At 51.4% G+C, this 132,439-nt stretch overlaps 5 protein-coding genes, 1 long non-coding RNA gene and 1 pseudogene across 27 annotated transcripts; all 7 read right to left on the bottom strand.

The window, feature by feature from the left end:
* Nucleotides 1–434: 434 nt before the first annotated feature.
* On the bottom strand, nt 435–25,706 carry LOC147822888 (uncharacterized). The gene is made up of 14 exons (XR_015445219.1): nt 25,632–25,706; nt 24,028–24,106; nt 18,744–18,864; nt 16,306–16,358; nt 15,249–15,337; nt 7,837–7,937; nt 6,655–6,730; nt 6,347–6,438; nt 5,560–5,624; nt 5,066–5,128; nt 2,275–2,434; nt 1,909–2,102; nt 1,413–1,466; nt 435–1,228 (listed from the first exon to the last, which is right to left on the bottom strand). It is a non-coding gene; the product is annotated as an uncharacterized LOC147822888 (long non-coding RNA).
* A 7,519-nt stretch (nt 25,707–33,225) lies between these two features.
* Nucleotides 33,226–41,155, bottom strand: LOC147822887 (uncharacterized; annotated as a pseudogene).
* An 11,735-nt stretch (nt 41,156–52,890) lies between these two features.
* On the bottom strand, nt 52,891–55,773 carry Tmem121 (transmembrane protein 121). Of its 2 annotated transcripts, none has more exons than XM_004836800.4 (2): nt 55,604–55,773; nt 52,891–54,178 (listed from the first exon to the last, which is right to left on the bottom strand). In XM_004836800.4, the coding sequence occupies exon 2, from the start codon at nt 54,069–54,071 to the stop codon at nt 53,118–53,120; it is 954 nt and encodes a 317-aa protein (XP_004836857.1). In that variant the 5' UTR covers nt 54,072–54,178; nt 55,604–55,773; the 3' UTR covers nt 52,891–53,117. The 2 variants fall into 2 exon arrangements, with proteins under 2 accessions (XP_004836857.1, XP_021098916.1); XM_021243257.2 differs by lacking the exon at nt 55,604–55,773 and adding an exon at nt 54,320–55,597.
* Nucleotides 55,774–69,479: 13,706 nt separating this feature from the next.
* On the bottom strand, nt 69,480–79,409 carry Tedc1 (tubulin epsilon and delta complex 1). Of its 11 annotated transcripts, none has more exons than XM_021243258.2 (10): nt 78,726–79,409; nt 78,082–78,179; nt 77,416–77,843; nt 77,232–77,310; nt 76,713–76,915; nt 76,333–76,488; nt 74,741–74,845; nt 71,995–72,192; nt 71,518–71,688; nt 69,480–70,014 (listed from the first exon to the last, which is right to left on the bottom strand). In XM_021243258.2, the coding sequence occupies exons 3-10, from the start codon at nt 77,551–77,553 to the stop codon at nt 69,685–69,687; spliced, it is 1,380 nt and encodes a 459-aa protein (XP_021098917.2). In that variant the 5' UTR covers nt 77,554–77,843; nt 78,082–78,179; nt 78,726–79,409; the 3' UTR covers nt 69,480–69,684. The 11 variants fall into 11 exon arrangements, with proteins under 11 accessions (XP_021098917.2, XP_087051828.1, XP_087051832.1 ...); XM_087195702.1 differs by having other exon boundaries at nt 78,732–79,409; XM_087195706.1 differs by lacking the exon at nt 78,726–79,409 and adding an exon at nt 78,635–78,720 and having other exon boundaries at nt 71,995–72,081; nt 74,747–74,845; nt 77,416–77,566.
* A 181-nt stretch (nt 79,410–79,590) lies between these two features.
* Nucleotides 79,591–81,203, bottom strand: Crip1 (cysteine rich protein 1). The gene is made up of 5 exons (XM_004836810.4): nt 81,045–81,203; nt 80,091–80,185; nt 79,963–80,020; nt 79,832–79,878; nt 79,591–79,718 (listed from the first exon to the last, which is right to left on the bottom strand). The coding sequence occupies exons 1-4, from the start codon at nt 81,082–81,084 to the stop codon at nt 79,838–79,840; spliced, it is 234 nt and encodes a 77-aa protein (XP_004836867.1). The 5' UTR covers nt 81,085–81,203; the 3' UTR covers nt 79,591–79,718; nt 79,832–79,837.
* Nucleotides 81,204–87,577: 6,374 nt separating this feature from the next.
* Nucleotides 87,578–92,235, bottom strand: Crip2 (cysteine rich protein 2). Of its 9 annotated transcripts, XM_087195708.1 has the most exons (10): nt 91,754–91,882; nt 90,625–90,754; nt 89,756–90,438; nt 89,224–89,318; nt 89,093–89,150; nt 88,811–88,951; nt 88,649–88,717; nt 88,483–88,577; nt 88,243–88,300; nt 87,578–88,145 (listed from the first exon to the last, which is right to left on the bottom strand). In XM_087195708.1, exons 3-10 carry the CDS (start codon nt 89,784–89,786, stop codon nt 88,078–88,080), a joined length of 615 nt encoding a protein of 204 aa, XP_087051834.1. In that variant the 5' UTR covers nt 89,787–90,438; nt 90,625–90,754; nt 91,754–91,882; the 3' UTR covers nt 87,578–88,077. The 9 variants fall into 9 exon arrangements, 8 of the variants coding, with proteins under 8 accessions (XP_087051834.1, XP_012921520.1, XP_004836868.1 ...); XM_013066066.2 differs by lacking the exons at nt 90,625–90,754; nt 91,754–91,882 and adding an exon at nt 91,963–92,235 and having other exon boundaries at nt 89,756–89,915; XM_004836811.3 differs by lacking the exons at nt 90,625–90,754; nt 91,754–91,882 and adding an exon at nt 91,963–92,235 and having other exon boundaries at nt 89,756–89,912.
* Nucleotides 92,236–95,110: 2,875 nt separating this feature from the next.
* Mta1 (metastasis associated 1) lies at nt 95,111–130,241 on the bottom strand. Of its 3 annotated transcripts, XM_013066102.3 has the most exons (22): nt 130,032–130,241; nt 118,167–118,234; nt 114,051–114,144; nt 111,800–111,850; nt 111,206–111,332; nt 111,071–111,134; nt 108,802–108,919; nt 105,067–105,169; nt 104,305–104,404; nt 103,986–104,174; nt 101,850–101,924; nt 101,535–101,593; nt 101,039–101,154; nt 100,589–100,740; nt 100,302–100,491; nt 100,059–100,148; nt 99,127–99,279; nt 98,940–98,975; nt 97,511–97,522; nt 96,340–96,371; nt 95,893–96,044; nt 95,111–95,806 (listed from the first exon to the last, which is right to left on the bottom strand). In XM_013066102.3, the coding sequence occupies exons 1-22, from the start codon at nt 130,057–130,059 to the stop codon at nt 95,656–95,658; spliced, it is 2,160 nt and encodes a 719-aa protein (XP_012921556.1). In that variant the 5' UTR covers nt 130,060–130,241; the 3' UTR covers nt 95,111–95,655. The 3 variants fall into 3 exon arrangements, with proteins under 3 accessions (XP_012921556.1, XP_087051824.1, XP_021099012.1); XM_087195698.1 differs by lacking the exon at nt 97,511–97,522; XM_021243353.2 differs by lacking the exon at nt 111,800–111,850 and having other exon boundaries at nt 130,032–130,187.
* Between the last annotated feature and the right edge of the window lie 2,198 nt (nt 130,242–132,439).

Below are 132,439 nucleotides of genomic sequence, written 5' to 3'. Positions count from 1 at the left end.
TTGAGAAGTCTCTATTGGTTTACCTCCACTGACATACAAGTCAAAACAGCAGGAAAAAGAAAAGTCTCTTCTCCAAAGTTCATCAGAAAAAACTAAGTATTCATGGCTGAAGACTCCACAAAGACCTGATCATGGACTCTGGCTTAGCAGCATTCATGGTGAAAAAACATCACCATGGCCCAGGTTTTGTAGAGGCTCATTTTTTACTTTCTAAGGAATATCATGCCCTGTAGCCAGGCTACATTGCACAGAGGTCTCATCTCTTCATCAAGCAATCTCACCACAACAAACACTTTTTCTGTGTGTGTGCAGATATCTGAAAGGAAGGCAAACCACACCTGCTAAAAACTTATCCTTTGCTCTGTAAGAACACTGGGCTGTGTCTGGCATCACCACTGGCACACAAAGCCTTTCTCTTCACTCTGTTACCAGAAGCAATTCGAGTGCAAAACTATCATCCTGAGACTCATTATCATCAACTACTGACCTGCAAAGATCTGTGCTTTTGCCTGGGCAGGGTGGCCCATCACAACACCACTGGACCAAAGAATAAGCACTCCAAGGATGTAGAGAAGATCAACATTCATTTTACTTCCACTATACATGAAGGAAAAATTCAGCATCAGTGGATTGGCTCAGTTCTTCCTTCATTGCTCTCCTGGGCTCCGGAACCTAAAGCAAAGTCACAGCAACCCCACTACCCCACGACTCCACATCAGGGACCCCCAATATCACTTAGTGAAGGCCATGGATATTCCCTGCCTATGCTGCAGTGAAGGTCCATGGCTGTCCTTACTTTACAGATCCTGGTGATGTTCAGAGCTCACCATGAGCTGTGGACTCCCTCACTGGAAAAGAAGCACAAGAGATTCTACCCTTTGTGGTCTCCTCCATGTCTGCCTGTACAACTCCATGTCATCCTATCATTCAGGTTCCATCACCACCACCACGCTCCTCCCTCCTAGTCAACAAACTAGCCATGCAATGGTAATGGATGCCTTGAGGAGATACCTCCCAATTCACTCCAATCCCCATCTCAGGGACCCACTCTGTCACAGGGACCTCATGCCCTGCTTACTCCCCTAGTGGGACAAGTATGAAATACATGTCATCTCTCCTGGAAGGGAACCAATAGCATCTGATGCTTCCTCGTGACAGCAAGAAGGCACAGAGCACCACACTTGTCGATGAAGAGGGAAGAATCAGAGGTTCACCATCAATAGCCAACCTGTCACAGAAAAAAAGGCTATGATGCTGAGTGTGGCACAAACTCTGAACCACTCAGTAGTCAAGACCTTAGAGGGTGCATGTCTAGGAAAACATGTGACTACCTCGTGCACACCCTCTTCACATCCATCTGAATACAGACCATCACTTGGTGCCCAATGAGGTACCGGCATGCTGATTCTCACCTGACACCTGCATGCAGTTCCAGCCATAGTCTGCTCATCTTCCCTTGAAGGAACCTGCAGAAAACATGGAGAAGACAAAGTCAGTGTTGAGTCAATGAGCACTTCAATTCCACAAAAACACTGACTCACACTGGAAATGTACCTGGCTGCTGGGATAACTGCATGAAAAACAATCCTGTCCCCACAGTCAAACCTCTCCTAAGTGAACCCCTGCAGACTCTCCTGTGCTACAGTCCTCCTGGCTGGGACACAGCAAGCACCCCAAACCTAGACACCATGTCTTCTTCAGTGCTCACTCTTTTTTTACCATCCATTTCACCTAAGCTGTGCCAAGTGTCCCCTCCCAGAGAGTGGCATTGCTGTGGATTCCATCCTTCCTTACTTGAGCAACTTCAAATCAAGCAGTGGGCTACAAATGCCAAGCCACACCTTTGTCATTTACACATGTGGAAGTGGCAGGACCTCATTAGTGGCCTGGGCACAAGCCCACACTTACCTGGATGTCTGTATGCAACCACCTGATTATACTGTGCTGCTCACTGTGACATGACTGTCCCTGTGAAAATGACATCAGAGAATACTGATTTAGTCCATGCAAGTCTCCTTCCACCAGCACATGTGAGTATTGTGGAGGTCACTGTGTTACACTGCGGCCCCTTTGCTTTAACACCTCAGTCTCAGGGGTGTTTCCTAGAAAAAATATGGTAAGAGAATTCTTTCTCACTTGAAGGGAAACCTGCAGAAGTTCTAAGGCTCAATATTCATAGTGGATGGTAGCAAGAATCCTGGCCTCCCCATCCACCTAGCCAACATGAAAACTACATTATGGGTCAGTTCCCCTACATGAAAATGGGACACTTACCAGCAGCCACTGGGAAGATTTCACCTTCACTGGCACACAGGGGAATCAGTGGGGAAAAGCAAAGTGTGCCCAAGTGCTCTCCCACAATGTACATCAGTAAAGAAGAAGGTGTTGCATGGCTGAGGGTAGCAGCATCTCCCAAGACCTTTTGGCAGGATACCTGGTGATGAAACATGTTAATACCAGGTTAGGCAGAGGCTCCTTCTGACCTGGATACAGACATCTGGCCTAGTAATCAGCTTGTACCCATGGTGGTATTTCCCTGGCCTTCCATAAGTGTACATCAACCAACTTCTTGATCACTCTGTATCCATGAAGGGAAAAGGAACAAGACCATGCTAAAAGGATACAGCATGTTCTGCAAGCATACAACATGCTCGATTCATTGACAACCACCACTGGTGTGGGAGGCTTCCACTCCACCACATACCAGATTGAAACTGAGGGAAGAATATCATCCCAAGGCTCTGATCCTCATCAAGTGGGTGCCTGCAAGTTACCTGTGCTTCTTTCCCAGCAGTCTGGTACTGAAGCATGCCACTGCATATAGAAAACAAGCAATCCCAGGACACAGGGACCTTGAACAGTACTTTCCCTACCCTATACAAAAAGAAAACTCACACAGACTAGATTTCTGATTTGTTAGTCTTTTATACTTGAATTTATTCACACAAAATATGGTAACGGCTACACTCAGGGCCCCAACATGCTCCACTGAAGCCTAGGAAGATCCATTTCCAGTGCTGTGATGGAGGCCATACTTGCTGTTATTTGAATCCTGGTGAGGTTCCAGGGTCTGGCCTTTCCTGGCTGTGAGGTCTAGAAAACACACCCGAAAGAACCCATCCTGTACTTTATCCTATGCCCTTCTTTTTCTCCATTTGCACAATCTGCACATCATGGGATTACTCAGGTGTCCATCACCACTGCAAGGACCCTCATTTATGCACACTGAAAGCCAGAGAAGAGAAAATGGACACTCCTGAGCAGACACCGGACAAACTGTTACAATCTGTATCTCAGGGAACTACTGTAGGATAATTATCTGAATCCTTGCTTTTTCTCTACAATGCCTAGTTTGTTGTTGTTGTTGTTCTTTTTTTTTGAAGCAAAAAATTTATTAGTACATTTCAGGTAAACATAACGATAGCATTCATCACAGGGAATTTGTACCTGTTCACGATGTATCTTTCTTCTTCTTTTTTTCCCATTCTCCTCCCCTCCCTCTACCTCTCTCCTTCTCCTTTGTTTACAAAAGCTTTGTTTCCATTTTTTCTTCTATTTTCTTTTCTTTCTTTCTTCTTTCCTCTCCCCCTCCCCTCCCTCTTTTGTTCCCCTTTACAATGCCCAGTTTAAAGGCACACTTTCGGCCTGGATTCAGTAGCACCTGATTCTACACCCTGATAGGAATGAGCCCCTTAACCTCACACTTGCCAAATAAAGGAGACTACCTCAGAGTTTCACTATCAACAATGAAAATCACATCTGAAAATAAGGTCTCTGATGTGTGAATGTGGGGTCAGCTCAGAACTCGACAGTCACAGTGACCTTCCTGGCATAAGAATCCAGCACATGACAACATCTCATTAGGCTATTACCCTTATGCTAGCCACCTGGATATTGAAGATTGGATGGGTGCCAATGGGCTGTAATTTATACTTTTGTTTTTCCTTGGTTTGTTCAAGGTTTTTTCAACACACTCATTCAAGTGATCACTTCCATTAACTTGAAAGCACCTACAGAAAACTGTCATTTAGGTCTCATCTTGCTCTTCCATGTCACTGACTCTTTCTGCCCCTCACCCAGAAACGGAAAGGCATCCTTCAGCTATGTGTCAATAGAGTCCTTAATTCTATGTAAATTGTATTCTCTGGCATGTCCAAATGTGTAATAGAGCCATCTGTAAATTTTTCAATGTTTACTGTTGTGTTATAACACCACCATGTCTACATCCAACCATGATGTGATGGATCCCTGAAATTGTACAGGTTCAATATTCATTTCTGTCTCATACAAAATGCAGTATTGCATTCACTAGATATTTTCATCATGTCTCTCATTTCATCCATTAGTACTTGTAACAAAACCTCAGTAACAAGTGTCAAGGACATCCTCATCACTCATCCCTGTATATGAAGATCTGATTTCCTGTGATGTGGTGAATACCCACATTAGCACTTATAGAGAGATCAGTCATGTTCTACTTTACAAACTTATTTTGCTTGCTGTGATGTATTCACCCATCTATGGACTCTTGTCATAGACTTCTGATTTGGTATATGTCTCATTTGCACTTATACAACTCCAAATTCCGTATGTCACTTCATCATTTCAGCATCCACTTATGTTATCTAGATACTTTCAGGCTTCCATGGATAAAGCCTTGTAAGAGAGTGTTGTCTGTCTTCAGTGATACATGCAAACCTTCCAAGGACAATATTTCAGAGATGGACTCAGTGAAAATTACATAAATCTCTTCTCCACCAGTAGCAATACAAGCATATTACATCTATTACATTCCAGAAAAGATGCAATGACATTTGATGTATCCTTGTAATATTAAGGTGATAATATGTTTTGAAAACATGTATCACCAGAAGTGGGGCAATATAATAAAGCCTAACACAGTCATAAAATGAATTGCTGAAAATGAGATGTCACTAGTGAGTGACTATCATCCCAGACCAATACACTAGCCAAGACCTTAACATCTGAGCACCTAGTTAGGAACTTGCCAGGATTATAGAAGATCAAACAGCCTTCACTGGACTATGACCATTTTATCATTTACCTTGTTACTAGGGTGACTGCAACAACCATCTTTTCTGGATCACTGTGTTCTCTTGAAGGGCATCTGAAAAAAATACAAAGCCAGTTTGGCATAGAAGGTGCTGTGTCAGAACATGAGCCCACTCCCTTTTTAATGTCCATTGCTAAAGGACAGCTAAACTCCTCAGGATACTTGGATTCACCAAACAAAAACAGTATTGTCAGAGAGCCCATATTTTGTCATCTCCACACCCTGGAAATTAACCTATGCTTACTGCAGTCCTAGAGTTCCACGATAATTTCAATTAACCAGTTCATAATCACTCCCTCAGCAGTCCTTGCTAAAACACCAATTTTCCCTATGGCATATAAAGGATAAACTCATATTTACTAGAACTGTGAAGGACAAACTTATTTCTTATAGGAGCAGTGACCACTAACTCTAGTAATAGTCAGGACACCCTCATCCCTTTCCTCTATAGATGAAGATCTGGTTTAGGGTACCTCAGCACTTACCTCATAACCCTCTATGGACTTTACTCACTCCCATGGGTAGGATAATCACAGTGTCTTCAGAGGAACTTGAAAATCAAATCATGAAAAATGATTTTGGAACCTATGTCATTCAAGGAAGACATTGACACATTCCCTTGGTCATGGTGTTCAACATGACAAATCATATTCTTATCACAATTACATGGCTAAAGCTGAACACTGAGGTAAAAGCCTACTAAGAAATACCATCTTGTTTGGAAGAAACACTAGCAAAATTCCCATGGTCAATACTAGGGGATAGGAAATATGGTCAATGACCTGCATCCCTATACAATAACCTATCACAATCTCTAAATAAGTCCATAGTACAATGTCATATTTACAAAAAGCATTACTGAAAAATCATATTTTGAACTGTGTTCTAAGCAGAGGTTACCACAGGAGTTCAAAAGCATCATTCATGATATAAATACCAAAAAATAAGAAATGCCTCTAATGATTTAAAGTCAACAAACCTGTACACTAGGATAAAACTTAATGGAATACCTGCCAAAGAGCCAGGGTAACATTGTGTTAGATATCCCATCCACTTTACCAAGAAATCTGAAGGTTATCTGTTGGCATCTTGGTAGGGACAATTTCTTAATTACCAGGTTAGTCATAACATTTCATAAATTACCACTCTTGAGTTCAATCACTATAATTTAATAACTGTTGGAATCTTAGACAACACTTTGAGATGTGTGTTTAGGACGCATCATCTTTCTCCTGAGGGGAGAAAAAAAGGACAACTTTAAAGTTTTTTCACCTCCATCATCAGGGAAACCAACTGAAGTACTTAGATCTTTAGAACTTCAAGGTCAGAGATGTTCTTCACACCATTTTCTCTTGACTGGCTACCTGTAGAAAAAATTATGGTCAATACTGTGATGTGGATCAGTTGAATAACTTACATGGATCCCTGCATATGCCTCCACACCTCCTAGGATTAAATTCAGAGTTTATCAAAACTTTATATAATAAGCTACTTGTTACTAGCAGTGGTAAACAGAATCATTCCTTTACTAAATATGTACAGGAAACATGCTAAAATAAATGTAAGAACCCCACACTTACAATATCCCTCTTGATCATCATGGCCATGGGTTCAACAAATTGTCACTGTTGGTCATCATGAGACTTACCACCGTATCTGCATGGAAATGTAAAAACATGGGTGACAAGTATATGTATGGTAAGACTTTTCTACTGGGACCCTTCAAATAACTTTCTTTATTGTCATTATTGCAAGATTTCATTTCTACCTGGACTCATCAACTCTACTTGTATTCTTGATTATTTTAGGATGAACATCATTGTTCCAAACCTCATTATCTCATGACTGCTAATATTTAACTTGTTAACTACCATGATGCATAAATGCATAATAATAACCTGAGTACATGAAAGTCATTTGAAATTCCCAGGGTAAATTCTCTCTAAATGTAAGATAATGCAATAATATGGTTTCTAGAATATGAAATACTGTATTCTTTATCTACATACTTACATTTTTTAAATCATATGATAAAAATTGTAGGGAAATAAACATCACTGACCCAGATATTTGATGATCTAATGGTCGGTCTGGCATGTGCTGTACATGAAAATATTTACTCTAATACAGAAATATCTCCTGATAATGAACTTTTTAAATTCACTGTTAACCCTTGACAGGAATCAAGACACAACCTACCAGGAACTGTTGAATAGCTTCTATTACATCCATGATCACAGGACTCTACCTGGATTCTTGTGGTTCTCCAAGGTCAAGGATAATGTCAGATAAGACAACATTTCTTCGTGGAATATCTGCCTAGTTCCTATGATTACTATAGTTGGGACTATGTGATAAATACTTGGATATGTGCAACCTCCTTACAGGGTTACACATTCTCTCTGAAATACAGAAAAGAAACTGCATGGTTTCAAGTGTTCCTAAGGATGTTATTATTCCTCACCTGAATACTGGCAAAGAAATCGTGATGGCAAGTGGTAGCAAAACCATAACCACTTGCCTCATGTGATCTGAAGATCAGGTGGTCTGTGCTTTAGTTTTGGTCTACATCAGCATTTGTTTGCATAAAAGCAATGTCTGCCATTAAAGGCTGATGTTAGATTAACTGTAATCTCATGATACAAATCTGAAAAGGCTTTAGAAAATACATCTTTAAGAATACTTGAGAAGGTAAAACCAGTAAGATTGCCAAGCTGTGCTGTGGTCTGGGCCTACGTCAGAATCTACATGAAACCACCTACCTACATGGTGTGCTGACCAACAGTTGAAAGGGTTACTATAAGGTCTTGACAGAAATCTAAAAATCCCAGTGTTTGGTGCACATCTCATTGCATGTCTATACCTGCAAATAAAGAAAAATCCATGTTTACTGTTACAAATTTATTTTTTACCTATAAACATACTGTTCTAGTCAGTGTTTCCAAGGAAACAGATTTACCACAGGATATACAAATTTATAGGACTGTCTTACAATATTCTCCCAAAAAGTCAAACCCAGAAAAGTGCAATAGATCTTTCCACATAATATTCCACATGAGTCCAGCCAGAGGCCTACAGCCCTCAGCAATGTCTCATGCAAGTTCATATCAAGAATCTGCATCAAAAGGCCCAAGGGCCAGTGGTAGAAGCTCAAAAGTCTATGCCAGCAGGGTGAACAATCTGTGCCAGAACACTGAGGGATCTGCACTGGAACCAGGGAGTGACACTCAAGACAAAGGCAAAGACCAGCAACCCCCCACCCACTGAGGGAGCAACAGCAAGAAAAGCCATTGAGTTCCAGTTCCAACGAAGCTTCTCCTGGGAAATCAGCAGCCAGCATTCCTCCCCTCCTATCCTCCTTTTATGCAGTTCTGGCAACAATCATTAGGTGGGTCACCCACATGCGGAATCACCCTCAGTTAAGCTGAGTATTCCCACTTAAGCTGGCCATTATTTCATCTGCACACATACCAAAAACAATTTCAGTAGAAGAATTTCAACAGTATCATTAACTACCTTGATGTCTGGAAACAAGATCTTTAATGAGAAATGTAACAGCAGCTCCTCTGTGCACTTGGAAAGAGCTTGATGGGAGAGCAAAAGACTTGAGAACACAAGTTCCAGTGTCACAGTTCTAATTTCATGGTTTCTCAGTGTTAGTCAAGGGTGTTATCTATCCTTCCTTATCACTTGCCTGCATACCTGGAAAGCTCCATTAATAAACATGTATGTACACAGTGATGTCTTGACCGGAACCTAAGTAGATCCATGTGATAAATACATTTAAGGACACAGTCTGTTCTATCAAGATACCAACAAATAACCTTGGTCCACTTTCATCATTAGGGAACCGTTAACACTCTTTGGATCCCATCAAAACTTCAGTACCAGCAACATTCTCAGAGTCATCATATTCTCTTCACATAACACCTTCAATGATTAAATGGTCAATACTGTGGAAAAAATAGTATATCTTACCAAGACACATATAGTTATTAGTAGGATTATTACTAAAGTCATTATATTTAAACTCTAAATGCTAAGGAATAAAAAAACAGCATTATTTCCCAACTGACAATTTTCTTCCTACCTGACACACAAAAAGCATGATAACACAAATATCACCTTGATTGCCTAGGTATCTGAAAATCAAATGGTCCATATATTTTTAAAGCCCACATCGTCACTCAAAAACCAGCAAAATCTCCATGAAAAATCACTGAGAAGCCTCACCAGCCCCAACCTCTGACTTTCCCCTCATCTTTATAAAATATGAACACTCTCATGTAGGGAACAGGAGAAGGGGACATTACCAGAACCTCTGCAGTAAGTCCTAGTCACCTGTGAGCCATGGCAGCACACAGAGAATTACAGGAAAGGTAGACAAATGAGACTGAGAAGAAGCTGAGCTTTGGGTCTGATCAGTGCTGCTCTGGGTGGCAAAGACAAAAACCGTCTAGCTTCCAGCACCTTTTATTCAGTACATGGGGAAACAAATGTAACAAGTGAAAAATAGAGTTCAGTACTTCACATTGGGATAAACAAGGTGTAACAAAAAGCTGGGGGACAGTGGAAATCTAAGAACAATGAGGAATTATGCAGATGAAGATTTGGTTCCTCCCTGGCATCTCTCACAGGTGTGGTCTTGTCCTGCAGATTGCAGCATGGGGGTGGGGGGGATCACTGAGGTCTCAGTTGTGACCAGAGGCCAAAATGCAATTATGTCTGGAATGTCCTAGCTGGGCTGTAGGCCAGAGAACTAGGCCCACTCAAATGATTTTTCCCTAGTATTATGTAGCATTGCTCCCAACACTCTCAGACAGTTATGATGCCCCTAACAATCCTTTGTCTCCTGTTTACAGGCAGCAAATGCTACAGTCAGTCCTTAGGCCCTAATGAGATCGGATTAGTGCATGCCTCTGTTACTCAGTGTTACGCAGCCCTGGAATTGACCATTATGGGGGTATTTGCACTAAAGAAGTTAATAGATTCCACACTTGGGGCATTTCTTTTGGGAGAACCAGTTATTAAGCATTTACCAGAATATGCTGGTGCACAAAGTAATAAATGAACAGGGAGAAGCACTATGAATGCTGACAACTCAATCTTTTTCTCATGAACTTCTTGCAACTTTTGTAGATGAAAGAATGTCAGTTTGCTCCACATATGCGTTAAAATACACTATTTTTCTAAACTGTTATATATTTTATGAAAAGAGATGTTAGACACTTTTATTACAAATTTCTTAATATAGTATTAATGCTGGTTAGGAACTTACAAATCTCGTCAAAAGTTTATAAATGTGCTTACAAAGATAGGTATTAAATAATTCTTATTATATAATTGTTCAAAAAGATTTACATAAGTGTATATATATATTACTAGACCTAGCATAGAAATCAGATACATAAATTTATAACATAGGTATAAATTTATAAAATCGCTGATACAGGTTTGAACACACACACACACACACACACACACACACACACACCTTCATCCATTCATCCTAGTGATAGTCTTATTACTAGTGGGTCTCTAGGGCTCAGACTTACTAAAATGTTTCTGATTTAAATCCAAAGAGCTGAAAACTCATAAGTTGGGTTGGAGATGCTTACAAGCCAGAAAAAGTCATGTTCTAGAATACATTAAGAGTAATAGGAATGCACAGAACGTATGAGAAACCCATTCACCAGCTGAAAGGGCCTCTGAGATTGGACAGAGTGGAAACAAAAAGGCCAATTCAAATCACAAAGCCAAATCTCACTAAAAGGTCTTTCTTTTGAAGACTGCATTTAACTGACCAGTAACCTAGCAAGTAGTAAATTTTTAGAATGCAGTTTAGCTGAAAAGCTGGTTTTATGAAGGAGTCAGTGACCACTGGAAGTAATCAATATGCCTGTCCCCATGGGCCATGGCCTAAGTACATATGGATTTCAGACCCCTGCTTCTAGTTGCATACTGGTCATGCCTCCTGATTAGCTCTGACACACAAAGAGCTCTGAAATTATCTTTCCTGTTCTGACTATACAAAAACAGCTGAACAAACTAAAAATCAGCAACTTTAATTAGATCTGTAAGAGCACTGAGGTCACATCACAAACTGCCACAGCAAAAACCAGACAGACATGCAAATATAGAGAATCACAGTTTACCAGGACCAGAGACATATGGAGATAGAAACTGTTAGGAAAAAATAAACAGCAACTGATGAACTGCTGAAAGCTGACTTCAGACTAACTCCAGAGTTAAAATCCACTGTACCCAGTTTTAGGGAGCCTCCTATACTGGTGTGGGTTTGGCCTTCAGAAGACCCACCAGGGGTGAGTAAAATATGAGAGACAATCTTCTCTTCTGTGAGCAGTGAAGAACAGAATTAACCACTTTGAAATAAGCCCAGACAGTTCTACTTTCTCTAATGAGATTGTGCTCAAGGGAAGCTACTTTGCTACAGCCTTATCTGATGAAGAGGAAGAGCAACTAGACATTGTTAGTCATTCTAGATTTTCTGTCTTGCATAAGAGGAAAAGAAAGTTGAGAAAAGTTACTGATGGCTACAACTCAGGAACTCAAGTCCATTAAAAAAACTGATATATAATTTTAAGGTGGAATGTTTCCCTTCCTCAAAATCTTATCCCTACACTGACAGAGCTCCTACATAAAAACAGTGGGTTACAAATGAGACACCTAAGAGAGACATTCTATTTAAGAAGAGGTTCTTAGGAGACTTGGAGACAGCATGGAAGTGGAAAACAATGGGAAATTAGAGAAAAATGGAATCTTTGGTGCACAGTTATAATAAACCTTAAATAGGAAACACCCAGGTCATGGCCAGACTAATATCATCTTTATACTGATAGCCTGACTGACTCAGTGCCCAACAACAAAATTTTGGATATACTAAAGGCAGGAAGAACATGCGATCTGAAGAAACAGAATGAGCATCAGTACTGGATTCAGATATAACACAGATTTTGAAATTGTCAGATAAGAAGCTTACAACAACTGTGATTGATATATTAAAGGTTTTATGGTATGCTAAAGAATTTATTTGGTCTTTGATCCCATTCCTGGCAAAGAATTTCAAAATCCCTTGGAACTTCCTGAGTTATGGGCATGTTTGTGTTACTGTTGATCTTAATGAAATGACTCACAGTAGATGCCTAATTAGCTTCAGGATCAGGGCTGGTCACTAGAGAGATCAAACTCATGATTAGAAAGCTGGAATCCTGGGCCAGTCTGAACTCCATGAAGGAGAAAGCACTGAAGATTGAACTCAGTCACATACCCAGTGGTTTACACAGTCATGCCTGTGTGATGACAGCCCATACGAAAACTCTGGACACTGAGTGGAGCATCCCAAATGATGAACACACTGCAGTGCACACACAATACTACATCCAGATTCCATAGAAATGATACAAGAGCACTGAATCCCGGGCCTTCCAGAACTTTTCCTGTGTGTTTCCTTCATAATAAAACTGTATCTGTAAGAACAGCATTTTCTGGAAGCTGCACTTTTGAGCCTGGCGGTAGAACCACTGAGCTAAATCCCCAGCAGTACAGCATTTTTAATGTGTTCTGTGAACCATTAGAGTGAATTATCAAAATTGGAATGGTTATTGGGACTTCAAAATTTATAGCTTGTCAGTCAGAAGCATAGGAAATATGGGGACTACACTTGCTGCTGGCATCTAGAGTAAGAGGCAGTTTTATGGAGGGCTAAACAATTAAATTGTGAATTACAGATGGTGCCAGAATCAAACTGCAATGAGTAGAATTGAATAAGAGCAAGAAACAATGGAAAAAGTAGAAAACATTTAAGAACACATGTGGAACAGAAGAATTACAGTCAGTATGCTACAGAGAAATTTGTATATCATTGTTTATGGTGGCATAAATTCAAAATAGCCAAGATATGGAATCAGGCTAGATGAAAACAGATAAATGGTTGAAGAAAATATGATATGTACAAGCAATGGAGTGTTATTCAGCCATAGAAGACACAAAATTAAGTCATTTATGGTAAATGGATGGAAATAAAGACCATCACAATAAGTGAAATAAGCCAGACTGAGAAAGATAAGTACATGGATTTTTTACAAAAAGTACATGAAAGCAGGAGGGACACTACTTGACCAGAGAAAGGGAATAAAGAAGAGGAAGAAGTAGGTGTGAGGCAGGGTAATAGGGGGCTAGATATGATCAAAATATGTTATAGGCCTGTATGAAAATCCCACAAAGAAAACAAGCATTTTTTAAAACAACGGTACCCCAAAATTAATACCTATAAAAAAGAAGAGTTCAATAACATAATCAATAAGAAATGGAAACTCTAACAAAGGATCAAAAGGAAATGTGAGATACAAAAAAACATTGTAGCAGAAATGAAGAATGCCTTGAAGGATGATCAGGCTAGAAATGACTGGGGAAAAGATCAGTGAGCTGGATGATAAGTCAACAGAAACTCCCTAGGCTGAAAGACAAAGAGAAAACAAAAGAACAAAAAAAAAATCCCAGAACATTCAAGAATTGTGGGACAATTACAAAAGTCATAACATGCCCATAATGGGAACTCTAGAAGAAGAGAGGAACATACAAAATAACTGAAGTAATAGTAGCTCAGAATTTTCTAAAATGAAGGACACACACCAAATCTCACGTTCAAGAACATTTACAACAATAAGCAAGGTAAATACAGAAAAAATTATAAGTACACGTATCAAACTCAATGTGTAAAAATCAAAAACAAAGAAAATCTTGTAAAAAGCAGGGAGATAAGACCTTACCTATGGAAAGACAAAGGTAAGAATTACACCATCATTCTCAGAAATCATGTAAGCAAGAAGAGAATGCAGGAAAATATGTAAGGCGTTGAAACAAATAACCCATCCGTACAATGCTAAAATTCTTTGTATGCCAAACTTTATTTCTGACATAAAGAAAAATGTCTTTTTCAAATAACAACTGAAGAAATGTAATGCTAACAGATATGCTAGACAAGAAATGTTCCAATAAGTTCTTTAGAGATAGAAATCAAATATGACAAGAAAGAGACCAAGGAAGCAGAAAGGAAAGAAGGAATTAAGGAAGGTAGAAGGAAGAAAGACAGGAGAGGGGGAGGAAAAGAGGTGGGGAGAGGCGGACAGTAACAAGGGAAGGGAGAAAGAAAAGGCATTGGAGAGGAATAAAGAATGGTAAAATAGAACATTTTATTCTTAATCTATTAGACAACTGCTCAAAGTAATAGTAGCAACACTATATTGGGTGCATATAATTTATGAATGAGTGGAATTGGTGACAGCAACAGTGGCAGGGATGGTGAAACTTTTATAGCTTTCAATGATACAAACAGCCTGCTGCAGCACAAGTGCCATAGGTTTGCCACCACTGGCATAGGGAGTAGTAGCACGGGGGAATTGAGAATCCTCCGCTCTAAGGTACCTATGTTAGCAGAGAAGCAGTATACTGTTATTTGAAAATGAACAAGTGAGACTTGGTGGTCTTAGATAAGCTGTAAATATATATTGCAAACTCTATGCCAAGCACTAACATTTTTTTAAAATTTTTATTTATTTAATATTTCTTTTTGGTACTGGGGATTGAACTCTGGTCCTTGCACTTGCGCAGCAGGCGGCAAAACCACTGAGCTAAATCCTTGCCCCACACAAACATTTTTAAAAGGTACAATTGCTATGCTAAGTGAAGAGAGAAAATGTATTCATTAAAGAAACAAGGCAAGAAAAATGACAGAAGGACTGCTCTCTAGAATATATAAAGAACTGAAAAGAATCTGACCCCCGAGATTCAAAGACCCAATTCAAACATGGGCACCTGAAGGGAACAGACATTTCTCAAAGAAGTAAAAGCAGCAAACAAATATATGAAAAAATGTTCAACATTACTCATCATTCAAGAGATGCAGATGAAAACAACACTGAGATTCCACCTCACACCACAAAGAATGGCTGCTATCAAGAAATCATCCAATCACAAACGCTGGCAGGGTTGTGGGGAGAAAGGAACCCTTCTCCACTGCTGGTGGGAGTGTAGACTGGTGCAGCCACGGTGGAAATCAGTATGGAGATACCTCAAAGAACTAGGGCCAGAGGTCCCATTTGACCCAGCTATTCCCCTGCTGGGGATCTTCCCCAAAGAATTAAAAGAATCATACCACAGTGATATATGTGACCCCATGTTCATAGCGGCACAGTTGGTAATAGCTAAAGCTTGGAGGCAGCCCAAGTGGCCATCAACTGGAACCTGGATAAAGAAAATGTGTGGGTTTTTAATAAAAGCCATAAAGAATGAAAAAGAATGAAAAACTAGAGTCATTTATAGCTAAATGGATGTATATCAAGGCCATGCTCTTCAGGGAAACAAATAGGACACACATGTGTAAATACCAAATACTTTGGCTAGTGTGAGAAACTGATAGTGTAAACAAGGGTTAAAGTGATTAAAATGGATAATGGATCATTTGAAATAGGAAAAAAGGTCCAAAGACGAAGGGGTGAAGGGAGGGGAATGGGAAAGATAAAGAGGGAAAGGAAAAACTATGAGAAAAGAAAACATAAATGGAAATGATGTCTATGTAAATAGGGAAGGGTGGAGGGGAAGAAGGGCACACAGGTAATGGGAGAAAAAAATAAGAACCAAGATACATCATGTACAGGTACACACACCCAATGATAAATGGAAATGAATCATATACCTGAAATGTACCAATAAAAGAGCTTAAAATTTAGAAATTAACAAAGCAACAAAAGAAAAACGAGGGAAGATTTTTGAAGAAATGAAAAACTGTCATGACTAGAAAACACAAGCATGGTAGAGATTAACTGAACTATATCAATGATTATTGTTAATCTGAATTACCTAAATATATCAATTTAAACATAAAGACTGTCAGAGTATACTTTTGAAAAAAATTCAAGTATAGCTTTTCTAGTCTGCATAATTCCATTGGACATAAGTGAAAGTGGAAGGATAGAGAAGGATGATATACCATGGCAACACAATCCAATGAAATCTGAACTAGCAATATCAATTTCAGACAAAGCAGACTTCAAGAAAGATTCAGGGATAAAGCATTGTACTAGATAATGATAAATGGAGTCAGGTCTCCAAGAAAGCATAGTAAATCTTAACATATATGCACCTGAACAACTGATTCTCAAAATATGGGGGAATAAAGACCATTAGAGCTACCAGAAGAAATAGACACATACCTTATTATAGTTGGAAACTTCAACTCTCTTCAATCAGTAATTGATAGATGCAGCTGAAAGAAAAAATGGAGGTGCATAGTTGAATGAAAGGCCACCATCAATTCATTGGATGTAACTGACATTTCATAAATACTTCATCCAACAAAGCAGAAGAAATTCTCTTGAAGCTCACAGGGAGCATTTACTAAGACAGACCCCGTTCTAGGACATGGGACAGATGTTAACAAATCATAGTTTGTTCTTGTACTACAATGAAATTAAGCTCAATATCAATAATAGAGACATAGCTAGAAAATTTCCAAAATATTTAGACTGTAACACACTTCCAAATAACATTTATCAGGAGTGTCTCAAGAAACTTTAAAATATTTTAAAGTAAATGATGAGAACACAAATTATCAAAACATGGTGAAGGCAGCAAAATCAGTGCATAGAGGAAAGTTGATAACATTGAAAGCATAGTGTTAGAAAAAAAGAAACAGTAATCTAAGCTTTCACTTTAGGAAGCTACACAGGTGAGAGCAATATAAAATGAATCTAAGGGCCGGGGATTGAGCTCAGTGGTTCTACCACCTGCCTCACAAGTGCAAGGTCCCAAGTTCGATCCCCGGTACCCAAATAAAGAAATAAATAAAATGAATGCAAACAAAAGAAAAAAACAATAAAAATTATTGCATAAATCAATACAATTGAAAAATAGAAAAATTTTTAAATATTGCTAAAAGCAGAATATGGTTCTTTGAAGATCAATGAAATCGATAAATCCTAACCAGGCTAATCAAGACAAAGAGAGAAAGAGGTCAATTACTAATATCACAAACAAGAGAGGACATCAATACTGAGCTCATTGAAATTAAGATAATTAAGAGTATTATGAACAACTCTATGCTGTCAGAGACCAGAGAAGTGAGGCCTAACTGGCCTCTCTGAGCACAAAGGAGAAAGGCTGAATTCAGGGTGACTCCATATTTCGGGTTCCAGGGAAAAGCTAGAACACCTAAGATTAAGTTGTTCACTGGAGTAAGTACTAGTGGATATTGGAAAGCAGATGAACCTTGTGCTACTTTGATTGCTTGTACCAGTGTTTAGGTGAATAAATACAAGATGAGCCAGATGCTGGGGCTCCTAAGAGGCAAGAGCCCCCTGGCTGCCCAAAGTTAAATGAATTCACGTCTCTTTGTCATTCATCCTTGCTTGCCCCCAGGTCAAGAAGACCAAAGTACCAGGTCTAGGTCCCAGTAGAAGGCTTGACATGGCCAGTGGGGTGGGTCAGCTACACTATGTCACAAATTTGATAATTTAAATGAAATGGACCAATTCCCTGCAAGATACAATCTACCAAATATATAGGAGAAACAAAATGCCAGAAACTAGAAACAACCAAATGATATCAATAAATGAGCAGATGAACAACCTTTAGTACATTCATACAATGGAATATCATGAAGTAATGAAAAAATCAATAACAAGATCAAAAGAGGGGCTGGTATGCAGTGTAGTGGTAGCCTGCTTGCCTAGTATGTTCAAGGCCTTGGGTTCAATCTCCAGGACTGCATATCAGCAACAAAACAAAAGGAAATATACATGCAAAGAAGCCAGGTGTGGTGGCACATGCTGTTAACTTCAGGTACTTAGAAGGATGCGGCAAGAAGACCACATGTTCGAGACCAGCTTGGGTAACTTGGTGAGATTAGATCTCAAAATAAAATTGAAAAGGGTTAAGAATGAAGTTCAGTGCTTCCTGTATTCAACTTCCAGTAAGGGGGGGGGGGAGATGCATGGAGAAACCTTCCGTACATATTGCTAATTGAAAGTATTTGGCCTAAAAATCCTCCCTACTGTATTACTCCAACTGAATGACATCTGGAAAAGGCAAAATTACAGGCACTTGGGCTAGGGAGTGAGCTTAGAGCTCAGTGGTAGAGCACTGCCTACCATGCTGGAGGACCTATGTTCAATTCCTTGCAGTGTGGGGACAAATATATAGATGTAGATGTAGATATAGATATAGGTATACATTAGAAAGCATCAGGTGTCACCAGGTTATTAGGTTATTAGGTTTGGGGGCAAATGGGAGGGGAGGTGTAAATATATGAAGAACAGGGAAGTTTCAGCATAAAGAAATTATTCCATACAATACTATTAGGATGGATATATAACATTATGCATTTGTCAAAATTCATAGAATTACACAACACAGAGTGAACCTTAATGTAAACTATAGTCTTTACTTAATAAAACATATAAAAGTGTTGGTTCCTTAACTGTATCAAATGTACCACACTAATGCAAGATGTTAATATGAAGGGAAACTGTGGAGAAGAAAATCTATGGGAACCCTGTACTATTGACTCAAATTTCTGTAAAACTAAATTCTAAAAACCAGTCTATTAATTTAACAAAAATAGCTATCACTTTTAGATACCTTCTAAACCTACCTGCAGTAGGTAGATTTTCCTTCTCCGGTCTTCCTTATCACCCTGAGGACACAGGAAGGGAACACTACATGTTCCCTTTCATTCATGGATTTTAGTTTTGTTGTTTTTGTTTTCTCCTCTCCTGGAATGACAGGTAAGCTTCGTTAGTTTTCTGCAGTCATTATTGGCAACCACTATCTCTTCCTGTTCCCAGCCTGAACATAGTCTTGGCTAATTACTACCATAATCTTTACTTAGTTGTTGTTTGGCACAATGAATGATCACTCTTTCCTAAGCCTGAACTGTTTCCAACACATTCCATAGTAGAGTTATAACTGTCTCAAGTGTCTGCTTGGATCTTGATCATTTTTTAGGCCAAACGATCAATATTTGTTCTTATAGAAGTACTATTTTGTCCCTAACCTACTTCTTTCAAAATGAAATGTTTATGGATATTTTCCTTCTTGCACATTTCTTCACACTGGAAACTCTCAGAACTCTTGAAAATATGGATGCTTCCCCAGTTTTATGCTCTAGAGCACAGGTTAGCCAACTATGCTTGTAAAGGGCTTGATAATAAGTACTTCTGGTTTTGCCAACTTCTGTCACAAAAGACTCACTGTGTCTTTCTATTGTGAAAGCCATCCACAGGAGTTTACACAAAGGAGTCAAATTGAGCCTCAGTAGCCCTAAACAGTAAGCTGCTCTACACGTGCTGCCTCTGAACTTCTTTCTCTCCCTGTCTCACTTTACCTACCAGTGTTTTGTGGATCACTTCCTACGTAAACTGCCCTGGGATCTGGTATCTCAGGGTCAGTAACCCAAACTAAAGGTAACTGCAATAGAAAGATGAAACATGCATTAACATGGTGAATAGATTTGAAACTAAGATTGATGGTGAAAGAAATTGTGAACACAAAATGAGAAGACAGATGTAAGAGAACTGAGAAAAGATAAAGCACTCCACAAATATAAGGTCAGAACATTTATATTATGGTTGTCATTAGAGTCTGAACCAGAAAATTGCTGTATAAAACACTGCCAATTCAAAGCTACTCTTAATTAGGAAGGCAAGCAGTCATATGAACAATATAAAACAGATGATTGAAAAATAACAGCATCAAAGTACTATATAAAATTTAAGCTTCATGTTTCATATCTTTTTATGGATTTTTCTGTCAAATAAAGTTGGTAGAATAACAATGTCTCCATATAAGTTAGCCGGATCAAAAAAGGTAACATTTGCAATAGTGTTTTTGACCTATTTTGAAAGTGAGAAAAACGTTAAAGAGCTGACTTTTCTTTTAAACATAACCTATCCTAATTTCCTTCCTGTTTTCCCAAACACAATGAAACTCATTAAATTGGTGTCTATTCATGTTCACGGTTTTATGATTTTCACCCCACATCCATGGCCCTATAAGCAATATACACTGTAAGTTTTGTGATTTTAAAATTTACATAAATATGATCATGCTGTTCAAATCATTCTGTAACTTGCTGTGATCACACACCATTACCACTGAGACCCATCCATGCTGATATATGTTAATTGAGTATACACACATCTTTGGAGAGATCCTCCCTCTTCTATAGGATAAGTTATTTTGTGTGTCCTTTCATAAAATACATCAGGGATTCTCAAGTGGAGCAATTTTGGCCAGGGCAGTGTCTGGAGCCATTTGGGGGATGTGACACTGCCATCTAATGGGTAGAGGCCAGCGAAGCTGCTAAGCTTCCCACAGTGCACAGGACTGCTCCCACATTGAAGAAGCGTCTGGTCCAAAATGTTAACAGTGCCGAGAAAAATCCGTGGTATAAATAGAAACCATCTATTCTACATTCCTGAAGAACTCCTGAAAATGGGGAAGTAACCCAAATAGACCATGCAAACTGAGATAGTACACATTCTGCCTGATGGATCATCAGAACTGTGTCTTCCATGCACTAGAGAATGTTTGCTTCTTACACATGGATTTTCAACTGTTTTATGGATAACCATTATTGCTTATTTTGGGGGGTTGTGTTTATGGGCATGTGTACTGTGTGTGTGTGTATTATGTGAGGAGAGAATACCCACAAGTTGGATCCTTTGGATTCTTCATATTGATAGGAAAATATAATGAGATTTATATAACTAGATTTAAGGTAGCAAAGAGTAGCCATATTTTAGGATCTCATACATGGTGTTAAAAGATAATTTTTAAATGATAAAATCATGATTCTCCTATACAAAAATAAACATGTTAAAGATTTTACTCTGCTCATTAATTTGAAAAATGTTAAGGTATTAACCAGTTTAAAAGAGAATCCAAAGAATAGACACAAGGGCCAGGGATTTAGCTCAGTGATTTTGCTGCGTGCCGCACAAGCGCAAGGACTCAAGTTCGATCCCTGGTACCAAAAAAAAACAAAACAATGAATAGACACAAATAGAGTGGACTCTTGACTTACAAACTCAATCGGTTTCCAAGGACTGGTTGTAACTCAAGTTGGTTGTAAGTCAATACAGCTGAGATCTGAATATTTACCTGGGTGCACACTATAGATAACAAAAGGCAGACTTAGGTCCATTAACCTAACTAACCCAAGTTGTTCGTATGTCAGGCCAGTCGTACCTTGAGGGTCCAATGTATAGGGGAAAAACAGTGAAATGAATGTGCAAACTGAGGCAAGATTGGCTTTTCCATCATAGGAGAGAGAGACTGAGCTTCTCTCCTCTGCCAGACAGGAAATAATTTGTTTATAAACAATAAATGCTTTGCATTTCTATCTATTATCAATCATTTACAAAGTTGTAAAACAGCTCCCAAAGAACAAGATAACCCAATAGAGAGTACGACTTTTTTTCCTGTAAAGGCATACATTTAAGAATGTATAGCCCAAACTTCAGACTATATACAACCTACTATTGTGATTATCTTGTGTAAGCTGTGAAGCAAATACAGGATTTCCACTACTCCCAAGAGTATGGATGTTTCTTTTGTCAGTCATCATGGGAAGAACACATTCCAGGGCAGTAAAACAATGCCAGGCCCAGGTTGAGACAGTTTGGAGAACTTCCTTCTCTAAGGTGGGAAAAATTGGACCTCAGTCCCAAAGTAGGGAGGTACCCAGAGTCGCCTGTCTCTTGCCTCCCTGATCTGCCTCCCTACCATAGGATGGATGTGGGAATGAGGCAGGGTTTCATAGTTTCAGTTTGGATGTGTCAGTTCTAAACCTATCTAATTCTCCTGGCTGTTGTAAATTATTCTGTTTTAAGTTTCTTTTCCTTGATTTTCAAGATAAAGTGGATGATTTTAGCACATTTTAGATATGAGGCATTTGGAGAAGGAATGACCTTGCTTGGAGACCATAATAGGATGAATCATCAGTGGTCATCAGGGGAAGACAGTGATATCCAGCAGCATTACTGCCCAGAAGAAAGACGAAAAGGCAGGGGTCAAAAGTGACTGGGCCTGAATATTCATTAGGCACTAACCTGGGGACATCAGAAATAGGGAAATAATTGGAGGAAGGACAGTTTTCTGCAGTTTTGCTGATTTGAGCTTACACCATGGAAGCTGGGCTCGAATCTGAAGTATGCCCTTTGCTGTCAAAGATTATTAAAGTCTGAGACTCGTGTTACTGGTTGTGGGAACATTTTATAAACCAGAAAGATTGAAAATGCAATGATAAAGGTGATACAATAAATGGGTGCTTTTCTTCAGTTGTAAAATTCAGTTCCTAATTTGGCCTAGAAATGGTGAACAAACTCATATTGAATAGGTAACAAGACAATCAACAGCAAGAAAAAAATCAAGATCATGATGATCCAGTCTTCCAGAGGATTTAATCACCTGCCATTGGAATTACTATGCTTAAGACACCTTCTGCAGAATTCTTTGCATAAGCCTATTAGAGACAGTTCATGAAATGTGCTTCTCATTTTGTGCAACCTATTCAGATATAGGTTTGGCTTTATACTCATAAGTCCAAGACCACGGAAATTCACTCTCTTATTTTATTTAGTAAGAATTAGTACACTAAGCCTAAATTTTACACTTCTCAGCCTAAATGTCAAGGACAACTGTAGGTACATGATTAGCCCCCAGATGGAATTTGCATCAGAAAGGCAGCATGCCTGATAGAAAGGTCTGGAACCTTGGTCTTAAATTGCACCCTGGCACCTACTAATTGAAAAATCTTGAATAATTTGAATCTCAATGGGTTTTTATTTAATCTTATTAAAATGAAGGGTTTAACCAGATGATTCTTTTTTTTTTTTTTTTTGGTACTGGAGATCAAACTTGGGACCTTGTGTTTGCAAGGCAGGCAGTGGAACCACTGAGCTAAATCCCTGGTCCCTAACCAGATGATTGTTATTGGTTCATCTAGCTAAAGTTTCTTGGATTTTATAAAGCAGTTGTCCAGAATTCTTCCAGTTTTGCATGTGGCAGAGGAACAGATGTAACATATGGAAAGATAAGAGCCAAGAACTCTGACTTTTTCTCCACAGAGTTACCGACTAAACATCAAAGTGTTTGTATCTGATTTTTTAAATGACTTCAAATTTTGTCTTTTGTTCTCTTTACATCCATAGCTTTTTCACATACAGAGTAAACTAGTTAAATTAAGTCAAATAATAAGGAAATAATTGACATCTATTAAAACTATTAAAAATCAGGAAAATACATATGCTGGAAAAGCTATAGGAAAACAGCACACACCCATGCTGATGTTACTGGCAAAACATTCTGAGGAGACATTTTGAATATACTTATCAAGTATCATAAACTTTTTTGACTTACTAAACCCCCTAGTCCAAATTTATATGTAGGATTGCTCTATTTCTCCAATTCTAAGTTTCAACTTTAAAATTTAATATCAATTCAATAATGTTTAAAAAGGAAAAACCAAATATACTAAAATATTACTTGATACACAATAAAAGAATATGTATACCTTGGAATAAAAGAAGTATGAAAATTTTAAAGGAGAAAAATCCATATACAAAAATATACTCAAAGCAGACTTAGCTTTTGTTTCTTTGTTTGTTTGTTTTTTCTTTTTGGTACCAGTGATCGAAATCTGGGCCTTGTGCTTGCGTAGCAGGTGGCAAAACCACTGAGCTAAATCCCTGGCCCAAATTAACCTGGGAAGTTGGATTGGTTTTGTTTTGTTTTGTTTCGGTACCAGGGATCGAACTCGGGTCCTTGTGCTTGCACAGCAGGTGGCGAAACCACTGAGCTAAATCCCTGGCCCTCTTTGCTTTGTTTTTTGAGATAGGATCTTGTGATGTAATCTAAAACGGCCTTATACTTACTATGTCGCTCAGACTGGTGCTTCACTCTCCAAAAATCCTCCTGTCTCAGCCTCTTGATTCTAGGATTATAGGCACCCCTCTGTGTGACATAGAGCAGAGTTATTTACAATTTCAAAAAATAGCACTGGCATCTAGTAATAAGAAAATGATTAAATAAAACATGTAATATACAAATACAATGGATGTAACACAGCTCTTAAAAATTCTACAAAAAAGTGAAAAAGGAGGCATAGTTCCAAATTATTGTTACAAAATCTGTAAAATGTATAAGTGCATAAAATATAATTTTATCAACTTATCAATATGTTCATATGGATAAAAATATTAAAAGATTTCAAACAAATGAGAAATTGTGTCACTAAGATACTGGAATTGCATATATGTGTGTATTTTTAAATGTCTTTCATATAGTTAAAATGTTTCAATCACAAGTAAAAGTCCTTAGAAACACTCATGTTTGTATTATACATATTTAAAGTGTACAACATGATGTTTTCACATATAGTCCACCAAAACAAAGTATATATACTTCAGAAAAAAACATATAAATATTTTAATACTCAATTTATTGAGACATCATGAGATTAATGTAAGTTACCTTTGGCCTCTACCATTACAAGAGGTGCTCAAAGTGGTGCCTGTGCACTTCCAGACATTTATTAGTATGGCAAACTGCTGGGTTTTAATGTTTGTGATGCTTTTAAAACATTTAAAAGAGTCGTTTTGGACTTACATCCTAATTTCAATGTTATCCTCACCATCAGGACTTCTACCATGCACTGGTACTTCAAAAATTTTTATTAATCTTTCAGATATTTGTAGTGCATCTGTGAGTTAATTTTATCAGAGGGAGGGAGTTTCTTATCTCTTATATAATTAATTGAGGCTTTCATACATGACTTGATAATTATTGGTTTCCCCTTAAAAATATTACACACTATTACACACACATGCACAGTGAGAGTCTTGTGAGTTCTCTACCCTGTGACACTCAACCAAAGCCTTATATAATTTTTCCTTTTGAATTTTTTTATTCTTTCCGAGAACCTTTGACATTTTTTACCATTGATTTTTTTTTTTTTTTGGCACCAAGAATTGAACTCAGGACCTTGCGCTTGCCCGGCAGGTGCGGCACTGTTGTGTTAACCCCTGGCCCCTACCTTCGAAATTTAAAACATTGGTTGCTTATACCCTGGTCCTGGATAGATTTGTCAGTTTTACCTTGGCTAGGGCTAGGTGTTTTCAAACCGACCATTGAATGTTTTCCCTCAACTTTAAAAAAACTTCCGTTTGTTCTGGAATCTTTTAAACATGCCAATAACCCATACACTGGATGTCTACTCTGTGGCTCTACCTGCTTTTTCTAAGCCTGCTAGGACATAGTCTTGGGGAAAACCTCCCCCGCTCTGAGTCTGAACCTGCAGAAAGCTGTACCACCAGGAGAGAGCTTGACCATGGCACGCTGCGGGCCAGGCCCCTTCCCTCCCTTCCAACCTACAGCCGAACCAAAGGAACGAACGGAAATGTGAGGAGGCAAAGCCCGCAAAGCTTGTTCAGTACAGAGGGGTCTGGAGGACTGGGCCTCAATCACATTTTTTACATACGTCAGTTTTAGAAACCTCTCCCAGGACTGAGACTCCACCGCCGCAGTCCAGCACTGCAGCCGCACGGGAAGGTACTGCTAACGGTCGCCAAGTGCGCGCCAGTTGGGAAGTGCCCGGATGTTCTTAAGATGCATGCCCATTGTGGCGCAGATACCCAAGAGTGCTCATGTGCAGGAAGTAGTACTGAAGGAGGCGCAAAAAAATGCCATGACATCAATGCCTAGAGTCCTACAAGTTCAACTAGGCTGTAAGAGAACTTCAATAGTGGGGTTTTTTTATGGCAGTTTATCTGCCTGATCCAAGACCCCACCCAGGACCACACACTGCAATTTCCTATCGTGTCATTTTTCTTTATTAAGTTTTATTAGTACATTATTGCAGTACATAATGATTGAATTCCTCGTGGGGAGTTGGTACATGTACATAACACATCTTCATTCTTTTTCCATTCCTTTCCCTTCATCCTTTTTCCCCTACATTCATCTCTTGGTCCCCTTCCCATTTGCAAAAGATCTATCTCTCTGATTTTTATTTTATTTTCCTCTTTATTTATATTTTGAGTTTCTTATATAAGAGAAACCATGTCATATTTAAGCTTGTATGTCTGATTTATTTCACATAACATTATGGTCTCAAGGTGCATCTATTTTCCTACAAATTTCCTACCAAGTTTCCTTCAAGATAATCCTTCTATATGACATAGTAATAATACACCACTTGTGTAAAGACCATATTTTCTATATCCATTCATGCCTTGATGGACATAAAGGCTGCTTCTCTTCTGATTTCTCTCTCATGAGTTGTGCTGCCATAATCAGTTTTTCAGTTTGTCTTTAATGACATACACATTTTGAGGTTGTTCTGTAGCATTTGGGATCCAACCCAGAGCTTCATCCATGTTAGGCCAGTGCTCTACCACTGAGCTAAATCCCCAGGTCTGGCATTGACATTTTTTAAGAAGACAGGGTGGTTATTTTGTATAATGTGTCCATCTATTCTGTGTTATCTCCTGTTATCTCAAAATCAGGTTATGAATTGGTGGTAGAAGTTCATACATGATGAGGTTTGCATCCCTGTGGCTGTGTTGTCTCAGAAGGCATGTCACAGGACTTGGTGTTGACTAATCTTTTGGTTGAGGTGGTGTCTTCCAGCTTTCTCCACTATAAAGATACCTTTTCCCCCATTGCAGTTAAGGGCCTTTTTTCTTTTTTGGTTCCTGTTCCCCATGGAATCTCCATAGGGTCTTTTATTACAGCACGGCGAATATCAATCTCTTTAACTTTACCACTGCCTTGCTCTTATTAAATTCCCTCTCCCAGTTGGCAGTCTTACTACCCACCCAGAACCTCCTGCTAGAAACCTCAGGGGTCTTTAATTTCTCCTTGTCCATATGTAGCCAAGAGGTCCTAGTGATTCTCAGAAATATCTCCCAAATCAGACACCTTTTCTACTCTAATAATTTAACAGGCTAAGGGATTGTATTGGGTGATGACTTAGGCAACATATTGTCTTAGGAACAGGATGGGACATGTTCATTTATGCCCGGGGACAGTTGGAACCCTGTAACAGACACTTTGTGTCATGCATAGTTGTAGGAACATCCCAGCTTATTTTGGGAGAACACCTCCACCTTCAACCCAAGACCTCCAATCTGTACTTTCAGGAGTGGATTTTGTCGGATTGAACTAAATAAGGACAGTCATTTCCATGGTTATACAGGTTGGTTATGAATAAATCATTTACGAAAGGCCAATCAGAACAAATGTGAAGAATGTTATACGAAATGACGGAAATGCTAGTCTTCTCATCTTGGGAAATCATCTGAGAGCTGCTATGGCCTGAGGGAAGCCTGGAATAGATAAGAGAAGGTATGCCTGAGAACCCAGAAGTGGAACCCAATCAGAGGAAGGAGAACAACACAGTGAATGCTGGAAGGTTTTAATCCTTCCTGAAGTCAGATGTCAGAAATGAACAAACAAACCAGCATATGCATCCTATTCAAGTGGAATGAATTTTAAAGTGATTTTTTAATAATGTCACCCATAATTCATTCTTCTGTTATGGCCAAATTTGGGACCCATATCATTTAACAATATTTCAGGGTAAAAGTAATAAATAAATTTGAAAGCCTTAAGTAATGAAAAGTTGGTTTGTTTGTTCATTTCTGACATCTGACTTCAGGATGGTTTAAAAACCTTCCAACATTCACTGTGTTGTTCTCCTTCCTCAGACCTGGCTCCACTTCTGGGTTCTTAGGTATACTGTCTCCTATCTATTCCAGGCTTCCCTCGGGCCATATCAGCTCTCAGATGATTTCCCAAGATGAGAAGACTCTCATTTCCATCATTTCAAACAACATTCTTCACGTTTGTTCTGATTGGGTTTGTGTAAATGATTTATTCATAACCAACCTGTATAACCACGGAAATGACTATCCTTATTGGGTTTAATCCAAACAAAATCCACTCCCAAAAGTACACATTGGAGGTCTTGGGTTGAAGGTGGAAGTGTTCTCCCAAAATAAACCGCGATGTTCCTACAACTGTGCATGACACAAAGTGTCTGTTACAGGGTTCCAACTGTCCCTGGCCATAAATGTACACATCCCATCCTCTTCCTAAGACATTATGTTGCCTCAATTCTCACCCAATACAGTCCCAGCTTCCATTCTTTGTTGCATTTCTAATTCAAACATTTAGGTATGAAACACTTGTTACTTATACACATCCTTGACATCCACACCTGATTCAGTCTGAGATCACCTAAGCTGAAATAGCCCTGATAGCCACACTATTCTTGATTATCCCTATTAAATGCTTATGTGAAATTCATATCTACTGTTGATGCAGGTACAAGTGACCAAAAGAGAAATGAGGAAAGAGACACAGTTCAGAAACCCATCTGTGCACTCATGCCACACTTATAAATACTTCAAGGACCAAACTAATACTGCAAACAGAACAGGGTATTGGAGCAAAACATGAAAATAAAGACTCATCATCAGTCCTAAACTCCCATTCTGTGCATCATAATGTGCATTACTGAAAAGAAAATTGTCTTCAATAAATTGTAAGGTTTTATGCTCTAAATATTTCATAGATTTCTTATAACACTTCTAGATCACTTATCAGAAATTGCATCCTTTTATGGAAACTACAGGTTATGGATTCTATCTGGATGTCACCCTCAAGCCCCTTGCACCCAGAGGTGAGGGCTTACAGAGGGTAAGTGGGTGGTGGGGGTGCTATGCCAGGCTTGGTGTCTGGATGCGGGCCTGGTTGGAAGAGGTGGGTCAGCACGGGTGTGACCTGGGAGGGTGTATCTTGCTCCCTGGCCCACACTTTACCATGTGCCTCCTGGCCACCACCAGGCAAGCAGCATTTCTATCAATGTGCACCTCTGATATGCCATCCTGCCATCCTGGAACTAGCTAACTATGAACCGAAATGTGAGCTGAAACAAACCTCTCTTCCCTTAATGTGTAGTGCTGAGTATTGTGTTCAGGGACAAGAAAGTGGGTGATACAGATGTTGGTACAAGAAGTCTGGTCACTGCAGCGACTGTACCTCACCAGGTGGTTCAGAGGCCTGTGGAAGTTGTCCACAGCAGTTTGGAAAGGTTTGGAGATGCCAGCTGGAGAAGCAGCCCTGGAATGCTCTAATCTGAGCTTGATGGAAGATTCTGGTCTGAGCACAGAAGACCAGAGTGCAGATAGATTGCAGATGAGAAAGGCCAGACTTAGGAGGTTTCAGTTGAGAAGAAGGATGCCAGTGGCAGTTGGATCCAGGCCATGTGTGTTGTGCTCCAGCAGAAAATTTGTCTATATTGAGTTCATGTTCTGAGATTTGTGTGAGACTGATACTAAGGGTGGAAGAATCATTCATCTGATGGAGAAAATATCAAGGCAGCCTAAAGTTCAGACTGTAGCATGGATGCTGCTTGCTACTTTTACACAGATTTGTGCTGAAAATGAGAAGCAAAAACCCATTTTAAAACTTTTCCATTTCCCCCAAAAGAAAGGCCTGTAAAGATGGAGCAAAGGAGAGCCTGGTTGATCAAAGATTATCACCAAAAAGAATCCAAGTACTTTACAATAGGACAATGGAAAAGATCCCTTGAAGACATACAAGGAACCAGCAAGGCCCAACTTTTCCAGTGATCACAATTGCAAAAGTGAAAGACTTTGTTTTGAGAGGAGAGCTCCAGGGCACCTGCTTGAGAAGGGCTTCTTAAGTGGGTTCCCTGGGATTCAGTATACATTGCTCAGCCATCCAGGCCCATGGATGCTTCTGCAGCCATGATGCAGAAAGGCCTAAGTACTGCTTGGATCCAGTGGTAGAACTTGGTGTCATCTACAGGGTGCTATTTTCACAGGTATGCAGAACACAAGAGTTGAGTCAGGAAGGCTTCCACTCAGATTTCACAAGAAAGCCTGGCAGGCCAGGTTGGGTGTTCCTGAGAGGGCAGTGCACGCAGCTGTGAGAGTTAAACCAAAGGTGCACTGGAGAACCCAGGATGAGGGTGCAGTCAGGGACATGGAACACCTGAGGAAAGCCATGCACCCAAACATTTAACCCTCATCTAATCAGGAAGGAAACATCAGGAAAACTTAAATTTAGGGACATTCTGCAAAATATCTCATCAGTGGTCCTCAAAACTGTCAGCTCATACAAAACAAAAACAGGAAAAATTGTGAAAATATTAGTCAAGAGGCACCTGAGGGATGCAACAATGAAATGCGATGTGGCAGCCTGGACAGGACTGCAGATTGTTGTGGAAAGCAAGAGGTGAAGGTGGATTTTAGTTAGTAATTATATATCAATATTTGTTCACTACTTGTAAAGGATATACTAGACTAATGTATGACATTAATAACAGGAAATAGGAGAATTTTGTTGCCATCTTAATTTTATATAAATCTAAATCTCATATATAAATGTTACTTAAATATATAAATGTTACTTAAGATATATTTGAATAAGACACTTGCAGTTTTTCAACAGGCTATGAAACAATTTATCTGGAACCACCTTTCTTCTCTACTAATCTCTCTCTCTCTCTCTCTCTCTCTCTCTCTCTCTCTCTCTCTCTCTCATTGAATTGCTTGGAATTTTGTGCAGAGGACTGTAATATTGATTGTGCCCAGAACAGGCTGTAAAGAATTAACCCCACAACTGACTTGTTTATAGAAGTGAGGCTATTTTGTTTCTAATTCCAGAATGCTTTGTTTTGTCCTTTCTGCACCTTGTTTACATTAATTTCCATAGAAATCACACATCACCTTTACCCCAATTGATTGCCATAAAAGTCAGTGCCTAGGACTGACCAGGGCCTTTGTCAGTTGCACCAGCATTGGTCCTCCTGGCACCCTGTTTTCTCCCTTAGTTCTGTCTCTTAGTGTATTTTTTTCTTAGACCTGCATCATATATTGGGCAGGTGGGTACTGGAACCTGACTACAGGGATCTCTGGCAATTTTTCATGTTAGAAGTCAGAGGATTGGAATATGAGTTCTCCGAGGCCCATGAGAAAGATCCATAGAAGAAGACTATGCTAATCTCACAACTAAGAAGAGGTAGGGTATCCATGGGAGAGGATCAATTTCCAACAAAGCCACAAATAGCTGCCATGTGCTAGATACCATAATGTTCTAAACCAGGATGTCAAGCAAGTTCAATACATGATGTAATGTTTACACACATGACTATGTTAAATATGTGAGCATATGGATACTCTTATAATTTGAGGATATTGATTTATCATTATCCTTTAGCTAGCAAGAACCTGAACTAAGCTTAATGCTTTTTAAAAATCAAGCTGAACCTTGCAGGGTTTTCCACTTCTATCCTTGTAACAATATTTTCTCCAAGACTACATATAGATTTTCATTTTAGAAAAATCAGTACACTGAATTTTCCTGGAGCATGGTGAACTTTTGGGTTATACCTACATATGCTTCTTATCTATGTGTACAGCTTCTTCATATTTTGACTAGTCTTTTTCTCTTCACAGGAACATTACTATATTTCTAAGGTCAATTCTGTATTTCTAGTTTTTTGTATCTTCCTCATCCCCATCACATTTTCATAACTGTCCTTTTTCTTTACACTGTAGATATTTCCTAATCTTGGTTTCCAAATGTGTGCTCTTTATGGTCTCCAATATGAATTTCTACTCTGCCTTTATTGCTTTAGTGTTATTTATCCTTATATACATTTAAAGATATCCTGGCTTTATGCTCATTAATATAAGTCAATTTTGGTTATAAGAAATCCACTTCATGAGAATTTTCTTTCAATACCTGTACATTGGCTAATGAGGCAGATCTTCAGATTTTTGTTTGCTTCTTGAAGTATCATTTAAACTTGATAACACTCACCTCACCCTTTTTAGGTATACAGTCTTGTGAATTTTGACACATGTATACAGCCCTTAAACATCATCACAATATATTAAACATTTCAATTAGTCCTTACTAGATCTTGACCCTTTAGCCTTAGCTCTAGTGACCATGTATCTGATTTGTCTTTATCATTTTATAGTTTCTTCCAGAATATGATATAATTGGAATCACATAAGATGCTACTTTTGAGTCGGAGTTTCTCACATAGCACAATGCCATCAAGAGTTATAATTTTATTGCATATGTCAATGGTTTGCTTCTTTTTGTATTTAGTAGTAGTCTTTTTGTGAATATATCACGATTTGCTCATCTATTCATCACCTGGTGGATATTTTGGTTCTTTCTAGTTTTTAGGGATTTGGACTAAAGCAATTACAAGCATTCAGATATATGTTCATGTATTTATTTCTTCTAGTTAAAAAGAAGTAGGTAGTGTTTCTAGGTTGTACCCCAAGGGCAGATTTGATTTTATAAGAAGCTACTAAACTTTTTTAAAGTGTCTGGATCATTTTGCTTTCACAGCTTCAATATTCCTGCTGCTCTGCATGCTTGTCAGTGCCTGGTATTTTCAGGGTTTTTTATTATTATTATTATTTCCTTTTGTTTGGTTTTTTGAGGCAGGGCCTCCCTTTGTAGTTTAGGCTGGGCCTGAACTCACTATGTAGCCCAGGCTGGCCTCGAAATCCCAGCAATCCTCCTGCCTCAGCCTACTGAGTGCTGGGATTACAGGCGTGCACCACCATGCTGGCATAAGCCAAAATTTTTTCTATTACATTAACAGGGAAACAAGAATGTGTGTCTGTTCTAACCCCGTTTGACTTAAGTCCTTATAAAGAAACACCAGTGGAGAACATGTGAAAGGCCGTGTGAGGGTATGGCTGGGAGTCAGCTGTCTTCAAGTCAGAGAGAGAGGGCTCAGGAGAAATTCTACAGGCAGCTTTTGCTTGGATTTTACCCTTCAGACCTTTAAGCAAATAAATGTTTAAAGCCAAGTCTTTGATATTTCTGTCAGAATTAGCAAACTAATACATTATACTTTGTTGGACTATGTTTTATTATTTCCTCTAAGGTTTTATAATGTAAATCCTTAATTTACCACAATATACTGGGAATACTATTTAAATGATAAAATATAAGAAAATTTCAGTGTAACTTTTCCAGTTTTTTTTTATTTGTAGATGATTTACTAAAAAACTCTTAATTCAGTACATTAGGATATCTCCAGCAGGTATTGTATTTTCTGTACATTTTATCAAGAAATACTGATATCAAAATATTTTATTTTATTTGTACAGGTCTTTACTACATGAAAAAAATTTTTAAAGATTTTCAAAGTAAGCTTACATATACAAAGTTACTCCACAGTGTGACTTCTTTCATGTATTTGACAGTATGTATATTCTGAAAGATTTCCCACATTGCTTATATATGCAGGGTTTCTCCCAGTGTGACTTTTTTTTATGTCTGTGAAATGAGGACTTAGTAGCAAATCCTTTTCAACATTGCTTACATACATAAGGTCTCTCATTTGTGTGACTTCTTTTGTGTCTTTTACAATGACTGCATTGTGTGAATGTTTTCCCACACTGCTTACACACATAGGGTTTTTCACCAGTGTGAGTTCTTACATGTATTTGACAACATTTGTGTGTCCTGAAAGCTTTACCACATTGCTTACATACATAAAGTTTCTCCCCAGTGTGAATTCATGTCGTTTATAACTGTGTGTACTGAATGCTTTCCCACACTGCTTACATACATAGGGTTTCTCCCCACGTGAATTCTTTCATGTCTTTGACAACTACTGTATGTTGTGAATGCTTTCCCACATTGCTTGCACACATAAGCTTTCTCCCCAGTGTGAATTCTTTCATATTGTCTATAATATTTGGGTGTGTTGAATGTTTTCCCACATTGTTTACATACATAGGGTTTCTCCCCATTGTGACTTATTTTATGTCTATAAAGTGAGGACTTAGTAGCAAATATTTTTCCATTTTTCTTACACACATAAGGTTTCTCATTTTTGTGTGTCCTTTCATGTTTTTGACAATTACTCTGTTTTGTGAATGCTTTCCCACATTCCTTAGTGTTTCACCCCATTGTGAATTCTTTCATGTAGTTTATAATAACTGCATGTACTGAATGCTTTCCCACACTGCTTACATCCATAGGGTTTCTCTCCAGTGTGAATTCTTTCACATCTTTGACAATTACTGTATCTTGTGAATGCTTTCCCACATAGGGTTTCTCCCCAGTGTTAGTTCTTTCATGTTGTTTACAATATTTGGGTATACTGAATGTTTTCCCACATTGCTTACATACATATGGTTTCTCCCCCATGTGAATTCTTTCATGTATTCTACAATAACTGTGTGTACTGAAAGTTTTCCCACATCATTTACATACATAGGGTTTCTCCCCAGCGTGACTTCTTTAATACCTATGAAATGAGGACTTAGTACCAAATACTTTTCCACTTTGCTTGCTTACATAGTTTCTCATTTGGGTATCCTTTCATGTCTTTGGCAATATCTGTGTGTCTTGAAAGCTTTCCCACACTGCTTACACACATAGGGTTTCTCTCCAGTGTGAATTCTTTCATGTCTCTGACAACTACTGTATGTTGTGAATGCTTTCCCACAGTGCTTATGCACATAGGGTTTCTCCCCAGAGTCAACTCCTGTATGTCTGGGAAAGGAATTACTATGAGCTAATGGTTCCCCACACTCCTTAAATACATAAGGCTTCTCTGCAGTGTGCCTTCTTTCATGTACTTGAATACAGTGGGATGAAATTAAGGCTTTCCCACATTGTTTACATACATATTGATTCCTCCAACTGTGATTTCTTTCATGCATCAGAACATCACTGGGTGTGTCAGGGGCTTTCAGATTTTTCTTACAAACAAAGGTCTTCTCCCTAAAGTGAGTTCTTTCACTAAGATCAGAGTAGGATTTCCCATGTTGATCACATTCATAGAATTTCTCTATTGTCTTTGTCCTCATAGGCTTCTGAAGACTGGAAATTACTGCAGATACTTCCATTTTCATTACATTTGTAACTTCTCTTCAGATTTCAAATACTCATCTGACTTCAATCTAGTGTGAACTATAATAGGCATATTTAGTGACAAATGCCAAATCAGGGGCTTTCTGCAAGCAAGGCTTTCAGCTGGTTTTAAACTAGCTTGTTTCATGTCTACATTAGTATCTGGAGAACAAAGGAATATTTCTTCACATTGATTCCAAGCTTTGTATTGATAACATTTTTCTACCTCTTCATTACTTAGATTTCTCCAGTAATTTTTGTACTCTTCCTCAACTTTCTTGTTATCCTCAGTTCTTCTTATTGCAGAACTACTCAGAAACATTTCCCCCTCGGGGCTGGGGATTTAGCTCAGTGGTTTCACCGCCCGCTGCACAAGCACAAGGACCTGAGTTCGATCCCTGTTACAAAAAAAGAAAAAAAAAAGAAACATTTCCCCCATCACATCTCTGTAGAGTTTCTTTTGGGATGGAGTCAGCAGAGCCCACTCCTCCATGGTGAAGTTCACAGCCACATCATCAAAGGTCACTGCCTCCAATGCATGGCTTCTGGGTCTCCCAGAGTTTATCCCATGCTACTTGCAGCTGGCAAAATTCACAGAGCATGGCGATCTAGCCAGATGGAAGCCAGCAAGGTTTGCAAGACTTAGACTTCTGCACAGACATGAAACAGCCCTCTTCAACTTTTCCAATTATTAACCCTAACTATACCCCTACTCCTATTCAAACCAAACTCAAATCCTAACCCAAAACATAACCCTAACCCAAATTCTCAAATTTACTCACCCTAACCCTAATCCTCACTCTGAAACTTACTTTAAATCTCAAACCCTAACCCTCTTCACAAAAGTAAACATCAATCATGTTGGCTTCATAAAACTAAATTTTCTACTATGTGAATAACCCTATTTAGACATCAAAAAGACAAGCCACATACTGGATAACTTCTTTACAAAACACATATCTGACAACAAATTTGTATTCAAAATACACAAATCATTCTTAATGTCAACAACTAAGAATCCAACCAAAATTAGGTAGATGTCTGAACAGCTACCAAACCATAGAAGACATAATGATGGGAGATAGTTCAGGGTACAATTCAATACTGTTTCTGTACACCAATCATGAACCCACTGAGACAGAAATCAAGAATCCCATTCATGATCACTTCAAAAAATCATACACCTGGGAGCCAGGGATTTAGCTCATTGGCACCATGCCTGCCTCGCAAGTTTAAGGTCCTGAGTTCAATCCCTGATAGCAAAAAAAACAAAAAAAACCATACATCTGGGAATTGGCCCAACAAAGGAAGTATAAATCCTCTATAATAAAAACTATGGGGGATTTAGCTCAGTGGTTCCACCACCTGCCTCGCAAGCACAAGGTCCTGAGTTCAATCCCTGGTACAAAACAAAACAAAACAAAATATATGGTACAGTATTTTAGAGACAAAGAGATTGAAGAAGAAACTAGAAACTGGAAATACATGCCCCTGTTTCTGGATAAGCAGAAACAATATTGTTTCTTGAGACATGACTAAACAAATCTACCCCATTTAGAGAGTGGAATTTGATTTTTTTTGTTTTTGTTATTCAGTCAGCATTTATTGAGGAATGCTTACTATGAATTATCTGTATACTGGAGAAATAGATAAATTTTATTTAAATATATTTCTGTTGAACTATTAGTTATTATATTATTGGTATTATTTCTATTAAGTATATCAACTCCATTTCTACTTAAATATTATCAATTTTATCTGCTATCTGCATTCTTAATGTATTTTCCCAGCTTGTTGTTTGCCTTTCAATTTGGAATTTGATTTTTTTTTCTTGGATCATATGCATGCTACTACTGGAAATACCAAATTGGTATCCAATGAGCAAATATACCACTTCATAATGATTATTATTATTGTTTATATTTCAAACTACTTGATGTAAATGATCACATGTTGCATCTGGAATGAAATTTGTGGGGCTTTATAATAATACTAGCCAGTGTGGTATCAGGTAAGTTTGGGGATTTCCTGAGTAGAAATCATCTTACAGGTGGTGACTTAGATTGACACAACTGGCATTTACATGGCACCCACTATGTGCTGGTCATCATCACTGTGGGGGAGAAGGTCCCAACCTCAAGGAGCAGGTGCTGTGAGGGGTGGTGGTTATTTAGAGCCACAGTAGATATTAGGATTTGAGGCGACTCTACAGATAATATAGCAGAATCTGAGACCACCATCTGAGTATTACATGAGTATTAGAGGACACTGCATGGATATTGTCAGTATTAAAGCCCACACGGTACATACTATACAGTATGTCATTGACTTACAAATAAATTCCATCCCAGGAGGATTGTTTGTAAGTCAGATTCATTCAAAAGCCAATAAAGTGAGTCATATACAGTATACTGTGAAAGTTCACAACTCAGAAGTTTGTAAGTTGGGGATTGCTGTATTAGTATTGGGGCCATTGTGTAAATATTAAATTAGTGTTACAGGCTGTACTGTGGGTAGTAAATTATCATGAAAGGCACCAGTGCGGATATTATATTAGTTAAGATGCCACTGGGAGCCTGGTGTTGAGGAACATGCCTGTAATCCCAGCATTTGAGAGGCTGAGGGAAGGACAGTAAGTCTGAGGCAAGCCTGGACTACATGGTGAGAACCTGCCTCAAAAAAAAAAAAAAAAAAAGACACAGGCCAGGAATTTAGCTCAGTGCCACCATGCCTGCCTTGAAAGCTTAAGGTCCTGAGTTCGATCCCTGGTACCCAGTACTAAAAAAAACAAAAACAAAACAAAGACACTGTGGATATCATATTAGCCTTAGTATACAACAGGCCACAGCATGGATCTGGCTAGTGAGGGGTCACAGTGAGGACACAATTAGAGTATTAGGAACTGGTACTTAATAATATATTCATATCAAGAGGTCACCCTGCAGATATTTTATTAGGCTCAGGACTCCACAGTGTGGTATCATGCTGGCAACTAGGAGCCACATTGTGGATATTAAATTACCCTTGGGGCCACTGTGTGGATGCCACAGTTGAGATAGAGACTATTCTATGGATATTAAACTCAGAAGCCACTCTGAGAATATTAAATCGGTATTAGAGTCCACTGTGTGGACATTAATAGGAGGGGTCCACTGTTAGGTAGCATAGGCCCCTCTGTTGGTTTGACACTAGTATCAGAGACCACTGTGTGAATTGTACTTTAGTACTCCAGGGCCCTGTGGGGAGATCACATCACTAACTCCGAGCCACAGTGTGGACATTATCTCAGGAGATCTGTACCTTGGGTGTTGAGAGGAAATGGTACTCACTGTGAATGACACCCACTGCATGAAACCCTTCCTCTCCTGAGTTCTCCAGAGACTCGCCATCCAGCCCACACTCAGCCCGCAGACAGAAGCTTTGCACTCACAGTTGCACAGCCAACACAGTCACCTTCTGGTGATGAGTTCTGAGAGTGTGATGTGGGGCACTGCCCTCCATGGACTCTAGCCTCTAGCACCCTCTCTATGGCTGCATCAGGTCAGGATAAGCAGAAGCACGCACCCTCTAGTGACCATCAGAACTCAGCACAAGAGACTAGCCGACTCCCAGTTTCTGTTTGCCTTTGAATGGGAAAATCCCATTTCAAGAGAAAAGCAGTGATATACTTGGACAGTTCTCCCACAGGGGTTTAAAGACAGTCCTCACTTTTTGAATCACATGCCAAAAAGAAAAAAAAAAGACTTGAAAAACCTAAGGCTTAATCAGGGAACTATCTACAGTATATAGATGATATTCTAATTTATAGCCCCTTACAACTCTAGTCTTATTCCCAGTTCCTTAGAACCATTAAAACCAGTCTATACTCCCCAGCAAAATAAACAGGCCTCAGGACAAGGGGGAATTAAAGAGGGACTCTAGTGTTACTTAGAAAACAAAATGGTCAAGTTAGTAGAAACATTATAGGCAGTCAGATAGGGCCGGACCCTCGATAGAGTCAATGCAAAAGATGAAAACACATTATAACCATGGCCAGAGTCTCATCTGTTGGAGACCAGGCCTTAGGATAAAGACAAAATGACCAGGCCTGCATATTTTCCAAAAGGACAAGATAAGTGGTAACACCTGGCCTAATGAAGTCTAGCTAGACAACAGTCCAGTAGGTGACCAAGACCTCTGGACCCATTATTTCCTAGAAAAAGTCTTTGTTCTTTCCGTGTGCACTTGTTACATGACTTGTTCCTCCACTGGATCACTATCAACTGACTATACTTGTAACCTTTATTGTTCATAGCTTTAACCACATTGTACCCACATGGTTTTTGCACTATAAAACTTACCCTGAAAAGTGAGGTCTTTGGCTACCCATTCAGGACCCCTCTTGCCTCTCAGGAGCTATTCTCTCAATAAACACTTCCTATTCTTAACCTCCATTATTCCTAAAATTCATTCTTCAATTTTAGAGAACATGAACTCAGTGTATAAGACATCTAACAGCTTGGGAGTTATAGTGTTTCCTTTATATCATATTTTTTTGTAATAGGAACCAAACTCAAGTCCTCATGCTTGCCAGGCAGCCACTGTGCTGCTTAGCCACATCCTTGGCCCCCCCTTATAACATATTTGGAGGTACTGATATCATTTCCTATATCAAAGAAGCACAGTGGAAGGCTATAAAAATACTCCATGATTTCTTCCATATAAGAAGAAATCCAGGCCAAGGATGTAGCTCAGTGGCACAGTGCCTACCTGGCAAGTGCAAGGTCCTGAGTTTGATCTCTGGTACCAAAAAGAAAAGAAGAAGAAACAGCACATTGGAAATGGTCCCTCAAGTTTTCTCCAGAGGTGAACAAAGGTGGTGAATACAGGAGGTCTACAAAGCTTGCCCACTCAGTGCTACAGTAACCTGGGGAAGCCCAAACCACCTCCTTTATTAGAACCAGTACAGAAGAGATGGACATACCCTGGAGAAGATTGCTAATTAGACTTTACCCATATGTCACCACATGAAGGATTTAAACAGATGTTGCTCCTAATTGACACCTTTACAGGCTGGATTGAAGCCTATTCTACCCATTTGGAAATGGCTACAGAGATAGTCAAGATATTTCTTAAAGGTCAGCCAGGCATGGTGGTGCATGACTGTAATCCCAGCAGTTGGGAAGCTGAGGCAGCAGGATCGCCATGAGTTCAAGGCCAGCCTGGGCTACATAGTGAGTTCAAAGCCAATTTGAACTGCATAGCAAGACGCTGTCTGTCTGTCTGTCTGCCTGTCTGCCTGTCTCTCTCTCTCTCTCTCTCTCTCTCTCTCTCTCTCTCTCTCACACACACACACACACACACACACACACACACACACACACACACAAATTATCCCTAGATTTGGATGACCCCAGTCCCTCCAGAGTGATAATGGACCTTCTTTTACCTCACAAAAAACTCAGGGAGTAGTAAGGGCTTTAGGAATAAAGTATCACCTCCATTCCTCCTGGCAGCCTCAATCTTCTGAAAAGGTAGAGAGAGCCTGACCGTAAATTGAGCTCTGGCAAAACCACCAAGAAATATCTGAGTCCTGGCTCCAATTGCTGCCGATAGCACTGATGAGAGTTTGCAACATGCCCCAAACTGGGCTAAGTTTGAGCTCTTTTGAGATGTAACATGGGAAACCTTTTATACCTTCTGATGTGATTATAGACTCAGAGACCATGAGGTTATTATAATATCACATTAATCAGAGCCACAAAAAACAGGCTATTCAAATATATGGGGACAGAGTCCTGCCAGCTCCTGGCCCAGGAGTACCACCTACTGTTTATACTGCAAACCAAGTGCTCATAAAAACTTGGAGAGAGGGGACACACACTGACCAATTAATGCCAAAAGGGAAAGGCCTCCTCGCAGTAATCCTTGCCACACCCACTGCAGTAAAAATCACATCATATACCAAGCTTTTGCACAGCAAAAGAAACCATTAACAGAGTGAAGAGACAATCTACAGAATGGGAAAAAAATTCTACCAGCTATTCCTTGGACAAAGGACTAATATTTAGAATATATAAAGAACTAAAAACAAATCAGACCCCTCCAAAAAAATTAAAGACACAATCCAAAAATGGGCATATGAAATGAATAGATACTTCTCAGATGAAAAAGTACAAACAACAAACAAATATATGAAAAAATCTTCAACATCACTGATCATTCAAGAAATGTAAATTAAAACAACACTGAGATTCCAGAAAGAATGGCTGTCATCAAGAAATCAACCAATAACAAATACTGGCAAGGCTATGGGAGGAAAGGAACTCTTCTCCATTGTTGGTGGGAGTGTAAATTGGTACAATCACTATGGAAATCAGTATGGAGATTCTTCAAAAACCTAAAAGTAGAGGTTCCATTTGACCCAGTTATTCCCTTTCTAGGTATCTCCCGGAAAGCCTCAAAGCATCATACTATAGTGGTATATACATATTCATGTTTATAGCAGCATAACTTGTAATAGCTACATCTTGGAAACAGCCTAGATGCCCATCAACAGATGAATGGATTATTATTTTTTTTTTGGTACCAGGGATCAAACTCAGGACCTTCCACTTGTGAGGCAGCCGGTGGAACCATTGAGCTAAATCCCCAGCGCCAGATGAATGGATTTTTTAAGTGGGGTATTTATATACAATGGAATACTACTGTATCATAGAGGATATACTTGACTCATTTTTAGGTAAATGGATGCACCTTGAGAACATAATTTTAAGTGAAATAAATCAGACACACAAGTTTAAATATTGCACTGTTTCTCTTGTGTGAGAAACCCAAAGGGTAAATAAGGAGCAAAATGGAGGATAGATATTGCAAAGTAGGAAGAACATGTTCAGATGGGAAGGGGAACAAGGAAGGGTGAAGGGAAGGAAGAGAAAAGGGATTTTTAAAAAGAGAATGGAAGGGGGAAATGGAAACAAAGCTTTTATAAATGGGGAAGGGCAAAAGGGTTGAAAGGAGGGAGAAGGAATGGGAAAAAAAGATTTTTAAAAATGAAAAAAAATTTTTAAAACATAGTGGAGTCCATGGGCCCATGCCTTTCTTCGCTGCTCCACCCTGCTTCCATGCAGCTGTAGGAGGTTGCTGTGCAATGTAACAAAGCCCTCCCTATACTTGTAACCTTGGTGGTTACTCACAGCTGTAATCCATGTTGCACCCATGTGGGTTTTGCTCTATAAAACTCCCCTGTAAAGTGGGGTGCCCAGCTACCCATTTGGGACCCTTCCTGCCTCTCAGGACCTATGCTATCAATAATTCTTTTCTACTCTTAACCTCCATTGTTCCTAGAATTCATTCTTTGCTATTTAGAGAACATGAGCTCAGCATATCAGACATTTAACACGTTAGAAGATACAATATTTTCATATTTCATCTCCTGTATCAATTAGACATTGGATGTACATGTCTGAAGTAGTAGAACAGGAGTGCAAATGTCTCAGTAGAGAGAAAAGGGGTTGTGCATGCCTGCAGTAGGTGGAGAGGGGATGTGTATGTCTGCAGCATAGAGAACAGGGTGTGCATATGACTGTAGCAGAGAGGATAGCACATTCATATGCCTGATATAGGAGGACAAGGACTAAATCAGTCTGCAATAGAGAGTACAGGATATTGCAGTGTAGGAAAAGGGGTTCATAGATAGGGAAAGAATAAGACAACCCCTCAGTAAGCTTTCTGGCAAATTCTGACTAAAAATAGTTAAACCCTGGCTGGAGGGAGCAATTAAGAAGATAAGTGAGGGCCGGGGATTTAGCTCAGTGGTTCCAGTGCCTGCCTAACAAGCACAAGTTCCCGAGTTCAATCCCAGGTACCAAAAAAAAAAAAAAGAAGAAGAAGAAAATAAGTGAGGGCCAGGGATGTAGCTCAGTGGCACTGTGCCAGCCTGGCAAGCACAAGGTCCTGAGTTTGATCCCTGGTACCAAAAAAAAGAAAAGAAAAGAAAAGAAAAAAGAAGATAAGTGAGAGAGCTGATAAACAGAACTAAGCTCAGGCAGGCACCAGATGCCCTAGCTAAAGTTGGCTGCCCCTCCCCACCTTCAGCCAAATACAAAAGAGACAAAACAGAGAGGGAGCTACATAACAAAAAAAAAAAAATTTTGTTTTGTTTTGTTTTGTTGAGACAAGGTCTTACTATATAGTTCAGGCTGGCTCTGAACTCACTATGTAGCCCAGGCTGGCCTCAAACTTGCAGCAATCCTCCTGCCTCAGCCTCCCAAGTTCTGAAATTACAAGCATGTGCTGCCACCAGCCCCCAGTGAAAACTCTTATTTGGGACATAAAATACATATTTACAGACGTGCACACACACACATATATATTTCTCTCACTATGTCACTGCACTAAATACACACATATCCCTTTACTTAATTGCTAACTTGACCTTGCATATAAGGTCCCTTCTAACTAACCCATAAATTCTAGAGATAAGCACAACAGGAAAAGAAAAAAACAAAGCCCACTTAAGAGTGTGCATGTAGGGCTGGGGATTTAGCTTAGTGGTGCCGCCACCTGCCTTGCAAGCACAAGGTCCCAAGTTCAATCCCAGGTACAAAAAAAAGAATGTACATGTAGACAATGGGGCCTGAGGTTAAGGTCTTGGGGCCTGGGATCCACCTATGACAGTCCAGAGAACCAAACAGATTGTGACAAGCTCCAAGTATGGACCTGGGAGGAAGTATCTCTATCATTTTTATAAAAGAAAGTTGAGGACAAAGATCAATGGGTATCCAGCTCTGGACCCCCTACTCTCTCACAGGGTAGCTCTCTGTCATCCCCCATTTCTCTTTCAAATAAGGTGTTGTTTTCCCTTTTAAACCTGGTTCCTTTAATCTCTTACTGGTGCTCTGTTTATGATCCCAGTTGGCTGGAGATCAGCAGTGCCATACACACCCCTAGACACAACAGCAGGCTTTTGGTAGAGAAGACAAGGGATATTTGTGGTACAGCACAGAGAACAGGTAATGTGTATGCTCCAGTACAGAATACAGTGCATGTGTATGACTGCAGTAGAGAGGAAATGGAATGTATGTGCCTGAATAGAGAAAATATAGGATGCGAATGCAGCAGTAGTAAGATAGGGGATGTATATGTCTGCAGCAAAAAGGGCAGGGGCAGAGTGTGCCTGCAGCAGAAATACTGCAATGCATATGCCAGCATTAGGATGAGAAGCATACTCCTGCAGTGGAGAGGACAGCAGATGATTGACTTTTCCATATTAAGGACAGGAGATGCATAAGCCTTCAATAGAAAAAACAGTACATACAGTACAGTAGAGAGGACAGGTTATGCGCATGACTGCAGTACAGGACGGGATGCATTTCCCTGCAGTACAGTAGACATGGGATGTATATGCCTGCTGTATAAGGAGAACGGTTGCATATGCCAGCAGTAGAAAAGTGAGGGGATGTGTATACCTGCAGTAGAAAAGACAGTGTCTACATATTCCTGCATTAGAGCGTATAGGAGATGAGTATCCCTTCAGAAGAGAGGAGAGGGCATGTTTATAACTGCAGTAGAGGACAGGATATGTGCATGCCTACATTAAAAAAGATGCAATATTATGGCTTATATATAGATGCCCCCCTAAACCCTCATACATTCATAGGTAGGGCTTTTCAGAGGTGGCTGGATCTAGGGTGTGTGAATATAGATTATGGGTGTGTGATGGAACATGGATTAGTCCACTGATTGTATGTATCAGCAGAGATTTGTGTGTGGTGGGATGTGTTTTCTGAAGACAGGAGACCCATACTGGGTCTGAGTGGCACCAGCCAATAGGCTTGTAGTCTGAGTGGAATAAAAAGGAAAAAGAGAGGCTTGCTGCTTGCTTCTTCCTCCTGCCTGCTATGGCATAAAATGTTTCCCTGCTGCAATGCCCCTCTGCCATGCTCTCCTGCCTTGGGGCCAGCCAACTATGGGCTTAGCTCTCCAAACTGAGATTAGATAAACTCCACCTCCTTAATGTGTGAGTGTCAGATATTTTGTTTCAGCAACAAGAAAGTAACCAAGACAGATTTGGGTATCAGAGAACTGGGGTCATGGCTGTGGCACCACCTGGCCATGTGGTTTAAAAGCCCTTGGAACTGGTTTGTGGAAAGAGTTTAGAAACTTTTGGAAGCCAGGCATGGGGGTACATACCTATAATCCAAACACTTGGGAGGCTGAGGCAGGAGAGCTGCTGCAAGTTTAAGGCCAGCCTGGGCTATTTAGTGAGTTCAAGTGCAGCCTGAATCACAGAGCAAGACCCTGCCTTAAAAAGGAGAGAGAGAGAGAGAGAGAGAGAGAGAGAGAGAGAGAGAGAGAGAGAGAGAGAGGAGAAGAAAAAGAAAGAGAAAGAAAAAGAGAAAGAAGAAAGAGTTTTGAAAATGCTGGCTGGAGAAGCAGGCCTAGAATGCTGTTAGCCACACTTGATAGGAGAGTCTGGTCAGAGCTCAGAAGACCAGAATACTGAGAGTAATGCAGCTGGAAAAGGCCAGGTTAAGAAGGTTTCAGTTGGGAAGAAGGACTCCATTGGCAGTTGGGCTCCAGACCAGGTGTGTTATACTTTGGCATAAAATTTGTCTGCATCTTGCTCATGTCCAGAGACTTTTCAGGAGACTGAGATTAAGTGTGGCAGACTAATTAATCTGGAAGAAGAAATTTCAAGGCAGTCTAATGTTGAGGTAGTAGCATGGCTACTATTTTATTCAGATCTTGAGAATCAACAGCAAACAACCCAGCATAATGATTTTAAAAAGAAAGAGATAGTAAAGTTGTGGCTTATAAAGATAGAACAGAAGACATCTTGGTTTCTGAAAAGATTAGCAAAAAAAAAAAGCCAAGTATTTCAGAAGAGGACAATAGAAAAGATGGCCTGAAGACATAAGAACCAGCAGTACTCTGCCTTTTGCAGCCTCAAAATTGCCAAAGTGAAAGATTGCTTTGAGAAGAGAGCCTTAGGGCACCATGTTCTAGAATGGTGGGAGCCTAGGAAAATTTTTTTTGTCCTGGATTGAGTTCATAGTGCTGAGCAATCTAGGCACTTGGCCCCTGCAGCCAAGAGAGAAGGAAGTCTGGCTGCTGCTCCAGCTGGCAGCAGATCTTGCCATCATCCAAGGGGTTCTGGTTTCATGCACATGCAGAATGCAAGAACTGTGGGGTCAGGAAGGCTTCCACCCAGATTTCAGAAGAACATCTGGAAGGCCAAGCAGTGTGCCCCTGAGAAAGCAGTGTGTCAAGCTGTGAGTGTGAAGCCAAAGGGCAGTGGAGCCCCCAGAAGGTTGGAGGTCTCCAGAACCTCATTCCAGAAGGAACATGGGTCATCTGAGGAAAGTCGAAAGGAGTGAGCAAAGCTGGTCCAAGAGAGAGGCCACGAGGGCTATAACCAGTGGCAGTGCCCCAGGGGCAGGCCAACCCAAGCCCTTTGGTCTCTATATCTTACCACAAATTGTCCCAGATGATGGACATGAAACTAAGGAACTTAATGTTTCCCCTGCTGGATATAGGTCTTGCTTCCGTCTCATTCCTTTCTATTCCTCTACTTTGAATGGGAATGTTTATCTTGTCCCATTGTAAGTTGGAAATGTTTAGCTTTCTTTTCATTTGTACAGGGTCTTGCAGCTAAGAGTTTAGCTTTAAGACTCAGAGGAGAATTTGGATTTGGACTTTTCCGCAATCCTGGAATGGCTAGGACTTCATCAACTTTTAGAGATGGACTAAATGCCTTTTGTATAAAGGGACGTGCACGGATCTTTTGGGGGTGAGGGGCAGAATGTATGGCTTGTGTTTAGATGTCCCTCAGGCCTCATGCACTCAGACGTGGAGCTTTTCAGAGGTGGCTGGATCTAGCGTGTGTGTGAATATGGATTATGTGTGCATGGTAATTGGATTAGTCCACTGATTAGATTAGCACAGTTCTGGCTGTGACCAAATGGATTTACTGAAGACTAAAGACCCACTTTGGTGGGTGAATGATATAAAAAGGGGAAAGGCTTGCTTCTTGCTTCTTCCTCCTGCTTGCTATGCCATGAACTATTTCTTGTCTGTGATGCCCTTCTGCCATGCCGCCCTGCCTTGGAGCCAGCTGATTATGGACTGAAACCTCTACAAACTGTGAGCTAAGATAAGCCTTTCCTCCTTAACTTATGTCAGGTATTTTATTCCAGCAACAAAAAAGTAACTAAGACATGAAATGCACATGCCTACAATAGGAGGACAAGTGATGCATATGTCTACAATACAGAGGACAGGGAATGTGTAGGCCTTCAATAGAGAGGACTGGGGATGCTTATGGTGAAGTAGAGAGGACAGTGGTTCAGATGCCCAGGACCTTCATCCTGGACTGTGAAGAACAGATGCTCCTTACAAATTACCCCATCTATGGTGTTCTGTGATGGCAGGACAAAACAGACTAAGACACTGCCCTTAATGAATTAATTATACAGTTGACAAGGAAATGCAACTATTTAAAATAAACCAAAAATCAAAATAGGAGTAAGTTAGGGAACGAATCCACAGGTGAAGTAGCTGAACTCCAATACTGAATTGCTGTAAACATATCTGCAAAACACAGTTAAGTGTATGAGTAAAAATTAAATGGTGCTGGTTGTGGTGGCACACACCAGTCACCCAAGCTACTCGGGAGGCTGAGGCAGGAGGATCACAGGTTTGAGGCCAGCCTGGGCAACCTAGCAAGACTCTGTTGCTAAGGCCTGGGGCTGTTGCTCAATAACAGAGTGCTTGCCTACCATGTGTGAGGTCCTGGATTTAATCCCCAGTACTAAAAAAATTACATAGTGTGTAGACCATGGAACACTGTTCAGGAAGGACAGTGTGGCCACACAGCAGCACGGACACCCTGAGAACTCTGTCCCCAAGGAAAGCAGCCAGTCTCAGAGGACAGATGCTGGGTGGTTCCACTGCTACAAGGTCCCTAAATGGTCAGATTCACAGGGCAGAAAGTTGAGTGGGGTGGCCACAGCTAAAGGCAGTGGGGGGAGATACTGTTCCATGGGTCATGATGTCAGCAAGGTGGCCTTCTGTGAGCCCCTTCCAGCTCGCAGATGGTCACCTTCTCTGTGTCCTTCTGTGGTGGACAGAGAAAGGACTCTGGGCTCCTCCCTTCTTGTAAGAACACTAAGTCCACCATAGGATCCTCACTTATGAACCTCACCCAAACCTGGGCACCCCCAAAGGCTCCAGTCCCTGGGGTAGACCTTTTGCTAAACACAAGAAGGCTTGACAAGACTATCACAGAGGCACTATTCACATTGGTAAGAATCTGGAAGTGACCCAAATATTCATGGAAGCAGGCAGAATTAGAGGTGTGAGATATTCACTATCGGGTTTTTAACTGGTGCTTAGGATGTATAAACCAAGACGGGCCACAATATGAATGAATCTTAGTGAAATGTGAAGTGAAAAGGTAAATCACAGGAGATGATATACAGCAGGATGCTCTTTTCATAGAAAAGTTATGAAAATAAAACTATAATCAGAAAAGTATGTATTTCAGGAGTGCATGTGGATTCCACACAACTGTGCCAAAAGGAAATCTAAGGACTGTCTCTCCAGGGTCTCTGCCAAGGGAAGCAGGAGGGGTTATTATCAAGCTTGGTTTCATATGGGGGGTGCCTATCACAGTATTAAAAATAAAAAACAAAAGAAATAAATCCAGAAGTCCACCCACCATGGTGCCAAGAATGATGCCCCTCTGGTCCTTTGCACCTGAAATCCAGTTAAAGAAAAGACACCTGGGGCCCAAACACAGGCCAGATTCCTCTAATTCCAGAAGAAAAGCACAAGTGAGTAGAGAAATTAAATTAAACAGGACAGGAGTCCACGAGGAAAATGTCCTGGAAGGATGTGATGGTGCTCCCCACACAAGGAGTCAGGGAAGGGCCAATTCAAACACCCTCAGGATCTCAGCCCTGTCTAGCAGCAACTCACTGCCAATGGTTCCCACCGGGGGGGGGGCTATGGGAAAGTGCAGGCAGCACACCCACTTGGGAGGAACCACTTTTAAAGCCTTGGGCCTTAGCAGGGTGCCGAGCCCTACTCTTCCAGAAACCCACCAAGGACCCTGATGCTGTCCCATTTTGCCCCCTCCAGGTACAGAGCACACACACTGCAGCCCTTTCCCTGCTCCCTTTCCTCTCTGTGTTCTGGGGAGTGGGGTCGAGTGTGTCTGGGCGCCTTGAGAACCCCTCAGAGATCAGCACAGGCACCTATCAGCCTCCTCAGCCCAATGTCCACCGGCTCTGAAGAAGCAAGACCTGGACGTTGGACAGCAGGGGGGCGGGGGGGCAGGGGACACCACCTGTCCAGGCCTGCGCTACACAGAGATAAGCGGCACTGTCTCAGTCCCTTTGGGTGCTGCCACAATGCCACAGACAGGCGAAATTTATTCCTCACATTTCTGGAAGCCGAAAGTCCAAGGTCAAGGCACTGGCTGGTGGTATCTGGTTAGCGCTGTTATTGGCTTCCAAGATGCTGTGTCCTCTGTAGGGACAGAGGCTGACTGACACGCGGTGGGAGGCACTGAATCCCACCCATGAGGTAGGGGCCCCTGTGACTCCATGGCCTCCTCGGCCGTCCTTCCAACATGGCGCAGGGGGTTAAGTGTCCACATGAGTTTTGGTGGGACACGGGCTTTCAAACCCTAGTGGCCACCTTGGGTTTCCTGTCTCCCAGGGAGACATGAGTCCTCAGCTGTGGGGATTAACACACTTTCCTGAGCACAGTGACCAAGCCGGCCAAGCTCAGGAAGGATGAGTCTGCCCACCTCAGCCACAGGCCATAAGTGATCCCAAGGAAATCAGGAGGTGCGGCCGGCCATGCCCAGCCACCAGCTCAAGCCTGCCTGGACCCCCTGGGGACCCAGGCCTCATCCCCTGCCACTGCCCATCTCCCCCCTCCCCCCTGTGACCCCCGAGCTGCCACTCTGCCCTCAGCTGTGCTGCTTCCTGTTGCAAGGCTCCGTGCTGCACACACAGCAGACAGGAGCTCCGCCTCCCTCTGACATTACCCAGTAAGACATCCAGAATGTCGCCCAAGCTGGGAGTCGTGGTGCACACCTGTCATCCCAAATATTAAGGAGACTGAGGCAGGAAGATCGTTTGAGCCCAAGAACTGGAGGCCCACTTGGGCACACAGCAAGACCTTTTTCTCAAAAAAAAAAAAGTACTATGCAAATTGGCTCCTCTCACCCTCTGCAGGAGCTGTGCGTTCACAATTTGGCTTTGGTCACATAAAGGCCATTACTGTACTCAATTCCGTTGCTGCAGCTCCTCCCTTGGGACAAGGCCTCTGCACCCCAAACCCTGTCTCAATCGGCCCCACACTCAGCAGGCACCTCCAGTCACTCTTCACAAGGGCTCTTCCCCTCAGTGGCCTGCAGGCTCACAAGCAGGCACTCCCACTGCACTCAACTCAGTGTCCTCCTCAGCTCCGAGTCACCCCACCTGACCCCCACAACCCAGGTGGGTTCCTCCTCCCAGTCTGGCCCTGGATCTAGATGCATCTGGCCTTGTGCCTGTGATTTCTCATCTAATCCCAAAGCTATCTCCTGAGCATAGAGACCCCCACAGTGGCCCCTCCTAGGACCTCTTCTGCCTCTTCGACCCTGATCTTGCTCATGCAAAGTCAATGCCCAAGTGCTCGCCACCTACCCCCTGCCCCTCTGCAAGTCCCCAGCGCCCTCTTCACCAGCACTTCTCCTTTGAGGTGTCCACATGGGTTCCCTGACCTCAGCTGCCCTTCACCATTGCTCCCCACACAGTGACCTCCAACACTGGGCAACTCACCTCACCCCCACTATACCCTGTTCTTCCTTTGGGGGACCAAGCCCCACCCCTGACCCTTAGCCTCCCACCTACCTCCACACCTAGCTCACCACCTCCAGGCAGCAGCAGCACGGGCCAAAGGACATGCAAGCTGACAAGATGTGAGCTAATAAGGCTGGGATGCAGCAGGCCCCACCCTGCCCTCAAAGGAGAGCCCCCTCCCCAGGGAAAGAACCTGGAGAACATGCAAAAGCCCTTGTTCCCAGCCCCACTTGAGTCCTGGAAAAAGATGCTGCATCTATTCAGGTGAGGACAGATAAGCACTAAGCCAGGTCAGGATGGGGAGCAGCAGACGCAGAAAAGATGAGGACCACCACGGGAACTGAGGGGCGATGGAGGCACTGCTGATATAGAAGGTCTTGGGGGCCCAGGCCCTGCATGGGTGGCAGCAAGGCAGTGGGCAGTGCACATGTCAGGGGTCTCCAAGCCCCAAGTCCTCTCCTGCGCCTTGGGGGTGGTCAGTTCCACCTCTGACATGGAACAGTGCCTGGCAGGCAGAGCAACCCACAGGTACACTGCCCATACCACTCCCAGACCCATGAGTGGCAGGGTCCCTTCTGAGGTGAAGGTTGGGGAATGGTTCAGGGTGGACAGCCTGCCTGCCATGCCCAGGCCCTAGGTTCCATCCCAACCACCATTATGAAGAAAAGGAAAATCAAATGGAACTGGGGAGCCATAACTTCTCAGACCTATTGTAGTCCCTTGGCTGCTCCTGTCTGCTCCAACCTGCCCAGGGCCAGGAAGCTGAGGGCTGGTCCTGAGCTCCAGAGGACAGGGGCACCAACTGGTCCAGCCTGGAACACACAGAGTCGGGACCTCAGGCCTCACCCATTACCCTTACCACAGACACAGGCCGGGGACTCCCCAGCCCAGAACTCCGTCTTTGGCCTCTGCAGGGCCACGCCCCTCCTACAAATCCCCACCACCTCCCCGTCCCCCCGAAGCCACCTTGCTGGCTGCAGTGCCTCTCCATGGGTGCCCAGTCATGAGCCAAGGCCCTCGGATGCTCACCCTACACTTCTGGGGATGTGGCCAGCAGTATGGCCCAGGCAGTGGTTTGAAGGCCAGGAGGAGCTAGCCACAGCCAACCAAAACAGGGTTATAGCCATGGAGAAGACTCTCCACGAGGTCCCAAGACCAGCGGCCTGAAGGCAGGTGACTCCCAAGCAAAGGTTGCTGGGTCCCATCCAGTACACCCCCCTGGGGTTGAGCCCCCCACCCCCCATGCGCCCCCGGAGCTGTTGCAGCCACTGGACAGGCTGGGAGGCCATCACCTGCAGTACACAACCAGCACGCCAGGGAAGCAAAGGCCACACAGGGACACTGCCTGGCACAAGATTCCACATGCTCCATCCCCAGCTGGCCTGAGGAACACGTGTGGCCATCACCTACCACAGGTAAGGCCTTCCAGGCAGCCTCTTGAAGCACTCTCTCCACCCAACAGCGACCCTGCTGGGCCTGCACACCCAAAGGTCACACTCCATATGGAGGGAGGGGGAGTCCAGGCAGAGGTCAGGAGCAGAGGACTTCAGGCTGTGTTCCTGGGCCAGGAGCTGTGGGGCCAGGTGTCTGAGGCAGGGCTACACTGGGGCAAGGTAAGCCAGCTTTGCCTAGGAAACAAAGGGCACTGGAGCCCTTGACAGTCCTGGTTCAGAAATGCCCACAGGCATGGTAAGGGAGTTTCCGTGGAGGGGCTCCAGGGACACTTCTGGGCCTTGGGGGGAGTGGGGGCTGGACTTCTCAGGGGGGTGAGGAAAAGGGCCCCAATACAGTCGGGGTTGTGGGATCTGTGGTGGCAGCAGTCAGACAGGAGGTGTCAGGACAGGACAGTGGTACCTCACCCAGAAGCTGCTGGGACCACCGGGGCCCCGGGGCCTCCCGCCCTAAGCACTACTTGTCCCTGCCAAATAGATATTAGAGGGACCAGGAACCAGCGCACTGAGACTTCCATACGAAACTGTAAACACGAGTCTTTAAAATGACAGAGGCCCCGTGGCCCTATCTCTGTACCGAGCACACGCAGGACCAGAGCCCACAACACCCTTCCTCCCCGGGCACTCCGCAGCACTCCATTCCACGCCGGGCAGCCAAGAGTCCGCGGCTGAGGGATTCCTGAGATGAAGAAGCGGCAGCGGCCCCCACCCTGTCCGTCACATCCCATCCCGGCGCACGCGCCGTCACGTATCCAGCGCATCGCGCGTCGGCGAGGGCCCACGGGGACAACCGGCCACCCCTTGAAGCTGGGGCGGCGGCGGCGCGTGGCGCTGCGGGGGTGGAGGCTGGAGCTCCAGCGCAAGCGTGGGCGGCGGAAAGTCGCGCACCTGGCGCCGGTACTCCAGGAAGGTGCAGGCCTTCGTGGCCAGCGCAACCACGTTCTTCCCCACAAAGATGGCTGAGACGCGGCTGTCGCGGAACAAGGCCATGTTGGCAGCACGCGCCAGCACTGCCACAACGTTGACTGTGGCGAGGCTCAAGACGGGGTAGAGCATCATCTTCTGTGGAGCGATGTGCTCACCCTGCATGCTGACCTCGCTGAGCGCCACACATGGCAGCACGAGCAGCAGCATGTAGCAGTAGAAGAAGGTGAGGCCCTCGGCCCACAGCGGCAGCCCGGTGCGCGGTGGCTCCCACAGCGTGGCCTGCATGTCCAGCAGGTCCAGCAGGTCCAGTGCCACCCAGAAGAGGCGCCCTCGCAGGTCCTCACGCTTGCGAAAGGTGCGCACGTACTCCATGCGGTCGAGCGCCACCAGCAGCAGGAAGAGGCCGGGTACGCACACAGACAGAAGCAGCGTGAGCGCCTTGCGTGCCAGGGGGTCGCCTGCGCCGCGCCGCGCCGCCTTGTAGTTTTGGAAGATGAAGTAGAGCTTGATTTCCAGCACAAAGACATAGATAAACCAGAGGATCATGGCGTAGCCGCGCTTGGCGGTGCGCACCTCGGCACCCACCCACACAGCCACGTAGCGTAGCACCAAGAGGAAGCACACGTCGCCCACCAGCACGATGATGCACACGCCGACCTTGCGCGGGCCTTGATTCTGCTCCACCAGGTATGCATCCATGACAGCCATGCTGCCTACAATCACCAGCGTGGTCAGGCACACGTGGCGCCGGTCCGGGGGCGGCAGCACCATGGTCGGCCGCCGGAGCCAAGGCCCCAACGCGCCGCGGCCCCCACACGTGGCCCTGTGGCGGCCCGGAGCGCGGCGGCGCTCAGCCCGCGGGCATGGCAAGCTGGTACCTGGGGAGAGTGGAGAAGACTGGTTAGAGGGGCGCGACTGTGTGGCCACCCGGGCTCGCCCCCACGTGTCCCCGCCGCACGCTATCCCCGCCGAGGAGCCGCGGCCTCTGTCGCGCGCTAGGCAGCAGAGCTCGTACGGACCTGGATCGTGGAGCGTGGCCCCCAGGGGGCGCTGCGGCCCCGCCTGGGACCGAGGCCGAGTTCCCGCGGCGCCAGGAAGGAAATGGAACGGAAGTGGTTTCTTCGCGCCCGGAGCCGGGTACCCGGAGCCTGGTCACCACCGAGCCCTCCGCCTCCCTCCCCGGCTGACGCATCCGTCCCGCAGGTCTCTCTTCCTTTCCCTTAGACTGGATCCTTGTCCGCCCTCATGCAACACGGACGCTCCCTGCGTCCACGCTCTCCAGCTCCGTACAGGGGTGTCTGGTCCCGCTGCATCTCCTCCTTGCTCCCCCGCTCTCTGCGCCCGCGCACCCGGCCAGAGCAGCCCAGTCCGGCAAGCCCCGGCCCTCACCCGCCCGGAGCCGCGGCCGCCAGCTCCGCCTCCCTCTCGGAACCCGGCCTGGGGTCCCCACTGACCGCCCTGTCTAGACAAAGACATAAAATTTACTATCGCAGGGGACCCTGCGGCGCTCAGCCTGTTCTGGTGACACCACACCCCCACGTGAAGGCCCCTGACCCCGCCCTCGCACCCGACGCATCCCAGGATTCTCCCACCCACGCGCCGGGACTCCCACACCTCCAGCGGGGGTCCCTGGGGTTACTGGCCCACCCTCACCGGCCCCCAAGGTCCCGCGCTCCAGCTCCCTGGCCCCACGTTCTTGTGTCTCACACCCACCAGCCGGCGCACTTCGCTCGGGAAGCCCGTGTGGGGCGCGCCGCAGGCTAGGAAGGTCCTTCCCGGCCTGTGTCCAGGCCCCACAGCCAGGTCGCCGCTGCACCTCCACCCTCGCCGCCCCATCCTCGCTCTCTCAGTCTCTCGACAAACGCGGCAGAGGGCTGAGGACTCTGGGCCGGCGATGAGACAGACCCCACGTCCCTGGGGAGCCGGCTTGGACCTGGAACCTCCCCTGGCCGCACCCCAGGGACCTGGCCCGGCACACCTTCCCGGTCCTCCTGCATGGAGGTCCTCCTGTGAAGCCCCGCTGCTGGGCTTCACACCCGGATCCAGTCCTCCGGGCCCTGCGTGCCCGGCTCGCAGACTCCCGTCTCAGGCTAGAGAGGAGGGAGGTCCGGGCTGGGGAAGGGCCGCCCCTCCCCCACCGAGGGTCCCCCGCGGGGCCTGGTCCTCGCTGTCAGCGCACCCCAGGCCTTGCCAGGCAGCTCGCCGCCCATCCCCTCGGCCTAGGGCGGAGGTCGTCCAGGCCCTGCTCAGTAACCCGTCCTCGCCACCCGCAGCCACCCACGGCTACTCGCGCCCGAACCTACCCCGCCACCTGCAGGTGCTGCGTGCCGTCAGGCCCTCCGAACCTCTGTCCGCTCCGCCCTCCGCCGCCGGGGCCGCCCGACCCCGCCCCGCGACCCCGGCGCGCGCTGCCTGGCTCGGCCTGGCACAGAGCGGGTCCCGGCGCCCGGACCCGGCCTGTGAGGACAGGGCCCGTGCGCCCCGCCCTGTTCCGCCCCTGCGCAGCGCGGGTTGCCGCGGCGACAGTTCTGCGCAGCCTGGAGCTCTGGGCCGGTGGCGCTGAGACCGGGACATCCCAGGGCCACTACCCCACCCCCAGAGGCCGCCCCGACCCACAGCAAGGACCCGCCTGGAGGCACCCCGCTCGCCGTGCCCTGACATCCTCCTCACCCTGTGGGTCAGACCCCCGCCGCTAGTAACCCCACTCACCGGCAACAGACAGCACACTCGGCTTGCTGCAGTTGGCTCCCCTGGACCGCAGCAGTGGCCCGCAGGGACAGACGCCGCGGGGACCCTGGGTCCTATTCCCAGCTCGGGCCAGGGTCTCTCCTACAGGCAGAGGAAGGGACAATGAGCCGCATCCTTCCCCACCCGTAGCAGGGAGGAGCTGGGGCTTTGAGAATCAGCTTCTTCTCCCCTCTGTGCTGAGCCTTAGATATGGAGGGGGCCTTCCTGCGTGGGATGGAGGCACCTGCCCTCATCCGAAGCTGCCCCCATTTCTCTCTGACAGAAGACACGGAGGGCAGAGGTTAAGGGACAAACGAGTTCCACGGCTGAAGTGGGCAGCCTGCCTCCCTCCCACTCCTTGAACTGTGGATCCTGCTGGATCTGCTTAAGTGTCAAGTGTGTGGCCTCCCGAGGCCCTGGGGGTCAGGCAAACATCTAGCAGTTGGGAAGCGAGGGCAGCAGGCCACAGTGGCCTTCAGGAGGGGTAGGGGCAGTCGCTGAGCCACGGAGTGGGCCATATCAGCCTCTCACCAGCCCATACCTGCTCTCACGAGAGGATGGAGGATGACCCCTCTGGGCCAGGAAGAGGCCCCACAGCCAGCAGTGCACTGTTCATCTCCACATGGAGCCCTGGAGGCCCTGCACAAGGGCAAGGCAGCTCAGTGCCCGGGGCCTAGGGCAGGAGGCCCATGCTTAAGTGTGGACAGCACTGGCAATGTGGCCTAGCCAACCTACCCAAGAGGGGCAGGTGGGGAGAAGAGGATGAGGAGCTGGAGTCAGAACCCCAAGTGGCCCACTCTGTCCCTCCCCGGCAGCTGTGCTTTACCCAGCCTTCACCCAAAACCCACAGGCCTGCCTCAGGACCCCAAAACCTCAGCATCTCTGGTGTCAATGCACGTTGCAGCTTTGCCAATGAAAGAAAACTTGCGTTCACATAATATTAGAGTGGACTCCTAGAAAACTGAACTTATGAGTAAAGATTCAATTCACCGTAATGAATTGCAGCTCACCAGGAAGATGTAGAAGTCCCACATCCCCAGACACCTAGTGACATACACATAGATACACAGATGACAAGATACAGCACAAAGTGGCACCTAAAAGGAGAACCAAGCCAGGCATGGTGGCACCATCCTGTAATCCCAGCACTCTGGGAGACTCAGGCAGGAGAACTGTAAATTGCATAGGCAATTTAGCAATTTAGGCAAGATCCTGTCTCAAAAAATGGCTGGGGGTGTAGCTCAATACAGGGTTCAGTCTTCAGTACTGCAAGAAGAAAGAAAAGTGAAGCAGGTATGTCCACAATCATAGGACAGGTTTCACAGCTGTTCATGATCAACTGAACTGCCACACAGAACACTGCACCAAGCAACTGCAAATGTACTGCTCTGTATTCGCGGCAACATGCCTGGCAGGCAGCATCTCAGCCTCCTGATACGGTAGGCTAAGCATGGAAACCATAGCCTCACCTTCGTGGCCCACCTGCCCTATATGCACCAAACCCAGGGGACAACGGGCACACTACACTGAGTTGTCAGCTGCAGGTAGGTGTGAGTACAGTAACAGACTGGGGGCAAGAACAGACACAGGAAAGATAGACACCACAGTTTGGATCTGCATGTCCCCCCAGACCCTAATGTGCTCAAAGGCGGGCCTGAGGAAGGGAACTAGACTTTGGGGGCTACAGCTGGCTGCTGTTAGGAGGCGGGGACTGGCCAGTGGAGGAGGGTCACTGGAGACCTGACCTGGAAGTGTTTATCTGTCTTCCTCCTCTGTCTTCCCTTTGCTCTCTGCTTCCTGTCCACCGTGCTTCAAGCAGTTGTTCTCTGCTTTGCCCCTCTGTCATGCCATTCTTCTTTGGAGTCAGCCTACCATGGACTAAACTGTGAGCCCAAATAAACCTTTCCTTTAAATTGTGGAATTTAAATTGTCAGGCATTGTGTCTCAACAATGACAAAGTAAGTGAGTCACCACACAGACAGGATGGTCCTGGATCCGTAAAGCACATCACTGGCATACGGAAATCAGATGGGGTTTGAGGATTAGACAGGGACACTAGATAGTTTCCTGATTTCAGAGGTCAAATTATGGTTACAGATAAGAGTCCCTTGACTTCAGGAATATTCTCCGAGGTGTTCAGGGTAATGGACATCAGGTGTACAACTTAATTCTCTCTTTTTGAGAAAAGGGAAAACAGAGTCTCACTATGTTACCCAGACTGGCTTCAGATTCCTGGGCTCAAGCAATCCACCACCTCAATCTACCAAGTAGCTAGGACCACAAGTGCATGTCATCACACCCAGCCCTGTAACTTAGTTCTCAAGAAGTATGAAGGAGTGTGTGTGTTAGTTACTTTTCTCTCATTGAGACAAAATACCCGACACCCAAAATTAAAGGGGGAAAGGTTTATTTAAGTCACAGTTTGTAGGGGTTTCAGTCCATAATCGGCTGAGTCCAAAGCAGGGATGGCAAACAGGCATTGCAGAAGAGAAACTGCATGACATGCATAAAGTAGCAAAAGCAACAAGTGCACAGGGGATGTGGCTCAGTGGTGCCCTGCATGCCGAGCAAGCGCAAGATCCTGCGTTCGATTCCCCATACCAAAAAAAAAAAGCAACAAGGGACCTTAACAGCATCTTTCTGGTCCTTTTGTCTTATTCAGACTACTTAGGGAAGTAGCACTCATGCCTTTAATCCTAGTGCCCTCGAGCCTAGTCCCATACACTCTAGATTTAGCCACCTCTGATAAAGCATGAGGCTTTGGGGGGACATCTAAACACAAGCCATAACAGTATGCATGTGACATCACATAGCCATTCTACATTTGTGTGTGTGTGTGTGTGTGAGAAAAGGAGAGAAGGATAAGGCAATACCAACTAGGGGTGCTGGGCGTGGTGGCACACGCCTGTAGTCCCAGTACTTGGGAGGCTGAGGCAGGAGGATCACTGTGAGTTCGAGGCCAGCCTGGACTACAAAAGGAGACCTTGCCTCAAAAAAACAAAAACAAAAACCAACTAGGGGAATCTGGGTGAAGGCATATGTCAGCTATGGATACTACTACAGATTTTTATTTGGAATTATTTTTTAAATGAAAAGTTTATAAATCAATAAATCCAATTCTTCACATTAACAAATTCAGGCCAAAAATATGACAATAGATGCAGAAAAGGCATTTAATAGAATTCAGTAGCTGTTCATGACTTAAAGGAGCTCTCAGGAGACTAAGATAGGAACAGAACTATCTTTGGGATTTTTTTTTTTTTTTGGTACTGGGGATCAAACTCAGGACCTTGCACTTGCAAGGCAGGAAGCGGCACCACTGAGCTAAATCCCCAGCCCCATCAGAACTATCTTTGATCTAATAAAATATTTCAATAAGAATCCTACACAAATAGAAAACATTCTCTTTGAGCCAGGAGCAGAGAGTTTCCCTTGGCTGCTGCATCTGTTCAGTGCTATATAGTACTATCATAAGAACACCAGGAAAGACAAAGAAAGGAGTAAGAACTGGAGATTTAAAAATTAACCTCATTGGGCTGGGGATTTAGCTCAGTGGTGCTGCTGCCTGCCTTGAAAGTGCAAGGGCCTGAGTTTGATCCCCAGTACCAAAAAAAAAAGAAAGAAGAAAGAAAGAGAGAGAGAGAGAAAGAAAGAAAGAAGAAAGAAAGAGAAAGAAACCTACCTCATTAGTTTTTACAGGTGACATAATTGTGTATTTGAAAAGTCTAAAAAACCCAGGTGTTATGGCACAAGCTTGTAATCACAACAACTCAGGAGGCTAAGGCAAGATGATCATGAATTTGAGTCTAGCCTAGACAACTCAGTGAGACTTTGTCTCAAAGTTGAAAAATTTATAAAGGGGGTTCGGATGTAACTCAGTGTTAAAGCCCTGGGTTCAATAACCCCCTCAAAAAAACCTAAACGAATAGAGATTTTTTTTTTTTTTGTACCAGAGATTGAACTCGGGTCCTTGCACTCACACAGCAGGCGTCGAAACCACTGAGCTAAATCCCCGGCCCAGAGATAAATTTTTAGAATTAATGAGTTAGCGAGATTGTTTATACCAGATAAACATGTAGAAGTCAATTGTGTTTCCACAGTTTTTAGCAGAGAGTTAGAAAATGAAATGTAGGGCTAAGGTTGTAGTTCAGTGGTAGAGTACTTGTCTAGCATGCATGAGGCCCTGGGCTCTATCCCCAGGACCATGCAAAAAGGAAAAAAAAAGATAGAATTTGATTTCTTACCTCACAGCCTACATGAAAAACATAATTTTGTGTAGCATTTCATCCCAAATGTGAAATGAAAGAAAGCTTTCCTAGAAGACAAAATACAGGAAGGATATACAAGAGACTCTTTATGATCTTGGGGCTGGAAAGAAATTTAGGATACAGAAAACTGGGAACTATGAAAGGAAAGACTGAGAATTGGATTGCATGGAAATTACGAGCTTCCGCTCATCTGAGGACACCACAGAAGGGGCGACAAGGCCAATCTTAGAGAGGGGTCACTGCCTACAATACTCACTACCTACAAAGGCACCCACCTGAGCCACACACCAGTGAGAAAAAGATCCCCGGGGAAAGCATGGGAACGGTGGGAAGCGTGCTTCTGAAGTGGCCAGTAACGAGGCTCGGCACCCTTTGTTCCTGGGAAATGCGAACGCAAACCAGTGAAGTGGCACCGAGGCCAGTGGAATGAATAGAATCCAGGAGCCCACATCAGGGGCTGAGCCAGATGTGAAGCAGCTGGGGCTCCCACTGGCTGCAAGAGGATCCAGTAGGTACAAGCACGGAGGAAACTGGTGTCGGCTGAGAAGGCCAGGCTCAGGCACACCTGGGAGCTGGCTGCTTCCACACAAGCAACACCACACAAGCAACAAAGTACCCATGGAAGCACCATTTGTCACAGCACAAACCAGGATGCACCCATGCCCACCAGATACAGAAGGATAGTAAAACAGTGCACGCTGTACAGCCTGAAAATAAGTGAACAACAGGCATGAAGGTCACAAATACAATGGCTTTGGGGGGGGGGGGTACTGGGAATCGAACTCAGGACCTTGTGCTTGCCAGGCAGGTGCAGCACCACTGAGCTAAATCCCCAGCCCCTCAAATACAGTGTTGAAGGAAGAAGTCAGACATAGATGATTATAGATCCTACAGTCCAAGGTCAGAGCAAGATTAAACCAAGCATCCATGTTTTAGGGCACCATGCAGATAGTGAGCCACAAGGAAAAGTCTTATGAACAGGACTCAGAACAGAAGGGGAGCCATAGGGGAGCCGGGCAGCTGGATGGCAGGTGTAGAGGGTGCCCTGACCCACCAGGAGGGGTTACTAGGGCACTTACTTAGGGGTGATTTGTGGGAGCTCACCACTGGGTATCTCTGCACTTTTTCTACACTTGTTATACATCTCACAATAAAAGTGCTTAATGGGAAAAAAATAACAAAAATGAAAAAGAGCAATGTAGGTCTTTTTAAAGCATTACAGGAAAGTGAACCTTGTTGTTTGTTTCTTTGCAATACCAAGGATTAACCCAGGGCCTTGTCCACGCTAGGCAAGCACTCAACCAATAAGGTACATCCTTGCTTCTTTTAAGGTCTTGCTAAATTGCCCAGGCTGGTCTTGTGATCTTCCCGCCTCAGCTTCCCACGTAGCTGGAATTACAGGTGTGCACTCACTGTGTCCAGCTGAAACACAAGATTTATTTTTCAGGTGTTTTGAGACAGGGTCTTTGCATGAAACTCAGGCTGGCCTCAAACTCTCAATTCTCCCTCAGCCTCTGAAGTGCTGGGATTAGAGGGCTATGCCATCATGTCCACAATACAGTTTTATGTTGGATTGTGAAGGCTGCAGTGAGGCATGTAATCTTGATCCCAAAACTGATAACAGAAATACAAAGAAAACAAGGAAATAAAATTATAGGCTCATTTTACTCGGAACATAGGTATGAACATGTATGTAACAGGTCTTTTTTTTTTTTGGTACCGGGGATCAAACTCGAGTCCTTATACTTGCGCAGCAGGCAGCAAAACCACTGAGCTAAATCCCCACCCCTAATGTAACAGGTCTTAATTCTTTTTGGGGGGGGGGGGTACAGGGAATCGAACTCAGGACCTTGCACTTGCGAGGCAGGCGCCGGAATCACTGAGTTGAATCCTTAGCCCATTAATTCTTTTTTTATCCCCTTCCTCTGTTCTCTCATCCACCTCCCTTCATCTCTGTAAATAAAAGTTTAGCTTGTTTTATTTTTAATTACCTGAAACAAACTAGATATTTAAAAACTATAATATCATTCTCAAATAGTTTTTTCCAGTGGTGCAAAGGTGATTCAATACCTGATTCAATACCTGAAAGTAGATCAATGCACTTAACACAATTCGCTACTTTTTTTTTTTTTTTGGTGCCAGGGATCGAACTAGGGACCTTGGTGCTTACAAGGCAGGTGCCGGAACCACTGAGCTAAATCCCCAGCCCCACAATTCGCTACAGTAAGGGGGACATGGAATAATTGTCTTTTTTGTTTTGGTTTTGGTTTTGGTTCTGGGGATCAAACCTCAGGTCCTTGCGCTTGCGTAGCAGGTGTCGAAACCACTGAGCTAAATCCCCAGCCCTGGAATAATTGTCTTAATGAAGACAAAGCATTTGACATTTATAGTTCTAAGAAAACTCAGAAAAGTAAGAGTGGAAAGACATTTTCTACCCGGATCAAGTCATGTACCAAAAGCATACAGCAAGCACCCCTCTCCAGGTAGAGAGTAGATGCCCACCCCGGAAAGAACTGGAATCCACTCTCCCACAGCCCAGCACTAAGGACCAGCAAGATGGCTACAGCAACACTCCCCAGCAGGGACAAGCAGTGGCACTTCCCTGTGCAGCCTCTAGGGCTCCACTGCCCAACCAGTGTATCCCTGGCAATACACAAGTGGCAAAGGCTGGGTAGCACTGGGGCTGGGGGGAGACCCTGGTTCAAATGGGTGATCAGTGTGGAAAGCATAAAGGTCACTATGGAAAGAAGTTGGTTTCACAGATACCACCTAGAAAGAGGACCCAGGTAGCCTAAAGGCCTAAGCATTACAGACAACATGGACAGACAGGTGCTGGGATAGGCTCCATGGCAGATGCTTGCCCAACATGCATGAGGCCCTGGGTTCCATGACACATGGGTGTACCAAAGAACGGGCCATCAGAGGGATGTGTGTCTGCGGAAGACCTCAGAGGTAGGTTCATACCAAGAGGCAGGAAAGAAGAAGGTGATTAGAACAAAACTCAAATTGCCTGGGAAACCACAGGAAGGTTTTAAACCACACAACAGGAGAAGATATAATGTTCAAAACCACCCAGGGATTCATAGCTTGAAGTTTGAGGAATCCCTGAAAGTCAACTTTCAAAGACAGCAACCCACTCCCCAAGAAAATGATTGAAGGATGTGACCAGGCATTTGCAGAGGAGGGAACCCAAAAAAAGAAAGCAAGTGCAAGAGACAGTGCTCAAATTCAGCAGAGAAATGTAAGATGGAGTGACCACTCCACATCCAGTCAGTGGAAAAGGACCAGCAGGTGGAAAAGGACCAGCAGCTGGAAAATGTCCAGCAGGGTGAAGGGTATCCGACTGGTTGCAGGTGCCCTCGCTGACCAGAGAGGACTCTGCACCTCTGATTTTGCCGCCCTGACCTACAGGCCCAGCCTATTGGGCCTTCTGTGCTTTGCAAAGACATGGGGGCAGCCCTGGTGTCCACTTGTGGGGAGCAGCCAGCTGAGAGTGTATGTGCACCCTGCTGAAGGGTCCAAAGGCTAATGTGCATAAACTGGGAGAAGGAAGAGCTGTACACAGTGGAGAGTCAGACCTCTGAGACCGAGTGTTCCGTGGAAGAAAACAGAGCTGTAGGTCCCAAACTGTGTGCCAAGGCACCCCAGGGTGCAGTGAGTTCTCAAATGGCACTGCAAGGGATTTAACATTTCAGGAAGCACAGGGATCCACGGCCAGTCAGATAACACAGTTCAAGAGAACTCGAAGCTCCAACGTTCAGGTGCACTTTCCTTTGATTTTATCTCTTCTTCAAGCTGGGTTTTACACCATTGCTGGGATAAAAAGCAGGTCCTAGGCAAAAATCAGTGGGGATTAGGAAATGTAGGTGGGTTACCGTGTCTTCATGGTAACCCACCCACACCATAGGGTGTATTTTTGTTTTTTCTTCCCTTTTTCCTTTTACTTGCACCAAGCACACTCTGCAGAGCCTTTTCTTTCCCCTACCCTTGTTTTTCTCCTACTTTTAATAAATGCGAAACTTTGCCACCGTTCTAAAAAAAAAAGGAAATGCAGGTGACAGTGGCTGCTCTAAGGCTTGCAAAAGTGTACAGAGCTACCAGACCCAGACCCCCTCTCAGTAAGCAACTGAAGTTATTTATGAGTTAAATCAATGCCAGGCATGGTGGTGCACGCTTGTAATCCCAGATGCTGAGGCAGGAGGATCCCCGTGAGTTTGAGGCCAGCCTGGGCTACATAGTGAATTCAAGGCCAGCCTGAACTACATAGCAAGACCCTGTCTCAGAAAATAAATAAATAAATCAATGGTTTTTTTCAGTGTATGTGTCTTTTATTTCCAAACCACTAAGTTGTTAGGACATGAATACTGTACTTAAGTTGTCTGGCCCTAGATTATTTCTTTTGACCAAAAGGTGCCATGAAACAATGACTGCTAAGAGCACCGGGAACCAAGAAGGATCAGAGACTCCAACTCAAGGCAATGACAGTTGCTGCAACTCAGAGACCCCAAGGGCCTCTCAAGGCAGCCATACACCTCACCTGGTCGCCACAACCAGCTCACATTCCAGGGCTCCAGCCCCTGTCCCCTGTAGCTGCATCGTCTCTCCTGCCCATGAGGGCCCCTCACCCTGGGGCCGCCGGCTCTCTTGGGCCCCTCCTGTGGTGCAATACCAGGGCCCAGGATTTCTGCAGCCAAGTTTGTGGCTTATCAGACATCAGCCAGCACTGGGCAGCATATACCAGTAGCACTGCTTCAATTGGCCACAGCTTCAGGAGGCCCCCAGGTGCACTGAGAGATGTCAACAGGATCTTGTGGCCACTTCTCTGTGGCAGTTTCAGGTCTGGGAGCCGCCCTTCTTTTCTGTTCTCACACTGCCTGCCACTTATTCCATATCTTTCTGGGGATAACGAAACCAGGCATATCCAGTCTCCCCAACCCCATACCAACACCAGGGGCTCTCCTCTCTCCTCCTGTGCCCCAAGTGTGGCCACATGGAGTCTGTGTCCCCATCACAGCAGTTGATGGCCCAGGCACCCACATCAAAGTGGGTTTGTCTCAGCTGAGGTCATGTTGGCCATCGTGACGCTGTAATAAGCATCTCTTTATTCTGTATTTTGATGCTTGAACATCCAGGGCTCACTGGCCCTGGACAACAATGAATGACTCCTGGAAGCAGTGAGGCCCTGGCCATACAGCACCCAGGCCTGGCACCCGCCGGGCTCCCTCCTTGGGCCTCCCCTCTGCTCTCGTCACCCAGCCAAGCACTAGACACCCAAGGCAGCCCCACACCCAGAAGCTGCAGAGACTGCTGAACCAGGTGGTCTCCAGGTTGCCTGCCTGGCTTCACCCATTTCTTCCATGGAGACTACCATGAGGGCTCGTGCCTGCTCCTCCCCTCACTCCCCACCCCTGCTGGCCCAGGGTCCCCCAGTCCCCTGCATGGCCAGGGCCTGCTCTTGGATTTGTCAGTGAAATGGCTTCTTCCGTGTCTCACCCTCTGTCTGTGTCCTGCCGTCCCTGATCAGAGCACACAGAACCAAGTTTCAGAGGCTACATCCAGCACCACGTGACAACCCCCTTCTGTGCCGACTGGTTCAGAAGTGACAAGGGCCACATCCCTCACCCTCTCCTGACCCACCTCCCAGGGCCTAACACCACAGTCATCCCTGCACCCTCCTCTGCACATACCGTGAGGCAGGCATGGCTCAGAACTAGGGCTCCCCCTGGATAAAGTAGGCCTGCACTGATGTGTGCACACAGTGGTGTAGGCTAGGGGCTGAGGATAGGCATGAGAGCACACTGGAGAGCAAGGGGTGGACAGAGCTATGGACTTAAGGGATAGGCATCAGTGGCCAAGGTCCCCATGACTAAACAGGAGCCAATCGCGTCCAACCAACCATATTTCTCTGCAGATGGCACCTGGACACACCCCTCTCCAGCCAAAGCAGAATGTCAGCAGGATGCTTGGTCTGCTCCTCAGGCAGCCACATGGTGGGGTGGCTGCAAGAGGACCACAGTCCTGTCTCAGCAACATCCCAGCCAGCCCTGCCCACCCTGGGCCACGTGAAGGGGGCCAACAGGGTGAGGGCCAGGAGTCAAATTGGACAGAACCCAGGCCTTGGGGGAGGCAGTGTAGGACAGATGTGATGCTGCAACTGGAGCACGTTCTTGTTTTTTCTGTGTAAAGTGATACTTAAGACATCCAGCAAGAAGGTGGACTGCATGAAATTTAGGAGCCAATGTCCACACACACACACACACACTATCCACAAAACCGCCCACCACAGAGAATTTGCCAGCACCTATGGCTTGGGTTGCCCCTCCCCAGGCCTGTGGGTGACATTACTCCAAGTCCCCTCCCTGCCCAAGTTAAGGCTCACTTTTATTTTATTTTTTAATTTTTGGTACTGAGGATAGAACCCAGGGCCTGGTACTCTAGGCAAGCACTCCACCGCTGAACTACATCCCAGGTCTTTAATGGCTTCCTTGTCTCCCTGCAGCAGTTTTTTCCCTTGAGGATTCCAGGTTTTGTTCACCCAGAGTAATGGTTTCCTTGGCTTCTCTCCTGGTACAGTAGTGCAGCCCCACGACCCTGAGACTGCTTGGTAGGGTCTCTGCACCATCCAGGCCCAGCAAGTGTACAGGGCACACCTACACGCTGTCTAAAGTGGGTCTTCCAACTCAACCCCACTGCCAGGACTGTGTCCCCACAAGGGCCCTTGCAGATGTGACAGGTATCAGGTGACAGGTGACAGGCTGGCCTCCCCACCCTTGCTTATTTGGTTTGTTTTGGTACCAGGGATCGAACTCGGATCCTTCCGCTTGCGAGGCAGGCTCCAGAACCACTGAGCTAAATCCCCGGCCCTCTGCACCCTTGCTTATGACGGTGAACATTGTGACCTATTGACGGGACCTTCCTCTTGTACTGCACCATTCTTGTTTCTCGTAAGGAATGATGGTGCTGTGTGGTTTTTTTTGTTTTGTTTTGTTTTGTTTTTGGTACCAGGGATTGAACTCGGGTCCTTGTGCTTGCGCAGCAGGCGGCGAAACCACTGAGCTAAATCCCCGGCCCAGGTCCTATGTGTTTTCAATACAATTTTTACCACTTACAAAAGTAGTAAGCAAATTCTCCCACTTTTTTTGTTCTGCTACTATGGATAGAACCAAGGGGCACTTTTAACACTGAACTATATCCCCAGCCCTCTTGAGACAGGGTGTTGTCACTGAGCTGCCGAGGCTAGGCTCAAACTTCAATCCTCCTTCCTCAGCCTCCTCGAGAGCTTGTTTGGAGGTTCTCGCAGGGGAGCATAGCTACTCATATACCCTTGACTGAGGAAATGGTCCTCCTCTATCAAGGGGGTCGTCCTCTTTGACCTAGAGTGCAGCTCCGGGGGCGATGCACATGGAGTGCTGAGGAAGGGGACGCCTGCCTAGCCAGCCAGATTAGCTGAATCAACCCTGACAGTCGATGGGAGGATGGCTGTCACAGCGACTCCCCTCACATCCCTGTCTCCTGAGTAGCTTGGATCACACGTGAACCACTGTGCCGGGCTCATTTTCTACATGGAGTCTTCCCACCAACACCCAAGATGCTGGGCATGGAACCCAGAGCCTCTCGCATGCTGGGCAAGTGCTCTACCAGAGTTGTACCCCAGCTGTGCTGCTTTCGAATAAGGAAAACTTCCTAAGTTTTCCTTTCCTGTGGCTCTGTGGTCTCTGCAGTGTCTCCATAAGAGCAAAGGGAAGTGCTGCATGTCTTCACACAGATGCTCACAGTGGCCCCAAGCTGCTCATGGCTCCAAGCCCTGCTGCCCAGGGGTGTGGAGAGGAATAGGAGGGACAGTGTGATCACACTGCTCCTCAAAGTCAGGAAAAGACAGGAGCTGGGTGTGAGTGAGGACCCTGGCAACCCCATCAGCTGTCCCTCTGAGCTGGGAAGGGATTCTCCCAAGGGATCCAGACAGCCCCCTCCCAATACCTGACTTCAACCCTGACTAATGGTGTAGGAGCTCAGGCCTCAGAACTGCAGATCAGCAATGTGGGCTGTTTCAAGCCACTGCACCCCTGGCCTGTCAACCACAATTGCTCATCGAGTCTATGTAAACCTGGCTTCCCCAGGTAGCATCCTGCTGCCAGAACTCCCACAGCCACCACCACCATCACCTCAGGAGCCCCAGATAGACTTAGAGGCACACAGACATGTACACACAAGAACTCTGCCTACAACTGCACCAAAGCAACCAAGCAAGTGGAAAAGTGACGGCTCCAGGACACTCAATCTGCATCTGGCTTTTAAAATGAAGTTCTGATGGGAACCCCGGGCCAGACAGGTTCCTGGCTGCAGGGAGCTTACGTGGCCTTGCTTACGACACAGGAGGAGGCCAAGGCACAGCAAGCGGGAGGGTTGGCCACTTCCAGAGGCTACCTCAAGGCCCCATGTCCTGGACCGGAGCTGCAAACTACAGATGGAAGCAGTAAGAGGAGCCAGGGAGGAGGGGGCCTAAGGTGGGAGGAGCTTAAACCAGGCTGTGTGGGTCAAGGATGGTGGCAGAGTGGGCCCCGTGCCCATGAGGGTCAGGTGGGACTCTGTAAGATGAAGCAGGCAGTGGGCCCAGGGGCTGACAACGGCCTTGGCCCAGACAGGCAGGAGGTTGGAGGGAACCCAGTGGACCCTTCTCCTTTAGCATTAGGTCAGGGTCTGAAGCCTGGGATGGGGATGCAGGCAAGGCTGGAGGCTGCAGACCCACCTGTGCCTGCTGGTGGGGGAGACAGCAAGAGAGGCCACTCTGCTGGCTGTAGGCGCAAACCCAACACAGGCAGCTCTTTGTTGGGCTGAGCTCTGGAGCAGCCTCCAGAACAAAGCCCCTCTGTCCACTCGGGCTCCCCTCCCCCTGGGCACCACCCCCAGGGAAAGGACCAGAGCCCCTCAAGGCCCCATCCGGCCCCCACCCCACCCACATACAGACACATCCACAGCCAGCACAGGAGGAAGGCTGTATGCACTGCTTGCACTGGGATTTGCAGTGGGCAAAGGCAGAGGTAGGAGGGCACAGCTGTATTCAGGGCAGATGTGGGGTTCCCACAGCCTCTGTCCCCAGGGTCCCCAGGGTGCCTCTGGTGCAGCTCAGCTCAGGCACCTTGGGTCTGAGCTCCCTCTTCCCACCCAAAGAAACAGAAAGACAGCAGAGAGGGAAGTGGCCTGGTCCCCTAGGCAGGGAAGGTTCCACCATTTATTTGAGTCCTCACCAGGCCTCCTCACAGGGAGCAGCTATGCCAGTCCCAGAGTTGCAGGCCACATTGGCCCTGTATCCATTGCTCCAGAACCTGCTCTTCCGCGGAGGCCAGCACAGCCCAGGCAGGTTCCCACAAGGAGGATATGTCTGTGGGACCTCAGCATCCAGGTGGCAGGATCCAGAGGAGGCCTGGCACAGCTCCTGCCAGCCTGGCCAGTTCCTGCCTACACTGTCCCTGCAGCCAGCACAGCATCGCCTCCAGACTGGCCTCCTGGCTCCTCAGGGCCCTGATCACTTCAGCCACTGGCAGGCCCTGGGCCCCTGCTGTCCCAGCCTTGATCTTCACAAGACGGTGGGGCCCCTGAGTCAGGCTGGGGCCCCTCTCCTGCTCCCAGGACCGCTGCAGGGCCAGCAGCTCCTGTTCCACAGTCTGCTGCAAGGCCTGCCGTGCTGCACTCCACTCTGGCCCATGGCCCAGGCCTCCAACCTGAACAGAGGGAGCCACAGCAGCTCAGGCACGGCAGCTCTATCCCCAAGACACAGGGCTCAGGGTTCTCAAGATTCCTGGGGCCTGGGGGTGTCCCACCAAGGGCCCTCACTTCTTTGTGGAAAAGTGATGGTGCCCAGTATCTTCCCTCCAGAGAGAAGGGGCCACTGTCCTAGGCCTGGTTTCACCCTCATAGAGCACACAGCCCTATCAGCCACAGCCGGGCCCCAGACACTCCCAGTCCCCACCCCTAGGCCTCACAAGACCTCAGCAGCAGGCTTAGCTGGCTGGTTGGGAGGTGGAGATGGGTGTGCCACCATACCGAATTCAGAGACAAGCTTGGGGCCTCCTACCCCCAAGCCTGCTCACCACTCCCCAGGTCTGTACAGTCTCCTACCACCACCCTCCGCTGCAGCACCTCCTAACTCCCAGGGCAGGGAGCTGCCCACTGAGGCCACCTCTGGCCCTGGGACAGTCCTAGGGTTTGAACTCTCAGCCCACTCCAGAAGACCCCAGGGAGCCACCTGAATGTCTGGGGCTAGGCAGGGTGGGATTCCCCAAGGACACGGACATGACCTAGACTGGCCCTCATTCCTGGGCTGGAGGAAGGTTCCTGAGGCAACAGGTATGGGGAACACCCTGGTCTTCATGGAGGCCTGCTGGGAGTTGAGGTGAGTCTGCCTGGCTGTTTGTGTTGAAATGCTTTCAAAAAAGAAAATATGCCAGGCATGATGAAGCACACCTATAATCCCAGCTACTTGGGAGGCTGAGGCAGGAGTATCAAAAGTTCAAGGGCTGGGGATTTAGCTCAGTAGTGCCTGCGCACAAGTGCAAGGTTCTGAGTTTGATCCCTGGTACCGTAAAAAAAAAAAAGTCCAAGGACAGCCTGAGCAACTTGGTAAGACCCTTGATTCAGAAACATTTTTTAAAAAAGGATTGGGGATGTAGCTCAGTACTCCTTGGGTTCCAAAGAAATGGAGTAGCATTCAGCACTTGCAGCCAGGAGGAGCCCGCTCAGAGGTCCACTGGACATGGGGCAGTAGCCACCAGCAGGAGGCAGAGGCACAGGCCCCAAGCAGCATGTGGAAGAGTGACCAGCAGGGCAAAGGGACACCTGCATAGGTGCCAGGGGGTGGGCCATGCCATGCAAGGCAGGCTCACCCCCTCTCCAGGATCCCTTGGAGAACAAGATCCCAATCAGGCGGTCTGGAGGCATGCAGAGGGCTGCTGCAGCAGTCTGTGGGGACCCCTCACTGTGCACTTCCCTGCCTTGCTGGAAAGTGGTCCCAATGCATCACCTATCAAATCTAATCCAATTAAACTAGATAATCCAACTAGTGGCTCAGTTAAAGGGTGCCCAGGAATCCACTCTCCCCAATAGGCAGGGGCTGAAAGGGGGGGGGCCCTAGAGGGGGCAGTGTCTGGTGGGGTAGGGCCTGCATGGGCAGGGCTAAGGCTAACTGAATCTGCAGGGCGGGGCCCAGTCAGGTAGGTGGGGCTCACCTGGGTCTCCCAGGCCTGGCGCCGGCTGAGCACCTGCTCCCTCAGCTTCTCCTGCAGGGCCTGCAGCTCTCGAGCCACCAGCTCCAGCTCCTGACACCCATGCTCAGGGATCCTAGGCAAGAACGTGGGCACAGCAGGGCCCTCTGGGGGACAGGCACCCAGGACTGTGTCCTGCAGAGATCCAAGCAAGAGGGTGTACACCAGGCACAGGCCTCCAGCCCACAGGGTCGAGGCTGCAAAGGCCCAGGAGACAGTGGTGACACTCCCACAGCCTGGGCAGCTATGACCCCCAGCACGTGCAAAAGCCCAACACCTTGGGGCATAAGGTAGGGCCTGAAGACAAGCCACATCATGGGCAGGTGGGTGCCGGGCTCCCTAAGGGCTCCTCTTCGTGTCCAGGAAGTAGGAAGTCCCCCATCTCCCAGGGTGTGGCCACCGCCCAGGCCAGGAAGGGAAGGGGCAGCGCGGGGGCCTCACCATCCACTGCCAGAAGATCAGCTCACACTGCCGCCACTCCAGAGCTGCCTCCAGCCGGGCATTCTCCCGCTCCAGTACCCGCAACAACTGTAGAGCAAGCAAGCTGGGCACTTCTGCCTGCACCAGTGTGTCTGCTGGCAGCCACAGGGCCTGGCTCCCAGGGCACCTGAGCATCTGCCTGAGAGCTTCAGGTCCCTTCTGCAGGGAAGGGTGGCCCTACAATCAACTAGACCCACCAGTCTACCCCTCCAAGCACACCTGTGGTCCCCACACCCACCCCATGGCAGGTCCAAGGCTCAGGGCTGACCCAGGTGCCTCTCCACCAGAGAGCTCTGCCATATACCCTGACTGGGGGGTGCACACATAAGAGGAGGCCTAGGAAGAGAGGGTGCAAGGCTCAGAGGGAGGGGAAGCCCAAAGGCTGGGAGGAGTTTGCACCGGCCCAAGTGGGAGGTGGCAAGGTGGGACACAGGCAGAGAACAGGACTGAGCTCTACAGGGAAGGGAGGATGAGATCAGGAGCCCTCCCTCCACCCTTCCACCTAGAACCTGCTGGCCCTGCACACACATGTGTACACACACACACACACACACACACGCAGGCTGGCCCAGGAGATGCCCAGCACAGTATGCCCTGGCTCTACCTCTGCCTTCAAGGCACCTACCAGCCTGGCTGCAACTACAGCCTCCTAGCCCCTCCCTCCACCCAGATATCCTGAGTTGGAACCTCAGCCTGGTGGCTCCTCTCCAGACACAGATCACCTAGCACTTGACCCCTCCTTTGTGAGGACAAGGAGCTGGTGATGTATGGGCCAGGATGCATGGTGCACGTCAGGGCTGGCACAGAGTTCTGGCTCCCACAGAAAGGAGGGCACTCACTCATGGCGCTTGCACCAGGGCCCAGACCCCTGGGCAGGGACAGGACCCCGGCTGGGCAGCACATGCCAGGGCCTCTTCACCTGCTCTACAGGGAGGCAGAGAGCAGACCAAGGGGCTGGAGGTTTGAGGCTAGTTCGACAGAGAGTGACCTTGAATCCCAGCCCTTGCCAGCCCATCCTAAGCCCAGCAGAGACAAGGTCAGGGACAGGCAGGAGCTAGTGCACACAGTGTGGCCCTAGACCAAGCCAGGCAGGCACATGGAGGAGCAAGTGGTCGCTTCCTCTCCCCTCCTTTCCCATCCCACTCCACCACCTCCCTGCCTCCCTCTCTGGCAGGGAAACAGATGGCAACAGGCTCCCCTGTGACCAGGGGAGCTGCTCAGCCACCCAACAGCATGTCTGGCACCACACCAGACACAGATCCTTCCAGAAGCTTCTGGGACCTGGCCCGACAGTGTAGGCCCTTCAAGCAGGCCAGATCTAAGCACTGGCCAGCTGCTCCTCCAGAACTTGGAAGGAAGACAACCATGGGCCCAGGCCACCCCACCACGGCTTCCCACAGTCCTGTGGCACCAACACACGCCAGCCTCCGGGTAAGAGGCACCTCAGCCCCCCAGGCTGCACCCCACAGAGGGCCCATAAGTGGTCCCATGCAGGCCCAGACTGAGCCTGGGCAGCCTCAGCTCTGCTCCAATGCAGGGATGGGGCTGAGTTACCTCTGAACGAGGGACAGGGCCAAGGGCATGTGGGGCACCCAAATGCTGCCTCAGCGCCTCCACACAAAGCACAGGCCCTACCTGAGCTGGGCTAGCTGGCACCAGGCTTGGCAGGTGCTACCAGAGGCACCTCAGCCACTGTGGGGTCCACAGCTGCCCAGAGCAGGCTCCAGGCAGAGATCTGCAGAAGCCCTGTAGCCGAGGCAGAACATCTGTCTCCCCTGGATCCCTAAGTCTCGCCTGCCCAAGGTTCAGGACAGCCAGAGGGTGCGGCCAAGCCTCAGGGAGGGGGGAGAAAGAAGAGAGGAAGGGACCAGGCTGGAAGGAGGATTGCCTCAGTCGGCTCCAGGCCTCCTTCCCAGCAGGACCTAGGAGGGCTGGGCGGCCCAAGCCACAGCTCAGGGTGCCCCAGACCCCCACTCTAATTAACAGTCAGCCCTGTCCTGACCTGGAAGCCCAAGGATGAAGGTGGCCAAGAGGAAAGAAGCAGAGGCAAGGGTGGGAAGAGGAAGGGGGACACGTCAGTGGGGGAAGGAGGCAGCAGAAGTAGGGGGAACTGGATGTGCTGGGGTGATACCTCAGACAGAGGACACCTGGGGTCCTAAGCCACTCAGGCTCAGTGCCTGCTTTCCTTTATACCTGTGCTCTCTGGGGCCCAGCCTCCTGCCTAGGACAGCAGGAGCCCATCGCCCAGGGCACCCCTGCCTCAAAGGCAGCCAGTACCCATGGTCAGCAAGCAGGACTTTGGCCACCAGGCCTGCCCCGCTTCAGGTGACCCTTCCCACAGCCCCTGGCTCTGAAGCCAGCTACCCCCCCCCACCCCGTGATACCCCCATGCACTCCAGGTTCACCCCAGACCCAAGGCCAGGATTCCTCATTCCAGTGGCCCCTTGCTCAGCCAGTTGTCAGCCCAGCCCAGCCCCTGAGCCCCTTCGGCTGCCCAACCTAGCTAGGGGCCAGGCATACACAACACCTGCCAGATGCCAGGAGAAGTAGACAGCCCCTGGGCAGGAAGAGGCCCAGAGGACACATTTGTCACCCATACCAGCAATGACAGTGAGCTTGGCAGACAGCTAGAGACAGCCACTGCTCAAAGCCAAAGACCAGCCCTAGGTCACCCCAACAGGCCTTGCCCATTGCAAATGGTACCCACCCTCACCTGCTGGCTGTCTTCTGGGTCCCTAAGCATCTCTGTTTCAGTGACAGACAGGTGGCCAAGGTTCTGGTCGCTGTGGCAGCCATGGGTGTACGTGTGGATCTGAAATGGGTAACATAGATCCCAGGCTATGTGGGTGACAGTGCCCCCAGTACCGGGCCTCCTGTGGGAAGACTCTGGCCAAAGGAGTAATTGAAGTGAATGTGAAAAGGGACCTTGGGAATAATAGTTCCCGTGCTCCTGGAATACATGGCTAAGTTTAGAGTAGATCTGCAGGATAACAGTCAGCAGAATCAACAGTAAGTTATTCTCAGAGATGTTTGCTTCAGCCATTGTGTCCCCTCTGCTCCAATAAGATTGCTTAAACTAGGTCAACATGTGTTGCATAACAAACCACCCCATTCCTTCCTTGCCCCTGACCAAAACTCCTATACAAATGTTGTAAGTGCTTTTCTTCTGTATCTTTGTTCTCACGTCCTTGAGTTACAAATAAATAACTTACAGAGGTCTCTCAGCTTGTTGGTTTCCCTAAGGCTTTCTCATCTGGAGAAGCAGCCTCTGTGGGTCTCTCAGTGATTGAACTAAGCCATGTCTCCAAGCAATCTTTACATCCTTTACACTGCCGTGGTTTCACACTGCAACAGCCTCTATCACTCAGCTTGGGCACCCTGGAGAGCCTTCCACCAGCATCACAGATGAGGAAAAAGGCTGAGAGAGGCCACACCTTACCTGAGGCTGGCCAGGACAGGACTGAGCTCAGGACAGCTGCCAGCACCCTGGGGCCCCTACAACGAAGCTCCCCAGGGGTATGGCACAGTGGAACAGGGCCTCCCATTCTGCCTGCAGAGTGGCAGGCTCTTGAAGCTGCAGACCTGTTGACCCCAATGACAGGGCAACACAGCAGTCCCTCAAGGCCAGTGGTGGGGATGCAGAGTGATCACCTAGCTGTAGGGGAAAAGGAGAACTGCCAGACGTGAGGGCAGGGGGCAGCACAGACATTAACGGGTGGGGGCCACCAGGGCCAAGGCCAGGTAAGAAGGAGTGGTGCCCTTGGGAGAAGCTGTTGAGACCTCTGTGGGGGCTGTCAGCCCTCACCCCATGCTGAGCATGCTGCTGGGCTGCTGGGCCCACACCAGTGGTCCTTTCAGAGGCCCCTACAAGTCAGGCACTCAGGAAACTGAGACAAGAGCATCCCAAGTTCCAGGCTAGCCTGGGTAACTAGTGAGACCATTTTCAAAAAGGGAAGAAAAAAAAAAGCTCCCCTGCCCCAATTCAGCCATAGCCAGGATGGGGACCCTCTAGGCCTAGGAGGCAGAGTTCCTCCGTGCCCCAGAAGTCATTCCCAGAATTACTGATGTGGAGTCTGAAAGCCATAGTGACTTTTGGTGACAAGAAAGCCCACCCAGTGAACTCTGTGACACCCGCCTTCCACTCTACCAGCAAGCCCAGCCAGCCCCAGCCAGCCCACACTTTCAGCTGGAAGCCTGGGCTCAGCCCCTCCAGGCCTGGTGCACAGGGTGAGGGGAAAGGCAGCCTGGGGCCTGGGCCCAGGGGAGCTGCCCTGGTAGGAAGCCATGTGCCCACCCTACCTTGCTCAAGAGGGCACACTGCTCCTGTTGACTGCAGATCAAGCTCCGCCACCGGAACCGTAGTTTTCCCATCAGCCACTGCAGGCGGCGGAGGTCCACAGAGCGCCTTGCATCCACTTGGGGTGCAGCCAGGCCAGGACTGGCCAGGGCCTCACACTGTGGGGGAACAAGTATCAGGCCCTGCTTGCCGTAACTGTGAAGGCCAAATGGGGAGGATGCTGCCTGGCAGGGCTAAGCCTCCCAGCTCAGCTGGCCCAGGGCTGCCCCAAAGTCACATGCAGGGGGGCTGGCCCTGCCCAGCCTTGCTGTGGCCACAGGAACCCTGGAGTACCAGGGATTCTAGGCAGGCCTGGCCCGGTTCACCCTCACTCTACACGCACCTCGAACGTGGGCACCTGGTCACCCAGCTGCACGCAGGTCTGGGACAGCAGCCACTCCAGCAGGGGCACTCGGGCCAGGAGCCAGGAAAAGGCCAGCAGCAGCTCCCTGCTGCCCTGGGAGCCATCTTCTGGGAGCTGTGCTAGAGCTGGCCTCGGGTAGCCGCAGTAGTGCAACACCACCTTCACCCAGCGGGCTTGGGCCCCTGAAGGAGACCACCCGTTTAGAGGGACCCCCACCTGCACGTGACACCACCTGATCCATCTGAAGACCCCACAGACTCCCCAAGCAGCGGCCCATCTCAGAGGAAACCGTGGGCAGGGGGGCTGACTCCAGTCAGGATGAGGAAGGGCGGGGCCGGTGCTACCCAGGTGAGCAAGGCCAGCGCCCGCTGGGTGTGGCTTTGCCTGGAGCTGGGCTTTACAGAGTGGGGCTGGGCCAAGGCCGGAGGGGTGCAGGACCAGCCCCTGGGGCCATGTCTTTGTCGTGAGGGCATGGCTTATCGTGGAGAGGCCACCTACCCCGGCCCAGCGAGGCTGCGGCGCAGTTCGCCCGGAGAGGCGCGAGCACTCGGAAGAGGAGCCGCCAGAGCACTGGGGCCTGTGGCGAAGAAGGAGCCAGCTGTCAGCGGGGCCGCGCCGCCCGCTGCGTCTGCCCAGAACCACGCCCAGCCCGGGCGCCCGGCACCCGCCCCGCAAGCCTCACCGCCTCTGGATGGTCGAACTTGGCGCGGCGGAAGATCTCGGGGCTAGGCCCGGCTGGCAGCGACCGACTCAGCGTGGCGATGGCCTCCGGCAGTGTCCTGGGCCCGGCTCCCGTCCAGGCCGCAGCCCCTCCGTCCATCCCGCGCCGCTGCCTACCCAAACAGTCCGCAGCAGGCCTTCTAGGATTGCCCGCCCGGGTCCCCGCACCCAATCACCGCCGCCTAGGTCCGGCGGCGACCAATCACTGTGCCGGCAGGGTCCACACACCAGCCTGCAAAAGCACTTCCGGGCTTCGGGGGTGGGCCTTAGGTCCAGGCAGCTCTGTCGAGTCCGAACTCTGGGGCCCAATCTCCGCCCGACACCCTACCTCGCCCCGATCCTGCCAATCAGCGAGCCACCAGTCACCTAGCAACCGTGGGCGGTCATCACCTGCGTGGGGTTAAAGGGGGCGCTAATGCCAAAGGCGCCCCCTGGAGCCGTGGAGGACCGCGGAACCGAGCCCCACCCAGCCGGGCCGGCGTCCTACGCAGAGCCTCCTGGGCCCCGCCGCCAGGAGGCACACCAGGCCCCGCAGCGACTCCTCTCAGAGCAAGCGCCCGTGGCAGGCAACAACGCTGGGGACACCCAGCCCCCGTGTCCCGTCCCAGCTCCCTCTGCCCAGCCGCACCTGCAGCCTTCCCTTGCCTGTCACCCAGAAGCTCCCCCGCACGGCCCCGCAGCCGTCCCCGGTGCAGAGAAGGACGCGGCCCAGGCCTGGGTGCACATCTGGAATGGACGGACAGCGAGTAGTGCTCCCGTGCACCTTCCAGCCCGCCGGACGCGCGACCGCTCGGTTCTTGCCCGCCCGCCCGCCCGCCCGCCCGGTACAGCTACCCCGGCTGCGAGCCCCTCAAGCGTAAAGTGCGCCTCCTTCTTGCTCAGCCCTGACGCCCGTAGCTTTGGTTTCCCCGCACCCCACCCTGGTTAGTCCCTCGGGGCTCTTCTAGCCTGGCCCGGCGGACCCCACTTCCCACAGGCCTCCAGGCGAGCGCAGGTGGTGCACCCCAAGCCTGCCCCAACTAAGACCTTGAGCTACCCGGGTGCAGAAGTCTCGCTGGTGGGACCCCGGGGACAGGAACCGCAGCCCCACGCCCTACACCGCAAGGCCCGCTCTGGACTCCAGGTGTAGCTGGCCCTCAGTCACCCACCCGACCTCCCACGGGGCAACCGGCAGCTCAGACCTGCTCAGCATCCCGGCTCGGCCTGTCCCACCCCGCTCATTGCACAGAGCGATGTTCTGTGCCTCCTGGAGTTCCAGAATCGCCCACTCACACTCACACAGACGCACACGTGCTGCCGTACAGATCATCCGGGTGGCTCTTGCCGCACCGCCCGACCAGACTGAGGCTTTCTGAGCTATTCAGCTCCAAAGGTGAAGTCGAGGGGCCAGGGAGAGATGGCCTGAGGTGGGCAGGAGTCTGACACAGGGTCACCAGTGAGCAGCGCTGCCTCAGTTGACCAGGGAGTTTCCAGAAAGCTCCCTGCATGACCAACAGCTAGCACCCAAACTCCAGGCCACTGGGGAAGTTCCTGGGCAGGGAGGAGGGCTGAAAGGGAACCCTACATCTGGGTCCCTGCTGAGCAGCTGCGCACACCCCAGCAAACACGTGGTCCGTCCTGAGAGGAAGGGGACTGGGGTGGGGTAGCAAGAAGTGGGAAAGGACCAGGCGAGAAGGTCTCACCACAGCTCCCCAGAGCATCTCCAAAAGGAAGCAGAGGGCTGGGGATTTAGCTCAGTGGTGCCAATGCCTGCCTCGAAGGCACAAGATCCTGAGTTCGATGCCCAGTGCCAAAAGAAAAAAAGGAAGCAGCACAGTTCCAGCAGATTCACACCCTGACCTGGGCCAGCGGAGCCTCAAAGCTCCACCCACTCCAGTCTCCTCTAGCCCTTTGGCCCTGGCCTCACCTTGGGCTAGTACCACCCAGGGCAGGGGCACCTCTGCAGGTCTGGGCATTGGGAGGAGACCTGGACTCTTGCCCTTCAGATGGGACTCCAGCCGTGGTAGACCCCCAACAGGGTGGCAGCAGTGCCCACTGCAGTGGGAGGAGCAGGGACACTTTGTGGAGCTTCCTGTTTCCCTCCACTGCCCACTGGCTCACATGTGGGTGGTACAGTGCACACAAACACACACGGGTCTTCCAAGGGTTCAGGTTTAATGAGGACATGAGGGGCTGCTGGGAGCCCTGGGTGTCTGGGTGTAAGGCTTGGCATCTGCCTGGATGACCAGTGGCCCAGCAAGTGGCCAAGGATGGGGTCTCCAAAACCTGTACAGAGAGGCAGGGCAGATGTGAGCACAGTTCCAACCCCTGCCACCAAGCCCCGTGCATGGCCAGACCCCAGGTTGGGTGGGCTGATGGCAGTGGAGGCAGTGTTATACCTGGGTCTACTTGAAGGTGTGACTTTCAGCACCACCCCGCCCAAAGCCTGCAGGATAGAGAAGGGTCAACAGGTTAAAACGCAGGGCTCCATACTGGGTCAGGGTCCCAGGCCAGGGTCCTCAGAGCATACCTTTGGGCCCAAACATGGCAGAGTAGCAGGGGTGGTTGCAGTAGGGCTTGCCTTCATGCTGCGGAGAGAGGGGCCATGAGGCGGACCCATCCCCCACACCAGCCCACCGCCAACCTGCCCCCACCTACCTCAGCATGACCCCCGGAAGTCAGCGTCTTTCCACACTTTTCACACTTCAGACAGGGCCGGTGCCAGTCCTTGCCCAGTGAGGTAACCCGCTCAGCTGCAGAGCAGACCCTCCCTGAGTCCCTGCTGCTGGGCAGCCACATCCACCCCTTGTACGCCCCTGCTCCTGTCCATCCACTGGGTTCTCTCCACTTGGCAGTCCACCTTGGTGTCTCACCCTGTCCCTTCCCAAAGGAAACTCCTCAGTCCCCTTAGCCAGAACAAACCAGAAGGGCCACTTCCTAGGAAGCTCAAGGGCATGACTCCGTGGGGGGGGGGGGGGCGGTGGAGAGGCACCCCACGGCTGGGCCTGGGCCAGGCTACTAAAGTTAAGGACTCTGGCCTCAGCCCCTGTGTCTGGTGGGGCCCGAGGGACCTTTCTGCTTCCGTCCTATCGTGTACGCCCTGGGGTGCACGGGGCGGGAAGATGGGCCCTAGGGACCCAAGCGGGACGAACTGCGCCGGGGGCACGGGTTTCTGCGCCTGTTTCCGTTTAGTGCTAGGGGCCGCCCCGCCGGCTTCTTCCCGCCCTTCGGGAACCCCGCCCAGGGCGCGCCCAGCGGGGGAGCGCATGGGGACCCGGCGTCAGAAGCCGCGGAGACCCAGAGACCAGGGGTGCGTAGGGTCACCGAGACAGGAGACCCAGACCCAGAGACGAGGATCATGGGGGACAAAGGGAATGGAACACAGAAGGTCACAAGAAACCGGAGATTAGAGGCGGGGAGCACAGGCAGAGATACCGAGTGGGCAGGGATGGCAGGACCATCAAGGCAGGGCTCCCCACCCTCCCACCCAGGTGGTGCCCAGCCCCGCCGCTCCACGCCCTCCTGGTGGCGGGGGCCGTAGCTCCCCGGTCTTCCCCTCCAAGCCGGATCGCCTCGGGCCGGCTTCCGCGTCGGCCCTGGCAGAGCGCTCACCGAAGTACACCTCCTTGTCGCATTTGGGGCACTTGGGCATGGCGGAGCGTCCAAGACAGGGGCTGCAGCGGTGCTGGAGACGGCTGTGGGCGCGGGACGGGGTGGAACCCTCAGTCCTCGCCTTTGAGGGACCCCGGGGCCCCGCCCTTGATGCCCCGCCTCCGTGCCCCGCCCCAGAGTCTGGACTTGGACCTCGGGACCGCAAATGGAGGCGGACCAGCCGAGAACTGGGAACTGCCCACGCGCGCCCCAGGCGGGACCTGCCTGGCGAGGGCCGAACTGGAGCTCGGAGACCGCGGGGATCCCTGGGGCGGGGGCCCGGGAGCCTCCGCCTGGCGCATCTCGAGGTCCCATGAACCAGGCAGCCTGGAGGTGTGCCCCGCCCCAGGCCACAAGCTGCACCTGCCAGGGTCCGAGATCTGTGGGAGCCATGGAGGGTACAAGGTCACTTCTAAAGTGCAGAAAGCGCGAATTAGCATGTGAGAGTATGCTCACTTTCTGTTCTCTTAGGAAGAGGGCTGGGGACACATCTCAAGAATCTCAACACTGCTCAGGTCTTCCAGCCCACCAGGCCCAAGGGGCATTCCAACCTCTGTCAGTTCCCTTTGCCTGCTGCTGTCTTGAAACTCCGTGGGATGGGGCCCAGGGATTTAGCTCAGTGGTTCCACCGCCTGCCTTGAAAGCGCAAGGTCCAGAGTTCCATCCCGGGTACCAAAAAAGCAAAAACTAAGAAACTTCATGGGATGCAGTGGACATCCCTGGGGTATTTGGAAGAGGGAGCTCCCAGCCAGAGCAGCTCCTCCTCCACAGGACAGCAGAGCCTGAATTTGGGGACCAATGAGCTGGGGGCAGAGGAGGAGGCCACCCCTAGGCTGCCTCAGGGATTCCCAGATAGGGAGGGTGTCTTATCTCTGGGAAGCACCTGGCACTCAGAGCGGTCCAAGTCCGAGCCCAGCTAAGGTGGAGGCGGTCCAGCTGGTGCCAGGCAGAGACGGTCCTGTCCTGCCCCGAGAACGAGGAAGACTGAGGGCCTATCGCTGGCCCAGGGAAACCCTAGGGGTGAGGTCTACAGCTCACAGAGGGGGCCCTGTGGAGTCCTCCTTAGCTCAGACCTCTTCCTGGGTGGGGTCTCAGCCTAACATTCCAATACTGGGGTCACAGGCAAGCCCCATATTCATAGATCCCTCACTTCCTGCTCTGCTGTCCCCTGCTGGAAGGATCCACCTCTCCCAGCCCCCAGGCCTTCCCCTTGCCCTGTCCCACCTCCTTCAGCCTCTCCTTGCCCCAACACACCCATCTCAAAAGCAAGATGACTGGTGGGGCGTCGGGGCGCACACCTGTGATCCCAGCACTTAGGAGACTGAGGCAGGAGGATGGCCATGAGTTCAAGGCTGGCCTGAACTGCACAGCAAGACCCTGTCTCCAAACCAAACCAAACCAAAAGAAGCAAGATGTCACTTTGGGGCTGTCCTGGCCTCTTCCTGCACCAGTACAACCCACCCTCCCCAGCCCTTGTGCTCCACCCTGACTGCACCTGGGTATCCCCATGCCCCCTTCCCTGAACCCCACCTGCCCACTGCCACTTCCAGGCCTAGCTGGGAAAGAGGGAAAGCCATGGATGCCCTGTGACCAGGACATCACATGTCCCTCACAGAGGCCACAACTCCAGGGAGTCCCCACCCATGTAACCAGGGCTCCTCTTTGCCTTCCCCTCAACCCCCCTCTGAGGCCTGACTGGGGTTCTCTACAAGCTCTGAGGTCCATAAGGACATGGAGGCCATCGGTGGCTAGGGCTCCCAGAACAGGGGTGCACACAGTCCCTGCAAAGACAGACCTTTCCTGGGCCAGGTAGACCTTAAAAGCCACCCTGAGATGGGCCATCAGCTTGCTCTGCTGGGCACAGGCACCATTGGGTGGCTCCTGGTCTCAAGGCCGCCAGCCCAGTCCTGCTCCACCTCTCCTGCCCATCCCTTAGAGTCTCCTCTCAAGTCTAATAACAAGGAGGCAAATCCTGACTTCCCAGTCCCCTGACCCCTGTGAGTAGTGGGGCCCTAAGGAGACAGGGACACAACCAGGGCAGAGATACAGACACATGGGCAGAGGCATCCAGGGGGAGGAGTGCTAGGCAGAGCCCCGATTACATGGGAGAGACCAGGGAGGGATGGAGGTCCTCATCGTGCAGTTCCCAGGGTGCTCATCATCTCACCGTTCTAGGAGCCCAGGGCAGCCAGCATGTGGCTCCACCTCGGAGCCATGTACACCAGGGTCCAGAGCCTTGGTCTCACACACACACACAGACACACACACACACACGCACAGGCTGCAGGCATCCTGTGCAGTTCCATCAGGGACTTGGGGTCACACATGGAGTCCCAGAGCACATGGCCAAACATGTTTCTGTCCAGCCTCACCCACCCAGGCTCTGAGACAGGTGTCTTAGAGCTTCAACCAGGTGACTTTTTTTTTTTTTTTTTGGTACCGGAGATCGAACTCGGGTCCTTATGCCTTTGAGGCAGGCGGCAGAACCACTGAGGTAAATCCCTGGCCGCCAGGTGACATTTTCGAGGGAAGGTGGGGCAATGCTCCAGTACTGAGCTCCTTCCACTGCCCCACTCAAAGGAGAATTCCTCCCACACCCAGACCACAGCCCTGCCCTGCCAGGGAGCCCCCCTGAAACCCTTGATGAGTCCTTCCTGGCCACCCCTGTTGTTGTTCTCATTACCATGGTCACAGGGTGGGGGAGAGATCCCAAGGGAGGCAAGGGCCATGGGCCACACCCCTGTGTTAGTACACAGTGGTTTTTCCAGGCGACTCAGAGGCATACTCATAAAGACATGCACACACACATGCACACACACATGCACACACACACAGGACATGTAGACATACACAACCACACTCAGGCACACACAGAGAATACAGATGCAGACACACACAGAGAATGCAGACACACACAGACATGAAGACAAGCATACAGCTCACACACAAAGGCATGCGCGCGCACACACCATCCCTGGACCCCTCCCAAATTCTAGCCACAGGCTGATGTGGCCTCAGCTGCCCTTTCTCTCTCTGCTCCTCATGGTCGGTCCTGCCTGTGGGTGGGTCTCTCATCAGCTGCAGCCCCAGCTGTGTCCTCCACTCAGACTTCACATCCCTGTAACTAACCCCAAAACCAGTACCTGTGGGACACTTGCCCACACAGGTGCTAGGCCACTGCTCCCCTGAGCTCAGCCCAATTTGTCTTGCAACCTGACTCAGGACCACTCCACCTCTGCCATTGTGCCGGAGGCCACCCACACAGAGTGGAGAGGGTTGAGGACAGGACACTGAACTCCCTGAGGCCTGCCTCAGGGGCTGTGTCCAAACGTTCAGCCCTTTCTGGGACAGTGTGAAAGCACGGAGACCTGGGGGAATTTAGGATTCCTTCCCAGCTGTGGGCCTCCTTTCTGCACACACCCCTGCGCCCCCCACTGGCCAGCCAGAGAAGGCAGGACTGGGTCCAATGACCCCTGAGGAATCACCACCACTGCCACGTGGAAAGAGGCCCGCCCTTCCAACTGCTGAGCAAGGCCTCTGCCCACACATTCACCCCGAACCTAGCCCAGGGCCCTGCTGAGGGTATGTACAGGTGTGAAGACTCTCCCAGGGCTGCTGGCAAGCCCCTAGCACCAAGGTGCCAACTCAGGCTGCAGTAAAGTGTGTAGGGGTGAGGGGAAACCAGCTGAGGCCTCCAACCCCCACCCTCCCTGCAGGAGCAGTCCAAGACAGTCACAGTTCCCAGGGCCTATTTTCAGCAACTTGTCTCCAGGGACCCCGGCTGCCCAGGGACCTGCCCCAATTGGCCTGCTGGGCCAAGGCCCATGGCTGGGTGGGGAGGGCTGGACCCTGCTTCCCAGCCAGGTTCCTTCACCCTTCAGGGCCTATACCTCAGGCACAGCTGAAGGGCACTCAGCCTCCTCCTCTCCAAGAGGCAGCAGGACAGGGTCAGGGGGCTGGTGTGGAGGGGTGGGGGCTCCCCAGCTGGCCCCTTCCCAACAGGACTATACCCCTGCCTGGCCTTCAGTCTGGCCAGATGGGGTGCCCCTCCTTTTCCCTTCCCCTGGGGCTGGGCCTGCTGCCCAGTCTGCTTCCTGGAACCAAAACCCTGGCAGAACCGCCTTGAATTCCAGCCTCACTGTCCAGCCACTGAGGTTCTGTTCAGGAGCCAGCATCTGAGCCCACTGCAAAGCCAGCCAGGCCCTGGGAAATAGCTGCCCACACCTGGTTGCCCTGGTCCCTGACCAGTCCTTGTGTGTGCCTGCCAGAGGTCCGTGGTGATTTCCTGCTCTCCAGCCCACCAGGTTAAAACCAGCTGCCAGTGAGCTGGACCCACGGACAGCAGGGCATTGTGCCGCCACCCCAAGTCCTGCAGAGGTTCTACTTTTTTTTTTTTTTTTTTTGTATCAGGGATGGAACTCAGGACCTTGCATTTGCCAGGCAGGAGCTATGCCGATGAGCTAAATCCCCCCACACAGAGGTTCTGGAAAGAGCCTGAGCAAGATGGGGCCTGCAAGGAGCTAGGGCTGGAGAAGATGCCAGGCCCACTACAGGGTCACTGCAGAGGAAGCTGGGTGGGGCCTGGAGGATGAGCCTTGGAGACAGGCAGTCTAGGACTTGGGAAGTGGGGACAGAGGGGGCCACAGACTGATTCCTCCCACTGAGATGCCTGGGTGGGAACTCCAGCTAGGGTTCCACTGGCACAGGGACAGCACCAGGCAGGGAGGGGTGTGTCTGGGAGCATCTTGGAGGAGAGACCTAGGTGAGCCCAGGGCCTTGGAACAATGCTGTGCAGAGCCCTGGACAAGGCTCCTTATGGGCCTCTACATGCAGCTCCCAGAGGTCCTGAGAGAGGACAGAGGAAGTCAGATGACATTTTGGAGTCAGCTCACTGGCTGGGTGAGAGTCAGAGGGATAAGGCTGGTGGGCAGCCTCCTGGAGGGGTGAGGAAAGCTGGATCCCAGGGCAAAAGCACTCGGTCCCCCTCCTCTCCTCCCTCGTGGGGGCATTGGGAGCTGGTGCCACCAAAAGAGCCTGAGGTGGTGCATGGGACACCACCTGGCAACAAGGCCCAGACAAACAGTAGCAGCAACGCCCCAGTTTCCAAGGCAACCCCTCAGAAACAAACACAGCAGCGTCATCTTCCCCAGCAGGAAATGGCCTGGTCTTGCCTGCTCCTGCCTGGGTGGGGGAACACTGCTGACCACAGGGACAAGGGACCTATCTGCTGATCTGCGGGCAAGACTGCTGTCTCTCAGCTCCTCAGCCCAGCAAGGCTTCTTGCCCTGATTTGGGGAAGGTCCCCTCCATGGTTTCCTCCCACTCTGCAGAGGGCAGAACATCGCCCAGCACCAGGAGCCCAGGAGAGTGGGGAGGGCTCCTGGGCGGTGAGCTCTGGGCTAAAGCTGAAACTGAGCCTCTTGGCGGGGAGGGGCCAGCTGGGCCTTTGAGCAGGTGTATGTGACTGACACCTGCTTCAACCCCTCCTCCGTAGGGAAACTGTGCTGGCTACAATCCAGGCTGCATGGGAGGCAGTGGCAGCACTGCTGGGCACCAGAGCCAGCCGATGCCCTGCACCCAGGCACAGGAACACAGACACGGCTCACAGGATGACAGGCCTGGCTTCCAGACTCAGTCACACCGGCCCACGTCCCGGAGGGGGTGTGCACAGGCCTGGTGGGTCACTTTGCTCTGTAGAGTGGCCAGGTCTGAGAGCCCCTCGCTCCAGGTGGGTGACAGGGTATGGTGCCCTGCTGGAGGAGAAAGAGCCCAGGGCTGCCCCACAATACTGCAGTAGCTGAGCCAAAGCACAGGAACGCCCTCTCGTGGGTGTCCTCAAAGTGGCAGGTGGCAGGAGCACCCAGTGAGGAGGAGGCTGTAGGCCCCTGGGTATCCAGGCAGGAACCTAGGTCACATGTGGAGCCGAGACAACCTCCTTTATCACTCTAGACCCAGCCACTGAACACCTGGGCAGAGACAGGCTGAAGCCCCCAGCCCGAGATGAGTCACCCTCACCCACTAGAGGCTCGCCAAGTAAAGAAGATGTCATCCTGGGAGGGGCCAGACCTGTCCTGGCTACACCCCCCAACCTTCTGGGCCTCCACCACAGGCCGCAGCTGCCCACTCACCCCTCACCAGTGCCCCATCCTTTGCACAGAACCCTCTGCTGGTCACCTGCCCACCTCAGTCTCCTGGCTCAGTGCTTGCTGCTATTTCCGAGGTCTGGGTCCAGCTGCAAGAACCACCTCCCTGGGGTCTCAGAATGAACACCATCCCACTTCCCTCACCTGGACCCCTTCCTGGGATGCCCCTTCCTCTGCCCAGTCTGGCCCTCCCCAATATCCACCAACCTTAGTGATGGTCCCAATGCCCAAACCAGATCCCTCTCAAACAGCTTTGGATTCCACCTCAGCCAGGGGCCCTGGGTGGGAGCATGAGTGGACGGGACAAAGGGACACCATCCTAGAGTCACACACACATCTCACAATCACAGATACAGACTGGGTCTTGCAATCCCCAAACCTTTATTGACAGCAAAAGTCTCAGGACCAAATGTGAGCCATGTGAGGGTAAGGAGACAGCATGGGGGCCAGGCAGAAGAGTGACCCCACCCTGGGGACGCTGTGAGCAGGTGGCCATCACTGGCAAGCTGCAGCATAAATATTGGTGGACAGGCATGGGCAGCAGGAGGAGGGCAAGACAGCCACCTCAGAAAGCCACCAGGGTCATGGGGACACATGGGACATGGAGAATGATGGGCACAGGAGCACACAGAAGGGGCTGTGGGGACACATGGGACCCCATGACAGAGACACACCACAACATGGGCTGGGCTTGGGCCGCTCTGCAGATGGCTTCTGCCTCCTCCTCCTCCTGGCACGCAGGACACACTGAGGCAGGGGGCAGCAGGTCACTGTCCCCCACAGAGCTAGACAGGGGGCCTGGGCAGGATCAGCAGGAGGCAGATGGACCCCGCCCCACAGAAGGGAGGGGTCTAGGGCTGAACAGTGCCTTCGGGGTCTCTGTCATAGATGTAGCTGCCCACAGCCCCGGTATTCACTCCTGTGGAGAGAGGTGGCTATAGTGGCCAGGCAGGGACAAGTTGGGGCCTGGGCAGGGGAGGGAGTACCTACACCCTGCACTCCCTGGCTACACTCACCCTTGGGTCCAAAGAGGATTCCATAGCAGGGCTTGTGGCAGTAGGGCTGGCCATCATGCTGCAGGCAGAACAGGGACAATGCTGGGCACAGACCCTTCTCCCCACTCCCCAGAGGTGGCAAAGGCCATGACCTGTGCTCTCCCTTCCAAGAACCCTGTGGCTCCAAGGCCAAGTTCAGGCTTGCTTACCTTGGGGGTCTCCTGGACCCCCAACCTTCCTGAGGACTCAACCTGTGCTCACCTCTGCATGCCCACCTGGAGTCAGCGTCTTGGCACAACGCTCGCAGCGCAGGCATGGCCGGTGCCAGTCCTTGCCCAGAGATGTCACCTTCTCAGCTGCAAGGGAGGGGCAGGTGACAAGGCTGCCCACAGACTCCCTGAGGCAGGGTGGGGCGGGGGTCACTTACCGAAGTAGACCCTCTTGTTGCAGCGAGGACACAGGTTGGGCTCCCCGGTGAATGTGGTCACACTGGAGGCTGCGGGCAGGTGGGGTCAGGGCCACCAAGGAACCCTGGCCCCACTGCAGTCCCTCCTCAACCTCCCACCTCCACCACCCACAAGGACTTTACCTCTGCTGGGCCCCCTTGGGGGGCCACTAGCCTTCCGCTCCTCAGCACGGGCTGCAGGGGCCTCAATGGGGCCAGTGACCAGAACACCCTCCGAGACAGGCTTCTCATAGACGTAGGAGCCTGCACCACCAATGTTCACACCTGCAGGTGTTGGGGGTGGGTGGGCAATGGCCAGGCACACAAACCCACCCAAGGTGGGCTTTTGGGAACCATGGGGCCAGGGCACCCACACTGCACCAAGACTGCTGGAGATCAGCAGAGGTCATGCCCTGTGCCACTCACCTTTGGGTCCGAACAGCGTGGCATAGCAGGGCTTGTGGCAGAAGGGCTTTCCATCGTGCTGGGTAGAGGGTGGAGTCAGGGGTCTGGCTGCAGACCCTGCCCCTCCCCCAACCCCTCCCTCCCCCACTCACCTCTGCATGGCCCCCTGGTGTCAGCGTCTTGGAGCAGCGCTCACACTTGAGACAGAACTTGTGCCAGTCCTTGCCCAGGGAGCTCACCTTCTCAGCTGCAAAGGGTGGGGTGGGCTCAGGGCCCCTGCACTCACCGGGCCGCACTGTGCCCCTCGCACCCTAGCTCAGGCACCTAGCACCCCTCTGTGCCTGCTGTGACTCCTGGGTGCACTGCTCCCTCCAACACCTGCCCTCTCTCCCTGGCACCTGCCTCCCCCACATCTATCCTCCCTCTCCTCTCTTCCTGATGGCCTCTCCCTGCAAGGCCCCTGAGCTGAGGGGAAGCCCTCAGTCTGGGCTTTGGGAAAGCTAATCCTCCTCCCATAGGACCCCAGGCAGAACCCCATCTGTCTATATTTGGCCTCCTCTTCCTAAGCCCTGAGATTCCCCCACCCTGCTGCCTCCAGCTGCCGCCTGGGCGCCAAAGGTCTGAGGCCAGCTGCTGAAGATCAGGTGCCTGCCATCCCCACCCTGTGGGGGGATGCCCAGGCACCTCCCAATGGACGGAAGTCAGGCATCCACATGAGGCAGAGGCAGGAAAAGGGTGGAGAGTAGGGCAGGAAGAAGAGCTGGCCCACAGCCGGAGTTCCACAGGGAAGAAGCCAGACGAGGCGTCCAGGAGAAGTGTCACTAGCGAGGCTCCAGCCACCCTGCTGAGTGCCTCTGAGTTGTACAGTGTCCCCTCCTAGGCCAGGCCTCCCCTGGACTTCCTCCCCACCCCTGACACAATCTACCCCAGAGCCACAGGGGAGCTGCTCTGAGGCAGCAAACCCGGATCCTCCAGGTGGCCCCAGTGGGGCTGACTCTGGCTCTCCAAAGCCCTGAGGGAAACTGCTGGGCACAGCCCAAAGGCCACCTCCTGGACCCTGCCCCACCCCCGCGTGTCCCCACAACACAGGGCAATATCTGATCAGGGTCCTTCGGGGCTGCTATGTGCACCAGGGTAGGCAGGGCCAGCTGGGAGGAAGGCAGGCTTGGCCTCCTTGGTGGCCTGGAACCCTCTGGTAGCACTGCAGTAAGGAGGTTGTCTGGATGGCCATCGGCGGCTGTGGCAGCTGCAGTTCAAGGCTGCCAGAAGCATGCTGCCTCAGCTAGCTCCAGGACATGGGCCATGTGGGGGCAGACAGCTGACCTGCCGACTGCTGGCTGGGTCAATGGCCACATTAGAGGCTGGAGCTGGGAACAGAGGATCGATCAGGCTAATGGCTTTGAGAGAGCCAGCTCCCTGCCCAAGCTGCCTGTGCTCTGGGGGACACAGAGGCACGGCACCCTGAGGTCCCCCTGGAATGTCCCCACTGAGAGGGTCCACTCCAGCATGGGCTGCTGGGGCACAGGACCCTAAAACCCCTGCTAGTCCCTTACCACTGCCTTGGACGGGACAGAAGCCAGCTGGGTCTGAGGGCCTGTGTTCCTGCTGAGAACCCAAGCCAGCAGAGTGCTTTTCCGGGTTGCCTGCTGGACCAGGCCCCAGAGAGCCCGGAGCTGGCAAGGCCTAGAGGAGAGACATGGAGGTCCCGGAGAGTGTCCCCACCCTGAGCCATCTCTGCAACAGGGAGGAGGGCTGGGCTAGATCCCCAGGAGGCAGAGGCGGAGGAGGCAGAAAGCCCCTGAGGCGCCCAGGCCAGAAGCACTCCCAGCAAATCCGGGTCCTCCCCGTGGGAAGAGTAAACCACTGTGTGGAGTCTCCTCCTCCAGTCAGCAGGGAAGTCCAGAGGCCTCCTCCACATCCTAGCCACTGACCATTGTTCCTGGGATGACCAGGGAAGGGACCCTACCCTTCTGCTACCCTCCATTCTGGCTGGCCCACTCTGTCCCTCTGTGGCAAAGTGGGGAGGGCCGCAGCCAGAAGGAACAGGGCAGGGGGTGCCGCACAGGGATCACAACGAGCAGGCCAGGGGCCGGTGAGCACCGGAGAGGGGGTTCTCGGGGCATCTGGGGGGACAGACCAGCCCCTTCCGTCAACCTGTGCTTGTGCCCCTCCGCCCGGACCTCCAGGAGCCCGGGATCCTGGCCACCTGCTGCCCTCTCAAGCTCTTGGGACCTACAAGTCAACTCCATCCCCGCTCCACCCCAGCCACCTCCGTGGGAACCTGAGGGGGAACTCGCTAGGGAAGAGAGCGCGTTGGGACACGCGGCAGGCGAAGGCCAAGGTCGCTCCCCCGGATAGAACCGCGTCGCCACTGGCCCTGGCCTCGCGGCCCGGGGAGACGTTGGAGGGGCTGGGGTCACGGCTCCCGCCACGCGCTGGTGGGCGGCGGATCCAGGCGCTGAGGGGATAGCGGGGACCCCTGAGGCTGAGCGAGGGCCATCTCAGGCCACTGCCCCGCCCGACCCTGACGGGCCCACCCGCGTATTTGGCGATGGTCAGAGTGGAACACGCTGAGCAACGTCGCCGCTCAGGCGCTGACAGCCCCACCCCGGCCACGCCTGCGTGGGCAGCGCGGCAAGCCAGCACTCGTGGGCGCGGCGGGGTGGCGGGGCCGGCACTCACCAAAGTACACGGTCTTGTCGCACTTGGGACACTTGGAGGCCATGGTCCGTACGCCCGGTCAGCCCGCGCCCCGCACCCGCGCTCCTCTCCGCGCCGCCGCCCGCCTCCCGTCCGCCCCCCGCCCGCTCGCCATTGGCTCAGCGTCCTGGGCGGGGCCTCGGGACCCTGCCCACCGGGACCAGCGGGGGGGCGCCGCGGGCGGGGCGCACCTGCTGGGGGTGGCGGGAGACCCAACCGGGCGCCACCCGTACAGGCTGGGAGGCCGCGGCCACGAGTTCCTCCCTCGGGTTCCTCCGGCATCGTGAGGCTCCGCGGTAGGGCGCACCCTCGCGAGCCGGCCCAGGGTCCGTGGAGCCCGCCCCGGCGTCCCGGGAGCTAGCGAAGAGAGAGGGCCCCGGCTGCAAGCAGACCCACCCCCATTCCCGCCCGCCGCGCGGCGCCGCCTCCTTTTGTTGCTCAGTTTCCATAGCAACGGCCTCTGGAGCGGAGCGGCTAGTTCGGGGCGGGCTGGGCGCCGCGGTCCTGTCTGTGGTGCTGAAGACGGGCTGCGGGCTGTGGGGGGGGGGGCGCTGCTAGTTCCAAAAACAGCACTGATCACATGGGAGGGGACGGGAGGGGTGAGAGGGCGCTCGAGCTCCGAAGCTCCTTCCCACGCACACCCACCCGTGCCAGGGATGTGGGCTGACACCTGCCGAGATCCCAGGCGGCAGGACCCCGGCCGCACCCATCCTGGCCCCAGGCATCCTATGGGCGGCAGAGCTAGGGACCTGCCAGTCAGATCGAGGCTCCTACCCTGCCAGCCTTCAGGAACTCCTCCCGACTCCTAGTTTTTTCTCCCCCGGGCCTTGCCTGCCTGACCACTCCCGTCTCTCCTGCTTCATCCTGGCGCCCAGCAGGAGGTACCAACTCGGGACCAACCTTGGACCCACCAGCCCTTCTCTGAGCTCAAGCTGGGCCCTTGGGCCTGGGGGACAAACGTCCTCCACCCACTGAAAGCCTTGATGACTAGGCCCAGTCTGGGCAGCCAACTGCACACAGTGGCCCCCGCCCAGCCCCGCCCCACAGTGTCTGCAAGGCCCTGACAAACTCTGAGGTCGGCTTCGTTTCCCCTGCTGGGTGCACCTGCCCAGCCAAGGACAGGCCTCGTTACCACCTCTAGGCCCTTGGTGTGGTGTGTTTTGTTCCAGGGCCCTCGGAAACCAGGGGTTATGGTGACTGTCTTCCTGGGCTCCGTGGGGGGGGCCATCCCTCCTTAGCCTACAGACACTGCCATTTCCATGGCGACAGAAGCCTGAAACACATGCACCCCCAAAGCCTGACTGACCAGCCTGACCAGCTTCCCCTGGGCACCTCTGGATGCATGCCAGCAAGGCTGGAGACGATGGGCAAGGCCCTTCACCCACAGCCTGCTCCTCGCTCAGGCTGAATTCATGGCCGCTGGGCCCCACCCGGTGTACTCATCACTATGTCCTCCAGGTCTGCCTGGACCACCCTCTCAACTCCACCCCACATTGATATTTGTAGGATGGCTCTAAGGATGGACTGGCTGGGGACAGGGGTCTTCTAGGAGGGGCCCCTGAGGGTACCAGTCCAAAGGGTGGATGGGGCCAAAGGGTGGCAGCAGAGGAATAGGTGGGGAGGGGGCAAAAGAGGCTCCCTGGTGCTAAGGGGCTCTTCTGGGTCTGTGGGAAGGGCCACAGGTCAGGGGACACTGAGCAGTGGTCCTGGCCTCGTCTCATGGCCATGGAGGTTGACAGGCTGGGCAGTGACAGGGTCAGATGGACTCCTGGTATGGGAAAGGGCTGAGTCCAAGGGAAATGGGCAGGAGCCTGAGTGGCCAGGTCAGAGCACCAGGCACTGGGCAGGTCCCCCCACCAGACCACCCCCGAGCAACATGGTGCCCTGTGGTCCAGTCCTGCTCTGCTGCAGGGAACCCAGGTTTGGCCCAGTGGTAGATGGAGAGGCCCAGGCTGGGCAGTACTGTGGGGTACAGCTTTGGCAGGACAGGTAGGCTGTCATGAGATCTCCAGGCAGCCCCCAACCTTTTGAGGCATGACCACCTGCTGTCTTGGGAAGGCCTGTCCTGGGCTGTGGGGACAACAAAGCTGGGAAACCCATTCCTGGGCCCCTGCCCTCCCCACCTGTGCCCAGCCCCCAGTTTTAAGCTCAGACCTCCAAGCAGCTGGGAGACAGGTGGCAGGTGGCAGACACAGGTGGCAGGAGCTTGGCCCTGCAGTGGACAGTGCAGCCAGCATGGAGGGATGGGGGTACGGACCCAGGTGGGAGGGGGTCCCAGTCTCCTCAGGGCAAAGCTGAGCCTGCCCTTGCCCATACCCAATGTCTCCAGGAAAGGCCAGGCTTCGGAGAAGCCAGTGACTGAGGAGGGGAAGGGCGCCAGGCTGGCAGGTCCAGAGCCCCTTCCCTTCTTCTAGACCCCCAAGTTGAAAGAGGCCTCAGAGGCTTTCTTGAGGACTGAAGGGCAGACTGCTGACCCAGGGATCATGGGAGGATGGGTAGTGTGTGCACTGCAGTCACGTCCTCAACACCCAGGGCTTGTCACGGAGGCAGGCGCCCCCTTATCTCTGTCCCACGGCAGGAGCAGAAGTGGTTTCTATTTTAATTCGAGGTCTCTGTACATCCCAGGTGCCTGAGTGGGGTGGGGGCAGGAGGCAGAGCCCACTGACCCCCAGAGGGGCCAACTAGAGGGCAAAGCCTCAGGGCAGGCTCTGGAGCCCAGATTCCTCGCCCCAGCTGGTCTGCCTGCACCTGTCCCAGTGCCTGCGAGGGTAGGCGCAGGAGACAAGCAAATGGAGGGCTTCCAAGCAGAGCCTGCCAGTGAGATCTCAGCAAGCCTGAGAAAGGTCTGGATGCAGTCACAGGGACAGGGCTCTGGTGGAGCCCGAGTGGGGCCCAACCCTGAGACACAGTCCTGGTGGCAGGGTCAGCCCCTTGCTGTAGTCTTTTTTTTGTTTTGGGACAGGGTCTCACTATGGAGTTCAGGCTGGCCTTGAACTCATTATGTAGCCCAGGCTGGCCTCGAACTTCTGGCGAGCCTCCTGCCTCAGCTCCCCTCCCCCCAAGGGCCGTGATTACAGGCGTGTGCTACATCTGGCTTCCCTTGCTGCCGTCTTGGCTCACTCAGCTCACCTCAGGGCCCAGCTGCTCCACATACGGCCAGCAGCCCAGCTTGCCCACTTGCCTCGGAGGGCTAGGTGGGAGGGCCCTGGCACTGGGACCACCTAGGGAGGCGTCCTGTTCCAACCTGCCCAGGCAGGGCCTGGAGTCCTCAGAGGTGCTCGGGGCAGGAAGAGCCTGAGGCTGGAGAGGTGAGAACAAAAGACACAGAGAAGGGCTGGCTGGGTTTTTTCTTTTTTACGAGATTTTTTTTTCTTTGTTTTTGTTTAATATGAAAATTATTTGAAAAGACAAGGGGCCAACCCCACCAGGCAGCCTGGCCACCACCTTCAGCTGCACCGATCCTAACATTCCAGGTGTAAGTTACAGAGCTCAAGTTCATCTACAAAAAAAGTAATAAAAATAAAATTTAAAATGGCACCTTCAACAGAACACAACAAAAACCTTGGGCCTGGCCCCAGGCAAGAGCCCCACAGCACTCAGGGCTGGGGCCCACCCTCCTCTCTGCTCCAGCCAAAAGGTAAACACAAAGCTAAAAAACAACTCCTTGGCGTTCTTGGAATAAGTTAAAGCACACTTCTTCCCCAACATCCGCCGAAGGAGCTGTCTCTGCGCAGGAGGGCAGGAGGTGGGGCACTACTGAAACGCAGGGTGCAGGGTAGGTGGGCAGCGCTGGCAGGGGAGGAGGCCACCCAGCCGTGCAGGCCTCGAAGACACGGGCGGGCAAGGGGGCTGGCGGAGGGCTGGGTGGGCTGTGGGCAGGCGGCCTAGTCCTCGATGACAATGGGCTCGTCGTTGACCGGCGCAGGCGGGGGTGGCCGCAGCGGTAGGGCCTGGCTCTGGCGCAGGGCAATGGGCTTGTAGGGCCGGCGGGCAGCACGCTTGGTCTCCGACGATGAGAGAAGCTTGCGGATCTTCCTGTGAATGGGAGTAAGGGCTGTGAGGGCTGGAAGGTGGCCGCATGCCCTGCCCATCCCCCGCCTGTGCCCCAGGACGGGCCCCACCTGGTCTCCTCAGTGGCCATGTAAAACACGTCATCGGGGGCGTCAATCCAGTTCATCCGTCGCCTCTTGACAGGGGGCAGCGAGCCACCCCGGATCAGGCGCACTTTGGTGGGGTACGACTTTCCGTTGAGCAGTAGGTTACGGCTTGGTCCCTGGAGCAGAGGAGGGGCGTGAGGCAGCCTCTGGGCCTCCGCGTGGCATCCCACACCCCAGGAACAGTGCCTCAGGCAGCCAGGTCCAGGCCAACCCATTTTGCCAATATGCAGCCAGCAGACTTGGCTCAGGAAAGGCAGGAGCTCTTTGAGGGCTATTCAGGCCCAGAATGGCTGGGCCTGGCATGGCCTCCTGGGTTCCACCCAGCCTCCCAGATGTTCCCAAGCACAGAGCAAACAGCTGTGTGCACTTGGTGCCATGTGAGCTGCGCCACACCACCACTGTCCCTCTTACCATGTGCCTGGTCTGTCCGTGGTTTGCCAGACCTGGTGAGAAAAGGGCAGAGATGAGGCTGAGATGGGCATGATCTCCTCACACTGCAGATGGCCCTCGATGGGCACAGGATGCAGCCTGGAGATGAGGATGTGGGTGCTCAGCTCCCCTGCATCCCAGCCTACCCATACAGCCATGGAGATGGCCCTCAGGCTCTGGGGACAGCTCTGTGCTGGCCAACAGAAGGCACAGACAGAGAAAGCTCCCTGGGCCAAAGCAGGCTGCCCGCCAGCCTCCAGTGGAGCCGGGGCAGATGAAGCCTGGCATTCACAGTAAGCAGGCTCTACAGGGCACAGCTGCCAATTCAGCAGCACACCCCAGGCCCCTCTGCAAGCACTCACACCCCAGAAGGCAGAGCTGCCCACAGACTGGGCCAGACTTGGGCCATGGCCCCCAGGGATGTGCTGATTGAGGGCCTGGGAGGAATGTCACTGGAGTGAGGCAGAGAGGTCAAAGTCTGGGCACCAGAGCTCACCATCCCACTAGGGAGCCCCAGCTGGGCCCACCTAGCCTGCCTGAGAGCAGAAGCCAGGGCTGGTCTCTAGAGGGCTTACCCCACAGGGGACAGGGCAGGTGCCTCACTCAGTGTGGGCCCTCCAGGTCCCCAAGTGCTGAGGTCTTCTCCTTCAGGGGAGTAGCCTGCCCAGCCTCCCTACTGCCCCAACATGGGGTGCTCCCACTTCTTCCACTGTATACCACCACCAACATAAGGTGCTCCCCACTTTCCTCCACCTGCTACGTACAATGCAGAGTAACCCCCTGCCTCCATCATGGGGTGTTCCTCACCCTCCTCCACCAACACAGGGTGCTCCACCCTTCTTCCACCCTTACACTAACTCCAAAATGGATGCTACCCACCCTTCTCCCACATACGACCTTTAACTCAGGGTGCTCCTCCCCCTCCTCTACCACACACCACCTGCAATACAAGGTGGTTCTCCAGGGCCCACAAGGGACTGCTGTGCTGGCCTGGCTCTTCCTGGGCAGCTGGGTTAGCTCCCATGGGGCGGGGGCAGGGCACAGGTGGGTGGCCTGAAGCTCAGAGCATGGAGAGCCCAGCCCGCTCATGGAGCCTGCAGGGATGCCAGCCAACCCTGTGACCAGGGAGGCCACCAGTGCCACAGCTACTTACCCAGGTAAGTGCCTGCCAGGGGAACGCGGCAGAGGGAGAAGACACAGGCTAGTGTTAGTGAGCAGCATGCATGGTGGGCAGCCCAGGCAGATGGGGACAGAGTGGCAGATGGTGCGGGGCAGCAGTTAGTGCATTAAGGCCCCATGGTACAGGCAGCCAGCCCCTGGCCTGAGCTCACACCTGCTCAGGCTGGACAGGGCCACCCATACCAATGCCCTTAGCCCTGGCCTCCCTGCAGCAACCCCCAGAAGCCGGACCACTGAGGCGGGGCCATCTCCACCCAGCCAGGCAGGGCCCTCAGCCCTTGAAGACTGGCACTACCTCCTGCAGCTACCCCTCTGAGCTGGGAGCCACCCTACCCAGGCACAAGCCAACACAGTGGCTCACAAGGGTAGGCAGGGGCCACTTCCCAGGGCTGCTCAGCACAGGACACACCTCAGGGACCAAACGCTGGCACTAGCATGTGGGTTTTGAAAAATTCAACAGGAATAAACAGACCTTTAGCTTGTCTGTGAACAGCTTTTTACAAAACAAAAAAGACCAGCAACTGAGAGCTTGCTTCTATGTCTATAAGATCTGAGGGTTTGGGAAGACCCTTCCCAGACTTCCTGTCGTGGGGTGTAACCAACAGGGAGAGGGGCATGGGTGGCCAGAGGCCATGGGTCCAGGTGGAAGCCTGAGCTAAGAACATCTGCAGGGCTTCCAAAGGCAGCATCCAAGGCAGAGATGTGGCTGGATGGCCACCGATTCCTGGGCCCCAAGCTGGCTCGCTGGGCCACCAAGTTGGCCTAAAGCCAGGAGGAGCCTGGGCAGGCCAACTCTGCTGACCCTGGTGCGGCAGGGGCCGCACAGAAACCCTAGGCCTGGGTATCCATGGGTTTCAAACAGTTCTCCCCAGGCCACCATGCCACAACACAGACTTGACCGACACTTCCTCCCAGAGAGGTCAGGGGTCCTGCACCCCCACTCCAGCAGTGCAGTGATGGCACGCAGGCTGGTCCGCAGAGGGAAGGCGACAAAGCATGAGCCCACCCAACCACCCCCAGCCACTGTGGAAGCCCCCACTCATCTCTGCTATCCCCACTGGCAGGGTGCGCAAAGGGGTTGCAGGCAGCACAGGTGGCCTCACGAGCAAGGCTGAGGCATGCGGGCAAGTCACAGCACAATGGTGGTGGGGACACCAGGGCCACGCATGCAAGGACAGTCCACTAACAAGGCATGAGTTGGGAGGGGCTGATGGCCGGAGTCCCAGGCTCATGAGCGTTCTGCCAAATGCCAAGTGGAGCTCGTGGGGGCGTGTGGCCGCACTGGACCCATGTGGACTGCCCCTGGATGCGCCCCACGCCACCCGCCACGCAAGGAGACAGCACACACAGGCATCACGATGGGGCTTAGCCACAGCACCCACCAGTGGCCGCCCGGGCCTTACCCCTACTGGGCATCAAGAGGCGCTTCTTCATGTTGCCTGGCAGCGCCAAGGGCCGGGAGAGAGAGGAGAGAAAACATGGTCAATAGGAGCCAGACAAGACTGGGCTGAGTGAGCCAAGGGCCAGGAGGCCATGGGCCAGCAGACCCTGCCCAGCCTCTGTGTCAGGGTGGGCATCCACCGGACTCACCGTCCACACCATTGTGCTGCTCGTAGCTCCGCTTGCCCAGGATGGTAGGAGAGCCATTGTTGATGACAGGGGCCGACTTGGCAGGGGTCAGGCTGCTGAGGACACTGGATGTGCTCTTCACGGGGTCAGGCTTTGGGGGACGGGGGTGGGTCTCTGTGAGAACAGCAAGGGAGGGTTGTCATCTGGCAATCCCAGAGACAGCAGCCCGCCCAGCCCGCAAGGCCCATCCGGACCCCAGTGGCCCAGCCAAGCCAAGGGGACACTCACTATGCACAGCCCAGACGCTGGGGCGGGGGCTCAGAATGCCCGCAGTAGAAGGGGCACCAGGCCTACCTCCACAGAGCGGCAACCTGGCAGGGATGGCCTGGCAGCCGGCTGGGGAAGGGCGAGCAGTGCCAGGATCTGGATATGGCCATACGCACAGCAGGCCCGTCAGCCAGCGCTACATCCAGACCACCAGAGCTGAGACAGAGGCTGGCTACTGGCCAGATACCAGACAAACGGCCCCCAGAGCAGGAGTGGGGCCGGCCGAGGGGCCAAGGGCCATTGTGGACAGGGGCCAATGCCAAAGCCAATTGTGTCCATGTGGAGTACACTTAGCTCATGGTTCTGGAATGTCCTTCCTGGACAGTCACCTCCACTCAGCATAGCACTGTGGTGAGAACTCCTGCCCTGGCCAACTGGCCCAGTTCCCAGAGCACACCACTTCTGGCTGGGGTCTCAGTGTCCCCCTGAGGGCCTTCGGAGCCCCCTTGTGGGCAGCAGGTACTCACCCCTGCCACAGCCAGGAAGGGTCAGGGACAGCACAGGCCCAGCTGGATCTGCCTGAGCCTGGCATGGGGCAGGACACCGGAAAGGGCAGCCCTGGAGACTGTCCCGTGGGTGGAGGAGCTGTGGGCCTGGGAACGCACAGCTGGGTGCCCCCCACTTACCCAGATACCGGAGCACGGCTTCCAGGGGCTTCCGTACCACCTGCTTCAGCACCAGCGGGCTCTGGGACGCCTCGGGCAGCCGGGCAGTGCCTGTGAGGGACCAGAGGGTAAGGGCCTGGCCCCTAGGAGCCAGGCCCACACCTGCACCCTGACTCCGTCCCAGGGGAAGGAACGGCGCACACCGGAAATCAGCCACTTTCAGGGCCATGGACTGTGCCGTCCTTCCCTCCCACTGACACTCACACTCAGCCTTGATGGCCGCACTGTTGATGGGCATGTAGGGATGGCGGGCGGCATGCCACGGGCGCAGGATCTCACGGCACAGGCGCCTGGCAATCCGCGTCAGCTTGGTGGTGTGCAGGTAGAAGGCCTGCCGGGTCTTCATGGCAAACTTGGGGCTCCCGCTGCTCCGGGCTGGGATGCCGTGAGGACTCTGCGGAAGGGGGCGCACCGCCCAGACACAGCGCCATGACTGGGGGCAAGGGAACCAAGGCTGGCACTCAACAGGCAGGCAGGTGTGTCTCACTTACCATGTTATTGCGGTTTGGTCCTGGCCTCTCTCCATCTAACCGGGTTGGCATTTTCAAGCCACCATATTTCTTCCAATATGTCCAACAAGATGCGCAGAGGCGACACTGCATGTTAGGGGGACCCCAAGAATACCACTGGTAAGACTGTGTGGCTACGGACAACAAAGTTGGAAATAGACGGATTCTTAAGCAGAACCAACGGTGCAGAGAGCATTCCACAGTGTCCCCACCCACCATGTCCCCCTCCTCCCCCCACCCAGGGCAGGAGCAGGGTCCCCCACACCTACCCAAGGGAGCCCCCACTCCCGGAGAGACCTGCCCAATCACACCCACACATCACTAGCCCTGTCATAGGCAGGCCCTCCAGGGCAGGCCACAGCATCCACTGGGACACAGCAGTGGTGTCCCCATGACCCTGCTGCCCCAGGCAGGTGCTGGCCAGGCACTTACTGTAACAGCTCTCGCAGGCCCGGCCGGCCCCAGGGCTCTGGCCTGGTGCCCCTGTGCCATTCACCACGCTGGGTTTAACATTGTTGACGCTGATCTGGTTCGGGTTTGGCTTGTTGCTGAAAGGGGGATGGGGTGGGTCACAGCAGCCTGGCAGAGCCATCTAGACCTGTGTCCCTGCGTCCCCAGCCCTCCCCTGCACATCCCTAGCAGTGGCCACCATGGAGCAGGACTTGTTCTCCATGCCCCAGCATGCCGAGCTCCAAGCCCAGCTCGAACGCTGGGCCACAAAGGCTGGGATCCCGATCTACCCTGCCCAACCAACTAGCAGGCCTGAAGAACCAGAGCAAAGGCCCCAGGCACCACAGCACCCTCCAGGGCTACCCCAGACTCCCAGCCAGGTGACACAGGAGCCCCAGGCTGCCAGTGGACCCAATGGATCCACAGGCTGTGCCCACAACCCACCTTTGCCAGCCCAAGACACAGGGACAGGACTTACTAGTTGGGAATATAAACTTGCTTTAACTTGCTCTCTGCTTCGGCTGCTTTCAAGCGTTTCTTAAAACAAAACAGAGGGTCAGAGAGGTCAGCTGGCTGCTTACGCCACAGCTCAGCAGTGGGATGGGACCACCGCTGTCTCCAGCACTGCCTCCTTCTGGCTGACTTGTGTGAAAAGTTACCCTAAAATTTGCATAGCATCCAAGACAAAGGAACCAACCCAGGGCCCCAGTCAGGAGAAGTCCATAGGGGTGTGCTTTTGGCTTCCTCATCCCTCTGCTCCCTTCCTCCACTCAGGGGCGGGGACGGCCCTCACCTGCTGGACATATCTGTCAGTGGTCTTCCACATGTAGTAGTACTCGATGATGCTGGTGAGCGACTTCCACGGGAGCTGGGGCGAGAAGGACACATCACGAGGGGCAGGGACAGGCAGGGGCTGCTGCCCAGATAGGCTATGGAGGAGGGTAGCAGGGACAAGCAGTACTGGGTGCTGTGGCTGGACCCCTACCAACTGGGGACATGAGAGCAGGGCTCCCTCAAGCTGAGTGCTGAACACAGCAATTTCAGGAAAGTCCCAGAAGATCCAGGAAAGTGTCTCAGCTTGACCAGCCCCCGACTCACGCTGGAATCTGACCACCACTAGGAAGCATCAGAGCGGAACCTTCAGGGGTAACAGAGTCTGAGGGCACCGCCATCATGACGGATCAGAGATAAGAAGCACTCAGCCGTGTGCTCACTGCCCTCTCTGCCTGTGATCACAAGAGGATGAGAGCCCTCAACAGATACGGCCCTGGAGCTTGGACTTCGGCCGTCAGAACTGCATGTCCTAAGTTTCTGTTCCTCTTGTCACTCAGTCTCAGAGGTCCTGTACTGCAGGCAGGAGGACCAGACAGGCAAGATGCTGGACAGAGGCTGGCAGGGTCCACCCCCCATATCAGACACGTCTCAAGAGCTGCTGGGCATTCTGGCTGGGCTCAATTTCCTCACACCTCTTCTCTGTGGCTTCCTTCCACAGCCTCCATCCTTCCTGAAATTCTTCAGCTTCACTGCTTGAGACGCCAACTCTTCTGGACACAGCAGGATCTCAACCCAGGTGTTCTGGGTCTGCTGTCTTCTCACCAGGGCATTCCTGACTCCAACACGGAGCTCTTATTTAGAGCGCTGCCTTTACTTTCTGAGGATGGAAGGGTGCACGCATGCATGTGTGCATGTGCAGTGCTGGGACAGAGCCCAAGAGCACTCTACCAGAGCTGCAGCTCCAACCCCGGGCTTCAGGCTTTCAATCCCTAACCGTGGAAACTCTTGACCATGACGCTCCTTCTCTGGTGTTCACTGACTATGCCACTGTGCTCTATGAACAGACGTACAAGTCGGTTCTGTGGCAGCAGTTACCTAAGGAGCCATCTTGTTGTTAATGCAGAACTGTTTCTGTATTCAGTTACCAGGCCTGACAGGCAGAGATGGTGCCTGTTGCAGGCACCCCTGCACTCCCGAGCGACATCTGGGTTCCTGAAGCCAAGGCTTCTCCGCCTCACAGCATGTGGCATTTTCCCCTCAAAAAAAATTGTCCCCTTCAAATTCTGCTCCATCACGAGTCTATCAGACACAATTTATTTCTAGACCTCACCTTCTTGCTCTCTTTTCTGAGGAAGTTTTGCTCCTTTATTTTTTGGCCAAGTTATGTGTCTCTCGGCCTGGCAGAGGCCCCTGACTCTGGGCTGGTCAGGGAGCAGCTAGCCTCCTCCCCGAGCAGTCCTCTCTCTACTAGCCACCACTGCCGCCGAGGCTCTCCCCAACTCACCTGGGCAGCAGGGGCCCTCAGGCTTGTACCCCACCCCACCCGCCTCCTTGGTACTCTGCATCCTTGGCTCTGCCACCCTGGCTGGGCTTGTAATTGTTTCCTACCACTCCTAGTGGGGCAGCAGAGGTCCCACTCCGTCCTGGGCCCTGACAGCCTGGCCTCCTCATTGCAGGTGGTCTGGCTGGCCCAGCCACCCAGAGATATGCTCTTCCTCTGAGGTGGCCTGGTGGGCTTTGCCACAGTGGTGGGGTTGTTCTTTCTGATGGACTCAAGTGTATTCAGTCCTTAGAGGCACTTAGGAGTGTGGTCCCAGAGGGCGCAGGTGCTGCCCACATGGAAAGGCAGGCATTCCACTGAAGAACTGCGAGGCTTGCAGGTTGGACATGAGGGAGGAGTAAGAACAACATAAAAATGTTTGAGGTGGGGGGTGCAGAAGCACTGCTAAGTCCCTGTGAGGAGGTCACTAGGTGAGCACCTGGAGGACCGTTGTCCTTGTCATGTGCTGCTCCTGCCAGGCAGGGACAGGAGGGGCCAGGATAAGGTACAGGCTCTGGCTGTGATGGGCACATGCAGCTTCCCAGAGTGTCCCCTACAGCCCATAAGGACACAGGGCCCAGCTGGCCACCCTCTGTCCCTGCCTGTGGCACTTACAAAATCTTGCTGAATGTCTGTGAAATCTTTCCCATATTTTTCCAGGGCTTCCTCAAAAAGGTTGGCCTCGGATGCCGACCACTCCTCCATCTCATCCCTGCAGAGCACCGGCCCACCCTGTGGCACAAGGGCTGCAATGGCCTTGGAGATGTCATAGATGTTCTTGTGCAGCGTGTCCATGGCGTGGAACTGCAGCAAGACAGCAGGGTCACCTGGGCCCATGCTGTTCCGAGGCCCTGGGGGCGTCCCCATCCCCAACACCCTCCCCACACACTGGAAGAGCCTCGCAAGGGCGGGGAGGTGGCAGGAGCCTACTCACCAAGGTGATATCTCGGGAAGCTGCGGCAGCACTCATGTGCAGGCTGGGCTGTCGCACAGAGCTGCTGCAATCCAGGGCCCGTGCGAAGGTGCCCACAGAGCTGGGGAGGAGGAGACAGACTGACCATCAGAGTAGATGGCCTGGGGCCCCACCAGGCATGTCAGGGGCCTGCAGGGCTCTGCTCCCAGAAGCCTGGGAAACTATGAAGGCGGCTTAGTCAGTGCAGTGGCACAGGAGTGCACACAGTGCATGCATCCAGGGGCAGAAAGCTGGGGGAACTCTCTACCCACGAGGGTGGAGCCATGAGGCTGGAGGAAAATGTCTGCTTCAGGAGCTGCCTGAGCTTGGGGACCAAGGTGCCAAGCTCCCCACAAGACAGGCAGGCAGCCTTTCTTCCCAGGCCCTGGCAAAGTTCCTTAACTATAACTGCCTACCCAGGGCCCAGCCCTTTCCTTCCTTTTAGCATCTCCCATCCCCTCTCTAGCAGGGCAGAAGGTGACAGCTCCATGCCAGATGGCAGCCTGATCCTGGGAGGAGCACAGGCAGGACAGAGCCCAGCCCGCAGAGCCACGCCTGCCCTGGTTGTCTAGCTTCCATGCCCAGAGGAAGGTTAATACCAGTGGTGGCCTGGCCATCGGGGGGCCAGGGGCCAAGGCACAGCTTCCTGCCCAAACATAAGAACCCTCATGTCCTCAGCACCCACCTGGGGCTCCAGCTCCAGGCCAAGCCCCCTGCTGTCTGCCCTGGTCAGGCAGCACTCACCGGGCCACCACGAGGAACTGGTCAATCTGCTTGTCTACAAGTGGGTTGTGGGCCTCCCACACTTTGGTCTCCAGTTTGGACTGGTCGCGGCCATCCTCCTCCCCTACACAGAATAAGTGCAGTGTGGTGAGGCTGGAGAAGGCTGCCAGGAGGACCCTGGAAGGCCACCATGGGTCACAGTCTGCGCCCCAGGCCCACACAGCCCCACCCAGGAGCTGGAGATGAAGCGCAGCTGTGTGACCATGGAGCTGGGCTTGCACATAGGTGCACACGCGCCCCACACACTGGGGCTAGGAGTGGCCCGCTCGAAAGTGCAGCAAAGGCGGGCCTGTGGGCTCTGACAGCTGCCCCCAAAGGGGCAGAGAAACACTCACTTTTAAGTTTTAATCAAGATTTTTATTTTGAGAAACCATAGATTCACATGCAGCTGTGAGAAATAACAGATCCCATGTGCCTTCAACCAGCATCCTCAGTGCAAATGTCCTGCCAAAGCCACTAGAGACTGTTGCAGAACATCAGTGATGAGGTGGCCAAGATGCAGCCCTGTATCTCCAGAATGGTCACACTAACTATGCACAGAAGAGGCCCCAGGGGCACTTATGTCCTAAGCTAGCCCGGCCTGACTCTGGGAAGGCCTCAGGAAAAATTCCACAATCAGCCTTTGTCCAACTCTCCCAAGTGCTGCATTCATAATTTAGTGGGTATCAAGCTTCACGCTGCGCAGAAGATCTAATCGCAGAAGATCTAATCGGCACCCCCTTGGCCCTTGGCAGCAATGCGCCTCATGACTAAGCACAGGGCCTCTTAGGGAACCAGGCCCCAGGTCAGGGCCCAGGGCAATCTCTTAGGCTGAAGCCAAGCTGGATGTCTCCAAGAAAACATCTGATCCTCGCTCAGGACTAGCATCTCCTGGGCCCTGCCTTGAGGGCTAGGCAGCCTCAACTGTGCCCAGTCAGTAGTCAACAAGAGGGTCTTGGAAGGCAAGCTCAGAGCTCAGATGTGGGCATAAAAGCCAGGAGGATTAAATGTGACCACTGCCCTTGAACTCATGGCCCTGGGGCTACTTCCAGGCTGCGTAGGATGGACCCAGCAGGATTTTCCATAGCCATGGGTAGGTCTCTTTCCTAGTGTATACTATGATCTAAAATCACTCTGCTGGGGCCAGGATGTGCCGGGGAAGATGTGGTTCATCTCCTGGCATCCCAGGTTCTCAGCTAAAATGCTGCATACCATGCCCTAAACTATCTTCTCACAGTTCCTTTAAAATTTCAAACACATCAAAGGTAAATAGGCAATTTCATATCACTTAAAAAGGACAGCAAGCCAGACATGGTGATGCACACCTGGAATTCCAACACTCTGGGAAAATGGGGCAGAAGAATCGTAAGGTCCAGCCCAGCCTGGACAAAAATAAGAATCTAACAGCAGGGCTGGAAATATAGCTCAATGTGAAGGACCTAGGTTCACTCCCCAGTACTGCAAAAACAGAACAAAACAAACCAGATGGTGAGGCCATCTTGCAGCAGAGGCCTGCCACAAGCAGGAGGTGGCAAAGCTGCAAGGCAAGGGAGGAGGCGCTGGGGCTCACATCTGGCCCCTCTCCTGGGCCCCTTCCCTACAATGCAGCCCAGCATGGTGAGCCCTGCTTCTCTTCCTGCTGTCCCAGTCTCCACTGAGCACAGGGGCACCGGGGCAGCCATCCGGAACACGGGCTCTGGGAGACAGATGCTCCTGGTGAAGACCCCTCCCTCAAGATCTTCCCACCTCTGTGGTCCTCACATGAGAGACTGTGAGGTGGCTAGGGCAGCCTACAGGGCCACTGGGCCAGCCTTGTTCAGGAAAAGGATACACCATGAGGATCCCCCAGAGTGCAGGCACAGGGTGATGGCAGGGTGATGGGAGGCCCTGCCGGACCTCCCTCTAGCAAGCCCCTCCCAGCTGCCTCTCCGGCCCAGCGCCTCACCTGGATCCCCCTCAACATAACAAGGACAAAAATCCATAGAAGCCAACAGGGAAAGGGCTGGGCACACACAGTGAGGTCAGAAACGTGCCCAGCTACGTTAGCACGGTCAGTGTAAAACACATGCCTGGCATGCACTGGGCCCTGGGTTCAATCCCCAGCATACAAACAAATGAAAATCTAACAGCTCAGGGAGATTAGGTACTATATCCACAGGATTAGGAGGCTACAAAAGAGCCAGACATTTTAAGAGTAGAGAAAAATTTAATAGCAGAAAACACTAGATGACTAAGTTGAGAAAAAGTAGAAAAGTGTCTCCTTAACAAGCTGGGGGGAGAGTCCTGTGTCACCCCCAGCAGATCCACCATGGCCCCCAGAAAGTGGGGGAAGCACACTGTGGTCTGCCTCAGGGTCCAACATCTGTTATATGGAGATCCAGGAGGGGACAGGAGAAAATCCTAGCCCTTGGGTCTCCTATCTGAGGGAAGGCAGAGGGCTTCCACAAAGGACAGAAGACACAGGCAGTCTCCCAGGGAACTCCTGGGGACCAACCCTCTTAGCCAGAAGGACCCAGGGACCCAGGACTTGCTGTGACTGGCACTGACCCTCCAACCCTTGGGACTCCACAAAAGAGCTGCTGTGACCTCCACTGTCCAAATGGGGGCCAAACCCAAGGCACAGGGCTGGCAGTGTGGGCTGGCTCACCCCCAGCAGGCCCCAGGGAGGTGGAGGAAGAAGTGGGCACCCAGCCACCAGAGCCAGAAGGCACAGGGAGGCCTGCAGCCACTTGGGAGATGGACAGAGCCCAAGAGGTGTGTCCGCAGTGCAGAGATGGGTGGCCCACATGGCCAGGTCTTTAGGAAGACAGACTTGTGTGGAACATCAGGACTGAATATGGCTGGGGCATGAGGAGAGCCAGGCTGAAGCTCTACCAGCCAGTCACTGTTTAGGAGGGGAACACACACGGCTGAAGCCCTGCTGCCCGGAAGCTACCCCAATTTGGCCTGAGGGCCTAAACCCAGACCCAAGACTCCATTTACCAGCGCACCCAGAGATAGTAAGTAGCCTTCCCCTCGGGGACTTCCCCACCCAGGCCCAAGATGCCCAAGGGCACAGCCACCTGGAGAGCCTTCTGCACACACAGATGTGCAGGACACTCTGAAAGCTGCATCCTGACTCAGACGCACTCCCCAAGAGGATCCTAGTCTCCCAGAACGTTGAGCCCCATGGGGCTGACGAGCACTTGCACAGGATGCTTAACCCCTGCCAAATGTCACGGGACAGAGCCAGGCCCCAGCAGTCCCACCAGGAGATGAAGGGTGGCTCTCCAGCAAAGAAGGAAGGGGTGGGGCGTGCACCCACGCCTGTGGAACTGAAGGTTCCGAGAGGGGCAAGGACAGCAACTGCCTCCCCAGCCTCCTGACAGGCCTCACATATACAAAAAAGCCAGTGGATTCTTGAAAAATAAACTGCAGAGAAAAAAAGGTTTAAGGGTCACAAGAGCTGTCAAAAGGAAACAAACAAAATCAACCCACTAACTAGCAATGGCCCAACTGACATGTGTGGCGCTGGAGTTCTGGGGCTTGCGGTCCTGGTCCTTCCTGGCTGTGACGATGTGGGTGGGGGCAGCACTGGCCTGGCATACCGTTCACAGGCGTCTCAGGCATCTTCACCCCAGCCCTCGCAGGGCTTCCCTCCTGGTGGGCATCCCAGCCTCCTCCCCACAACGGCGCTACCCCTAGCAGACCCACCATGGTCCCCAGCCTGCGCCCTACCTTCCTTCAACAGGTCAGTGATGTCAGCCTGGTACCGGTTTCCCACTCGAATCTCCCCTTTATCAGCCAGGAGGGTCTTCTGCTGGGGGTCGTAGACTAGAGAATAGAAGAAGAAATCCTGAAAAACACCACACAAGACAGGTGTCAGATGTGCCCTCAGCCCTGGGACCTGGGGCAGATGAGGTCGGCCACAGCAGCAAGAGAAATAAAGCGTGTGAAGAGGAAGGTGCAAGACACTGCCACCAAGGATGCCCATCTGCTCAGAGCTGAGAAGGACCCAACAAGAGCCTGACAGGAGGTGCCATGGTCAGAGCCACTGCCTTTCTGTCCACAGCAACAATTTGAAAATTGAATTTATACACAAGCGTGTCAGAGTTACAAGCACTCCAGGGCTCCTGGGAATGCACCCAGAACACAGGCTGCAGCGCGCAGAGGGGCAGTTTTCTCAATGCACAGCTTCTCTCAGGGGGCTCAGGGCCTGCGGTCACCTCCAAGCTCAGCCCCAGATCCCCGGGATGGAACTCACAGCCACAGCCTTTTCTCATTCTTCCATATCCTGCATTTTACCCCCAGGGTCATGTTCCTTGCAAAGGTCCTGAGCGGCTCAGTCCTGAAGAGTGAACCTGGGCTGTGCCCAGCCCTGCTGCGGTGCCCCAGCTTCTCCGGGACTTCATGCTTCCATTGTGCCACCCTCGACTCCTGGCTATTTTCCAAGCCTTGCCCCGCTCCCAGCTTCCATTCTCAAACCAACTGACTTCCCTCGTGGCTATATTTGGATGTTCACATGGCATGCCACATACGACCAGGGCACAAGAGCTGGGCTGTGAGGACACAGCCAGCCAGAGGCAAGAGGCCCTGCCCTGGCTCCTCTCCACCCATGTGGTCAAGTGGGCCCACTTCTGGAATACCTTCTCTGCTGGCTTCCGCTCGCCCAAGCTCTGTGACTGCCTAATGAGCTTATCTGTGGGGAATGTACTCGGGCTATCACAAGCCTGGGCAGGGGCACCCATCCCAGGGTATGGGCCTCTGCACCTCCCAGGTCTTCAGCGTTCCTTCCCTGAGCCCCTGAGGTCTCAGTGAACAGGGCTGTCCCAGGCACAGGTGCCCAGCAGGCAGAAGATAGCAGGGCAGCCTGGGTTTGCTCATGGCTTGGAACCTACACTTCCTAACAGGGAGTAGGAACAGGCACCAAAGGACCCTTAGGCCTCAGGGCCGAGACAGCAGCAACCAGGATGGTCACCGTGCTTATCAACACATAACTGTGACACCACCAGCCCTCTGTTCACACACATCCTCAGGAACTTCTTCTCAGTGTCACTCCATGTGGCTGCACCAGGGCTTCTCCCCAAGTACCCCTCGCTGCAAAGTAGGGACCTTTCCAAGGTTTTGGGCTCCCGGGAAGCTGGGCAGCCCTTGGGGACACCTAGCCCAGGCCCCTCTCCACTGACCCTCCCAGCCTGCTATGGCTCCTGACCCAGGGGCACAGGGACTGCCATGGCCTCCTCATGCCCAGAGCCACTGGGATCTTTGGGGTAGGAGGGGCTGTGGCTGAACTCTCAGTGGCGTCCCACGGGCAGACTCAGTTTCCTCAGGGGCTGCACATGGGAGGAACCAGGTTGTGAGGTGGGCAGAGGGCTGAGCTTGGGGCCTACTTGGGGATGGGCTTTGTGCAGGCCATGAGACCACAGCCCAGGAGACACACCTGCCCTTTCCTACACCCAGGTATCCCTCAGGCCACACACATCCCCAACAGAAGTGACAGGGCCCCTGCCTACTGTCCAGCTCCCTGGTCCGCCTGGCCCCAGGAGCTCTGACCTTCCCACCCAGTTCACACAGCTTCCCGGGTACTAGGTTATCACAACTTGGGTGTGGCATCTGGGGTTACCACCCTACAATGTACAGAGTCTCTACACAAGAATCAGCATCCCCAAACACCAATAGTGGCCAAGGCCCTTGTTCAGCTGGCCTGCAGGTTACCTTGGGCCAGGGGCAGGCATGCCCTACACAGAGTTCTGTCCATTCTCTGTGTGACACCCACCAAGCCCTTGCAAGGAGCCAGCTGGGAGCCCCCTGGGGGCCATGCACCCCATCCCCAGAGTCCTGGGTGGGGCTTCATCACATGGGTCATCTTGAAGGAAATGGACCCCAGGACGCCTGCAGCTACCCACTGGGTTGCACCCCCTGCTTCCCTCATGCTGGTCTCAGGGTTCTGTGGGTGGAGAGGGACCCAGGCCCGATGAGAGGGTGCTTGACATGGGCTGGGCCTCACCTCGCGTTCCAGGTAGGACTTGAGCGACTCAGTCTCGTTGAGCAGGGTGACGCTGCACTTGCCCCTGGAAGAGAAGGACACACAGGTGGAAGAGAAACAGGCAAGGAGGGCTGGGGGAGAGGGCGAGGGAGCTACCTGATGTGAGTGGCAGGCAGTGACTCCAGCTGCCGGGACAGGAAGAGCTCCCGGTGCCGCAGCTGGTGCTTCAGCTTCTCGGGCAGGTCCACCATCTCTGGGTTCTCCACCTCCTCTTCCACCTCCCCTGAAGGACAGAGTATCCATCAGTGGGGCCTGCAGACACCAGGTGACACCTGCCCCAGGCCAGCTGCACAAGCTCAGACCTAGGAGGGCTGCCTCCCTGCCTGGTATGTCCCTGCTCAAAGGAACCCTGAAGAGACAGGCCCTGGGCATCAGGATGGGAAGGGGAGGAAGGCATTGTGTCCAGGGCCTGCCTTGGAAGCAGCAGGCCAGAGAAAGGAAGGAAATGGGAGCAAGTACATGTCCAGGGTAGGAGGGCCAAGTAGGCACCAACAGGACAGCCCCAGGCCAGGCCATATTCACGGCCAGCTGCAGGCCAATATGGGGAAGGCCCCTCCTCGGCCGGGCCGGCAGGGGACGCAGGGACGGGCATGCAGGCAGCCCGTCAGGCTATGTCCCTCAGCTCGCTGCCCGCCCCCAGCCCCAGGACACAGACATCAGGACGCCCCCCTTGCAGAGGTCGGCTCTTACCTTCCTCGCCGGTGTCCACCCCTGGTCCAGCTTTATAGCAGACTGACAGGGCTACACAACAGACAGACAGCGCCGGACGGCAGGTTAGCGCCAGCGCCGGCCGCTTGCTCCCTGCCCAGGGCCCGGACCGAGGAGACACGGGGGCCACAGGCCTCCCGGTGGGGACAAAGACCACCCGGCTGTGGATCACCAGGCCTTGGCATCTCACCCAGCCAACCTCGGCTGCCCATCCCCACTCCCTGTCCCCCCAGCCCGACTGGTCAACCTCACTCCACAAGACAGGAGCCAGCCCCTCCTCCACGGAAAAGGATGAGGAGATGGCAGGCTCAGGGGGTCCTGCCCGGATGGGGAGGGTCAGACCAGCTGCGGGGCTCAATACCCCAAGGCATTGGCCACTACCAGGGTCCAGGTGATACCAGGGCCTTGGCCAGCACCTCCCGTAGCTTGGCTGCTGCCCCTATCCTATGCTAAAGAACAACATTTGACAGTGCACGTTTGTAATTCCAGCTACTCCAGAGGCTGAGGCAGGAAGATTCCAAGTTCAAGGTTATCCTGGGCAACTTAGAGAAAGCTTATCTCAAAAACAATCCCCCTACAAACACTCTTCGGGTTGTCTCAGCCCCTCAAACTGGGGTAGGTCATGCTGGCCACTAGGGGGATCCACCTGGCCAATGTTACCCAGCCCCAGACCCACTGGGCAGGCCAGACCTGTAGCTCTCTGCTGTCCCCCTGTGGTGGCTGTGGGAGGCCCTGGTACCCTTAGGCCAAGCTCAGAGGCCACGCAGGGGATGTGGGTCTCTTCCAGGCAGCCTGGCTGGGTCCCAGAACCCTGGGGAGTAGACCCGCTGAGCTGGTCACCTCCCTGCCCAGGAGCAGCCGCCCACCACCCCACAAGGACAGCAATCTCTGCTCAAACTGCCCTATTCTGGACAGCATGTGAAGGGATGCGGCTGGCTCCAAGGACAGCATCAGCCTCAGGTCCTCTGGGGCAAACCTCCACTGGCTCCAACCAAGGCCCTGAGATGCCCACTTTTCCAGGTCTGGGAGCAGGGCTGCCTGTGGGGTAGGCACAGGCTGGGGCTAGAGGTCAAGGGGAGCTCACATCTGCACCCATAGGGCTCTGAGCATGTAGCCCCATAATGGGGTACTGAATATACCTTGCCCAAAGCTTCCTGAGCTCCTCACCAGGGAGTCACCCATGGGCACTAGGCAGGATGGCAGAACATCATCCTATAACCATGCCCACACTGCTGGTGGCTGAAGCCCTTTCCCACCCTCATGTATAAGCCCACAAAGCCCCCCTCCCCAACCCTGCTTAGAGCCTGGGAGGCAGCTCCCTGCTGACCACACATCACAGGAAGCCCCGGCCCCTTTCTTTGTAGGAAGAGCTCCTCCCACTAGGAGCTGGGATTAGGGGGGACAGATGGATCTCTCCCCCTCACTGGCTTGCAACAAGAAGACTGGGGACAGCACTCCTGGTGAACAGCCCTGGCCACCCAATATAGTCACTTTCCTTGGCCACTTCGAGACATCATCCCACACTGACCACAGCCTCACAGCCCTAGGCTCAGGAAGATCCCACCCCAGATGACCTGTCAGACACGTGTGGCAGCTGGAACCTCCCCATGTCTGCTTCTAGAGGAGCCTGGGGTCTGTCACGGGGGACTGCTTGTCACCAGGGGCACATGAGCCTGGGTCCAGGACCCACTCCCTCTGCCCGGACTGAGTGTTCCCGGGGCTCAGGCAGCCCTTGCTCTGAGGCTGTGACCTCCAAGTACACAAAGCATCACCAGTCTACGGGGACCTACTGCAGGGTAAGAGGCCCAGCCCTGACAGCGACCAGGCTAAGGGTAAGTCTATAGATCTCCAACCAGTGTTTATCAGATTTAGGCTTGAGTTCTAAGGACAAGGGGAGAAAAATGTGTCTTCTAAACACTGTTCAGAATGCCTATAGAAACTTTTCCATAAAGTGAAATCAAGCAGAGCATCTACCGCAGCAGGCAGCAGCCACAGCCTGGTCTGGACCAGTACCTCCCATCCGCACCACTGACACCTAGGCTGGTCTATGGGATGCTGGGAGAAGCACAGCAAGGGACATTGTTCACCCCAGCCCCAGGAGGCCGCAGAAAGGGTGCACATGGGCACAGGACACAGGGGATCCCCTTCAGGGTGGGGAACCACTGTGGCTGGGCCAGGTAGCGAGTGTCCCAGCCCTCCCCCAGGCAGGTCACAGAGACAGGCCAAGACTCACTTGCGTGCTTGTCCGCCAGGGCAATGAGCGTGCTGGAGATGTCCCGCCTGCGGTAGAAGCACACCACCTTGGCCTCCACGTTCCCGTTGGCCGTCTGCAACAGCAAGGAGGGGCACCTGAGCAGCAGCCACTTCAGACAGCCGTCCAGATGGGCCCAGGTCTCCCGAGGGCCATGAATGCAGCCCTATCTACTCCTCGTGACCCTGGGAACAGTCACACAAGGGAAGGGGCAAGATCCCCGCGCCTAGAGCCATGGGACAGGGTAAGACAAAGACCCAGGTCAACCCCACCTTGGAACCCTTATGAAGTCAGGGTGGCCTGATTTCAGGGGACCGAGGACCGAGACACACACTGGATCTAGACCCACATCTCACACTCCCCTTATCCCTGTGAGCCTCCTGCCAACCCCAACACCCACACCAGGCAGGACCTCGTGGCTCTGGGGCCCAGTGCTCCAGTCAGGGACCTGATACAGAAGCCGCCACATAGCTGCTGGGGTCCCCATCCACAATTAGCTACAGAGTTAGCCAAACCTTGCTGTGCCTCACCGAGCTCCCCCAACAGAGCAAGCGGCAGGTGGAGGGCACTGAAGGCAGAGCAGTTCCACTTAGGAAACCTTTATTTGTTTGTAGTACTGGGGATTGAGGCCAGGAGTGCTCCCCACTGAACTACACCCCCTTAGCCCTTTTTAAACTTTTCGAGACAGTGCCTTACTAAGTTGACCAGGCTGGCCTTGAACTTACGATTCTCCTGCCTCGGCCTCCTGGGTAGCTGGGATTATAGGCGTGCACCACTGTGCCCCACTGGGAACCATCTTTTTATAACAGGAGTTCATTTAAATGCTAAATAATGCAAGAATTAAAATTCTAACTGCTACAGAAGTGACCAGTGTACATCGCTTGTAAGACTGAACAAAATGCCTTTAAGAAAACTCCCAGGTCACAGAGCACAGTACATGCAAGTCACTAGAGCCTCTGCTGCAGAAGGAACCTGTCTCCTTGACCCCCTTGTCTATCCAGCCACACATTCACATTGGGGTGGTCCTGACTCCTGCACCACTTGCAGCCACAGTCCAGTGCTCATCCCCCTGGGGACCCACACAGTCAGCTGGCTCCCTGCCCGACAGGCCACATCACAGTGCAGTTGAGAAGCACTTGTTTTCAAATTCAGAGATTACCAAAGCAACACAGGCACAGTCTGAAATGTCAGCACACGTGAGACTCGCACTGACACATAGCAGCCTGCACCCCAAGGCACCCACACAGTATGCCCAGATTTCTAGGCCCAACCAGCAGGCTAGCGTCCAGGTTCACCCTGAGCCCTGCTACTGGAGACCAGGAATCCACTTTCACCCATACCATAACCACCCAACACTTCCCTGCTCCAAAATACCTCATTTGGATTCAATCAATTTCTTAGTTTGTATTCTAATCATGTATTCTAATCACAGGAATGGCTGACACTCCTACTTTTCTTCTCTGTGCAACCGTTTCCCAAGCTCACCATCATGGTGTTTCCATCTGCCTAGTTCTCCACATGACTATCGCGAGCTCTTCCAACTCCCTCAACAGCAGAGCCCTTGGATGAATGTCTAGTCTTTTGGAGATCCCCAGCACCATGCTCACGAGTGTCCTGGCTGGGAGACCCTCTGACTTCCTTCCTGGTCGGCTGTCCTATTCAGGGAGTGAAGTGTCCCCAAGAGACCTCTCCTGTGGTGGCCGTCTAGCTAGGTGCAGGGTCTGCACGGCTCCCTTCACCTCAGCCACAGAACTGCTGTGAAGAAGGGACTCTGCAGCTGCTCCCCAGCCTGGTGCACATGGGACCTACTTTTCCTGGGAAGCACTGCAGCCCCACGTCCTGAAGTTTCACATGGTACCGTGAAGGAGCCTGATTTCCATCCCAGATGCCTCCTGTCTTCTCAGGTCCCTCTGGTAGGGCTCTTGTCTCTGTTATTCCTAGAGAGTGGGTGCTGGGCCCCGGGTCAAGCCCTCCCTCCCAGTCCGTGATCCTGTCCCCCTGTGGGAGGCACCCTCACCCCATCACTGCAGCAGTGACTCCTTCCTGTGCCTCCTCCCTCTCTGTGGGCATCATGGACTCTGTTCTGCCTTTAGCTGTTTTCATCATGTTGTGATCTGTTCTCTCATGAAAATCCCTCCCTAGACATCTCACCCTCTTACCCATGGGGAGCTCTCTTAGAGTGGAAAACTGGGTGCATGGCATCTTCCAGGGCTGTAGTGGGAAGCCAGCATCCTGATGAGGTGCCATTATCAGTGGGGCTGTTCTGGTCCCTAGGAGACGCTCAACACCTTTCAGGCCCCCAGTGTCAGCACTCTGTGTCCACTGCTCCAGACAGGGCTCCACTGACCCACACAGTTCTCCAGCCTGTCCTGAGCTCAGGCTGACACCTGTCGCCAGAGCAGTCCGTCACCCTTCAATCCAGATGGGGGCCAGAGCTCTTCTGCTTCCCAGCCTGTGCAGCACCAGCCTGCCCTGCACTCTGGTACATTCCCGGGCTGTGGGGAGCCTGGAGAGGAACCCCATGCCCCAGCAGCAGAACAGAAGCTAGGGATCTCAGAGTGCCCATACATGCACAGCTGCCTGGCATAGCCTGCCTTCCCTATGGAGGGCCCACAGACTCCGGGGAGCATCTGAGGAAGACAGGGCAGGCACCTGCTGTGTTTGTGGGGCCCCTGGTCGCCTGTGACTCCTTTGCAGGTGGAAGGAAAGGACACATGGACCATTCTCAGGGGAAGCCTCTCTCTGGGCCTGATTCCTCATGTCCCAAGTGTGTGCACGTTGAGGTGTGTGAACAAGGGCCTGGTGGACCAGCACATGGGGCTCGCCTCCAGTTCCACTGACAACGTCACGCTCCAACTTGCTGCCTGTGCCTCTAGAAGCTGTGATCCGGGTACCTGCCAGGGCTCAGGTCCCAGTAGCCCCCAGAGATAGACAGCACATGCAGAATGGACACTCTAGCCACCACTAATTTTGGGCCTCCCAAGGAGCTGCTTGTGGTCCCTCCCCCATCTCTATATCCCCAAAGTGGTGACATATCTGCAGCCCAGGCCTTCGGCCAGCAGAGGCCCAGGGAGTCCCAGGGAGCTACAGGCCCATTTCCTGGGCCTCACTCACCATGGTGCCCACCTGGGGCCACCTCCCACCCATCCTGTCTAACCTAAAGAACCCCAAGTCACCACCACCTCCTAGCCCAGACTGGCCTGCTGTGCACGGGGCTCAGGTCAGCAGGAGTGATAGGGTTCCTGGGGGGCAGGGGGAGGTAGTTGAGGATGCAGGGCCCATGAGGGCTGCCCCAACACTCTAGGAAACTCTCCAAATGGAGCAGCCCTGAGAAAAACGAGACTAGGAGTGGGTGGCCTACATCCCCAGGCCCTTCTGCCATCTGAGGCCTCCCAAGTGATGTGCCTCCAAGCCCAGAGTGGATGGACTGAGCCAGAGGCTATGGAACCCACAAGTGCCTTCCCTCTCACCCTAGTCCTCACCCAGGCAGGCTCTGTGTACTCCCTGGACCTCAGTTTATGGGCATGACCATATGCCCTGACCAACTAGCAAGCGCCTGTCCAGTGACAAGGGCAGGAGGCAACAGGGGACCCCAACATGCAGATAATCCTGCAGTACCCCACAGGCATTCTAGGGCCAGCAAGCCATCATGGGCCAACAAGGAGCCAGGTGAGGGCAAGGAAGCTGGGGAACAGGTGTGGCCTCTGCCCTGGGCACCGACGATGGCTTTCCTGGTCTCTGGTTGATCCTGAGCATCAACTACCTGAAGTCCCTCTAAGCAGCTTGGCTCTACTCGGGCCCCAGGGAACTCAAGCCCCAGGAGGACAGTATCTGGTCGGCATAGCATTAGTTTGTCAGAGGCCTATGTTACCACAGAAACCTGGTCACAACCCCAGAGAGGCCACCAGAGACCACTTGCAGCCTCACCTGTGGGAGACAGTATCTAGGCAGATGATGCAGATAAGGTCACTCTAAGGGCAGCCCCGAGCCCCAGTACCACAACCCACAGTGAGGCAAACACAAGGAAGACCCTGCTCAGCCACAGCTACACAGGGTAGCAGCCATGTAGGGCCTAGGCCCCACTAGTGGCTGTACTACCTTATTGAGTTCTTCAATCCTGCGGATCAGGTATGGATTGCTGGACGAGTTCTCGAAGTAGACATAGTCTGCAAACAGATGGAGAGTGTGTCACTGGCAGCCCCACTGCAGACATGGCACCAGAGCCTGCCTGCCCCCACCTCCCCACCATGGGGACAGCACACAGGCAGGGGCACCACCCCTGCTCTGCAACCCAGGGAGGGAGAAGGAGACAGGGATGGAGGAGGTGAAGCCCCACACCAGCTGAAGGGCAGAGAGCACTAGACAGTAGGCAGAGGGGTTCTGCTCCAGCTTCCCTGGCACAGCCCAACTCCAGGTGTCTGAGACCTGACAGAGTCATGGGGAGACCTCCCCATGGGGCTACGGAGGCCTGGAAGGTGTGTCCACCATTGGCCTCCAGAGACCCTCTCAGCACAGACGGTGTACTGGCCCAGCTCATCTCCCCAGACAATAGAAGCAGCAACTACACAGAACACAGGCTGAGCTTCCCAGGCTAATGCATGCACAGAAACGGGGCAGAGTTACCCAAAGAATCATAGGCTCATGCTTGCTGGAGCCCAGGAAGAGGAAGAGGAACAGGCACCAGGAGCCTGGGAGCTGACCGCAAGGGTACACATCCCCAGTGGTGAAAGCACATGGTTCATAGCTCCACATGCGGCTCCACATGCAGAGAGTGATGGGCACTCTGGGTGTGTGCTTGGCCTGGAGGAAGGAAAGCCCAGGACAGCCCAGCTGCTCTTCCACCAGTTCCATGAAGCTGTACCCGAGCACTCTGGCTGGCCCTTGGCACCCTTGCCCTGCGTCTGCTCCAACCAGGCTGACCAGGATGCCTGGTGGGGCTGGAATCAGACCAGTGCCCACAAGTAGGCCAGAGCAGCTGTAGGAGAAGGCCAGATCTCAGCTGGCTCTGTCCCCAAGCCAAGCCCTAGCAGCCAACACCTGTGTGACCACCTTGCTGCTGGTGCACATCTATAAGCATACTCCCAAGGGGCAGGTGCTGCCCCAGGCACACCTGAGTGCCACAGGCTCTGCACCAGCCCTCAGAGCTCCATAGAGGGGACATAGCTGGCACTCAGAGGGAGAAGCACTACAGCAGTGAACTGGAAAAAGCAAGGCCCATTACATGAGGGGCACAGGGTTCTCTCCATGGTGGCAGGAAGGTTCTGAACTTAGCCTGGGGCCCTCCTTGTGCACCCTGGGAAGATATCACATTCACTGAATTCCTGAACACTTCCTGGATGAACTTCAACATACACTGACTGCACCTTGATAAAATGAGGGTTTTTTTTTTTCCTGGAGGGGGCACATTGAGACTGGGTCTCTGTATGTAATCGAGGCTGGTCTTGAACTTAACTACGTAGCCCAGGCTGGCCTCAAACCTGCAAAGATCTTCCAGCCTTAGCCTCCTGAGTGCTGGAATTATAGGCATGCACCACCACACTGGGCTCACACTGAAGCAGATTTTAAAAAGTGTTTCAAGCTGGGTTGTAGATTGGTGGTAGGGTGTTTGCTTAACAGGTACAAGGTCCTGGGTTCTATCCCAGCACCAGAAGAAACAAATAAGTAAACAAACAAATAAAATGTCCTCAAATTAATCATGTGAGCTTTCATTCTTACAAATCAGATAAAGAAAAAATTAAGACTCAATTATTCCTACTTGCCAAAACTTCAAAAAAAAAAAAGAGTTGGGGCCGGGGATTTAGCTCAGTGGTTCCGGCACCTGCCTCGCAGCGCAAGGACCTGAGTTCGATCCCTGGTACCAAAAAAAAAAAAAAAAAAAAGAAAAAGTCCCTTGGTGGGTATTTAGCTCAGTGGTTCTGCTGCCTGCCTCAAAAGCGCAAGGTCCTGAGTTCGATCCCTGGTACCAAAAAAAAAAGTCCCTCAAGTGGGGAAGACAGGCAGGGCCCGCGTGCTTGCTGGCCAAGTTCTGGGCAGTGCCCAGGAATGGAGTTGGGCACCTACAGGCTGGGCCAGCTCAAGGGCAGCGTCCTCTCAGGAAAGGACTCGGACACCCAGGACCCTGGAGGGCAGGAAACGATGCAGTGATGAGGGGCAAACACGAGTGTGTGTCCCCAAGTTCCAAGAGCTGCTCCTGAACACTAGCAGCACTGGAAGGGGCAGTCTGATTTGCAGCTTTCAACTGGCCTGGGGCAGGAGCCAGCTTGTGGGCAGAGCCCCCAATCTGGTGGCCTGGTGGCAGTGGCAGGATCCAGGTTAATCACAGGACACCCAGCTCCCAGTGGAGATCCCCTGTCACACCTTGGTGTGCAGAGCCAGGGTGCCAGGCTGAGCATGTGGAGGAAAAGCAGTGTGGCCCATGGCTTGAAAGCAGCCAAGGGAACCCACATGTTGGCACTGGCACAGCTGTGTTCCAATAAAACTTTATTTATGGTACTGAAATTTGAATTTCATAACATTTTCACATGTCCTGAAGCATTCTCCTTTTATTTTTTCTCAACCACTTAAAAATGTGGAAGCCATTCTTAGCTCATGAGTCACCAGGCTAGGCAGTACAGCCTGCCAGGCTCGAGGCTTGCGTGGCCATGACATCCACCCTCCCCAGACAGAGCTATGGTCTCGATCAACCCTAAGCCCACTTGCTTGTTTTATGTAAATCAACAAGCTCATTCTTTTTTTTTTTGAGGCAAGGTCTCACTATGTATTCCAAACTGGCCTTGAACGCACTATGAAGCCCAGGCTGCCAATCCTCCTCCCTTGGCCTCCCAAGTGCTGGGATTACAGGCGTGTGCCACAACACCTGGCACTCCACAGACTCATTCTACACTTTCTAAGGGAAAACCAGGAAAGTAGAGTAATGGGAAGATCCACATAACACTAATGCAAAGTCACAGCAATGAAGACAACATGGACCAGCAGAGTGCAGATCCATAGGCCACCAGGAAAGCGCAGCCCAACAAATGCCCCCAGCAGTGCACAGCATACTGCACGCTCCCAGGGGCTGGGGCAACTCAATGACAGAGGACAGTGTCCTTCTGAAGTGGTAATGGAACAAATGGACAAGCACATGGAAAAGCAAGAATAATCTTAGCCCTTACACAAAAGTCAACCTGAAATGGGTAATAAAATAGAGAACTAAAAAGTCCCATAATAAAAGAGCATAAAGTCTCTGTCACTTTGGTGAGGCAAATTTCTTAAGACACATAAAATGCACAACCTCAGTCCTCTGAAAAAAGGAATACAAAACAAACTCTTGCCAGAGGTGGTGGCACACTCATGTAATCCCAGCACTGTGGCAGGCTGAGGCAGGAGGATTGTAATTTATAGCCCAGCCTGGGTAATTTATAATTTAGCAGGATATTCTCAAAATAAAAAAAAAAGAGAGGAGCTAAGGATACACTTCATTGGGAGTTTAATCTCCAGTCCTGTGCACTCACATGTGTGCACACACAATTGCACACACACACAATCCTTGAGCTGGAAGTGTGGCCCAGCAGGAGAGCACTTCCCTAGCATGCTCTGCTCAAGGCTCTGGGCTTGATCCATCACACTGCAAAACAAAAACAAAATAAAAATAAAAATAAAAATAAAACAAAATCTGGTGGTGCACATCTGTAATCCCAGCCACTTGGGAGGTGTAGGCATGAAGATAGAAAGTTCAAGACCAGGGCCAGGGATTTAGCTCAGTGGTTTTGTCACCTGCTGCGCAAGTGCAAGGACCTGAGTTTGATCCCCGGTACCAGAAAAAACAAAACAAAAAAAAAAAAGAAAAAAAAGAAAGTTCAAGACCAGCATGGGCAACTTAGCAAGATCCTATCTTAAATTAAAAATAAAGGGCCAGAGCCAGGGATTTAGCTCAGCGGTTCTGCCGTCTGGCTCGCAAGCGCAAGGACCTGAGTTCGATCCTGAGTTCGATCCCCGGTACCAAAAAAAAAAAAAAAAAGGACCAGAATGCAGCTCAGTGGTAGAGTGCTTGCCTACCATGCTCAAGGCCCTGGATACAATTCCTAAGACTGAAAAAAAGAAGAGAAAACAGCCCAACCTCAGAAAACCGGCCAGGCAGCCATTCAGCAAATACAAATACACAAAAAGATGAATGCAAATCAAAACTCTAATGAGCTGAGCACAGTGATGCACACCTGTGAACCTATATGGGAGATTAAGGCGGGAGGATCACAACAAGTTCAAGGCCAGACAAAGCAATTTAGTAAGACTCCATCTCAAAAAATAAAAAGTGCTGGGCTGGGGATTTAGCTCAATGGTTCTGGTGCCTGCCTTGCAAGCACAAGGTCCCAAGTTTGATCCCCGGTACCAAAAAAAAAAGAACACACAAAAAATAAAAAGTGCTAGGGCAAAAAACCCAAGTCTCCACAGAGACACCCTGTATACCAATTGGAACACCATGCAAAAAAAGGAAAGCTGAGGTGACCAGGCGCCAGGAAGGCACAAAGGAACTGGGTCTGGCACTCATGGCTGGGGAGAAGGCAAATGCCAGACCGTCACAGGAAGCAACCGTCAGCCTCAGCAAGGTCCACACAACCCCAGCACACACCTTCAGAGCAGCTTTGCTCAGACCACCAAACAATGCAGGTGACCAAAGTTCCCTCACCACTGACAAACTACGCACGTCCACGGGATGGAATCTCATTCAGCAGGAGAAAGGACTGAGCAGATGACACAGGGACAGTCTGTGTTTAGGAAGCTTAGGAACCAAGCCAGGTCAATGCAACATGGACAGAGCCCAGGGGAGGGGTGGGGGAGGGGTGGCTGACGGCCAGGGGGCTAGGGGGCCAGGGGAGGTAGGAAAGGGGGGAGTGGACAGTCCTGAAGGCCCAGGGTGGCCACCTAGTGGGGCACAATGCCAAAGATCACAGATTGAGGCTGCAGATAAGAGCTCAGTGGAACAGGGTTAATCCAGCAAGCACGAGGCCCCGGGTTCCATCCCTAGTATTGCAAAAAAATACAATCGCAGACCGGAGGCAGGCACAGAGGCACACACATGTCGGCCCAGCTACCTGCAGGCTGAGGCAGAAGTAGCATTTGAGCCTAGGGGTTCAAAACCAACCTGAGCAACATAGTAAGACCTCTTCTCAACCAAAAACAAAACAAAACAAAAAACCCCACAGACCTTCCTGCATAAAAGAACTGGCTGTTTGTGTATAACAGACTTCAACATATTCCTGACTTCAAGTTAAAAAAAAAAAAAAAAAAAAAATATATATATATATATATATATATATATATATATGCGCACACACACACACACAACCCAAGCATGATGGTGCACTAATGTAATCTTAGCAGTCTGGGAGGCTGAGGTAAATGGATCGCAAGTTTGATCCTGCCTCAAAATAAGAAATAAAAACGACTAGGGACACAGCTCAGTGCAAAGGCCCTTGGTTCAATTCCCAGTAGTCCAAAAGATAAGTAAATGCCCACAGTGCAGCCCACATCTGTTATGCACAGCAGCTCTGTTCTACAGAGTCCTCCTGATACTGACCAGCACATATAGGCCTTCCACTCCCAGGGGACAATGCCAGGTCCCTTAAGCACCTGGTCACCTTTGGTCAAGCAACCCATTCAACACTGTGTCCCAATTCCCTGATACCTCTGCCAGCATTGTCACCCACACCCTCACAGCTCTTCCTTAGGCTCAAAACTCTAGAATTCTCAGCACTGCACGTGGGGACCACTTTAGACAGGACGTCACCCACAAACAGCAAGTGATGCAGAATATGTGGCCCTGAGCAGGCCAGGAGAGGGCCCTTGTGCCACTTCAGGGAGACACTTGGATGCACGTCACAAATGGCTGCAGAAGTGTTCCAAGTATGGATTTGGGGTTACAGATGGGATTTTAGCCACTCGGAGGCCACAGAACAAAGAGGATAATGCAACAGTCCCCAGGACCACAGGCTTTGTGAGCAGTGGGAGCCACACACTTTCTAACCTCTTCAGGACCCACTCCCAGGCCTACACCACCAGAGGCAGGAGAGCATCCCTTGTCTGCAGTTTGGGAACAGAATCCAGGGTCGCAGAATCAGTCCTCAAGAGAGTCAGATTCCCGCTCCTGAGCCATTTCCACATGATGTGCGTTATGGTTCAGATCTAAATGTTCTCCTAAGGCAGTAGTGGCAAACCTATGGCACGCATGCTGCAACGGGCTGTTGTGCTATCACTGGAAACTCTAAAAGGTTTGCCATCACTGTCCTAAAGCCTCATGTGCTGACAGGCAGGACCTTTGGGAGGAGACTGGATTATGGGGCTTAAAGCTGGCTTGAGGCTGGAGGTAGAGCCTGGTTGAAAGATGTAGTCACCTCTGTGAAGTGACCACCCTCCTTTCCCAGGCCCCTCCACCATGCTGTTTCTTCTTTGGAGCAGACTGACCAAGGACTGAAATGTGAAACAAAATAAACCTCCCCTCCTTTAAACTGTTGGTGTTGGGCATTGTGTCTCAGTGATGAGTGACTTGAGACAACATATCCCAGTCTCACAGGCATCCTGGCCACTACCTTCCTGCTCCTCTGTCCTTACCTCCAACTGACCTGTCTCCCTTACCAGGTCCCCAATGCCAGGGCCATCTTGTTATCCCCACAAAAGTCTAGGAAGGGACAGGGACCAGACTGTATGCGGAGGAGCACGTGGCCAACCAGGCTTCCTCAAGGCAGGGTCAGGACAGCTGGCCCCAAGGGGTAGGGTACTGTCCAAAGGGCCACACGCATTGCCCTCATCTTCCTTGGAGACAGCATAGGATGCTGATGCCACCCCCTGGGCAGGCCTCAGGGCTCACTTCCCACCAGGAGCAAGTCTACCACGGAACCAACTGGGCCCTGCTGCCGACCCTGACTCAGCAGGACACTGTGACAGCACAGCCCCTGCTGTTTCCCCAGCAGTACTTGCAGCCCAGGAGGCAGAGGCCCCCTCCAGCTGCCCTCCTGTGGGCTCTAGTGTATGCACAGGCACTACCCTTGCACTCCCGAGCCATCAGCGACTACTCAGTGGGCAGTGCCCAGCTCTACATACCACAGAGGACCTCAGCCTGGACCATGAGAGTCCCAAGCTGGCTGGCTTCCACACGGGGCTGAAGCAGTGCTGTCTCAGGCTGTGATGTATGCACAATGGTACCAGCTTTCGGGGGCCGTCCAGGCAGAGGGGACAGTGAGAACACGCTATGGCTGAGAGCATGCAAAAGATTATAGATTATGGGCCCTAAGGCACCACAGGCTCCCACACGGTGGGAACTGCTAAGCCATCTAAGCCAGGCGATGTGGGCAGAGCGGATCTGCTCCTCAGGAGGATCATCTCCCAGACAGCCGTCACCGGCTGTGGGGGCTGCACAAAATCCCATGTGCAAGGCCTCCAGGCAGCCGGGACCTCAACAAAGAAAGGCAAGCAGGGGACCCAAGCATGGCAACATCTAGTCAGCCCCAGGCCAGAAGGTGTGGGGCCACAACTGACCACCTGTCATAGCAGTGGCCACACCTAGTCACAGCCTCCTCCAAGCCCCTCCTGTGACCCGGAGTGGGGACAGTCCCAGCACCCAGTTGGCTGTGCCTACTATGTGTGGCACTCAGGTGCAGGCACTTGGGGACACAGAAAACAGGGGATCCAGGGAAAGCCCTAGGCAGAAAGCAAGGTGAGACCTTCCCTAGGGTTTTAACACTCCTGAGAGGACCAGGTATCAGGCAGGGCCTGTGCCAAGCCCAACCAAGGGCAATCAGGCAGGTGCCTCTGTGGGAACAGGAGCAACACACCAGGCAGGCTTGGGCCCCGAATCCTGCTATAAGCATCCCAAGTTCACCAGCAGGCAATCTGGGGAGGGGACTGCACTGGTTCTCACCCAAGCTCACCTTCCCCATGCACCTGGGCCCCAGGCAATGCCTCCCTAGGCCATGTGACATTGTGACCCCAGCTGACCAGGCACAGCCCACCCTGCTCAGCAGGATGACCTTAGAAGTCACTGCAGACAGGCCCCAGGTCCCAGAGCCCACCACACACAGGGCAGACAGCACCTTCCCAGGACCATAGGGAAGAGCTGCTTCTTAGGACCGTGTACTCCAACTTCTCTGAATGTTGGCTGCTGCTTTTTTTCTTTTTAAATCTAAGAGTTGAATGTCAAGTTTTTTTAAAAAACAACAAGGAAGGACCAAAGCAGGCACCAACCAAGCCCATCCCAGGAGCTCTGGCAGATGATGGGGGCTTGGTGCACCTGGAGGAGCAGGACCCAGAGCTCCTACCCTTGTACCTGGGGGACAACGGGCTGCCGCTGATGCGAGGCAGGCAGAGGTCTGGCCACCCCTGAGACTGTGTAGCCCAAACCACCTCACCCTCTCCAGGGACCAGCCTGTACCCTAGTCACAGCCTGCTTCTACAAGGCCTGGTACCATGATGTACTTACTCCTGGAGGGTGGGGCCACACTTTCAGGTCACCCCTGCAGCCTATGCTGTCAAAAAGGAAGCTGGACAAGACCCAAATCCTCGAAAGACCCCAGAGCCTCTACATGCAGGGAAGATCACAGACCTTAGGACATGTGTGCCGCCCCAACAGGCTCACATGGGAACTCTGTGCTGGGAACTTTAAATAAAAAAATAAAAGATACTGGGGCTCGGGATGTAGATCAGCGACAGAACACTTGCCTAGCATGTGCATGGAAGCACACATCTGTCATGCCAGCTATGAAGGAGGCCAAGGCAGGAGGGTCTCAAGTTCAAAGCCAGCCTTGGCAACTTCATGAGAACTTGTCCCCCAAAATAAAAAGGGCTGGGAATGGAGCTCAGTGATAAAGCCCAGTACACACAAAGTCCTGGATTCAAAATACCAAATATTTATGATGTAAATAAAAAAACACAAAAAGAGACTTTTCTCAACTACTTAAAATATCACACCAAGAAGACTGGAGGGTTCAAGCCATCAAGGGTCTTGATGTTGCAGGTGGCCTCCAGGTTACCAATCCATTTTCCGTCTTCATCTACAAGTGTACAGTATTAAAACAAAAGCACAAAAGCCATCCCAAAAGCTTTGGTGTTAATGTCATACACTGAAAGAACAAAAGACATGGCAGAGGACATGGTAACAGCCCTTCAATGTAAAAGAAAGCCCCAAGCATGTGCACAGGCAGCAGGGTGGCTCCTGTCCTGAAAGGTGGCTCAACATCTTGTATTAACCACGCCACAGACACACTGGGTCACCCAGGTTTCCTGCAGCCCAGGCAGGTTCCAGAAGCATCAGCCACTTGGGAGGAAAGGCTCTAGGGAACAGACGCTACCAGAGCCTCATTCCACCACTGCCAACACCAGGTCCCTGTCCATGCCAGGCCATTGCCCAGGGAAGAATCAGGCCTTGTTGGCTCCCGGCTGACCACCTTGCCCAGCCAGTCACCTGGCACACACAGCAGTCACCCCCTCTTCCCTATTCACCTCACAATAATCCCTGGCAGGACCTGGGGACTCCCAGACATGGCACGTCTCAGACTCGACACACCACATTTGGGACATACAGTAGGACACAGGTGTTCACCAGCCTGGGCATCCTGAGGAGCAAGGATGACCCTTCCTAGGCTCAGTCTCCACCAGTTGCTCCCCCAGACCAGGGCAGGTTGGCTAGGCAGCCAAACCTCAGAAAGCACCCGGCAGAGTAAGAGGCCCAGCTCGGGAGTGGGTACAGCTTCCTCTCCATCTGGGGACCCAAGACTCCAGCCAGCAGTGCCAGGGCAGGAGCCCAACCTGTCAACACCCAGCCACCATGACCACAGGGCCCTCAGAACCCACAGGTGGGTGGATCAACGTGGTCCTTTTACAGGGGAAAGCACTTGCTGCCACACCTGCCAAGCTGACACTTGTAGGGCACACTGAGCTTACTAGGGTGCACCCCCAGCACCAGGCAGCAAAGTGGAGCCAGGACTGTGTATGCCTCAAGGGACAAGAATCCTGACCTTTCCCTGCTCCTTACCCACAGAACAAGAGACAGGACAGCTTTCACCAGGCTCTGTAGCTTGGGTTTCAGCCGCCCACCCATGGGACCCCAGGCTCAGCCTGGGTTAGTGAGCAGGGGTCGGGTGCAAGAGGGCCCAAGGAGGGCCTCAGCCCCCTGCAGACTCTTCCCAAACCTGCACAAGGCCAGAGAAGCCCACTCTGAGGACAACTCAAGTCAGACACTTGGCTTCAGTCCATCACAGGATGTCCACATGGGCACCAGGCATCCTCTGTGAGAGGTGCCACAGGACGTAGCAGGGCAGACAAGTTCTCATCCACACCAGAGGGAAACAGACACAGGAAGGTCTAGGGCTGGCTAGGGCCAAAGGCCAAGAGAATCAGCATGGGGAGAACAGAGTCAGGGTCTAGGGCTCTCCCAAACCCAGTCCCCCAGACACAGGTGCCAGGTGGGCGTGGACACAGCTCTTGGACGGGGAGGCTGGCCAAAAGTGCCTCCCTTGCTTGGTGTCTGGATAGAGGAGCTGGTGCCACTCCTCCCGACTTTTCTTCAGCACACAGTGCCACAATCACGGGCCATAACCCACAGCAAATTACCCAGGGACTTACAGTGGGGATGGCAGAAGAGTCAGGGGACCAGAACAATGAGGGGGGGCACTTTACAGGTGAGGGAAACTATTGTTGAAAGGGTGGGGGATTGAGGCAATCCCTGATGAGAGGCCATGGAGTCAGGGGCCACAGGGACCACATACTAGCCAGGGGTCTGCAGGGCAAGGGTGCAGAGGGTTACAGCATCAGAAGGGGCTGTGGGACAGCGAGGAGTTGGCAGAGCAGAGTACTGTGGCCTGTGCACTTCAAGGACTGGGCACTGTGGTCAGCGCCAAGTCCATTCTGGACCTGGCATGGGGCAAAGGTGTGGGGCAGAAGAGGGTGTGTGCCGAAGAAGAGGGCGTGCCGGAGCTCCTGCGGGTGGTGGACAATCTAGTGGGTGGAAGGCACCCACAGGGCTGGCCCGGCTGGGAAGAGCATCCTGGGTCCTTGGGAGGGGGCACCCTGGTCCCTCAGTGCTGTCCCAGCTGTGACACTCCCACAGCAGAGCCCACTTTGCAGGTGGGGAAGGTGAGGGAGGGGCCTGGGGAGGCTTAATCCACACTCAGCAGGGGAGATCCACGGGAGGGACACCCATGAGATTAGATGGGGGAGGACATGGATTAGCCTGGCGAGTTCAAGGCCATCCCAGAACCCTGTGAAAGCACCCAATGCAGCTGGGCCACAGCCCCCAGACACTCCCAGGGAACCCCCAACACCCACACACAAACTAGGACTCTCCTCGGGATCTGCTAAGTGCCTCCAAGGTGGACTAGGGTGAAAAGGAAGGAGTGAAAAGTTTGAGATGCCTCGGGGCCACACTTGGGATGATGGCTCCCCGTGGAAGACCACCCCAGGAAGGCCGCTGAGGGAAGCCCCTGGGGCAGTGGGAGGGCTCTGGGCAGTAACGTGGCCACTCCGATGAGCTCAAGGTCCCAGCTCTGGCACACAGGCCGCAAGGCCCCATAAGGACCCCACATCCCCAAGACCCCAAAACTCCTGCTCCCAGGCTGGCAGCCAGCGCCGCCAAGGCCACGTGCTCCTGCTTGGGGCTCCGCCGGCGCCAGCCGGGACTCGGGGCCACCGGCCAGCAGCCACTAGGATGCTCCGGTCCTCGGCGCCTCCCGCGGCTCCCCGCCTGCACCCAGGCCGCCCCCGGCCCCAACAGGTGGGCAGAACCCCCGCCTGCGCTGCCAGCACGCCCACCGCGCCCCGCTCCGGCTGGGGCGGCCCTAGGGGCCATCTTGAGTTGGGGTGCGCACGGGGGAGGGGGTGCCCGAAGAGAAGATGGAGCGGGGGAGGGGTGGCGGCGGCGGGCAGGGGCGCGGACTGGGCGGCAGGCGGCGGGCAGGGGTGCGGGCCCGACGCATAAAGGCCGTGGCGAGGCCTTACCTCCGACCCTGTACATGTTGGCGGCCATGTCCGGGGGCCGCGGGCGCGGGGCGCGGGCGCGGGCGGCGGGCGACGCAGGCCGAGGCAGGCGCGGGCGCGGGGGCGCCGCGGGCGGTTTAAAGGGGCCGCGCTGCTCCGCCGCCGCCGCCGCCGCCGCCGCCGCCGCCTCCGAGGCCGCCGAGGCCGCGCAGGGACGGGAGGGCCGCGGCGCGGGCGGGAGAGGAAGAGGAGGAGCGGCCGCGGGCGGCGGGGAGGGGCCTCGGGCGCCGCCGCCCACCGCGCGGGCGGTTAACCGACCCCGAGCCGCACCGGCCGGCGCGCCTCCACCGCCCTAACCCTGCGAGTCCCCGTGCTCCCCGCCGGGCACCGTGGGGCCCCTCCCGAGCAGGTTTCCTGGGAACCTCTGCCTGGCCGTCCGCGCACCCCCCCCCCGGCGGGTCCCCCGTCATCCCCAGCGCCCCTCCCGGGCGAGTCTCCCCGACACCCCGGCGGGCCAGTCGCGGCCCCCACCCCCTTGAATCCCCTCAGCGCCTCCTGCGGGCCATCTGTGCCACCCCTGGCAGGTCACCCTCCCGACATTCTTTGCATCCCCAGCGCCCCTCCCGGGACCCCTGGTAGGGTCTCCTGAGCCTCTGAGGTCCTCCACGCGTGAGCCTTTCCCGAATCTCTCAGGAGGATCTCACCCACTCTGGTGCGGGTCCTCCCTGCAGCCTGATGCTTGAGCCCTCTCAGCGGTCCCCAGCCCCTCCCAGACCGGTCCTCTCTGGGTCCTCTACCTATCCTGAAGCTGAGCAGTCCAGCCTTGCCCCCAAGGCTCCTGTCCCACACCTCCCTTCCTAGGCTAACCTTTGCCACCCAACACCAGGTGGTCTACGTCGCTACCCTTCCTCTCCCGGCCCCGTGGTCATCTAGACAGGATGACTGCCCCACCACCGCCCATGTGGGCAGGATCCTGAGCTGGCAAGGCCTCTCTGGATGATGGCCTGGTTTGCATCTGCAGAACCTGGCCCCAGCAGGCGGGAGTGTGGAGGGAAGTTCTTCCTGTGGCCTGGAACCTGCACTTCCTCCCCAGCATCTCTCAGAATTTGTGACCATGTTTCTGGTCTTGTGCTCTTTGAAATTTTTTTTTTGGTACTGGGGATTGAACTCAGGTCCTTGCACTTGTGAGGCAGGCATCGGAACCACTGAGGTAAATCCCCAGCCCTGGTCTTGTGCTTCTTTAAGGTCTGTGGACAGTGGGGTGCTCATGCAGCCCCTCAACTAAGGCCTGGAGTAGCATCACAGTTTCGATGATCATAGCCCTAGGCTAGTGTGTGGAGCTGAGGAGGTGTCTGGGGGCTCCAAGTTGCCTCTGGGCCAGCCTGTGGTGCTGGACGGTGGCTATAAAGACACCAAGTCCAGTTGGAGGGCCATCCCTGTGGGATGCCAAGGGGGCACAGCTGGGAATTGGAGCTCAAAAGAGAGCCTGGACTGCACACCCGTAACCCCAGCACTGTGGGAGGCTGAGGTGGAAGGATGGCAAATTCGAACCCAGCTTGGGCAATTTAGCAAGACCTTGTCTCAAAATGAAAAATACAAAAGGACTAGGGATGTCACTATGTGCAAAAACACTGAGGTTAATCCACAGTTCTTTGAAAAAGAAAAAAAGAGAGCCTAAATGAGCCTGGGTCACTGTGTGGGGTTTGGGCAAGTGGTCAGAGATCCTGGGTGACATGGTACACATGCTGCCCATACAACACTGGTAAGCTGGGCAGGAAACTGGGGCAGTGCCAGGACCAAAGCCAGCCAGAGTACCAAGAAGGGTGGAGGCCATGGTCTGTGATAAGAGCTGATGGGAAATGCCACCAAGAGCAAGAGAGAAATGTGGGTATAGGAGTGCAGTGATGATATACAGGCAGAAGTCCCTAGCATGCGGGGAGGGTGGGGTGGCCATCCCTCAGGTTCACACCCCATAGCATGAGACCTCCCCCACTAGCCAACAGACTGGCCAGCAGGTCAGTCAGAATGGCCAGGCAGTGCCAAGCGGCCTTCAGGAGCATGAGAATATCACCCCCAACCCTCCACCATCCGCACCATCTCCACCAGAAATGGAACACATTCTCCCAACATGAGGACACCCCAAAAATTCTTGGCTGCTGAAGGACACGCCTTTTTCTTCTGCCAGGGTTGGGGGCCAAGAAGAAGTGCCTGCCAGAGGGAGAGGGTCCTGGCCAACTTCTGAGGGAGGTATCCCTATCCCAAGCCAGTCCCTCCAGTGCTGAGGACACAATACTCACTGAGCAGAAGTGGGAGGGTGCTCAGCTGCCCCAGCTTCTCCAGACCAGACCCATTACTTGCCCTTAACTTAGCTCAGGGAATCAGAGAATCTCAGGTGAGTCTAGAAAGGACTAAGAAGACTGTCTGGTAGT

This window comes from Heterocephalus glaber, unplaced genomic scaffold (assembly GCF_053883595.1).
Source record: "Heterocephalus glaber isolate CG9 unplaced genomic scaffold, H.glaber_assembly_v1.0 deba00001608, whole genome shotgun sequence".
In the NCBI taxonomy this organism is placed as follows: Eukaryota; Metazoa; Chordata; class Mammalia; order Rodentia; family Bathyergidae; genus Heterocephalus; species Heterocephalus glaber.
Note: the sequence above shows the minus strand (reverse complement) of the source record. Positions and strands in the feature narration are given on the sequence as shown.

What these genes read in the sequence shown, in the direction of transcription:
- Mta1 (XM_013066102.3), bottom strand. Translation starts at nt 130,059, where the DNA reads ATGGCCGCCAACATGTACAGGGTCGGAG. An exon ending in CAGACATTCAGCAAGATTTT is followed by an intron (nt 101,925 to 103,985) that starts GTAAGTGCCACA and finishes TTCTCGCCCCAG; the next exon opens with CTCCCGTGGAAGTCGCTCAC. An exon ending in CAAGTTTATATTCCCAACTA is followed by an intron (nt 101,155 to 101,534) that starts GTAAGTCCTGTC and finishes TCCCCCTTTCAG; the next exon opens with CAACAAGCCAAACCCGAACC.
- Tmem121 (XM_004836800.4), bottom strand. Translation starts at nt 54,071, where the DNA reads ATGGTGCTGCCGCCCCCGGACCGGCGCCACGTGTGCCTGACCACGCTG.
- Crip1 (XM_004836810.4), bottom strand. Translation starts at nt 81,084, where the DNA reads ATGCCCAAGTGCCCCAAATGCGACAAGGAGGTGTACTTCG. An exon ending in CGACAAGGAGGTGTACTTCG is followed by an intron (nt 80,186 to 81,044) that starts GTGAGCGCTCTG and finishes TCTGCTCTGCAG; the next exon opens with CTGAGCGGGTTACCTCACTG. An exon ending in TGCCATGTTTGGGCCCAAAG is followed by an intron (nt 79,879 to 79,962) that starts GTATGCTCTGAG and finishes TCTATCCTGCAG; the next exon opens with GCTTTGGGCGGGGTGGTGCT.
- Tedc1 (XM_021243259.2), bottom strand. Translation starts at nt 78,762, where the DNA reads ATGATCTGTACGGCAGCACGTGTGCGTCTGTGTGAGTGTGAGTGGGCG. An exon ending in ACCAGGTGCCCACGTTCGAG is followed by an intron (nt 76,489 to 76,712) that starts GTGCGTGTAGAG and finishes GTTCCCCCACAG; the next exon opens with TGTGAGGCCCTGGCCAGTCC. An exon ending in AAGACAGCCAGCAGGTGAGG is followed by an intron (nt 72,193 to 74,740) that starts GTGGGTACCATT and finishes CCTTCCCTGCAG; the next exon opens with AAGGGACCTGAAGCTCTCAG.
- Crip2 (XM_013066066.2), bottom strand. Translation starts at nt 92,220, where the DNA reads ATGGAAACTGAGCAACAAAAGGAGGCGGCGCCGCGCGGCGGGCGGGAA. An exon ending in CCCAAGGGGGCCCAGCAGAG is followed by an intron (nt 88,718 to 88,810) that starts GTAAAGTCCTTG and finishes ACCTGCCCGCAG; the next exon opens with CCTCCAGTGTGACCACATTC. An exon ending in AATCCTCTTTGGACCCAAGG is followed by an intron (nt 88,146 to 88,242) that starts GTGAGTGTAGCC and finishes CTCTCTCCACAG; the next exon opens with GAGTGAATACCGGGGCTGTG.